Below are 143,034 nucleotides of genomic sequence, written 5' to 3'. Positions count from 1 at the left end.
CCGATAGTTTTTCTTTCCTTTCCTTTGACATTCCATATTTTGCTTTGCCACTGGAGCACCACGTTCATGCACTCCACTGATCGCAACTAGCGCAGCGCCGTTTCTCTGGAAGCAGCGTGCGTGAAGCGAGCGCTCATAGCTCCCTTATATATAGTTTTCATCTTGCATTCATCTCCGCCGTGTTATCAGCGCCTAGCTGCGATGCAAACAGAGGGCGGATAGAAGAGCGTAGCTCCAGTGCACGTGCGTTCAAGTCACCCGAGAGGTGTTACTGTTTCGAACTCAATCGGTCTGAGGACGCGAAAACGAGCTCTGACTGCGCCGTCTCTTACAACGAGCATCTCGGGTGCGCGCGCGCCTGCTTGGTAGCCCCGCGCTCGTGGCCGCTGCAGTGACCAAATAATTACAAAATTAACGTCTTGAGTGCCGCCGACACCTTTTAAATGCGAATGCATTTCTTAGTCGGGGGTTGTCGTGCGTCCCTGGTCGGCGTGCGCACAGATCTCTCCGCGCGCGCTCCTCTTCGCCCCTAGCAACATCTGCTCCGCGCCTAGCAACCGGAGCAGGTGGTGAGCGGCGGAGGGTAAGGGGGAGGAGGAGCGCGCGGGCGTGTGATGGCGCTCGCATCGCGGAGCAGCGGAGGGTAAGGGAGAGGAGGAGTGTACCCGGTGAGGGCGCTCGCATCGCGATTCGCGGAGCTCGCTCCGCGATGCGAGTACGGGAACTGATATCGCACGCCGTTGCCACGTCTCCCGTTCGAGACGCGTCTCCGTACAAGGACTTGTACAACCTTGCCTACACCGAGACGGAGTCTTTGTGGTGACCGTGTATCTCGCGCCCAACCTCGCCCGGGACGCCGTTGCCGCGAAGCTGGACGTGGCTATGGAAAGTGTGCGTGTGCGCTCCAGACCCTCTGATCCCATTGTCTTGGTCGGCGACTTCAACGTTGACGTGCGCAAGAGGAGTGGCGAGTGGCTGGTGGAGTACATGCAGACCAAGCACTCTATGCACTGTCTCTCTGCCGCCTCCGACAACACGTGCCCCACTACCATTCACGGGAGTTGCATTGATCTGGTCTTTACGCGAAACTGTGCCGCGCGTATGCTTCTCAAAGACCCTTTGACCATGCACTTCAGCGACCACAAGGCGTTGATTGTGGCCGTCAGGTACAACGATAACACGAACAGGTGCTGACGTAGGAATAAATAATGCTTACGTGCACACTCTCGTCTCTCTTCATTAATTAATCGCACACTCATCGGGTGCACCCAAATGCATTCGCATGTCCTCACGATCCCCTCCGGGGAGGTGCGGCTTTTTTTCGGTACTGCTGGCCTTTTAATAAAAAGAAATTCAATCCGGCCTGCATTTTATACACTTGCTGGGCAAGAAGTCGGAATTGCCAATCCTTGCCTAAGGGTCTAATTGGAGGGGCCGTAACTATTAGTGCAACGTAATTATGCAAAATGTTTTCAGTGATTGTGAAAGCTGATGTGGAGAAGAATAAGTGGACAAAGTGTAAGAAATATAAAAAATGGTTTTTTTTTAATTGTCGTCAGAAGTTTCCACTGTTCGGTGTTTTCTTGAACTTAGCCCGATCATATCTCTTTACTGAAAAGTTATATAATTACAAAATTCGGCACTTTGTTAGATAAGTATGCGGAAAACGTAACGCCGAAATTTTGTCGCTATGCTACAAGGCATTTTTGAGATAAAGACCTTCAAAGTAAAGAAAATAACGTTTCCTGGGACAATTTTGAGGTTTTTTATAAAAACAGCTACACCACACATAAAAACTAAAAATACCTTAGCAGAAGCAAAAACATGCACATATTTAGTTAGAAAAATTTCAGCTACCTCAGTTTAATATATTTTGTGCAATTTATAACGAAAGTTGGCCAAAACAGCAGAGCGGATGAGCGCTCCACTCCACCTCTTCGTCATTACTGATTTCCTGTGCTTCGAAAAATTTTTTTTCGGCAAAACAAATTGCGGATCTGTTCTTTCCACTCATCAGGCAATAATATATAAAATTTTGAAATAAATTTGAGAGGTCGACCAGCCATTGTTTGTTCGATCTTACGTGGAATCACCCAGCTATCAGTGTAACTAACTTCTTCGAAGAACGCTCTGTAGTGTCCGAATTTTAACGTGGGTTTCAGAAAACGTTATCAACCATAACTAAGCTCGTCGCATTGCTTCATTCTCTTGCATCAACTCCGACAGACACGTATAGGATATAAATACTTTTTTTCAGATTTGTGGAAAGCTTTTGATAAAGTTCCTCGTGGGGAGCTCATTTTCAAACTTAGAACAACACGTATTCCAGAAATATTTGTTTTAGATTTCAGCATACCTAAATAATCGTAAACAATACACTGACGTAGAGGGTCAACTCTCAGGCTGCCTTCAGGTCACATTTCGTGTACCACAGGGCAGTGTGTTAGGCCCTTCGCTCTTTCTACTGCTCATTATTGATATTGTTGGCGTTGTGCACCCTGGTGTAGAAATAAGGTTGTTCGCTGATGATTACGTTTTGTTTAAAGGAACTAGCAATTCCACTAAGGATTACGACGACTTTAACGTTAGTTTGGGAAATCTACATGGATGATGTAAAAAAAAATTGGGCAGATCCCGCGTGTTGCAGGAATCGGTTTCATGCGAAGCTGTCAGCGAGTACTTCTATGCTGTATTTTATGGTTTTGAGCCACGCGTTACGAGGTGGATCGACGTGTTCTTGTAAGTGTATTATAGCTGTGTGCACATCGTCGGCTTACCGGGAACGTCGACAACACTGACGTTTAAAGGGTGACTTATGGTGCGACGTAACATCAGCCCTCACGTCAGAGTGCATAAGCCAGTATTATCGAAACTAAGTGCATTTTGTGGTGCAATCAGGTGAATGTCATACGTAACTTTCGTTAATCTATTCATCCGGGGTCGAACAATGCTTCAATATAGGTTCCTCAATCATAGGAATACAAATGCAACCCTTATTAGACTGCTATAAGAGCCGAGCCAACACTGAAACCACAGACGCTAATCTTATATGACGCCTCTATCGTAGGAATACATATGTAGCGTTTATTGCTATATTCTAAAATTAGATAGCCAGCATCACAACCGGAATTGACGTTGCACCGCCATTACGCCTGCATGGGCTGTTTTTTCCAAACCAGTTCATAGACCTGGCGTAGCTCTGTGGTAGAATATCTGATGGCCCCGCAGAATGCTTGGGTTCGATTCCTGCTCGGATCGTAATTTTAATTCTTTCCATTCGTCGGGTCAACGCTGCCGATGTCGGTTTTTCTTAACGTTTTGCATTTAAATTACCAATGTCTGTTCGCTATGTTCCTGGGTAGATATAAACTGTCAATCACCTGTGGCGCATACCCGTACTTTGCGGCCCGTGGTATACGGGCATGTGCCACACGTGTTTGGAGGAAAGGGTTTGAAGACGTACGCGACAGCATTTTCGCGTTATTCATGTTATGGCCCGACAGTCATATTCGTCAGATCCTCTCACCCTCCCATGCCAATTTTGGTCTACACCAAGTTAAGGAGGCAATCATGAGAGCACCAAGACGTAGGCGGCTAGATAGATAGATAGATAGATAGATAGATAGATAGATAGATAGATAGATAGATAGATAGATAGATAGATAGATAGATAGATAGATAGATAGATAGATAGATAGATAGATAGATAGATAGATAGAAGAAACGCTCAAAGTGGGCTTCGCTAAGAAATGCTTCGCATTTAAAATGTAGAACGTCACTTAACAGGAGCAAATTTATCTGACTTCCGTATAACTCGCAAGAAAAACCGATGTCATGTACATACATATTAAAGTCTATCACATTTACAAGTTGCTACAAATATCTCGGTGTGACACTCAGCTCTAACTTGTCTTAGCATCTCCACGTCGATGATGTTTCTTCATCTGCATTCCGTAAGCTTTGTCTCTAAACATAAACTTCAAACTGCTCCCACTCGTGACGAGCTTCTATGCTACTCTGCCATTGTGCAACTAAGACTGAAGCACGAGTGCATAACATAGAACCCGTATAGGTTTAACAGTTATAGAATTCTGAACACATTCAAAGTAAGGCTAAGAGTTATATTTAACAAATCTTCCGTGTTACACTCACCCTCTTATTTAATGCGAGCCAATGACATTCCCCAGTTATAGGTACAACCTAAGCTCTGAACCGGTTTAGTTTGATAAATTTTACTCTGAGAACTCTAAAGTCGTTAGTTTCACCATCATAGGTTTATTATTAGAGAGGGAAATCAAGGTCAAAATTTCATCTTTAAACTTACACGCAGAAATCTGCCCACGTGGCATCACGGATCTCGGTGTGTTTTTCGTACTTTGGCGACATTGGCTCAACGCAATTTCCTGAAATTTGGTATGGTAAGTCTATGGCCCACTCACAGGACACCGCTTCGCTTTGACTGAGTAGGAACTACGCAGGACCTAGTAGATACCGTGAAAGTTTATGACGTCACGACGTTTGGTGCGGGAATGTCAAGGTGGCGTCGCCACCCTGATTTTCTTTTTGTGCGTTTTTGCGCTTACCAAGTGTCTTCTCACAGCAAGCGCAGTGATTTTAGAATTGGGAAATTGTAATTTACTAATATAAGAAAAATCGTCTTTTCTGTTTAGTGTCCGTTTAAGTTTATCTCACATACAGGTGCCAGCACTGCATCCCTGTAAGGCGCATATTCCTACGCTTTCGTTACAATATCACCTTCATAATCAAGCATATAGGCACACGTGTCATCACGTTATGCCATAAATCTGCATTCACGGGCATAAGTGCAAAAATCTCTAATACTTGTGCCACACGGGCACGAGAAATGACATTCATTAGTTAAGGCATAAAGTTCCCGAACGATTTTTTTATCCGCAGAGCTGCCCCACGTCAAAATTTAACGGCATATGACCAGATGTTGATAACAGGGAGTTTTGAAATGAAGAATTTTAGGGCAATAATAAAAAATAAGCATACTATTTAACAGCTCTATCTGAGTTCCGGAATAGTGAAATGCAGAAGTAAGCATAACGCATAGTGCCATCAGCTTGAGTTTGTTCCAGTTTTTTACAGCACTGCAACTGGCTACAGCAACATTGGTCATTGCAAGTTGCATCCGAAGCCCGGAATTCCATATGGCGCCATTCCCCCATGTCAAAGTCATTGAAATTCCGAAGGGAATTTCGCTGTACTGCAAATGGCGAATAAGATGCGATTTGTTATGTAATTTATAAAACATTTTTGACACTGTAGATGCTATATCAAATGTTTTATGTGTGCTACAGTGAGCAAAGTTTGGTGCCGTGAGTGCGCATTTATCAGTCGAATGGGTTCTAGCAAAGGCATTATCAAGTGACAAATGACATTAAGGCGCATGCCATTTTGGTTGCCCGTGTCGCACCACGCCAACGACGTTAAATCTTGAGGTATTGCGGAAGGTACTGCCATTTTCTGTGTTCGTGCGGCACACGTATAAGGCTATCCTGGAGGGAAACTTCCTCTATGTGCATTTTACTGCCATTCCGGTAAAGCTGCACAGCACCACATCGGCTTTTCGAAATTAACTGCAGTAATGTCCCGCCTCACGCATAGCTACCAGTACGCAATGTGACCGGGGAATATGTCATTGTTTAAAGGGACAAAAAAGGGAAACAATGAATCGGGTTAGATCGATAAATTGTGCTCTGAGAATTCTAATGTCGTTAATTTCGCCATCATAGGTTTATTAACGGAGGAGAAAATCAAGTTCAAAGTTTCATTTTTATATTTCGCGCCTGAATCTCCCCGCGTGACGTCACGAATGTCAAAGTGTATTTATCGCATTTTGGCGCCATTGGCTCAACAAAATTACCCTAAATTTGTTATGTTAAGTCTATGGTCCCCTCAGAGGACAATGTACTTCATTTTTACCGATTAGGAACTACGTAGTACCTAGTCATCATCATCATCATCATCATCATCATCATCATCATCAGCCTGTCTACGCCCACTGCAGGCCAAAGGCCTCTCCCATGTTCCGCCAATCACCCCGGTCCTGTGCTTTCTGATCCCACGTTATAACTACAAACTTCGTAATCTTATCTACCCACCTAATTTTCTGTCTCCCCCTCACGCGTTTGCCATCTCTTGGAATCCAGTTAGTTACCCTTAATGACCACCGGTCATTACCGGTCGAGAGACACGAAGTGTCTCTCGACGGGAAGGATACCAGAATCTTGGAAGAATGCCAACATCATCTTGATCCATAAGAAGGGTACGTCGAGGACCTGAAAAATTACAGGCCCATCAGCTTACTGTTCGTTGTCTACAAGCTATTTACAAAAGTAATTGCTAACAGAATTAATACGACATTAGAGTTCAATCAACCAAAGGACCAGGCAGGATTTCGTACAGGCTTCTCAACAATAGACCATATTCATACTATCAATCAGGTGATAAAGAAATGCGCGGAATGCAACCAGCCCCTATGCATAGCCTTCATAGATTACGAGAAGGCATTTGATTCGGTGGAGACATCAGCAGTCATGCAGGCACTGCGGAATCAGGGCATCGACAAACGGGCGTTAAGGATATCATAGTTGAAATCAAGAAGAAGAAATGGATATGGGCCGGGCACGTAGCACGTCGGCAGGATAACCGGTAGTCCCTAGTAGGCACCGTTAAAACATGTGACGTCACAGTGAATGGTGCGAAAGCTTCAAGGTGGCGTCGCCACCCGCATTTTGTTTTTGCGCATTTTCTCGCTTACTAAGCGTCTTCTCGCAGCAAGGGTGGTGTTTTGGTATCGTGAAAGAGTACTTCAGTAATATGAGAAAAATCGTTTTGCTCTTTAGTGTCCCTTTAACTCGTGTGCGCCGAAGTAAGACAGACAAGCGTTGAATATGTCATAAGTTCATTGTACTACTCTGTGGTGGAGATACTGTATGTTCTAAATTGTTCCCCTCGCATGCGCGCAAGAATATTCTGTAACCAGAGAGGAAAATGCTTTTCCTCCTGTGGCGCATCTCACATGCAGCTTGATGTGCTTTTTCTGATCACAAGCTCTTATCCAGCATTGTAGTTTCGAGAACGGGGGAAGGGGGAGTGATGGAGTGATGTTGCGAAATTGTGGGGACGATGTTGATGGATATAAGTACGGGGAAGGGGACTTCGGCTTCTATGTGGGTAGAGTTATGGCAGGAGGGAGGGTGCATGAATCCCTGCTTCACGGTCAGACCATAAATCGCGGCTACCTCATCCTCACCGTGAGACATTTCGTTACCGCAAAAGAATTTTCTGTGTATGTTACATCCGCAAAATCCATGTTGTGTAGCCGAACACGTGATCTAGTCCCCTATTGGCCTATGTAGGGGTATCGACCGTGCATTTTGCGCCTGCTTTGTTTGGTACTAAGATGGCTTCACTAAGATTTCTTTGTGTTGCTGCGGTGTTACGAGTACAGCGAGTCTGACTGTCGTCTTTTTTTTTTTTATCCAGGCCCATTGGTGCTAGCCAGACATCATCCATCAACGTGTCACGCGCAGCAGCGCCTGCAGCTCCCGTTCGCGATTGTGGTGCTGACCAATCGGCAAACAAAGACCTGCACCCCACAAGTTACACAGCGAGCTGTACGCTAACCCGTAGCTTCCCCAAGGCACGTGCGACATGCCAAAGCATGCCTAGGAGCGACGACGCTAGGCCTGAAGCCAGAACAATTGCTGCCGAGAAGCGCTATCTTTATGCGCTCAATCTGCACAACAACTGTCGCTTCCTGCTGCCAGTGGAGGACATCGTGAGGCGCGTCGAAGAAGTACAGGCAGAATTGAAGAATGCCCACCTTGACATGCAAACGCCGTGTACGATGAAGAACACGGAGCGCTGCTGGGTGTTGGATAATTTACATACGGTCAACCCCATCCTGATGCGAGCCAACATTGAGATCAAGGAAACAGAACCACGCAGACTCGGCATCCACACGATCGATCCTGACCAGCGGCCAGCACTATCCAACGCAAGCGCCCTTCTCAAAGCCTGCATACTGCTGGACGTACTCTTCAAGGAGACACAGATGCGTACAGGAGCTCTGCCTGGGCCCCGAATTCGTGGACACGTGGTGCGCGCTGATACTGCGCGTCTCGGTGGCATCTAACGAAAGCATCAAGTGCGTGACAGTGGAGGGTCTGCACAGCCGGATCTACGCTCCAGGGCACCCGTTGCTCGACTCCATTTGCGAGATGCCTGCTCTCGAGAGTCTGAGCATCGCCGGCCTTTTTCTCGGGGCACGTACGGTTGCACGAATCGGCGCCATGATAGCCAATGCAAAGAGTTTACGCAGTGTCAAGTTCACGACAAACGACGTGCCACAAGGGGCCGGTGAGAAGCTTATGAATGGATTGTGCCAGAACACCAACCTTGAGGCTGTTTGGCTCTCTTGTACCGCCATCGGAAACGGCGGAGCACGTTTCCTGGGCGACTACCTTGCAAATCTTCGAAGCTGCGAGACCTGTCGCTAATCTCTTCGGGGGAGTTTCACGAAGAGCTGATGTCGTCCATTACAGAAGGGCTGAAGACTAACCGTGGCCTCGAGAAAACTGCAGATTGGAGGAGTACGCCTTGCCCCGGATTCCATGGTGAGCCTCGCCAAAGTTCTGAACAGTCACGAAACTCTGAAGTACTTGACGATGACATGCTGCCACCTTGCGGAAGCGGAGACCAACTCCTTCGCTGACCTTCTGGAGTGCAACGCCAGGCTCCTGGGGCTAGACCTAAGTTGCAACGCCATCAACAACATCGGGGCGATGGTGATAGCGCGATCGTTGAAGTTCAATGGTAGCCTACAGAAGCTCGACCTTTCGGAGAACCCCATCACCTATCAGGGAGCTGTTCTGCTTCTCGACGCGCTCGCGAACAACCGTGTTCTCAAAGACCTGATGCTGCCGCATGTCAGAGACGACCGGAACGAAAGGCCCCCTCGCATCAGCTTTAAGTCGTACAGCCGTTCACGACCGCGTGCTGCTCTGCTACGACAACGTCGCTAGTGTCCTTCATCTCGCGACGGGCCTTCCTCATAATGCCGACCTGGTCACAGTCGCTACACTTGGACGTCCGCGTCAACGCCCACTACATCGAGACGCTGTTTGTCTCACTGGTCGCCACTCCGTACCTCAAGCTAGAATGCAAGACCAACATCAACCACTCCGCTTCCGAGAAAAAAATCACAGCATATCCACGGAGTGAATGATGATGAGTGGGCGAAGCTGCGGAGGTTCATCGGTAAACCGTGAATCTTCCGTGAATTCTGCCCAGTACATCATCACCGACGTGAGATCGGGCGCGTTTATACTAAAGGTTCGATAAGTTATGACGACTTGCAGCGCACTTTAATTTTACATGTACGCTGTGAATTTTCATTGTTTAGAAAACCATTGCTTAGAAAACATCTGGTGTCTTTCGTTAAGCAGCTGGCGTCTTTTCGTTTTGCTTTAGAAACATCTGGCGTTCTTTCGTCTTGCTTTTACAAAACATCTGGCGTCTTTTGTTGGTTTATTTCATCAATCAACGGCGTTTTGAACAAAATTTTTATTGTTTAATCACGCACAGGAGAAATCTCACCAGGCACTACCTTGGAGGTAAAGAATGGCTGCTAATGGGAATGAGAGACAGAAGAAGTCGGCTTTTAGCTAACGCTGCGAATTTTTTATTGTTCAACAACGCACAGGAAAAATCTCCCACCGGCACCACCTTGCAGGTCAAAGCGTAAGACTGGTTACATACTACGCTACGAGGGACGAACGGGTGCCGCTATAAGGAGCTTCGCCCCTAAAATTCCGAGTTACTGCTTAAAACGAGGGCATTAGAGCCCGTTCAGATGAACCGTTGTAACCTGGACCACGTGGCGCTACGAACAGTATTGAATGGACTGGCTAAGAACGAGTCTGTGCTGTACATGGAGGTGGAGCTTGGAGCCCGGAGCAGTGCGTGCACACACGTCATCGTGGACATGCTGAAGAGAAACGCAACGGTGATTTATTTTGGCAACATTACGGCACAGCCGTTCGAACTGCAACTCATAGCTCGCGAGCTGCGGTCGAACCACGTTCTGAGATATCTCAATGGTTCTACATTTTGCAAGATCTCCGGGAGTCCGGATGTCGATGAGCCGATGTTCGAAACAAGGGAAGTGCTTCGACGCAACATATCCTACTGCAATCGAGCTGTCGAGTACGCCATGGACCCTAAGAAGTTTGGAACCCAGCGGAAGCCGGCTGCACTGTTTGAGGAGCTCTGCCACACGAAGTCGTTCAAGAACCATCTCGGCAAGGTCGCCGGACCAGACGGTGCGATCGAAGCAGTGCGAAAGGCCCGTTTATGCATCACAGAGAACCTGCTAGCCATGACCGGCGTGGTGAGCCAATTATACCGTCGCCTGCTGTACACACCCGGAAGATGCTCGGCAAATTGACATTCTCGCCCCCTGCTATTAGCACAACATTCTTGCCTACGTGAAGGTCACAGACATTGTAGTGTGAAATCATGTTGCCAGATTACTTCGACATTACCACTGTGATATTCATAATGCCCAACGATCACTGTGAGATCAGTCATATTCCCGTCATACTGGGATGTTACCACTGCCATCGCCATCAATGATTACCACTGCCAACACCATCATTACTACCATCAAAGATGCTTAATGATTGCTCTCATATCACACGTTACCATATCCCTGGAAGCGGCTTCTGTGTTACCATTACATAAAGACCAAGTCACTGTCGCGTTTATTTATCTTATCTAATTGTCCATATTTACCATGTTTCTTTCTCTGTCCATATTTACCATATTTATTTGTCATAAATTTGTTATGAGCCTAGTGAAATTGTGATAATAAATGAGTATTTTTTTCATGCATTACTTCTCCCACGCATATTCTATCTTTCGCAAAGCTGAGTTCTACGATTAGCATGTCGAATTCAGTTTCACGCTCTTGGCACTGATGCAGCAGGGGGGTAGGGGGGGGGGGGGTAAAATTTTCCCCCTCCCGAAAATTTTTAAATTTCTTTGTATACACACACGAGCATACATGAAGGGTGGCCGAACCCCCTCCCCACGCCTTCCAACGAAAAAAAATTTCCGACTACGCCTCTGGTTGTGCGGGTACTTTTTTCTTGCTACGTTTTGTTCCCCGGTTTCCATTGGTATATTTTAATATTGCGGTTTTAAGCAAGTTGACGCATGTAGTTTCTTTATTTTTAGGTTACATGCATCATAGATTTGCAGGACCTATATTTCCAAAAGTTCTTGCAGTTCATGGTTTTGCATCTTCATTTTGAACGAACCGACAAGAAACCTTCCGAAGTGGTAAGATAGTCACGATGTGTGTGAGTCTTCGCGGTAAATGCATCGCCGGCTCCGGCAAATATTAGAGGCGTGGTGTTGACGCACCAGTGAAAGGTGTCTCTAAACAATGGAGTTATTTCCGTAAAAATCCTATGAGAGTAACGCTTTTGTCGTTTTCACCCACGAACTCTGCTTCGAGGCGCAAATACATTACCGTGGCTAAAATGAGACCGAAGTAACTAAATAACGGCGTCTAATTATTTATCTTTGTAAATATTGACTTGAGGACAGTTGTTCGCATGGCGAAGTTGTAGAAGTTGACAGTTGATGACATTCATGTCCCTTCTTCATATATATATGCCGGGTGTCCCAGCTATCTTTAGCCAAGATTTAAAACAAAATAATATTAGAGGCAGGCGAGTGAAATCAGTTGCAAATTGCTGACAGCCACCTTGCGCACTAAAGAGAATTTTTTGTTTTGTAATTAATTAATTTGTTATTTAGGATTGCTTAACTAAATTGCTAAATGTTAACTTCAAACTAGAAATGCGACTTTCAAAGTTCGAGAGCTTCGGAACCCCCCCTCCTGAATTATTTGCGATAAAAAAAGTCGCACGTATACCATTTTTTCCAAGCTGCAAAGAAAGCCCGCGAAATACAAAAAGAGCCACGTGACAGCGCATTCGCGCGCAGTGAACGTGGTGCTTTCAGCCGTGGTTTGAGCGAATGAAATCAGCTGCGGCAGCGACTCGCCGGCTCCGTGGCGGCGGTAGGCCGATAAGTTAACGGTGGTTTCTTGGCCCGCGCTCGCTACAACTTGCACCGTCACGCACGCCAACTGGCTGACGCGGGCCAAGAAACCACCGCCACTGAGAAATGTTAGGGGTGCGGAGGGTCCCCTTCCCCCATTTTCGACAGTAGTCTGTTTTCCTTGAACGCAGCAATAACGAAATTATGTAATAAAGTTTGCCCTAAGATTCTGCTGTGGCGACTGTCCTCCGTGTGCAATAACTACACACTGTAGGCTCTCTGCGGTGCGGGCTGCCTCTTCTACGCTTGCGCTCGAGCATTGCAGAGGAGGCTATCGCTCAGAAGGGGCTCTATAACATTACAGCAGTCTGTCATGATTTTATTTTGTTCGGCCTGGCCTGAAATGTAAGTAATCGGCGACGCAGATATGGGTGGAAACCAGTATACGCTTTATAGCCCGATTAGACGCTCTCCTTTTTGAGGGAAATTTAGTTTCTTTATTTCAAAACGAATAGCATCGCCACTGCTCCATTTCCAAGCTGCTGTGAGTTGATGAGTGTGCATAAGTGTCGGGTATTTTAGTTTTGCTGAGCCAGGAGAGCTAAAAACGATTCCCACTTTAGTCTCCGATTAGCCTGCTTCACCTTGCTTATCGTATGGTATGGTACCCCGCAGCGAATCGCGGCGGCTTGTAACAAGGCAGTGGACTCGAGCACATTGAGAAGCCCAGCTTTCATGTTTGCCCCGCAACTTGAACTACCTCACCAGGGAGATGGTCAGCGTCCACAGTTTTCGTGGACTAAGAAGGCTGCCCACCTGCGAAGGATTGTGTCTGTTCCTAGTAATGTTCAATTCTCTCTCTACCTCTCTGTCAGCAACGATGACATCACAGAGAGTAGTATACGCGCAAAAACAGCTCAACATAATTATACTAGAATTAAAGGTATATATTGTGCACATATGAATCCATCTCGCCCGCTACTATAAGTAGCCGCTGACAATGTGGTTGGCGGGCAGCCTTCTTCAATTACTTTCAGAATGAGACATTGTCTATTCCAAAAAAAGTTTGTTATTGTTCAGCACAGCAATGCGCTGCTTATTCTGCTCACTTTTCATTATAACGCAGCGAGTTTTCGCAGACTTGTCACGTTGCGTAACAAGGAGGCGATTTTTTGGTACACCGAAAATTTTTGACGAATAGCGAAGAACCAATGACCAACAATACGCCACACTGAAAATAGTTATTACATTTTTTTTTACATAGTCATGCGTAAGTGGTAATTGCGCGGTGGATCACTTACGCGTCATTTGTTGTGTCGTGGTACGAGCAGGTGCTGTGAGCATGACCCAGAAAATTTCGACCAATTATTAACAGCTAACAACCTATACGGAAGGAAAAAGTGCGGCGTTTAACTTATAATCGTCCAAATTTTTTCAAAGAAAGTTTGAGCTTGCACAGTTTACGAAGACTATTTACTTGGAGGAGCCGGAGGGGAGGAGTAAAGGGTCACTTCACCGCTTTTCCGTCCAGCCCCCACCCAAGCTGGGAAATGTAGGAAGGCAAGGAACGACACCTGGTATATAAATTCGTAGTCATATACAATCTTGTACACAACCAGCTCAATGTGGTTTCCACAAATATTAATCTAAGAACTTGGTCTTCTTCTTTAGAAAGACTCTATTAGAGGGCTCTAACAGCAAAGAAATTGACACTCGGCTTATTCTGAAGACTTCTGCGAAGCAACTTGCTTTGTCAGCCACATGTTTTGTTTAATAAGTGAGAACTTAAGGTACTAGAGTCTTAGCAGGTTCTTCATACTCATCGTATTTACAACGCCACACTGTGACTGTGAAGTTTGCAGACGGAATGCTCAGATGAACAGGTTAAATGTGGCTGTACTTTTTATACATGACGTTAATATTTGCAATGTGTGATAAAACACTGCTGCACAATCAGTTTGTGAAGATTCTTCCTTGATTTCAGACAACAGCTGTTGAAAAGCAAATCATCTCTGTGAATCTAAAAAATCACGTCAGATTGAGAGCAAATGTCTCTCTCTCTCTCTCTCTCTCTCTCTCTCTCTATATATATATATATATATATATATATATATATGTATATATATATATATATATATATATATATATATATATATATATATATATATATATATTATATATATATATATATATATATATATATACACACACACCCACACCCGGCGCCGACGTGTTGTGAGGTAAAGGCGAAGCAAAAAGAAGCTTAGCGCAGGCATGTGGTTGTTAATTTGAACATTTTTTTTCTCGCTTAAAACAAAAACTCTTTTGAAACATTTGGCATATGGTATTTACAAATTGTACAATCAAATTATTTATAGGTCAGCTTTTACTTGGACCGCTACACTGCAAAAATGACGGCGTAGTCTGAGTAAAATTGTAATTTTTTCAAACTTTCCTGAAATTTAGGCACGAGGTTTAAGCCCTGTTTGCCGAAGCAATATTTTTTTTCGTTAGCATAGGTGCCTGTTATGTTGATATTGTGATTATATTTCTCATGAAAGAAACTGCTTTTTTAAAAATTCCTAATATTGCTGCTTTTCGCAATGTTTCCTCACGCAGCAAAATAATGTCAATTCATGCAAGGAGGAACAAACTATCACAGTCATGAAAGACCAATGCATTAGTAATAAGAAAATAAATGTGTGCTAGTAATGGCGCGCAGCATAATTTTATTCAAATTATTTTGCACGACACAGATTGACATCCGAGCGCAATGTTTAAAGCGCCCCCTAGGCCCCAGAGTTTTTTTCCCCGATAAATGATGATGCAATAATTGCTTTCCACTTGAAGGTGTAACAACATGATTTTTTTTCAGCGAGATCGGAGATGGTCAAAAAACCAGGCACACTTGATATGGAATGACCCATATATATAGATTCGCGTGCCAGCCCCCCCCCCCCCCCCCCCCGAAAAAAATTTCTGGCTACGCCACTGGCGACAAGAGAAGACTTTCTTCTAATCACAGCCAAAGTTAACCACTTCAGTCTTTGTCGACACTGAAACATTGAGGCCACGTTTTTGTTTATTCTTTGGGACGGGAAGGCATTCATATTTCTATTTCATGTTCCCCACATAATATCTCTATAGCCAAGCACATGTCATTATCACTATTATATAGCGCACACGTCAGTCAAGGCCGGGTGCCGGAGTTTCCGGGTAATCTCGAGAGCTTCCAACGACCGTGCCGCTACCGGTCGGTGCCGGAACGAGGTGCCTGCGCCAGCGGCGATCTCGCAACAAACGAGACACCGCGAGTCCCACTAGGACTCCGGTCACGTGACCGAAAGTGGCGCCCCCTCGCGCGTGCAACAGGAAGTGCGTCAGCTCGAGCAGCAGACCCGGCCAGAAGCTCACCTGTATGCAGACAGTGCCTGTAGGGAAGAGACAGAGTTAACTACATTGGAAGTTATACACGACTTTATGTTCCAATAATGGGTGTCGCCATTTTGGAGATGCAAGAAAATATCGCAATAAAAGAGCAGCGACATTTTGAATACGTGAACATGAAATATCGACATCGTAATCCAAATAGAACATTTTACAATCAATAACGAGTAACGGAAAATATAGTAATAATATTAAAAATAAAAACAATACGCAAAGATCGTGACTCAAAAAATGGGATGCGCAGTTCGCCTCCGCGCTTTACCTCCCTCTTATATTTCAATATGATAAAACGGGGATGCACCGGCCCAAGCTTTTTAATGTCTATGAGCTTACTTTAGCACTCTTGGTTTAGTGGATACGGATACGAAACGGCAAAGTTAAAGGGGTACTGACACGAAATTTTTCAGTTGTCGTTTTATTGCGTCAAATGAAAATCCCTCAAAATCCTAGATAATGTACCGCTAAGCGTGAGTGCACCCTGAAAAAGTAATTACAGTATGTTTTTAAAATGTAGTTTCGGTTTCTAATGTACCCTGACGTCAGAACACGGTGCGAGCCTCTCGTCACGTGCTCACACAAGATATCGTGACGTTTCCACGGCCGGTCCGCAACGTGGCCGCCTTGGCGACGCACAAGCGTTCATTTTCATTGTTTTGGTTGCGCACAGGCGGCCATTTTGGAACTTTTGGTACCTGAAGTCATCACAGCTAGCCAGACTGCTGCGTGAAGTCATCAGAATTAGTACTGTAGCCTGACGTCAAGCTAGTGTCGATGTCAGTAGGTGGTCCATGGGAAAATTGACTTTAATATCAAAATAAGATATCTTATCAGCATTTGCTGAGCTTCCCACATGCTCAGAGTTGTCTCTGCATGCAGGAGATTAATATGGCAGAGTATACTCATTTTCGAAAATGGTGTCAGTACCCCTATAAGGTAGGTCACACCCAAGAGGGCGACATGTGTTTGAACGCGTCCGTAAAAATAGTCCCTACGGGGCCCGGGTGTGTGTGCGATCGTATTAATCTTTATACCTCTTATGAGGCTCATTATTACGCTAAGTATAGTTAAGTGTCCGATAGTTGAACAGAAGAAGAGTTCCGTAGCCTAGGAGCCCCCTAAGACGACAGGCGCGCACTATCCTAAGGCACTATTGGGGTCCGCATGACTCGAACGCTGCTGAATACCGCCATGTTTACGTGTCTAACCAATTAGAAGACGTCTGCAACCCTTTGAACCAATAGCAACGTACAAAATGGCATATTCGACGATACGGCACTGTTTGGCAGTGTCCGGGTAGTAGTCTGAGTAGTGAGAAGTGGAAATCGATTGAAGCGTTTGAGAGAATGACAAATGAGATGTGGCAGGATGGTTAACCAGAAGCGAGGCTTTTTCTGACCGGACATTTAGTATGCTATACGCAAGGATCCTTAAGACCAAGACCAAGGCGAAGTTAAAGGTGCATCGTAACGTTTCGTTTAGCTATATCTTTCTACTTTCCGGTCGATCACCGCTTACTCGCCACCTCCACTCTGGGAACCGCTTCCTACGGGTGACAACTAAGAACATTCTAAGAAATCACTTCTCATATAAGCTTGGCCGTAAGACCTATTCAGCGGCAGATAAGCATCTCGGCAAAATAAAAAGAAGGATGAAGTCACGTGGGAAAGTTGGCAAACCAGGTAAGTGTTTCAAACCCTCCATTGTACAATAAATGGCATCCGGTAGTCTTTAAACTTCGATGTACGCACTGCAATAGCATTTCAGATGTCGTTCATATGGTCTAGCTCTGCCCTTCTTACAACGGCCCGAACAGAAATGTAGAATACTGAAAGACCTTATTACTCAACGACGAGGCAAAATAAAAACGCTAGGTAGAACCTTCCCTGCACTACGCCACTGATGGGGGCTGAGGGTAAGGCCTTCCGCCCCTTCATTTCTGAAGGCTACAAGTAATGTTATGGCGAAAGCGAACATGCCTCATCAAACGCGAAAATTCACCGTCGGCGCCATCCACGTCAACGAGTGATGCCAAAAAATCATCGTCACGTCATGCCGTCACCATATGACGTCATCATCACATCACAGATCGCCAAAATTTGCGATATCACATGACGACGTTACACAGGACATTGTTGCTTGGCCGGTGGTCCGATCACGGAGGCAGTGCAAAACCAGTTGAGGTGCAGAAAGCTTGCAATGCCTCCGATCCTGGAGGCAGTGCACAACCACGTTAGGTGCAGAAAGCTTTCGGAGGTGGGCGGGAGAGGATCAGTAAATCGACTGAGAACTTATATACACCATCTCCCACAAAAGGGAACCATGAGGAGATGCGAAGCAGCATTAGGGGCGCACACCAAGTTTCCGTTACGTTCACTCGGCGTTTCCGTTAGTGTGTGAGGTGTGTATTTAGTGTTTGTGTTATCATTACGTTGTGTTTATGCGTTGGTTTCCGTTAGTGCCGAGTGAACGAGGGGCGCCGACGTTGACGTTACAACTCATCTGAACGGGAGCGAAGCGGAGTGACGGAGGCTGAGTCGACCAAGCGCACGCGCTTATATACACATGAAATGGGGGAGGGAGAGGAGAGTGGGTTACATGCTGTATTTGGCTGCGGCGAGGCTGCATCACGTGGGAGGAAAGGCTGCGCCGCAGCTGCAGCGCGGGGGAGGAGAGAAGAGAAGGCGACCGAACACCTGCGTAAAGGAAGAGAGTGGGAGAAAGAGTAGGCGCATGCGCAATGGAGCGTGGAATCCACCACCGCCGCCGACACAGCCCCGAGCAAAAGCTGCTTCGCATCTAAAAGTGGGAATGTGCTTGCCAGACAAGTCATGAAAGCTTATCATATTAAAAAGAAAGAGAGCAATTGTATCAGTGGCAAGTCCGTTGTGCTGCGCATCAAAGAAAAATAGTTCACAAAATATGGTTGTGATTTGTATGTGCCTTCATCTTCCGATACTGATGGCTGTTGTGCGACTGTATCGTGCAGTGCGCCTGCGCGCGCCACTCAGCTGAGTATATACGTAGGGAAACTTTTCTGAATAACGCTTAGTTGCGAGTAGCGCCTGTCCTGCGCTTCTGTCTTCCTTCTTTGTCCTGTTCGAATTCGCGCTATCCAGTATTGAAGTTTATGAACCCACTAGCCCAGCAAAGAGTTTTGTTAAGAAGCAGAAGGGGCCCAGATAGTTTTTTCTCTCTCTCCTTTTGGGAGTATGAATAAAGGCTGCTTTACCTAGCCGGTAAGCAGCGTCCGGGCGAATGCCGTGGTAGACGGCCTTCAGCGCTAGCAGCGTGCCGACGAGGCCGCAGAAACAGTCGCCCGAATGCGGTGCCGGGGGCGGCACGGTGCTCCAGAAGGCTAGCTGGTACTTCCAGAGGACGAACCTGAGGCCGTCGCGGAGCAAGCTCACCGCAAACAACAGTGCGGCCACTAGGAGGAGGAACCTGCGAGGACGTAAGTCACGTTAAATCTATCTATCTATCTATCTATCTATCTATCTATCTATCTATCTATCTATCTATCTATCTATCTATCTATCTATCTATCTATCTATCTATCTATCTATCTATCTATCTATCTATCTATCTATCTATCTATCTATCTAAGGTCCTTATGTATGTAAGGTCATTTATGTATTACCTCAAGAATTTCAGGAATCAGGTACCTCAAAATAAATAATCCTTTGTTTTTCCCATATCGTAATTATTTTAACTACCCACTTGAGTCACACTGAAATTACTGTCTCTGTGATTAGAATAACGCCTGGAAAATGCCATATATGGGAATAATGCCTGGAACATACCATATATGGGAATTCGAAAGCATGTCTTGGAACGCCTTGCATACTAAGGACGTGGAATAGGATCGTAAGGAAGCATGCGGCCATCCTCGCTATGACGATTAGAGTTTAATAGTCTCGCCGTTCAATTGACAGCCAGCCACATTACCGACCCCCTTTCCACGAAGATGCTTACGATCAGAATGCACTGCAAAAACTAGGTATGAAGAGGGGGGAGGGCACCCTCTCTTGCCCACGCTCATGGATCCAGTGTAACGGGAGCTTCTCATGTGTGGGCACCACTACGGTCCGTAAACATGTCACATTTTTTTCTATTCACCATATTCATTCAATATCAACCTGTCGCAGTCTTCTGTATGACGAAGACCAACGAGCTTCACCTTCTTCGGTCCGGCATTAGCTGACTGTATCAGCAAATTTCCCAAGCCGTTATCTATAACATCTGTCGCAGCCGAACGGCGTTATCTTAATTCATCACATTGTGCATATATGTACGCGCGTAAATTATCAGCGCTGCCACGGTAACTACTGTCAGTTCACCAATAGGTCAATTAGTCATCCCAATGACACTGACCATGGTCTTATGTATCATGACAAGCTGCAAAGCAATTATTACTGCTAACGAAAGTGGTACTACTGCAAGCGCCAACAGCGAGAATTCTAATAATTGCTTTCCCTTACATATAGTCTTACTGCGGCAAATCCAGCTTTCAAAGCGCCCTGCGCGCACACATACTAAATCTACATACAAACAGACAGACAAACGCAAGAAACAGACATAAGCTTGCTTAGGTGGTACTGGCGGGCTAGTTGGTTGTACATACATGGCCTTGACGAACACAGCGTCAAATTTGAGGAGACCTGGACAGACAAACAAAGATACACACAGCACAGCGCCTTTGTTGTGCATGTCTTTCCTGTCCACGTCTATTTTTTTTCTTTTTTTTTACATTTTGCGCTGCTGCTCTCCACAGTCATAAGACTGCTCTTACCTAAAGGCGCCCAGGTGCCGTTCCAGCCTCCGGCCGACCGTAAACAGCGTCAGCAGTACGTAAGCCAGGTGGTAGACGCTGCCAACGTACAAAGGCGGAAGCATGAAGGGCTGCCAGACCGGCACCTTGAACGTAAGGGTCGCATCCCCGAAGGCGGACGGCTCGGCGTACGGCCCGTACAGGTGGGCTGCCACGACCGCGCAAAGGATCGCGTACGTCGCGGGTGCCATCGGTAAGGCAACGAGGTACAGGTGACGCCGGGGGTACGGCACGCTGCACGCAAACGCAGCGACAGCACGTGCTCGAATTGAAAACGAAGCCGAGGCATTACGACTACTTCATCCCTTCATTGGCGTATACTGGGGAAGGATGGGGTTCAACCTCCTCCCCCCGCCACTGAATGTTTTCAATTTTGCATGTGAATAAATACATACACATATAAACACACGCACGAGCATACGAGTACATCAAGGTCGGTAGCCCGAGCATACATAAATAAAAAAAAAACACGTGACGATCCAGAGGACCTCACCGTACGACGGCCACCATGATCAAGCCGACAAACAGCCCGACCACGACGGGCAGCAAGGCTCTCTGCAGAGACGGCCACGCGAACTCCAGATCGGCCGCCAACAGCAGGCCCCAGTGCGCGCCCGCCGAGTGCTCGTACTTCCCGTAATGAAGAGTGGCGCCCGAGTAGCGACTGAAGCTGAACACTTGCAGCGCCACCACGACGCCCGAGAAGGTGTGCGCGCACATGGTGCGCAGGTAGGACGCACGAGTGTATGCGTACGCAATTTCGATGACGGCCATGTTGGCCAGACCGACCGCGAGGACGGCGAAGGTGAACAAGGCGGCAAAGTAGGTCGTGCCGAGCGCGGCTTCCAGCACGATGCCCTTGAAAAAGAAGGGCACCAGGTTCGACGTCAGATGCCAAAAGTCTTCGTGATGGAACGCGGCGAACACGACTCGCGACCAGTGGCCTTCGTCCACGATGGCGACGCTGCTGGCGCAACGCTCGGGGTAGTGCTTGTGAAGGAACTTCCAGTGCGCCAGCGCCGCGAGCCACATCACCGTCAGCGTGGCCCACGGTAGTCGAGGAGCGGCCAACGCGTCCTCAAACTCGGCGGCTTCCGCAGACAGTGCGGCGGCGAGTTGCTTGTCAGAAGATGACGGCGACTGCGGTCGCGAGAGCCTCCAGGGTAAGCCCGTCCAAACGGTGACGGTCCTGGGACTCGGCGAAGCTTGATCGTGGAGCCCACTGCTCACTTGCATCGTCATGGACCGCGCCCTTTCGGCAGTGACGGCGCCCGACGCTGCTTTTTTGAAGAGTTCCTCGGAGTGAACGAGCTTCGTCTGGGCGTCGTCGGCGGCTCCTGGCGGCAGGGCGAACGAAGCCCACGTTCTGGAGGCCCCCGCCGCCGAGACAGACGGCGTCCGGCTGCCGGGCGAGCTCGGCGACATGGGACTCCAGGGTGCCTCGCTGCCGCCGGGCGACGTCACCCCAGACCACGAGTCCTGCTGGTTCCGTCTCCTCGGCGAGTACTGGAGGGTGAGCGACCTGTAGGCGCCGGTAGAGTCTTCCAGCGTCTGGGACGAGCCGCACACGTAGTCTGCGCGCGACTTTGACGTTGCCTTAGGAAGCGAGAGGGGTCCGGACTGTTGGTGAGGCAGTGACGAGCTCAGACCGGCCGTCAGCTCGAGAGAACGCTGGGACGCCGCGCTTATCGAACACTGCGGCTCCGGCTTTTGTGCATCTGCGTTGTGGCCTTCACTTGTCCGTACAGGATCGCCTGCTACAGCGGAACCGACCGGTTTTTCTTCCGCTGGATGGTAGCCTTCGATTGCTTCTCGAGGCTCGGCTGCTACAGCGGACCAGGCGGGCTTTTGTTCCGGAGGCTTGTGGCCTTCACTAGTTTCTGTAGGCTCGGATGCTACTATGGAACCAACCGGTTTTTCTTCCGCTGGATGGTGCCCTTCGCTTGTTCCTGTAGGCTTGGCTGCTGCCGCGAAACCTACCAGTTTTTCTTCCGCTGGAGGGTGGCCTTCGCTAGTTCCGGCAGGCTCGGCTGCTGCAGCGGCACCAACCGGTTTTTCTTCCGCCGGATAGCGGCGTTCGCTTGTCCCTACACTCTCGCCTGCTACAGCGGAACCGACCGGTTTTTCTTCCGCTGGACGGTAGCCTTCGATTGTTTCTCGAGGCTCGGCTGCTACAGCGGAACCGATGGGCTTTAGTTCCTGAGGCTTGTGGTCTTCAGTTGTTTCTGTAGGTTCGGATGCTGCCGTGGACCCAACCGGTTTTTCTTCCGCTGGATGGTGGTCTTCGCTTGTTCCTGTAGGCTTGGTTACTGCCGCGGAGCCTACCGGTTTTTCTTCCGCTAGAGGGTGGCCTTCGCTAGTCCCTACAGGCTCCGCCGCTACAGCGGAACCTACCGGTTTTTCTTCCGCTGCATGGTGCCTTTCGCTTGTCCCTACAGTCTCGCCTGCTGCAGAGGAACCGACCGGTTTTTCTTCCGCTGCATGGTGGCCTTTGCTTGTTTCTACAGGCTTGGCTGCTGCCACGGAACCTACCGGTTTTTCTTCCACTGGATGGTGGCCTTCACTTGTTCCAGTAGGCTCGGCTGCTGCCACGGAATCGACCGGATTTTCTTCCGCTGGACGGTGCCCTTCGCTTGTTCCTACAGGTTCGGCTGCTACAGCGGAACCGACCAGCTTTTGTTCCCCTGGCTTACTGGCATCGCTTGTTGCCGCGGGGTTAGGGGCTACATCGGAGCCGCTGACAGGCGGCTGGCTATCGGGGCGAGGGGCCGGAGTTGCATCGGCTGCGGAATAGGAGGCGCCGTGTCGGCTCGGACTCTTTTCGGGGGCACCTTCGGCACTTCCGCGACGTGACGATGACATGTCGTATGCTCGCGCTGGCGGCCGGAACGGACCTGTCGTTGTCGCAACGCACGGTTAGTATCTGCAATGCAGCACCGGGATGCACCTTCACTCCGCAAGGTCCTTGATTGCTTCTGTCAGGTGTAACTTTTTCTATCGGCCACCTGCTGCTCGAACGGATGCCCGCGGTGTTTCTGTAGAAGGCGCCAAGCCCCGCCCCCTTCGCTGCCTGCGACCGACCTGGCTTCGCCTTCTTATCTTCTTCTTCTTCGACCCTGTTTTGTATGATCATTTTCTATCGCGGCAATGGGACATTCTTGCGCTTGTTGCCAACCAATGGGACCTATCCACTACGGGGTACTGGCCAAGAAGCCGGCGGTTGTAACACAAACGTAGGCTACCTTCAGAAAATATGTAATGTCTTGATGTTTCTCTCTAAACCGTTCTGTCACATCCTATAATTTCGTTTCGAAAGGAATAGGGGAGAGGGTAAAGCGTGGCATACAGTCTTGTACAGTATAGTTTCACAATGGTATGGGAAAGGGAAGCGAGGCTAAGGAGGACTCACGTTAGGATGAGAAGAAGGAAAAGGAGAAGGAAAAGGAAGAGGTGAGAAAGCAAATCATAGCATAAGCATCTATACAGTATAGCATATCAAGGGCTGGGAAAGATATGTGAGAGTGAGGAGGAGTGATGCGAGGGTTAGGGAAAAGGGAGAGGAGGAGAGACGGCGATATAGAAAGACATAAAGAAACATGAAACAAAGGAGATGTAGAAAAAGATAAAGACAGAAAGAAAGATGCAAAAAAGAAGAAGATTAAAAAACTCAATCTGCGTTCGCCAGGTGGTGGCGTTTGCTTGCCAGCGCCACTGTTATACTAAGACTTCACAGCCATGGAACTGGCTCTAGTTTTTGCTTAGGCGAAGCTGCAGATGTCGAGGTGACCTGGCAACCACAAAAATCGACGCTGTGCGCAGTCGACGACGACACTCGGCATTGTGACGGGATAGATCGACGGACACACGGAACTTCCCGGCAAACGGAACTCCGGACCTCTGGAGGCTGTCGTGTGCAGTGAACGAAAAAGCTAGTGCGACTGGTTAAAAAGTGTCGTCGTCGCAAAGAAAAATTTCTTGCAAACAGTTCATCACAATAGCGACGCTTTGTAGTGAATAAAACACTGGCATTCGATACTGATCATTTCAACTGTGGTTTCTATCGTGGTTGTCGAGATGAAAAGGGCACAGTATGTGAAAGCCATCGATTGCCTCATTGTTAATAATAAGCGTTGGGGTTTTACCTCCCAAAACCACGATATAATTATGAGAGACGCGGTAATGGAGGCCTCCGGAAATTTCGCCCACCCGAGGTTCTTTAGCGTGCACCTGAATCTAAGTGCCTGTAGAATTTGGCCTGCATCGAAATGTAGCCGCCAAAGCCTGGATTTGATCCCGCGACTTTCAGGCAAGCAGTCGAGCACCATAACTACTAGCCCACCGGCAGTAGCGTAGCCAGAAAGTTTTTGTGGGGGCGGGGGGCGGGGGTGGTCGACCATGCATTATTTATGTTCATGCGTGCGTTTGTATGTATGCGTGTATATATACAGTTTCAGTTTTGCATGTTTATATATACACATGCAAAACAAGATTTTCGGGAGGAGGAGGGGGGGGTTGAAACCGCCAACCTAACCCCCGCCCCCCCTCCGGCCACGCCACTGTGCATCGCGGCGGGTCGGCTGGCCCATTGCGTTACGATCCACAGAATCAATTTATTACACGGTTACGACAGTCGGTGCCGTAAGTCGTGACGGTCGCGCATCGTGGCCGTGCCAGGTGTGTCATAGCCTAGCCGACACGGCCTCCGAGACACGAGGAGGGGCTTCTCTTTTGATCCGGGCAGCTCAGCCTCTTCCACCCGAATCGCGCCACAGCGAGTCCGAGGAGGACGCCGACGACGTGCCCGAAGCTGCAGCCCCGATCCGACTGCAGATGGAGTAGCGCCAACTCGAGCGCGAGGCCCGGCCAGAAGGGAACGTGCACGGGGAACGAGGCCATCTCGTAGAGGGAACGCGGACGTCCCCTGTACAGGACGGCCTTCATGGCCAGCACCGTGCAGAACAGGGCGCTCCCGCAGTCGCTGCCGCGTTGTCCCAATGCGGCGGGAAGGGGGTCCTCACGAAGCAGGACGTACTTCCAGACGACGGCCGGCACGTTGTCTCGAAGTACGGTGACGGTGATGAGAAGTCCGAGAAACAGGACTAGAAACCTGCGGAGCATGATTAAAGGCCATCTCTGTTAGAGGGAGCCAAATATCGCCGCAGCGCCACCCCCTTCCATTTACCCGCCGATGTGGTCTAGTGGTTAAGTGCGCGACTGCTGACCCGAAGGTCCCGGAATCGAATCCCAGGGCGGCGACCGCATTTTGATGGAGGCGAAATGCTTGAGGCCCGTATACTTAGATTTAGGTGCGCGTTAAAGAACACCAGATGGTCAAAAATTTCCAGAGCCCTCCACTACGGCGTCCCTCATGATCATACCGTGGTTTAGGGACCTAAAACGCCAACAATTCTTATTAGTATTACCCGTCTCCCCCGCTCCCTTTTTAGTTGGTCGAGCACGACAGGAAACAAGCTTCGTAATGGAGGAAGAAATGAAAATGATGCATTGACGTGCTGCTCAGAACGGCCTGCCTGAGGCCCACGGCTTTGCAGCAGTAAGGGTGGGAAACAAACAGTTCTTACAATGTATCACGAGGGCTTCTCGGCAGCCATTACTGTAAATAAAAATGGATGGCCATAACTCTATTAAACTATATGACGGGACAAGTCCGACTGAGCAAAGGTGTGAGGTAGACTTGGCGCACCTCTTAGATGAGACCGGGGTGGAGGGAGGCGACCAGCCCGTGCACCCTCTCCCCCCTGTGCCCATGCCACGTGGCCAACGCATATAATTAAATTAAGGCACGCACGACTCTGCAATTGCGCTGCTACTTTGAAGACGCACTTTTTTTTGCGATTCAGAAAGGCAGCACGGCACCACAAACATAAGAGATGCGAGACGTGCAAGCAAGGAAGTTTGTTGCGCCGGGCAGTTCCTATTTATTGCATGGTCTAGGGCGACCGTCAGCAGCCAAAGTCTCGCAGCGTCAACGAAGCGCGTGCACGCACATTCGTCCGGCAACTCATCGTGCTGCCCTCATGAAATGCACCACGGTAACACCATGCGCCACTTCGTATAACTAGCACCCCATATCGGAGGGGGTGCAGGGTCGTCACAGTACAAAGTAGCATCGACGCCCAAGGCGCAGCGCACCATGAATAGCCGCAGAAGGCGCCAAAAAGCTTGGTTGAATTCAAGAATGGAACCTTAGCTTCAAGCAGGATAATTTGTATCCAAGCTTTCATTGCTTAATCGTTCCCTGAAGATGCGAGTCACTGGGATATGCCTGCTGTCTTGCCGAGTATTCACATTCTTGGCGCTTGCCAAGCAAAGGTGTAGTAGGTCGGGTACTAAACAAGATAGGCAGCATCTAACTCGACCATCAGCATGAGTTCTTTCGGGCTAAACGATTAAACACGCAGGCAAGAACAAAACTGCTGATAAAACATTGGTAGCCGTTTATCAGTTCTTTCTGTACGTCTACGTGTACGATGCGCGCTTGTTTTGGTCTAACGCACTTAATTGTCACTTCTCTGCCGCACTTCTTGCTCTAAAAAAATCCAACAAGCCTTGTTTGCTGCTTTAGTGAACACTAGGCAAATCCACTTTGTATATCTCACCTGTAGTGACCAATGTCCCGTTCGAGCTTCTGGCCGACCTCCAGCAACGACAGCAGGATGTACGCCAGGTGACAAGCGTTTCCCACGTACACCGACGGAAGCACGAACGGTTGCCACACCGAGTGCTTGAACGTCCACGCATTCTGGTCCACGGCCTGAAGAGCGGGGTACGGGCCGGACGCGTGGACAACGCAGGCGCAGGCAATGAACACGCAAGTCACGGCCGTTCCAGGAACGCCCCAGAGATACAGGCGCCCGGACTTACGCGGAAGCCTGGACAAAGTGTGCAGTTGTCGCCATGTTGTTGACACACTCTGCGAGTTTCGCTGTTTGCCTGCCTTATCAATGTTGGGACAAAGGAATTAAAGGTCTCGACGTCTACCGGCTATATGCCCTATGTGAAACTATATACACGGCTGGGAGTGCATCACACTGTAGGAATGGACAACTGCCATCTACATTCCAGGACTGAGTGGTTCGTTTAATTATGTTTTGAGAGTTCGAACTCCCCGACAGAGTGTATACATAACATAGGCGTGCGCAGGGTTCACCATTAGGGAGGGAGGGACGGCGGCAAAATTTTCTCGTAGGCCCCCACCCCTTTCCCCGTTGGTCGAGCCTAAAGGACGACATACTTCACAATGGACTAAAAAATAACAATGAAGCGATGACGCGCTCCCACAATAGCCTGCCTTTATTCCCTGGCTTTCTCAGAGTGAAGATGGGAAGTGAGCGGTTCTTGGAATGCAACATCAGGGGTCTTGGGCTACGATATCGTCAGAAACCTGCGTGGCCATAACCCAGTTGTTTAATCAATAACGGGACACGTCCGACTGAGTGAAAGTATGGGGCAGACTTTGGGCACCCCCCCCCAACCCCTTCTGCTTGTACATGTCTTAGAAGCAGCATAGAAAAAAATTCCTAGGTCGACCACGATGTATTTGACAGAACCATTGCAGCTGAAGTTGCAAAATTATTAAATAAGCGCACCTGATGATCCGGTTTACCGCCAACGTTTCCGCCAGTAGCAATCCCACGAGGAGACCACTGACCATCGGCACGAAGCTCCTCGCAGACGACGCGTACAGGATGAGCAGCTCGAGGAGCACGCACGTACGCGGTCTCACCCTGAACACCAATTTGCCGAGGTGGATGATCGATCCTCTGAAGTACTCGCGGTGCAGCAACTCCAGCGCCAGCGCAACGCCGGCGAAGGTATGCATGCAGCTGGTTTCCAGCTGGGTCGGGCCGGCGACGGCGCAGACGACTCGGAGCAGGAAGACGTTCACGACGCCCACCAGCGCGATAACGACCAGGAGAACGCCGCCGAAGTACTTCGTCCCGAGGGCGGCTTCGATGACGAGGCCCTTGAAGAAGAAGGACGCGATGTTGGCCGTAATGTGCACGACGTCGCCGTGGTGGAACGCCGCGGTCGCCACCCGCTCCCAGTGACCATCGCGAAACACGGTTGCGACGCTGGCGCATCGCTCGGGGTAGTCCTTGCGCAAGAAGTTCAAGTGAGCCTGCACTTGAAGCATGATCACGATCAGCGTGGCCAACGGGAAGCGGGGCGTGGTGGTCAGATCTTCGGGTAAGGTCGACTCCGGCGTGGGCTCATGCGGGGCAGTACCGAGGTCGGCGTTCGGAAGCTCCTGGTTCAGAGGAAGCGCGGCGCCCATCGGTGCTTTAGCCAGATGTAAATCGGCGGGGAAGTCAGGTAGGGAAGGCGCGACACATTTGTCTTCAGTCTCGTCACTGATCATCGAGTCGACACTTCCGACTAAGTCCGTTTGATGAGGTTCGGCGGGCTTAGATTTTAAAGAAGGTTCAGATGCCACTGGAAGACGGCGCTCTTGGCTCGCGACATTAGTAATTTCAATCATGGTACTGCGCGTTCTGTTCTGGAACGGCAGCTTCGGGTTGCTCGACAGGTTCTTCCAGGTGCGCCTGATTTGCTGAAGCCGGTACATGTTGGCTGCAGACGTCTAGACTTGATCTTGTAGAAGACGGCGTTGAGGGAAAAGGCGCGACTGTCGCGGGTGTGATCAGGAAGCCCGGACACTTCCTGCGACTTCGGACTAACTGAAATGTGGCTCGCTTTAGACACACTCGTCGGGTTGTCTGGAACTACCGACCCGGTCGCCGGCGTCTCTTCGTCCCGCCTCACCTTCGACGTCGACAACTCAGCATGAGCGGGAATACCGATGCTACTGACGGAAGTCTCTGGTACTTGGGATGTCTTCGTCACGAGGTTTAGGTACGCTGCCGTCGGAGGTGGAGATCCCGACTCTTGCTGCCTTTGTGAACAGGCATTTGGTGCGGTTATTGCCCGAGAACTCGGCGAGCGGCTAGGCGTACCAGCGCTCAAGATGTGCGAGCCTTTTCGTTCCTGGGACTTGCCGAAGCCAGGGGCTGTTGTCGTCGAGGCAATGTCAGAGGCCCCACCAGAGCGGGCGACAACTAATTTCTGCGAATTTTCGTGGAATGCATACTCGGTCGACAAGCCGGTGCCGCCTTCCGTGCCGTTTTCAGCCTTGTTGCTCTTGAGACTGCCCTGTAGTGACATGGCTGACGATCGCTTTGACAACGTGCAAACTCTGGCTTCCGCAGCAGACGAGGCTTAGATGCTTCGCCCTTGATGAGGACGCAGCTGTCGTCCGAATTGATGATGATGATGATGATGCTCCTGGGATGATGGCACCTACCCACTCAGGGGGATCGGCCAAGAGTCGGGCGGATCATAAAGTCCGAATTGTGTGCCGGCGTTCGTCGCCGAACGCGCATCACCTTCACGAGCGTCGATGATGATGATAATCATACTAAGCTACGGCACGTAGCGAGAAGGAAGACCCTTGTCATATTACCTTTTCTGCTAGTTGAATTGGTAGGGAGTAACTATAGGAAGATACAAAAATGTGCAAGGATAGTACGTCTTTGAACAGAAAGAACACCAACAGAATAAAAAATACAGTGATATAATAAACAAAGACAAAAGAAAGACAAGAATTTGAGACTCAGGTCACGTCTTTTCCGACTCTTAATTCGCATATATTATTATTATCATCATCACCAATATTTTATCAGAATTGCATGACAATTCAGCTGGATGTTCACGTTAGTAAATGACCCGCGATTCACTTTGACTTATTCTGCAGAAGAGGTCTTGAAGAATCGTACAATAATATAATAATTGATGTTGTTTAACGTCCCCAAACCACGATATGATTACGAGAGACGCCGTATGGAGGGCTCCGGAAATTTGGACCACCTGGGCTTTCTTAACGAGGGCCTAAATCTAAGCACACGGGCCTCTAGCATTTTGCCTCCACCGAAATGGCAGAAATCGTGCAAGATAGCTTCTTTTGTCTTAACAATTCTCGTATTCATCCTGCATATTCTTACGGCTTCTCTCATAGCCTGTGTCGCTTTGGGTCGTTAAACGCAATGAACAGACCCAGCCGAACCATTTAGTTCAATGACTTACGAGATTGATTCGTCTGTTCTTACCTTACCAAAAAAATTATGAACAGCGAAGCTGTTGAGCAAATCGTTCCTTGTGTCTAGTATCACGAAACTATCATCATCATAAAGAGATATGTGCCACAGAAATTGGATAAATCCCACTACTCACCATTGGTTAACTAAAAATGAAGAAAACTATCGTCATCAAACGGGTATGTGCCACTGTGCGGCCTGTATGAAAACTATCATCAGAATAAACGGGTATGTGCCACAGAAATTGGTTAAGTAAGTCGCACTACTCACCTCTGGCCCACTAAAAATGAAGATGGCAACAGTTAGCCCAACTAATGGCTGCAGAGGCGACGGCGGCAAGCCACAGACCCCCGAGTACGTACGAGAGAATACTAGGAAACGGGAAAAGCAACGGCGGCTGCGAGAAGACCCCGAAGCGATGTAAAGGCCCGAACACACGTACGCGTTGCAGCGCGTCAACGCGTGACCTTTTGACGCGGCGCCGTGTCCTCTCCCTATGGGGAGAGAGGGCGCGCGGCTACGCGAAGCTGCGCGCCCTCCCTCTCCACAGGGAGAGGGCGCGACGCCGCGTCAAAAAGTCACGCGTTGACTCGCTGCAACGCGTACGTGTGTTCGGGCCTTAAGGCCTACGCCCACGACGATGTACCCGTGGATCTATGAGAGGTGTGAACGCTTGGTTTCAGCGTGAGGTTCTGTCTCTGGAGATCGGACATCCACGTCGCGTCTGTGACTCGCTTAAGCAACACGAACCTCTCTGCGCTGTGAATCAACGGACAAATAACCTAGCATCACCTAGCTAAAGCCTATAGGCTTTAGGTCGTTGCAGCAAGCTATATATAACCTGCATCATTTAAGGCCTAAAAACAACCAAATCAGCCTTCAGAATGGTCCAGTTTCGCTTTTCCAAGCCTTTGCGCGGCTTAGTGCAAGTCATGCACGCGGTGCGATAGCGCCAGCCGAAAAAAAAAAAGATTCCATAGCGCTACGTTTGGGCCGACTGAAAGCAAAGATTCGCCCACCGACAGCTGAATCATATCGGAGTTGGTCACCTGGCGGCAATCTCGAACTAGCGGACTGACGCTACGCTGCGCTGACTGTGCGGAAAGCCACGCGATCCGTTGTTCGCATTTCTTTCCAGCGACAGTACATTTACAGCCGATATAAGCGCGATCAGTAATAAAGCTAGCCTGAGTGCTACGGCTTGCAAAGCTACATTCGCTCACAAGGCCCACAGCTATACACACACCGGGGAACCCAAACTATGGCGGATAGCCGATATATACCCATACGATATACCCATGTTATGACTCATAACAGGCAATTTCTGGAGGCTCGCTGCCCATGCGATTGCAACATCGCAATCTTATCGCGCCGAGATATATATGGTTATAACGCCGCAAGAATTCAACAAGAAGCGAGTGTGTGCTTGAATGAATTCGAAATATCACATCAGCAAAAAAATTATAAAAATGGCACAATGCAAGCTCCTATATAAGGGCTACAGCCACTCAAGAGCATTACAACATACACGAGACATCGCGCGTGCGCATGCGCACGCGCCGATGTGTTCTTATGGAGTTTCACACCATGGAGACAACTTGGCAGAGCCAATCACATCGACCACACGCGATCGATAGCTGTATCGACCGAGCTTCGGGCCATGGGCGTTTTCTTACGGTCGGTCCTCCGAGGAAGTGTCGTCTTCCGCTGGGACCTCGGGATGTCGGTGCGCAGACGCCTCTGGTACCCGGTACGCAGTCGGCGACGCGGTCCGGGCAGCGCAGACCTGGCACCAAATGTCAGCCGGCTGCGAAGTAGCAAGCGGCGTCTCGACTCGTTCCTCGACAAAAAGGACGCTGCAGCTCGAACAGCTCCGTCTAGGCCCTTTCCGAATTCGTCCGAAGAAGCAAGAGGCACGTTCGCGGCAGTGAACTGCAATCAGGCCCACGAGGACCCCCGCCACGTGGACGGCGGTGGAGGCATCCGCAATCAGGAAATGAAGGTACGCGAGCTCTAGCAGGACGCCCGCCCAGAAGGGTACTGGGACGGTAAACAGCGCCACCTGGTAGCCGCCGCTCTCGCGACGCTTCTCGTGGCAGATGGTCTTCAGGGCCAGCAAGGTGCCGACCAGTACACTGCTGGAGCTGAACGAGACTGAGAAGCGTGGCGCCGAGGGCTGGACTCCGCTTCCGAGGGCGACCGCGTACTTCCAGAGGATCCAGGACAAGCCCTCGGGGAGCACGTGACCCGCGAACAGAAGCCCGGAAGTAAGGCACAGAAATCTGCGCTCGATGCACGTTGGCGCGAAGCGCAGTGTAAGTGGTCGTTGAAAGCGACGCCAGAAAGAAAGACATATCGCTTTATAATCTAGGCTACTGGGGCCGTATTGACAAAACATCGCTCCTAAGTGCTTTTTCCGTTGGATAATAGGCTTCGCTAATATGTCCATTGTCAGGATTGGGCGAAATATTCTCTTGAGAACATTTTTAGTGTAAGATGGTTTTGAGAATACGGGCCTTGTTCTTGCGCTGCCTCAAGATGGTCTGGTCCAGTGGCGTAGCCAAGGGGGGGATTCACAGCCCCCTGAAAATTTTCTATTCTGCTTGCGTATATATACACGCACACATACATACGCACGCACGAACATACATTAAGTATGGTTGAACCCCCCCCCCCTCCGAAAAAACATTTTTGGTCTGGTCTACCACGGTCTCCCTGGTCTACCCCTGGTCTGGTCTACCACGGAACCTATATGTACAATGATCACGGTTATAAGGAATCGCGGGGAAAGAAGAAAGTATTTTTATTGCGCCAACGCGTGGGTATAACCAATGTATGCTTGATATAACGAACTTGTCGCATATGAAGGAGCTAAATCCATTTATTTCACCAGCATTACGGTTCATGTCGACTGTTAGTATGACCTCATCGAAATGATATCGCTTTACAGATTTTACTTTTGATTCAACAAATATGTATGCGTCATATAAAGAACTGTCAGATAATATGTAAAAGCCGTTTTATATCACCAATAGCAGGGAGCAACTACTAATGAGCGCTTGAAAAAATTTATAAAATAACGAATGAGCTCTTTACATGCCACTTCCTTATGACTATATTATAATGAACTCCATATATATCCTTGGCGGAATCTCGCCCACCATTGAGAACATGAAAGGCGGCTCTAGTCACTTTTCACCGCAGTGGCATAGTGGCTACGGTGCTCGGCTGCTGTCCCGAAAGTCGCGGGTTCGATCCCGGCCGCGGCGGTCGCATTTCGATAGAGAAGAGATGAGAGGCCCGTGTACCTGTGCGATGTGCACGTTAAGAAGGGGCCCTGCTACACTATTTGAGCATAGTCAGAAAACGCTGCCGATCCGATGTCGAGGCTCCTGAGAGCATGAGCCAAACATTCTACCGCAGCACGCGGCCTGGAATTTACGAATAATTCTCTAAGTCAGCTAGAAATCGCTCCCTGCTTATCTCGACAAATGATGCCACAAACCCGAATCACCGCGCCATAAACATTAAAGTCCACGGCCATTCACTGATTTGAGCATCGTGAACTGTATAGTTACCGCGACCGCCGTGGGATGGCGCGACGTGCCCGCGCGCTCCCTCGCGATCACACTGTCAGTAAGGCGCGCGTTCGAAGAATTTAAAAAAAGAAAACGTCCCAAAACCACGATATGGTTATGAGGGACGCCGTAGTGGAGGGCTCCGGAAATTTCGACCACCTGGGGTTCGTTAACGTGCACGTATATCTAAGTACACGGGTCTCAAACACTTTCGCCTCCATCGAGAATGCAGCCGCCGCGGTCGGAATTCGATCCCGGCCGCGACCTTCATGTCAGTAGTCGAGCGCCATAGCCCACCACCGTGGCGGGGCAGAAAGTGCTCAAGGTCATGACACGCGCGTGATGCAACTTCTTTCCCCCCGTGCCATCCCTTCCTGCTTAGCTTCCATGGAGCGCTCGTCGGGACGAGAGAAAAGAGAGAGCGATTACAGCGTGCTACAAATCCCTGTAACTCTGCTCGTACTTGACGGATTATCAAAATTTTTGCAGCAGTCGATTCGCGGGCAATAAACTTCTTCAATGAAGCCATTACATGGTTAATTGAAAAAGTGTTGCAGGGCCCCTTTAAGAAAACCAGATGGTCTAAATTTCTAGAGCCCTCCATCAGCGTGCCTCGTAATCACATATTGTGGTTTTGGCACGTAAAACCCCACAAATTATTATTATTCTTTAGGCACAAGACATTACCGCACTAATTATCGACCAGGTGTCTACGCAGTACTTCGTGAACGGCGCGTTCACAGACTCGCCGAAACTGCCTAATGCGGGGCTCCTTAGAATGCCGATTTACAGTGTGACGCAGACTATACGTTTGTCACTAGGCACCTACGGTGTTCTGTAAACGGTACGATACGGTACAGTCTACAACTCCCTAGCTTTAAAAGTTACGCTGACCTGTAGTGGCCAAGTTCACGTTCGAGATCCGCGCCCACAGCCAAAAGCGACAGGCCGACGTAGGCCACCTGGTAGGCGTCTTCCAGGTACAGTGCCCACAGAACGGGCGGTTTCCAGACCGGGTAGCGAAAGGTCAACGTCGCCCCAGCCGCGGTCGAAGCGTCGGGGTACGGCCCGCACAAGAAGGCGAAGACGAGGGCCGCGAAGAAGGCGTACGTTACTGGCGCGTTGGGAACGACGCGAAGGTAGATGTACCTCGGAGGGCTCGGAATCCTGAAAAAAAAAGCGACAAAAGATACGTCTCTTAGTTTTAGTCGCCAATGGCCGCTCACGTATTTGGAAATATAAATATGTGCGTTATATTACGGCGACCTTTTGCTTAGCCTGTGTGAACCTATAGAAGCATACGTATACCGCACTGATGACCAATCACGTGAGCCACAAACGTGCATCCTTTATATAGTTGATCCTTTATATAGTTACGCTACTGCCCCTTGACCCTCCTACAAGCGTTCTGTTCCCCCGAGCGGGTCAACGTATAGGCGAACAAGTTGCCGTAGCATTTCAGCAATTGGAAGAGGCAATTAAGTTTCCTTCCATCAGCCCTTGCGCATGTCTAGCTTTAATCTGCCGGTCTGGCAGATACGTAGTATTTACCATAGCATAACGATTCCTTATCCGTCGCAGTGATACACAAATGCGTCCGTCCCTCCCTTCTTTTTGTCGTCATTCTACACTTCAATTCTAATATATAAACATTTCACCTTCAACCGCGCACACTTTTCGCATACTCAATTCTTAGTACCCAGGAGTTTTACCCCCGTTCTGCACGTGATCGCATTTTCTTCAAGCATTGGAAGTAATGTTGCGAATGCAACATTTGCGAGCTACAATTATCGCAGCTTGCCTTAATTATAAATGACCGCGAAAAACAATGATCTATCAGTGTCCATCTTTCGGGGAACAGTCTCACCTCACTATGAGGCTCCCCAGCATCGCTCGACACAGCAACCAGCCCACCACGCATCCGCAGGTTATCGGCACCGAGTTCTTCTCGGAACACGAAGCGAGCACGAGGAGCTCCATCAAGAAGCACACGTACGGCCTCGTCCGGAACTCGCGGTCCCCGTAGCAGATCCTCGTGTCGCCGAGGTGCTTGCGAATGATCATGTCCAGGGCCACGACGACGCCGGCCAACGTGTACATGCACATCTCGCAGATAGAAGACTCGCCGTAGAGTTCGCAGATGACCAGGACTTGGAAAATGTTGACTAGGCCCACGAGAAGGACGACCACGGCAAAGAGTGCGAGGAAGTGCGCCGGCCCCAGCGCGGCCTCGAGCACGAGACCCTTGAAGAAGAAGAAGAACATGCCGCACGAGAGGTGATTGACGTCGACGTGGTGGAACGCGGCGAAGACCACGCGCTCCCACTGGCGTTCCAGCAGTATGCTGTCGACGCTGGCGCACCGTTCGGGATAGTGCTTGTGCAGGAAGTTCCAGTGAGCCTGCGCCTGCAGATAGACGATGGCCAGAGTGACCCAGGGAAGGCGAGCGGCAGCGTGCGGGTCTTCGGCGTAGGCCTCGTCCAGCAACGACGTGGGCCGAGGGCCGCCATGTCCGGGAGGTCGGTCGGCAGCGACCGATCCTCTACCGGAGTCTACCTCGGACCTGTCCGCCGACGTGACGTCTGCGGAAGCTTCGGACGTCTCGTCGCGCACTTGTCGAGGAGTTTCGCGCCGTGGGCCCAACGACCTCGGAATGAGCGTGCCACGTGACTCTAACATCGGGACGGCGCCATCGTCGAACTGCGTGGAGTTTGCCCGATGACCCGGCAGTACAGTCATTGGACGGAACGTTGTCGCGATTCTTAACCGCGATGGAATCGGATGAGCGGACTGCGGTTGCTCCTTGTCTCTGGGCTGCAGCCACGCGGTTACGTCATCCAGGGGACTATCGGGCGAGGCGCTTTCGTAGAAAGGATCCGAAGACCGCGTTCCAAGTGGCGGCGGCGTCTCCCGGCGCTCCGAACTCGAGCTAGAAGCTCGCCCTGCGCTTGGACTTCGCGGGCGGCTAGAACTCGAGTGGCGAGTCGTTGACGTAGTTTTCGACTGGTCTCGCCTCGATGGTGAAATCTGGCGAGCCAAGAGCCTGTAACCGACGGTTTCGGACACCGTGCGTCGAGCTATCGGGACGACCAGCGAATGGCGGCTCGGTATTGGGGACGCTGGCGCAGTAACAGTTTCGCACCGTCGTCCTCTAAGCGGTGGCACGTCTGTTTTCGATGCTTGAACGCCCAGCGGGTTTACAGACAATCCGCAGTCCTTGAGTCGTACGTCTTTCTTGGCAGTCTCCAAACACACGACGAAGGAAACCTGCGTACGCGGTGATAAGGCGTCGATGCCAGTACCTTCAGCTTCGCCTCTAGGGGACGAACGGAAATCGTGGCCTTTGTCTTCGGAATCCATCGCCTTGTCCTAGATGTGGGCTTCGTCAAACCTGCAGGTGCTGCCAAGGTTTCCTCGAGCAAGATCACTAAACGAAAGCGTTGATTTGTTCACGCAGGTCTCGAGAAATTCACGTGCGCGTGTTCCTTCCGATGATGATGATGCGGATTCCTTTCGTCCAATGCCACGAGTCCACTATGATGATGATTATGATGCTCCTGGTATAAATGGAATCTACTCACTTAGCGGGATCGACCAAGAGTCCGGCGGGCCATATTGTACTGGTGGCGAAGCTGGTTGACTGAGTACTTCGCTTCGTGCTTCTTTGTACCGATGTTTGCTTATCTTCGATTCTTTTCACAACGTTCTTTATTGTGCATGCAGTGGCGTACATCCAGCAAAATCACGGGGGGGGGAGGGGGGGGGGGGGACACACATCAGACAATGGCGGCCATTTTGTTTTTATACATAAGGGTCGTATCTTTATTTGCAGAAGAATTAAACCATGCTTTGGAATAAAATTTTAAAAAAAACGAGCATGGGGTCCCAGCTAGACCAACTGCATTGTTCTATTCAGTCTTCTTTCAACCGGTCGAGCGGCTTTTGCGATTTTTATAGTCTGACACAGCTGAGGGATATCGAACACAGGTACACACTAAAAAATAATCAGCCTTTAAAAAAGTTGAGTGTGTTATACTTAACTGTCAAGTAATTCGAATAAATGATGTTCTAAAGCTAAATCTCAAGGGGGGACATTTGCAAGAGGTGTCCCTCCCAGCATGAACACAAGGGGTGTCAGGACCACCCTGACCCCCGCCTCCATGATTTACGCCAATGTATGCATGTGCCATCACTCCGACAGCCGGTGTTCGTCGCATCTGTCGCTCGTAACGAGAAAAAGAAAAGTAATTCCCTGCCGCGGCCAAGCCGAGGACACTACCTGGCAGGAAATTATTTTACCATACGGGCTTACCGTATCCCAGCCCGGCTTTATTCACAAGATTGATCCCGACACTTATCCAAGTAGGTCTTGCAGGCACTGGAACGACTTCGCTAGGCTAGACCATTATCCTCTGGCATTGCCCCTCGTTACGAGGCACGGACCAGTCAACCAGGACAAGTGGCTATGTGCTATCAAGAGCCCCGATGCGGCGGTCGTATTGGCCTAACTGTCCCAACGTGGGCGCGGCCCACTGTGCGCTGAGTGGCGCACCTCAGGATTGTTATATAAGGTGTCGCTACCGACTACGGCGCTGTGAGGTGGCACGCGCTCGGCGGCCGCCTCAGGGAGAAAGAAGAAGATGGAATAAACAGCGATGTCTTCGCTAATGCTGTCATAATTATTTGCACGATATAACATATTTTGGCGACGAGGATGGGATGGGTCATGAACTGGTCGCCGACATCTAATCAGTCATCTAGTGCATCACAACCCGACACAGCAGGAGTGGATAGCCGTGAAAATGCAGACCCTGGAGCATCTGCGGCAGAGAGCACGCAAGTTTCTCCCAACCTGTCAGGACGTGATGCGCGCGTAAGAAGAAGCGCACGTAAGAAGAAGACTCCGAAGAAGTTGAAGGACTACGTTAGACAGTAAAGGATAACTGTGTTCTTTTTTTTCTTTTTTTTGCGAAAGGGGATATCTTATATAAGGCGTCGCTACCGACTACGGCGCTGTGAGATGGCACGCGCTCGGCGGCCGCCTCAGGGAGAAAGAAGAAGATGAAATAAACAGTGATGTCTTCGCTGATGCTGTCATAATTATTATGCACGATATAACAAGGATTTTCACAGCAGAGCTGTTTGAGCCGGCCGTAATCTGCCTGTCGTGAACAGAACACTATCATCATGAACCGGCACGCGCTCTTTTCGTCCTCTTCTTCACCAGCTGCTTAACTCCAAGAACACGTGCGCCGATTTCTCAGGCGTGGGATGCAATAAACTTTGATGGGCTAGACAACGAATACAGAGAGGGAAAAGAAAGAGAGGAAGAGAAATTCTAGGGGAAAATATTTCTTCGCAAGGCGAGATTCGAACCGTATTAACCAGTCGGCTATCCAGGCACGCTAGCAGAGCTGGGCATGGCCTTTTATAGTACAGTGTATCAAGGGGTGGGAAAGGGACGTGAGGGTGATGAGCAGGTAAACTTGTCGTGAATTGAAGCAGCAAAAAGAAGGCGTATAATAACAAATGACAGCGGTTCTAAAAATTTCTGGACCTGGTCTATCGAGTGCGGAACACTTCAGTCACTTTCACCGCAGTGCATTAATGTCTTGCAAAAAAAAGTGCACTGAGATTGGCAAGCGGCTACTTTAGCTGTGTCTGTAAAGTTTTCAGACGTTGACGATCATACAAGTGCTCGTAATTATACGGCGCGTGCAAGTATATCTAATTAAGTTACAAAGTGTGCTGTGTCCAGTGACAACTAGTAGGTTCTCGCCAATCTTATTGCGCTTTTTTTTTTTTGCTTGACACAGGTGTACTGCGGCGAAAGTGGCTTAAGCGTTGCGTACTCGATGGATCAAGGCCAGAAAATATTATACACGCTGTCATTTGTTATTATTGTTTTCTTTTCGCGGTGGCGTTAGCGTTCTTTTACGAATGATTTATGGCCGCGCCTATTCAGAAGGATTGCTCAAAATTCGAGTCTCCCGTGCAAATGTTAGTGCACTTTTTCACATGACAAAAACATACTGTGGTGAAAGTGACTTTAGTGTTCCGCACGCGATTGATCAGGTTCACGAAATTTTAGAACCGCTGTGATTTGTTATCATTAGACGCCTTCGTTTTGCTGCTTCCGTTCTCAATAACAAGTTTATCTGCGGCTAATATCAATACTGGCATATGTCAAAACATTGGAATCTTTCACGCATACGCGTCTGCAATTGCGATTCACAAAACGGCGAGCACATATTGAGATTCGCGAGAGAAGCTGTCGTCAAGGGAGCTCGAGCGTTGGCAAATCGAAGTCTTCATGGGGTGGGTTCAGTTCCTTCTGAGGGCATTAACAGTGCCTGTTCTGTCGACCAGACCACAGAATGAACCCTCGCAATCTGCGACAGAAAACCGTCGTCAAGAGAGGTGGGCTGCTTGAGCTACAGAACATTTCTGCACAGCCCACAGCGCGCAAGTTTATTGTGTGGTCCACAGAATAAAGCTGCACTCTATTCTGTGGTCTGGTCCACAGAATAGTCACTGCGTAAATTTTATCCCTTATCCTGTCATGGTCGCCATGTTCCAGAACACTGTTGAGGCCGACATCGTGCTCTTATTCAGCAATGATGGCGACGAATTTCAGGAAAGAAAAAAAAAATGATAAAAGGCGAAAACCAAGAAAATGCGGTTAAAGATGAACATGCAGAAGAGAAAGTGTTGGGAGGCTCGGCGAAAGAATGAGATCTCGCAGTTGGCCACCGGACCTTAGAATTTGGACAAGAATGTGTGTATCTGATGAGCAAGGGGAGTTAACTCATGCAAAGGAAGTTCATCGAAGAATAAGGATGGTCTGGAGCGCTTGGGCAGGCATATTCCCGATTCATGATGGGCAATTTACCGTGCTGACCCTGAAGCGGAAAATTAAGTGTACAATCATTGCATATTGCCAGTGATTGCCAGTACTGGCATGTGCGGGTAACAAGTTCACTCGAAAAGAACGAACAGGGGCAGCCACAGAGCGACGGAATGTATAGCAACATATTGGAAACGTCGCCGAAGACGACAGGGAGTTAGGTGGCGTGATGAAAATAAGATATTTGCAAGCATAACATGCAATCAGTTCGCGCAAGACAGGGTAGTTTTTTTTTCTTGAGGCGCGACTTTCAGGCCGTTATGATGATGATGATATCCCATTCTAGCCGTAGCGCATCCAACGGCAAATCCATTCCCTAGCCAGCGTCGTGCCGCGGTCATGGCAGCGAGCGGCCGATCCCCATTTCGATCTCGGAAGCCGGTTTTTATGTCTTTCTGGGTGATTTGACGACGATCGCGAGGCATCTGGACCGACTTTCTCGCCATGTCGGTTATGCGGAACACGGCCTAAATATTGGGTGACCACGTAGCGAGTGAAATGGGACATGAAGTATTCGGATTACACGGCTTTTTCCACTGACACACCGCGCGACGGACGCTTCGCATGCAATCACTGCAGTGACTGTTATGTGTGGCCATTTGTTCTTGCCTTATTTCTTTTGCGTTTGTTCTGTGAGAGCTCCGTGCGTCACAGGTAAGTCCGGTGTGTCGCCTGTAAATCAGCAGAATGTCGAAGCTGTCGGCCGGAGTTGTGTATGCCATTGACAGCGATGTGCCAATGCGAGATGCAAAAGGTTCCTGGGACCACGAAGATGTGCGAAGTTGTTACTTCACAAGGGTATGACCTATGTGGTGGAAGTTTTGCACGTCCTGAACATGGCTGTGTTTGAATCTTGTTTTCTTGCACCGGTTGTCGGTTTTGAACCTTTCACCAGCTGTCATTGTGAACTGTGAACGTCTCGCACACACGGCCGCGGGCGTTTCGCCTTTACACGTTTCTTTTCTTTGCATACGCTATGCTCGAGTAAAATAAAAGTCACAGAAAATCGATTGGGGGCATCTTGAAGTTGTCGCCTGCGACTTGGTCGTGCCGTTTACCACGCCACTGCACACCGGCGTTTTACTGCTGCAGACATAAGCAATTGAAAATTTTGAAAATACAACACTAAAACGTTAGTCAATAATGCGCAGGGAAATTTGAATCGTCTGTGTGTGTGTGTGTGCGCGTGCATGTGTGTCCTGCAACTACAAAAATCGTGGGCGGCACCCTGGATTTGAATACTCTGTATTTGAAGAACAGTGCCTTTCACGGTAACACGCTTTTGCCTTTTCAGGATGTTGGGGGGGCAACAACAGCAGAGGTGTGGTTGTCTTGGCGATTTATGCGTGCATACAAGAACTGCAACTTGAACAAGTGTACGAATTCATACTTGCGCCTAAAACGCGAGAAAAGACGACGTAAGATGAAGAAATCGAACAGGATGAGCAAAGTCGTGCCTGCAGGCATGGCTTCGATCACACGTGTGTTCTTAAGTTTCAATGAAAGTGGCTGAACTGTGACATTGCGTTAACAGCATAAGCAGGCCAACGATTGCACTAGTGTCGTGTAACATTCGGTTAGTACAACCTCGTATGTCATATGCAACGACCCTTATAGAATATGTTTTTATCTACAAGTGTTCTACTGCTGCTATTACTTTGTGTGCTTCTGGTGTACACTGTAGCACTTCTTGTGCGATCGGCGATGTATGTAGTACAACTATGCTCGTCATGTCACAGACGAGTAGAATTGGAGCATATTTTCAGCGCAGCACTGCTCAATTTCAATGAGCCCAATTTACATTGCATGATAGGTACACCGTAACCACGATAAAACTGTCTAAATAGTTGTCAGATGAGGGACCATTTATGGTGTGCAGGTTAGGTTAGGTTAGGTTGCAACAACGCGGTTGGCGTACCAGTGCCACATGGTATTTTTCCAAAAATAGGTTGAAAATATTCATTCTAAAAAGACAGGGCGTGCAAACTCGGACACAAGCCGTTGTTCTTTTCAGCCGTTGTGTGTCTCTTCAGTTGTTAGTCGGCGTTTGTGGTGTCCTGACTTCTTTCTTGTGTCCGTGTTTGCACGCCCTGTCTTTTTAGAATGAATACTTACCAACTAGCTCAGCTCTCTGTTGAAAATATGTTTCATGCTTGAAAAATTTCAGCTCAAGTTATTGCATTTCGTTGGCTGCCAACTGTATAACGTAATTTTGCCCGGGCCATTTCATGGCAGCGTTGCATGGGACCTTAGACAGCTGCATATTTTCTCACAACGTACTCTTTTCTTTGACATGTTTGCTTTTTCTCTTTCGTCTATAACAGGTGCATATACAGCAACTGCTGTTATACCTTCAGCCAGGTGCAAGCTACGCCAGACCACTGCTGCAAACGGCACCGGCTACCTGAAAACCGAGTGCTTTGGTCACTTGATAGCCCCCACAGGCTGTTGCTTGCTGTCGTCTATGCCAGGGGTCTCAAACTCAGCCAGCGAAGAAGGGTGTGGGGGTTGGCAGGCTTGGACAAGATTTCAGCTAAAGTTGCCACTTGAAATGAAAGCAAGCCTTTCCCATCTCTCATATGTGGTTCATTTCTGAAGGGAATTTGGAGTCAGGATTTGAGAAAGCTCGATACTAATTTGCAGAATGACTGAAATCTCGACACCGATTCTGACATATAAAGTTTTGTCCCACGCTTATGTTTCAGCACATGGTAACCACATGGGTTGCCTCACGAAAAGAATGCGTGACACCAGTCATGTCATGTTTAATGGGACGGAGACAGTATTATGGAGGCTGCTAGCAAAAGGTGCACGCAGCTCGTGGGCCACATGTTTGAGACCCCTGTTCTGTGCTGTAATCGTGTTGTATTAAGTTCAACTGCACAACTTGTGTCATCAGAATTATCACAATGCATGAGTCGCTATCTGTTGCTTTGTGACAAGTGCCCCTTACAGCTTCAGCATCTGCACAACACATGCACACATGTGCAGTGTGCAGAGGTGCCTTGCCTAATTGCAGTTGTGCAATACCCAAAGTTTGATTACCCTGTTTTTGAACATGCTCAGCTTGCCTTTGCAATTACATACTTGACTGTTCAATGAGTACACATTATCCACAACAGTTATTCTCCACCTCCTTCTTTTTTTTCTTTTAATTAGGTTGGCCTGAGTTAGCTGGATCCTGCTATATGTACACGGTATATATGTTCGAGAGGCTGTACCTAGTCCTGTTGAGGCCAGCTGCTCTCAAATTTCAGCTTGGCTAGATTGTTTACATATGAAAAGTGTGTACTGTTGATGAAAGCTTGGCTATGTTATAGGGCTGGTAATCATCAGTTTCTTCTTTTTTTTTCTTCAAGGCATCCATGCATCTGATACCCGCATCTGGTAGCTAGCAAATAGGACATATGCCCCAGAACATGGCTTTAGAGAGGTCGAGCACGCTGAAAGTGCTGCTGCTCAAATCTCAGGCTGTGCACGGGCATCGTGCCAGTTTTGGCATTCCAGACTCGGTGCTGTTTCTGGCGAGCAATAATCCAGTGTTTTCCCCCGAGTTGTTGGTTCCAACAACATCCTTCTGCAAGCTATTTACAATGCATCCTCTTGTATTCCCAAATGTAAAACTACGTGTTACGGTTATCTGGAACTAGGCATTCTCAGTGATACATAACTTGTTTCATTTCTAGCAGCCAGCCTTTAACTTCTCATGCAGTATTCCCAGTGCCAAGAATGTATCTTTTTTTCTTGCAATTTGCATCGATTGGTTGATTGTCAGCAGTATTCGAATACCATATATTTTCAGTCATTATGAGTGATGTTTACACTGTCTTCATGTCTATCCTCGGTATCTTGAATGCCTTTTCGTGATGCTACCTGTTTGTCAAAACATTCTTTAGCGTGTTTAGATGGGTGTGTGATAGATTGCTTTGTCTGTGGCATGTATGTGCACGCACGTGTATAGTCTTACCGTAGCTTTTGCTCAGTGCTCATTACACTAGTCTACTGCCATTTTCTCGCACGTGTTTTTGATAGTGCAAACCCAGTATTGTGCAATTTTGTCTACCGATGAGCCACATCGGCTGGTACGTCCTCGTTCGAACGCCGTTAAAGATTGCACACGAGCTTCCAAATCAACTTAAACCTTTCTGAAGATTGAAATATACTGCACAGCCTTGGGAAACTTCATACAAAGGCTGTGGGAAAGTGCACTGCAGTTAGAAGAGTGGCTTTTTCTCCTAAGGTCACGTTGCAAAATTTCAAGGCCATGCAATCACAGACATGTGACCTTGAGACTTTGGTTGCGTGATTTCCATAATGCCAGAGAAGAGAACGAAATTCTTTTTCCTGGCGCAGATGCACAATTTCCATTTAAGGTTGCACAATGGCACGCATACTGCAATATTTGTGTGCCGTTTCATGCGTAACTAGCAATGCAGTGGAGGTTAGCCTGACTTGCTGCGTTTGTGTCAAGGAACGGTTTGCTGTTTTCAACAGGTATTACTTAAAGGTGTCTTTTATTTAGGCCGTGTATATAATGGAAAGGTTCTGTAACTTGAAGGTGAATCAGCAGTGGTAAATGGCTGGTAATATGTTGGTTTTAAACCAATTTGTGAAAAATGATAGGCGTAAGTCTAAGAAATAGGAAAAACAGCAGAGTGGGTCAGAAAACAAACAGGGGCGGCCGGTATCCTAGATGATATTGACAGAAAAAAAAATGGACCCAGGCAGGTCACGCCGTGAGGAGGGCAGATAACTGATGGTCAGTCAGAGCATTGGAATAGATTCCAAGAGATCAGAAGTGTGGCCGAATATGGCAAAAGGTTAGGTGGACTGGAGAAATTAAGAAATTTGCAGGTTTACTATGGAATCGGCTTGCGCACGACAGTGTGGGTTGGAGAATCATTGGCAAAGGCCCTCGTCCTGGCAGTGGACATAAGATAGGCTGATGATGATGTCTTTCACTACACCTTTTCGTGGTTTTAACCGTTAAAGAGGTCGCTTCACAGAGATTCTGGTGTTGGGCATCGTTAGTGAAAAAAACGTCCATGAGCGAAATTTCGAGATACGTGCAAATAAAGAAATAAAATCTTCGGTTCGAGTGAAAATCGAACCCAGGACTTCTGCTTGGCTAGCAGGTGTTCTACCACAGAGCCACGCTTGTTCTTGAAACTGTTTCGGGAAAAAAACCAAACACGAATGTCGTGTAGCGAAAGGAGTGTCCTTAATACATGTAACACGTGGCAGAAGCATAGAATCACACCACGCGTCAAAACTTGTGAATTGTGCAACGAGTGGTTGATTCAAACGTCCACCGATTGCAAAGCGCATAGGTATAATTAATCATCATTATAAACAACCACAGGCGTGCGCAGGGTTCCCCTTCGGGGGGGGGGGGGGGCAGGGGGCAGGGTCATTGTGGCGCCCCCCCTCCCTATTAAGTCAATGTATGGGGCAGACTCTGTGCACCCCTCTTCTTAGGTGACTGGGGGGGGGGGGGGCGCCCCCTGCCCCTCCTCTGCGCACGCCTATGTCAGCAACAGCATCAAAAAGCGTGCTGGTGCATGTGTTTCCATATGGACGCATAGTGGGTACTCCGCAAAAGGAAGAATTATGGCGCAGTGGGCACTTTACAACAGTCTTTGCAGTAGGCATTCTAGGATAGTTTGAAATGGGCAATTTTACGAACACAGACGTTTCTTTTCTTGCGGCACGGTTTGGTGTCCACCGAGAAGCAAAGCGAGGCTAGCGATTGAGAAGGCTATCGAGAAGGCTATTGAGAAGGCTATCGCGTTCTACTCTTCAAGGCGAAGGGCGAATATTCGGGTGTTTCGAATATTCGAACAAATATTACAGTATTCGAATTCGCTTCGATACAAATTTATATTATTCGAAATTTCGAAGTATTCGAAATGAACGAATATATTTATGTTTGACCGCACATAACCCCCTGTAAAGGTGGTTTCACTGCAGCGTCAGGTTGCTGTACCGTGAAACCACCTTTGCAGGAGAAATCTGCACTGCCGCGAAGCCACACTTCAAAGCTAAGCGTACATTTATTTTTTTTTTAAGTTTAAATCGTGTTATATGGGCTTATATGCGCTAAGTATAGTAATTTTTAAATTGTAACATATTGTACCACTTCTAACCTGCACCCTACTGCTATTCAAATCTTGATACTATTCAAGGTTGCTTCCACTTCATTTCAAACCAAAAAAGTGACATTCGCTCATACCTAGTTCCAATTCTTAAAAATATTGTGTAAGGGTCATGACAAAAACGCTTTTTTCATAATAATATGCGCTATATACTATTCGAACAATTCGATTCGAAATTATTCGACCAAATCACTATTCGCTTCGGATTCGCTTCGAACCTCAAATTTGCTATTCGCCCATCCCTAAAGCGTCCTCCAAATTTTTCATTCGCCGCTTATTGCACTCATGTACGAATTGGAATAGGAGTTGTTGCCAGTTAATCTGAGTTTTTTTTTTTTTTTGCCTTTTCTTCTCAGTGATGATGCAGCTTGAGAATGGCCTCGCAAGGAAGCGTGCCCGAGGAGTGAGCCACTGGATGTGCCGGCAGTGCAACTACACGACGCGACACCGGGGCCACCTCAACCAGCACATGGTGGTGCACTCCGGCAAGCGGCCCTTCGTCTGCCACCTCTGCCCCATGGCGTTTAGCCGTCGAGCCACCCTGGCCAACCACGTGCAACTGCACGACCGCGACAAGAAGTTCCTGTGCCGCTTCTGCCCCATGGCGTTCAACATCAAGTCGGCGCTCGACCAGCACATCAACACGCACCTGGCGCCGTAGGATCGCGCTGGCATGTTTCACAGCCCACCGCAGGTTTCTAAAGGCTCGTTCACGCCAACCACTCACTGGGGTTGCGTGACTGAGTAGGTCGCGAGTGGTCGCTCGCCACTTGCTGCTGCTCTGTTTTCTCAGTCGTTGCAAGCATTAAGTTTCGTAATAACACACTAGAGAGAAATCTGGCTCTAGTGTCTTAGAGAGCTGCAACTGACTGCGCTTCGGCCAGCATAGGAATGATGGGTAGTACACTGCTTTGCGTAAGCTTCGTTCTTTTGGCTTTTTGGCTCCGTGTTGCCTGCAGTGGCTTTTTCGCAAGATGTGGCTCAACAAAAGTTCAGCAGTCCCACTTCACCACCTCGACCCTTTCAGGCTCACCAATTCAAATCAGTTCACAAGGTTCACAATAAGCCATTCTTTAATCCGAAACAGAAGCCAAAACACAACAATATACAAAGCCACAATTGCGTTCGAAGCCGCAAGCACAAAGACTAGATGAATCCATGTACTACCCATCATTTCCACGGTGACTGAACGATCGCAGTGCCACAGTTCCCTCTAGTAAATATTGCAGGAAACTCTGTGGCTGCAAGGGTCCTGAACCAATCGGATGCGCCAGAGTGGGACGTCTGCTCGTTTCACGAGCCAGTGGCGGTGCGAGCGGATGTGAACGGCACAAGACGCAAGGAATTTCGGTGTGGCGATGGGCACTGCAGTAAACATCTTACCAACTAGATTATAAGAAGCATGTTGTCGCACATGCACAGGCAAATACTGACACATCACACTTAAAGGGATACTGACACAATATTTTGCTGCCGAGATAGCCTGCGGGATCGATACCGGTGAACATGCGTATGTCATCTGCAAAATACCAACAGCGAATATAGCTTGGAAGTTATTTTAAATGAATTTTGAAGTTTATGTTAGCGATCAACATCCTCGCGCTACTGACACCCTCAAAGGGGACCCTTGGCGACCCCCTACTTCCCTCACATGACCACTCTGCAACAAGTTATGATGACGTCATAGCCGCCATATTTTTTTTTGCCGCGTTCGCTCGAGCAGCCTACTTTTCGGCGGCTGCTCGCGAACCGCGTGGAAGTGCGTCACAGTTCTGTGTGCTGACGTGATCGAGTGCTGCACCCACTAGGTGGTGATAGTTGCACTAGGAGGCTTGTCGTTTTTGAAACTGAAACTGACACTGGTCGGTAATGAGGAGCCTGTAATTAATTATCTGTCGCGTGCTGCAGCAAACGATGTGCCGTGTTATGACTAACAGGGCCCCAGCAACACATTGCAGCAAAAAAACGCGAGGCCGAAATTTTTGTGTCAGTACCCCTTTAATGACTGTGAATGTGGGCTTTTGCAACTCTGGCTTGACGAACAGTGCAAAACGAAAGTGAGCAAGCGCATTACGTAGGTCACTGACTCCAAATGCTTCCAAGTATTTTGGACATGATCAGTTTTGATGGGCTGAGATTTTGGGGAGTGTGACAAATGATGCCAGAAGAAAAGAATCGTGCCTGTTTTCCTTGTGCCAACTGTGTTTCCTGTCTTTTAGAATAGTCGCTAGGTTTATTTTTCTTCCTCTGATGTCTATCAATTACTCTGGTTTTGTGATAGTTTATAATCGGGACCATAAGTTAACCAAAGTACAGGTTTCCAAAGGACCTTTTTCTTCAGTGCATCTTCATGATGTCGTGGCAGCATTGCAGTAACTGTGAAATATGTAGAAGAACTGTGAAATGCTATGCAGCAGCTTCAGGAGTTTCTTCTCAAGTTATGACTGATACGACAGCTTCTACTCGTTTTTACTGATCGTGCAAGATCTAAGCATACACTTTATGCGCATCAGCATGCGCAATTCAGTCCTCGCGAAGTGTGCTGTGGAAGCCTATAGTTCTAGGCCTTGTCAGCAAGGATACTGCACTCTTCATGATGCACCATTATTTCATGAAGGTTCACTTCACTTAATGTGCTTCAAGCTTTCTACTTGTGCTGAGAACTGATATGCGTCTATCTGTGATAAGAAAGGTGGCAGGCAGTTTCTTGCTGAACACGATTACTGCCAATACTCATAGTTTTTCTGGCTTTTCGTCCCCACGAGTTCTTGTCGGGTTGTGCCGCATTTCACACAACTGCTAGCTATTGGAACAGTTATTCATTGACTACATGGCATGTTGGCACCTTATAACGGCAAGGAGCGGTGATGTTTGTGACAGTTCACGGAAGCACGCAAAGCACTCTCCGTTGCTAGCATTGTCCGCAACAATGTTCCCTTCGGGAGTACACATGCTCTGCCAGGGTTATTAGGGCACTTTGGCCACAAACAAAAGGTTCTTTGGTAGACAGCTCGTTCATTGAACTGAAGTTGAATGAATACAATGTTGCCGTTATACAGCAACAGTGCATAGCCAACAGTATCCAGCAACAGCAAACACTTAGTGTTAGTACCATGTGAAAAAGTGCAGTAATTGGATCAGGTTAGAAATTATCGTTATCGGACACCATCGTACCCCATCAAAAAAAGTGGATGGAAGAGGAACAGAAAGACATTGTATTCAAAATTCTGTGGAAACACGTGTACAACCAAAACGTGTTGTCTGTGATATGCTTTTCATTAGCATTTCGTATTACTGGAGGCACCACATTTTCCGGCAGTCTTTCATATTACTGGAGGTGATGTGCTTTCGATTAGTCTATCGTGTTATTAATAACGGTGATACGCTTTCCATTAGTCTTTCATTTCAGTGGAGCCTGCGCTTGCTCCGGGTAATTAAGAGAACACGAGAAAAAAAAAATTATTTGATGCATGCAAGCTGTTGTGATAAAGATAATAAAAGTGATGACTGCCTGGTACTTGTAGTTGCATGGCCCTGGCTGTTAATTTGTCGGTGAACAGAACTGGGCATCGCTAACAACAAAAAAGCAGGGCATGTGCAATCAAAGCTGAACACACTCAGAATGGAGGGTACTCTTGCTATTATGAGACACCGACGTGCCATCTAGTCAATGCTCATGCAATATTGTAAAAGATAATAGCTAGGAAGTGGTACTTTCTTGTGCTTACTTTACAGAATTATTAAGACAGAAAAACTCAGCTGCTTAGTGCACACATATAACATCACAAATTCTCTTTAGAGACTGGGCGCCTTTTTTTGTGCTTCTCACTGGTACGTCTCTGTAAATGGTGACTACATATTGTGCCAAATTGAAGCAGCGCTTCGAGACACCATAGCTTTACCGCAAGAACGACAGTACATGTGAGATCGTGAAGAATGTAATGCTTGAGGCCAGTTCAAAAGAAGGCGTTTACTTCGAAAAATATGAAATAAATACAAAATGAAGAAACCTGAATGATGTAAGAGTTAAGCTAGGGTTCATCAGAAACAAAGCATAACAAAAAAAATGTGATCAGAGAAGTGCGAAAGTGTCGGGCGTTTGAATTTCCAGCCTTGCTGGCTTTGTTCTTTCGTGAAGTTTTTGATAATTGCCAGCATTTCATCTCTAATTTTGAGCTATGCAGTCTAGTTTGAGTTGCCAATCTCAAAACAAAGCAACTGCGGTCAAAGGTTGTCTTTGTCTTCTTTTCTCTTTTTGCAATGCTAGCGGTGACACTGTAGTGCTCTTCACCTGCCTGGCCTTTTAGGAGACGAAAAGAAATCATGATTTCATTACTGCTATCTTGTGATCGTGGTCACTATACGAACCAAACTTAATTGCATTAAGTGAAGCCACATGCTGCCCCTTCTTTGAACTATGGTTTGCATGACATCTGGTGATGTTCAGAAACTGCACTACAAAAACCTAAAGGCCCATTAAAATTTGCAGTACATTACAAATCCCGAATCATACTGTCACATAATTGTGACGGTGAAGTGTCGCATAATTGCAACGTGTGAGCCGTTCACAATGAAAACAAGAATGTGTGTCAATATTTGTGAGCCATGTCGTAACATTGTAGTGAGCAATAAAACATCCGTTGAAGAGTAATCTTTGTAACGTTACACATAGAGCATGTGTGCAGCATTTCTGCTCATGCACGCTACGTGAGACACCATTGTTATGTACACAGTGCCGTTATAGACACAGTGTTCATAGTGCTAAAACTCTCTAATTGCTGGCTCTGCAGCTTTGTAAAGATTTCTTCCATACTATGTGCTACTTCTTTGTAACCAATTAACCAAAATGAAATTTTATTGCATTTGCCTGTGAGGTTTGTCGAGCAATTTCGCTTTATGAAGACATCTGGTTCTGTGGTGTCCTGCTTTATTGCGTGCCTCTGCAGACTCAGTGGCAGGTAGGATGCACGACTAATTACGGTGTTTTAACGGTGTTTAGTAATTCCCAGTCATTACGGTGTTTGGTAATTCCCGGTCATTACAGTGTGCCCTGAACTGCATCGTGGCTGCTCACTTGTCTGTAGCAACGTACATCAAGTGTTTTGACACGCATTGTTAGTTTGGTTCTGTTTTGTTTTGCCGCATTTGATGACTGTCTACAGGATCAGCTGATCCTGTTCTTAAGCTGATTGTGAAACTACTAGGGGTGTGTGAATAGCGATCTTTGAGACCCGAAACAAATAGCTTTTGTGTAATGACATTCACATGTATATTCTTATGTGCATATTCTTGCATGTAATATGCATATTCTTTGCATTCACAACTCTTCAAAGAGTGTCTGTGCATGATTGTTGTGTAAACATGACTTGCCAAGCGACGTAGCCTGCTGCACTGCGTGAGCTGTTGGCACTTACGTCTATACTATGCCTGCAGTATGGAAGTCTATTCTACTTCTGCAAAGACTTCTTGTTCATTTGGCTGCAGTTGACATTTTTTATATATTCGTAAACTATTTACAAGACATTCGTATTTACTTTGTAGCAGCTATTTGACTCGAATATGGAATATGGCACTACTTGATTTGTTATTGAAAACTTTCGAATATTTGCACACCCCTAGAAACTAGACTTGATCTCAACTGGCGCATGACTGTTAGGCAGATGCATGTAGTCGTGTAGTCACTGCCAACATGATGGTGCGGAAGTGTTCTGTAAATAGAAAGTGCTTAGTGACTATCTGTAGCGAGGTGTTGCATTTTATCATTTCCCTGTGACTGCTTTATTTACAAAGGCAGACAACACTGATCAAGCCATCTCTCTTATTGCATGTTTCAAGTGTTCCTTTTATTTACTTGGCAAGGGAAACATTTTTTTGTTTATGTTACAGTTTGTCAGTGTAGCAAAAGAAATGCAATTTTAATTCTAACCCTTTGAAGCGTATGCATTTGTGCCATTCTCTTGTGATTACAAACCCTGCAGCTAATCATCTTACCTAGCTGCAGCTCCGTGCTCTGTGATGAATAACGACAGTTTGCTAGAAGCAATGCTGTGAGGATTGTATATAGTCGGCAAGTTTTCTCAGCCAACTTCGTGTGCCAATCGACTGGGCAATAAAGTGCGATATGCATCGTTTGTGCATTCAAAGCTTGAAAACACGGCCTCGTGTCTTTCATTTCTTTGTTCCTTTCCCCAGTGACGATTAAAAAAATTTTGTCATACCACAGTCCACTAATGAAAGAAGCTTTGTTTCATTGACAGGCTACCAAGTAACAGAAATAACTTTTTTTTTTGGCGAGACTGATGGAGTGCGGTTAGCCGTGAAAGTGGAACAAAGCTTGAAAACGCTGCAGCCTTCTTGCTAACGACGTCCTGTAATTTGACACAAGTTGAAGCTCACGTATATTTATACGTTACTGCTTTGTGTACGAGGTAACCTCAGTATTTTTTTTAACTGGCACAAGGAAACTCAGAGCCTTGGAACTGGTTTGAATAATTTCTGATAACGCGACTGCAGTGTTGGTTCCATAAATGACCGTATTAAACATGCTCAGTTATGGCCATAGTTCGGCAAAAAAATTGGAGCTCAAGAAATATATTTTGCTCTGAGGGCTCACTCTGACTCAGACTCACCAAAATTTTCCTCCACCGGACTCACTCGGACTCAGGCTCGCTAAACTTTTTCTCAACCGGACTCACTCGGAATCACGCTCACCCACATATTACTCAGCCGGACTCACTCAGACTCACGGCTTGACCTGAATCTGAACAAGCCTGAGTGAGTCAACTCATGAGTCTGTTAGCGTAAAATTAGATTTTTCGATCCTGGTGTCAATGCTCTTTAACGCCAATATCGCACATAATCGGTGCTCTACAATACACCTTTTGATCTTCAACTTTCAAATACGAGTTATGAGTGGCTTCAATCCAGTAAGAACATTTTTATGAAATACGCGGCTCACTCGAGATATTTTTCCAAGAACACGTCAAAGAGTTTGCGAGTGGAGGTCATGGCAACCTCCCCCCCCATCTCACTCCCCCGATCAATAAGTATTGAGGTGGCGCATGAACGCTAATGTGCTGAGATATGTGTGAATAGACTTGAGTATAAACTTTAGCCGATATTAATGTTGAAGATCAGTAGATAGGACCATCGGTCGGCAATAAAAGGTGGAACTCACTCAGACTCGCTCAAGAAATATATTTTGCGCTTCGGGCTCACTCAGACTCAGAATGACCAATATTTTCCTCAACCGGACTCACTTTGACTCAGATTCACTAAAATTTTCCTCAGCTGGGCTCACTCGGACTCGAACTCACCAAAATATTACTCACCCAGACCCACTCAGACTCGTGGCCCGATCTGAGTCTGAACGAGTCTGAGTGAGTCAAATCGTGAGTGAGTTTGCCGACCTATGGTTATGGCACATAGGCAACAAAATTTAGTCAATGAATATTGCAAGTCTGTTCTAAGAAAACCCGCAAGGTGGTGGAATGGTTCACATGGAACCCATCTGCCATCTTGCGGATTTTCGCAGATATGATTTGCAATAATCGGTGTTCATTGCTTTTAATTGTCAATTAATTCACTCTCGTGCTGCCAGTTGCTGCCATCCTGGTTAACTCAATTGGTAGAGCGACCACCACGGAAAGGCGTTGGTCCCGGGTTCGATCCTCGGACCAGGTCAAATCTTTGCGTCAAAGAAGCCTTCTTTTTGAGAAATCCGTATGGATTTCCTTGCAGCTTTGCGCTACAAACAGGTGGCCGTCAATTTTCTCTTTCAAAATTTAGTCACATGTCAAATTTAGTCAGAACAATAAATGATCAGAGTAAAGGAATAACATTATGAGATCGAGGAACGGCAGAATGGGTCAGCAAACAAAAAGGGTAGCTGATATCCTAGTTGACATCAAGCAAAAGAAATGGACTTGAAATGGACTTGGACCGGCCACGTAATGCATAGCATGGACAACCGGTAGACAGTAATAGCAACAGAATGGCTACCAAGGGATGGAAAACGTAGTCATGGAAGCATAACATGGAATGTTAGTCATAACGTTCCAAGTCCTGCAAAGGACTAAAACAGGCTTAGAACGATCATGAGAGTCTGCGTCAAAAGTTAGAGACCACGAGACCTAAGAACAAGCTGAACATTTCCGCAGCTTGGGCCGGCAGCCTTGAATTTTAATTTCCGGCCTGTTCTGAAGCGCGCTATCAACACGTGCTGTGCAGTCCTCATACCTAGTGGGCCTCTAAACTTTTGAAGCCGAGTGTACGTTATACAAACTCCGCCTTGAGCCCGTACACGCTCGCTCACATTACACTGCCATGCAGTTGTAATGACCCAACCGTTTACACTAAAGTCCCTAGATTAAAAAAAAAAATCTAGGAACTGTACACGAGTTGACGCTGCAACCCTTCGAAACCGAAACCACAGGCAGGCTCAAAACTGGCGCCATCGCCATCGCTAGCATGCACATGGCAGCGTTTCCTGCGTTTTTTTTTTGTTGTTGCTTGAAAGCGCTTTTCACCTGCGCTTTCTCAAAAGAACCATCCCGCGTCGAGGAGATATTGAGGCGTCCTGCTGGTTGGTGTGTTTGTATTTCTTTTAAACGCTTTACCACGCGTGCGACTTCTTTCTCGTAGCGCGCCCGATTGCGGATCAAGCGACTCCGTGTTCGCTTAATCGCCGACGATTAGTAGTGTTTGTAAACACTGCGAGCGGGCGAGTCAGCTGCCGTGCGAACAAGGTGAGTCTTGCAGCCGACGCCGCGCAGGTAAGTGACATCTGCTCGGCTGGTTCCTTTATGCCGGCGGCCCTAAACAAAGCCAGGTGTTCGATCGAGGTCAACCTTCGGCTTGAGGCCCGGACCACCTTCGCTACATTACCACATTACTACCGATTCGCGTTAGTTCGAACGTCGTCTTGCGCGTAATGTTTCTCACTTCATCGCCGCCGTTTCTTTGTCGTGCTGGAGAATCGCGGCCAGGTCTCGCTTGTCTTTTGTCGCCCTTTAAACGCGGCCTGCCAGAACAGTTTCCCTTTAAAGCTACGCAATATGATCTCTTTGTCGACGTAGGGAGGGATATGCTCCCCACAAAATCCAGTGCCCGACGTTTTAGATTACTCGCGGTAGCAGCTTTTTGAAGAAACGTGAAATCGTTGGAGGGAATCGGTGAGTGTAGGGCATTGCAAAACCGTTTTCTCTTTCGCGAGATCTGTCAAAAAAAGCCCTGCTGCCGTGTTTTAAGTTGATTAAGCTTGTGCTTGTCGTTTAAAGCTCGCGGCGCACTGCGTTAATTATTAATGATCGAATGAAACCGCGCAACAGTTCAAAAGAGGATGTTGGAATTCGTATCACACACTGTCGCGCGTTCATCGAAGCTCGAAGAATTGCTTAGCATTGCCAAGAACTGAAAGTTGCGTCGTAATCGGTAAGCTTTACGGATCATGGCATGGACGTTTCGGCTGGCGTGTTAACAAAAGCGATCCCGATTGTGCGTTAGCCTGTAGACAAATATTTCCGTGTCTTGAAACAACCTATGCGTGCCCTGCATAAGCGAAGCGGTTTCTATTACACTCGTGAAGCTGCTGAAAAAAAAAAAATGTTGCGTACGCTGTTTCCTCTAGACCTATTCGGGCTTCAACTTATAGACCAATACATGGCTCTTCTGTACAATTGACCATACTTAAGAGAGAGTGCCTGCCTTTATACATTCATGCTCTGCGACATTAAACACACCTCAAAGGCCTTGAGCAAAGCGAGAGTCATGTTCTGCAGGCCAGAAAACTTTCCTTTAACTATTTTAAATGAGCCAATGTTTTTAAGTGGTAACTAACACAAGATGAGCACTTGTATTGGTCGGTGGTTCACAGTAAGACAGAAACGTCAAGTAGAATAAGCTGTAAATGAACACGAGATGCCAGGCTGGAGCCAATGTTTCGACAAGGGTATTTGTTCGTTACCGCTTTGGATAAAGACAAAGCCTCCTAGTTGAAATCTTGGCTCCAGGGATGCGCGGTATTGGCCAACTACATATTCCCATTGTTCCTTAGTGCTATTTCTTCTTACAATTATTATGATGTCACACCAAGGAAGAAACGTATAGCTCTCGATATAGCTGAACATTATTTCTACTGCTTTAGGTCACACGTTACGTGTAGATCTCAATATAGATAGTTGCACGTTATTTTCTAAGATTTACACTGGCGTCATACGGTGCACTGTTGATTGTGATTAAGCCTGATCGGGTTCAGTTATGTCGACAGTGATTGGCTGCCTTCAGCAGCTTGCACAGTTGAGCCAATCACGATCAAAGGTGACCGTGCGACACCGGTACTAGGCTTTCTCATGCATGCTCAAAACTTATGTTTGTCCTCTTCTAGCATCATGAAGTGCTGTGTATTTATGCCTCATTTCCACTCATTTTCATTGTATTTGTGCATGCTTTCGCACATACGTGTTACTCTATTTCGTATTTTATTTGCAGGTGAACCAAGCATCAATGTGCAGAAAAGAGCATTTCACTGTAAAAGAAGTAATAGGGACAAACTAAAAACTTGAACGTTTGTTTCTTTCATAGTGCCAATACAAAGTACACTCAAACCTTGGATATTCTGTAAAAATAAGCTTGCAATTGTACTGTAATCAACTGTCCTACTGATATTAATACAGAGAGGGAAAGCAATTTCCATTTTTACTGTTTATGCATTTATCAAAATGTTATTGAATGTTCTGTGGTACAACTGATGAAATTTATATCTACACATTTCCATTGATAGCAATGGCTATTGTGTTTCGAAGTTCTCTTTATCCTATTTTTTTTATATTTATTGCCTAGAATTAAATGCTGCTTTATTTTAGTATTGAATGGCTTATCAAATCATGTTACATAAAATACTTCAGCTTAGAAGCATGTTTTCGTTTCTTTTAAACTACCTCCTCCCCCAATCTGATGTTAAAACTTCAGTTCGAACCATTAAAAGTGAAATAAATCATGAGTGATGACAATTAATTTTTAATGGAAGTGCTGTGCTCATGCGAGTTTGTAACATGGTATAATAATTATGGCATTCCTGTTGTTATTATTACTATTTCCTCACACTTTGTCAATGCTCTGAATGGTTTTCCCAACCACATTTGTTAGGCCCCCAATTCTGCTGTGACACATTTCACTTAATCTTATGCTGCTCTCATTATCAATGGTTCAGCAGATGCTACCACAGATGAAGCACGAAAGAGAGATGGCATCTAAATACGCATTGTTACTTAGTTATGGCCCAGGTTAGACCAGTCACGAGTGGTGGGTGGTGAGAATAAAAGTTTTTTTTTTAACTATGCTCATATTATTCAGTTCTCGTTTTGATTAAACGAGAACTTCCACTGTTTTTTATACTGAAAAGGCAAAATAGTTCAGAGGACACTTTTGAAATTCCAATAACAGAATCCAGTGTGAGAGGCGAAATGTGTTCTATAATTTTAAAGGGTCCCTAAAACTTTTTTATTACATTATGCAAGTCATTGATCTTACTTCGTGCACCTGGGAATGTCTGACATTACTAAATTACTTCGTTTCAGGACTTCCAAAAGGCCCATTTCATGCCTTTGATGAAGAAACTGGAAGCAGTCACGGATAATCCACTACCATTTGATCACTCTTAGAAATTGTCCCAGAACTGTTCGTGTCCCTACCAACCATGCATGAATTTTTATCTGTACTGTTGATTGTTCACATTCTAACACTAGTGATTATGTGCTACTAGTATATTTGGATCTCATGTAGATGTACAGACGGGTCCACCATTAAAGGGAACACTTGTGTGCAGGGCATGTTTGAATTTCGCTCTCTTGCAAAATCATAGTGGCTTAGATTTGCATAAAACTACGGGTGGTTGACAGTTCTGCCTCTTTTTGACATACTCGTGCAGTGCACGAACAATGTTTCCGTGTCCACTTGCTGTTAGAGGGCCAGCAATATGAAAGGTGCTCATTGGAGTGTTCCCCTTAACAGTGGACCGTACTGTACTTCTGAAAAATTCTCAAATGGTGATACTGACTTAAACCTGCTAAAAATCGACTAGTCACATTAATGTGCTGCATTTTCGATTGCGATATGTTCTGCAGTATTGATAAAGATCACTGTCACCATTGACTACTTCCCTTGTGTGTAAGAATAAAGCATGCTCACTGGCATGTTGATGGAAAAGAAGTGAAAATTTCAGTGCAGTCTTATTGAGTGAGAAGAGAGAACTGTGTGTGCATGTGATACGAAGCTTTTGTTCAGGATGTTGTGTTTATTTAATCGTATAAGCAACCATTCCTATTCACGAAATGCTAGTTGATGGCACTACCATTAGTGACACCTAGTGGAACTCGGTGTCACAGTGCAGTTCTGTCAGTGTTCCACGTTATTCGTAATAGTTCGTGGAGAGGCTAAAATTACATGTTATCTTTTCCCTTTGCGTAAGGATCTTGTGCGTGGCTTCAGATTACATTTACACTGCACAAAGTTAACAAAAATGAGTAAAACTTCAGTCAGAACCAACTTAAGTTGTTTCCTATGAAATATGCGAGAGCATCATTTGATTGAGATTGAAGACAATGTTATGTGTTATAAAGTCCAGGTTTCGATGGAAACCCGTCTGGTCGGGAATGTTCATGGCAGAAATATCAAGCACCGACCAATCGTTCAGAACACACACACAAAGACGTTGCGAGACCGAAACGCCTTTGTCTTTGTGTGTACGTTCTTAACGATTGGTCGGCGCTTGATTTTTTTTGCCAATCTTAAGTGTTATAACAGCAGATAACCAGCACAAGCCAACAGTAGCCATCATTTAGCTAAAATATCGCAACACAAGCTGACATTTACCAACGGTTAGTATGCGAATAAAGACTGTAGGCCAGGACACCATTAGCAAATTGTGGGAGAACAAGTGGGGGTATGCTCTCACATATAAAAAAAACATCTTCAAGAGTAACAACTTGATGAGGGCTATTCAGAACAGCAGATGAAACAGTGCTGACTAGAACAAGGACACAAAAGGAACAAATACCACAGGACAAGCGAATGTCCTATGGTATTTGTTCCTTTTGTGTCCTTGCTCTAGTCACGTTGTTTCATCCTCTGTTCTAACAAAAACATCTGGCTCCTGGTCAAATCTGGTCGATCAGTGCCTTGCTCTTGTTCCCTTCAGCAATGGGACGACCCGGCCAGGACTGGCATTTCCAGCTGAACTCCCACTTTCTGCGGCCGAACCAGTTCCGGTGCCACCATTGCTCGCGGATGTTCACGCGGCGCAGCAGCCTGGAGCGGCATGCGCTCATCCACACCGGGGACCGTCCCTTCAGGTGCCTCTACTGCGGTGCCTCGTTCGCGCTCAAGCAGACCCTCTCGCGGCACATCCTCACGCACACGGGCGAGAAGCCACACAAGTGCGACTTCTGCCTGCGCACCTTCATCCAGAGGTCGATCCTGGTGCGACACCGCAAGAAGCACCTCCAGGAGCATGGCATTGCCGTCAGCTGAGGAGCAGACGATTCAGAGTGTTCGAGTGGACACTTGGTGCGACTGTTTCTGCCCTGGCGTTGCCCTCAGAGACAGGACAGACACTTCGGCATGCACTTCCTCACACTTTTTTAACTACAGCCAGAACACTTGCGTGACATCTTCAAGAGCATGGCACCACATCGTCAGCCGATGAAAAGACACTTCAGTCATTGCCAAGACATTCGACTGGTCTGCTCTGGTGGTGCTCTCAAAGGTAGCACATTGTCACCGACGAAAACGCAGGGTGTTACAGCATCTCTTCTCCAACGCGTGACCGTGGCAGCTGGCGTGTTCAAATGACAGTGTCCACGATCGGCCCTTGCCATCAACTGAGACGTGAATGCTCCGCCGATAATCGGCTATCACTTGATATGCTGTGGTACATGGCTGCACGTCCAGTACAGGCATGGTACTCGCAGGAAGAATCAACAGTCCAACATGTTCGGCTATACCTGACAGCAGCTGCTGGTGGCATTATCTCCTGGCTTGTTTTTATTGCTTCAATCTATTACGCATCTGTCATCTCGCACATACACCGAAGTTGCTGCTCACACTATGTTTAAGGATTCTTTTGGCACGTGAAAACATAGGCCACCTCTAGCCAGCTGTGTAACATAGCTCAAAGCATATCCATCCTGGCATCTTATCTAGGCATGCCATCTCAGGGCACATCTTCATGCACGCAGATAGCAGGTCACAAATTTATGGCTTTCGCTGGTAAATCATCGCTTGACAGGCCGGTGAAATCCTGTGTCGTACTTCAAGGACTATGGGACAGTTCTTCAACCTACTTAGCTTCTGCACTCTTCGGTGACATTACTAGCCGGACACTTTGACGTGTATACCAACTCTGACAAGTAGTTGCAGGAAACAAACAGTGATGTGACGCAAGCACCGGCATGACTCTGGTGCATCATCGTGCAGCTTGGTGTGCTGCAGCTGAATGGAAATCCCGGCGTCATTCACACGCCCAGCACTCAAACTTGTGAACTCTCCAATGTCTGATGTCACACGTAAACAACTCTGTGTTTTCGACGTAAGTGTGTATGTATTGTTTATGCGTGGCATTGTAGCACAGTGCAGTTGTTTCGCTAATGTGTGATAGGGCATTCCTGCATGTTTCCTTAATGCCCGCGAGTTTACGCGATAGCAGTGCATCCATTTTGCCGACGTAATTTTGCTTATATTGTGAAAAGACACTTAGGTCAACTGTAGCATGCCACACGTTTGCTACACACACCTCAGCACAGCCCAGCAGTTGGAATGCGGCTTGTGGTAGAAAAGCGAATGCCACTCTATGCCATCCAAGGTCAAGAACAAGATTTGCAATTTTTTTGTCTTAGAACAGAGAAACTTTCAAATAGAGCAGTTGATTTAAACTCTCCTCACGCCTAAAATGACGAACATTCATAGTTTACTCTTCAGGATGCGATGGCAAAGGCACTGTTATGATTAAGGACTTTAAAGCAAGTCGAGCTAGATTGAAAAAACAGAGCATTTGTAAGCAAGAAAATAATGAAAATTTGAAATCGTGATGGCGCCCATGTGACATCAGCACTGGCTTATTCAGAGAGCGGCGTAGAGGGTAGTGGAGATCAGATCAACTCGTTTGCTTTGGCACAGACGCTTCAAAGTGAGGAACAGGACATTCAGCGGCTACATTCTAAGTGACAAAGTCATGTACTGGCACATGGAAAGTGACGGAAGAGTTCTAGAGTAACAATCTAACTTTACTTAAACCTTTTCCTTTAGTGTTACTTTAATGATGTGCCCTCGTCTGATTAATGTAATCCTCGGTTCGTAGAACCAGTGAGCCCTTTAACATTATCAACTTGGTCAGCGTTTCTTGAACAAGTCAAATGCAGACACATTACCAGACATGTACACAGTGGCCTCGTTGGGGGGTTAGTGGTAAACTTGTATGTGAAGACTCTGAGGTGCATTTTGCAGTCTCATAGCTTTCCTAATTGCGAGTGCTTTCGCTTACAATATAAAGGCAGCTAGCATCAATTTTTTTTTAATGCTAGCACATAGTGTGTCACATATGGAAGCGCAATGGAAAAGTTAAAATGTGGTCTTGTCCAACTTATTGGACATTCTTATGGGCACATTATTGTGTGCTCAGGCACAAACACAGAGCCTGGTCACGTTGTATAAAAAAAAAACGATCTATCGGGTCTTCAGGCGAATGCAGAGAGGCCAAATGTGTAAAAACTTTCTCACCAAATGTTGCTGGCAGCAATGAGAACGCATTTTGTTAGTACAAACTAATTGCTGCGAACATTTCCAGTACAGAATACATCGAATTTGCAGAAAAACATGAATGAATTCAGTATAACTTGCATTTATACATGGAAATGGCAAAGGGCAATCATTTTCACAAAGGTTGCAATGTCTTTTGTTTCATAAGCAAATGACAAAACGCACTGTAATGCAGTGCTAGAAAAAATATCTTCTTGCACTTATTGTACTCCAAGAGCTACCTACTTATTCTGGTTCCATTGCAGGAAACCAGAAGCTCCCTTTTAATGTTTTGTATTCTTTTTATGTGTGCTTGCAACAAGGAGACTTTTTTTCTTCTCTGTTATTTGAGAATCTCAACCAGTGTGATGTGAAGCAAGTTTATGTTACAGTTTAAATACGCTTGTTTTGTACCTCTGTGCCAATGAACCACAGTCGTGGAATGTTTTAGCGCGGCAGATGAACTTAAACTTCAGAATTTCGGTTGCGCTTTGTTAATCAAAAGCGCGACACACTTCAGCCGAGTGAGATGCGAGAAGCAACAATGTTGAACTCGGCCGATGCAGCACCCAAAGGAAATCTGAAAGATTACGCTGAGGTTGCCAGTTTGAAATGGCAAAGAAATGTTTATTTCTTTGCAGCTATGCCTTGAAAGCCTAACGGCATCTACTCATTTGTTCTTGTAAACTTCGATGACTATGTATTTGTTGTTTTTGTTTTCTCATACATTTCAATAGCCAGTACAGAACAACATGCAGTTATGAGCAATATGAAGGAGAACACCAAATTCCTTTTTGAGCAACAATTACATACTCGTGATGTATAGATATGAATGTGATGTATTCATCCGCAAGAGGTAGCTTATGACTTGAAAATTTAGTGTTACAAACACATTTGCATTTGCCGACTGCATTTAGCTACTATGGCCTCCTGAATGTAATTTCTGTGTTCCCTTTCATATTGATCATGGCTGTACTTCTGAACCCTGCTTAAAGCCTTGACTAGTGAGACTAGTGACACTAGTTCCATGTGATCAAAGGCAGCTGGGAAGATTTCGGATCAAATACCTCTCAGAATTTAAGCGTTCTTTTTACTCGTTATTTAATGCACATTTGTATACTCAACCATCTTGCACTCCACTTAAAACAAGTGCAGGCCAAAGGCTATTTTATGTATAATATCCTTGCATTTGCTTTGTTCTGTTGACATTTTCATTTGTATATTTGTTTTAAAGAACACCGTTATGTTCTACGTTTGTATAGATATTTTTGGTCAAAAGTGACCCGAGAACCTCATTTCTTTTAAACGGTAGCTACCGGCAACATTCCTCAACGGAATCTTGCAACTCAGGCTTTAATGTTTTGACAAAGTGCCACATCTTTTTTAGATACACTGATGTTCATGTGCAATGTCGTTTCCTTTGTGCGTTGTGTTTTTCTACAACGAAGAAAATTGCACGAACACTTTTTAAGAGTTAATCGTGCTTTTGCTTTTTTTTCCCAGCATTGCAGTTATTTTTCTGTTCTCAAAGGAACAGGAGACCAAACACTGTATCATTATAATTAGGAGATGTTTTTAATACCGACGTATTGAACGATAAGAGTTATTTCTGTTGCAGCTACACCGTGAAGTAATAAATTTGCACCGCAACGCCGTGCTACTGTGTTCATCTTCTGCAACATTGCAGAGAGCATTCGCTGCAGCATTTCCAGGAATTAAAGGGGCCCTGCAGCACTTTTAGGGGCGAAGCTCCTTAAGGCGGCACCCGTTCGTCCCTCGTAGTCGTAGTCGTAGTCCGTAACCAGTCTTACTCTTTGACCTCCAAGGTGGTGCCGGTGGGAGATTTTTCCTGTGCGTTGTTGAACAATAAAAAATTCGCAGCGGTAGCTAAAAGCCGACTTCTTCTGTCTCTCATTCCCAATAGCAGCCATTCTTTACCTCCAAGGTAGTGCCTGGTGAGATTTCTCCTGTGCGTGATTAATCAATAACAATTTTGTTCAAAACGCTGTTGATTGATGAAATAAACCAACGAAAGACGCCAGATGTTTTGTAAAAGCAAAACGGAAGAACGCCAGATGTTTCTAAAGCAAGAGGAAAAGACGCCAGCTGCTTAACGAAAGACGCCAGATGTTTTCTAAAGCAATGGTTTTCTAAACAATGAAAATTCACAGCGTACATGTAAAATTAAAGTGAGCTGCAAGTCGTCATAACTCATCGAACCTTTAGTATAAACGCGCCCTATCTCACGTCGGTGATGATGTACTGGGCAGAATTCACGGAAGATTCACGGTTTACCGATGAACATCCGCAGCTTCGCCCACTCATCATCATTCACTCCGTGGATATGCTGCGATTTTTTTCAGCATGGTCAGAAAACGCTGTCGATCGGTAGTCGAGGCTCCTGAGAACACGCGAGCCAAACATTATAGCGCAGCTCCCAGCCTGGAATTTACAATTAAGTTTCCAAGTCAGCTAGAAATTGTGCCCTCTTCTCTCGACAAATGATGTCGTATACCCAAATGACCACACCATATACCCGAATTCACGGCCATTGGCTGATTTGAAAATCGTGAGCTGCATAGTTATCGATTCCGCCACGCGTCCACGCGTGATCGTGATCACACTGAAAGTAAGCCACACATTCGAAGAAAAAAAAAAGAAAGAGTGCTAAAGGTTACGATGCATGTGTGATGTAATTTCTTTCCCCCCTTGCCGTCCCTCCCTGCTTAGCTTCCAGCGCGCTCATCGGGACGAGAGGAGAGAGAAAGCAATTACATCGTGCGACAAATTTCTGTAACTCCGCTTGCACTTGACGGGTTCTAAAAATTTTTGCGGCTGTCGATTCGTGAAGCAACAAACTCCTTTAATGAAACCATTCAATGATTACTTGGAAGAGTGTTGCAGGGCCCCTTTAGATTTGTGTAAAAACGTGCCGCAATGCACCATTAGTTTGAAAAGGGTACACGAAGATGCTAAGACTTTGGAAGTTCACCTCACCAGGCCTGGGCATTCGAGAGAATTACGTTGCATCGATAGCGCAGTGTTAATTGCATTTGCGTAGTGTTGCACACATTTTCTCTACATAGACATCCTAAAATCCAAATTGAATGTCCGGAGGCTGGTTGCCTTGAAGTAACCAATGCGGCAGCAAGGAAGCGACGTCGCATGCAACAGTGCTTCCAGATAAGGCGCGCTACAGCACACAAATAGCCTGTTGTTGCGCAAACAAATTCAGGTGTCCTTGTGAAAACCCTCTTCGCATGGCGTTTCATTACTTCTATCACAGCTGTTGCTAAACCCTTGTTTTGGATTCATGCAGCAAGGCCCTTTCAGGTGATGCTTTACAACTTCTAGAAACAAGAATATGTGAACACTGGGACAAAACGTTTTGCAAGGCTTCGGAAGAAGACCAAAGTGTACATTTCGGTGAAGCAAAGGCTGTCAGAATCGCCCCATCACTAAACCGATCACTCCGGGAAAACACTCAAAACATGTTTCGTGCCCCACAGCGAAATATGACCTTTTACGTTTCTAACCAGGCGTGACGCTTCACCGAGGCGCTACGTGGTTCATGCAGAATTCCGAATCGTTGCGGCAACTGCACAGCTGCACAAAAAAAATATAACGATCCGCAGCCAATTCCACATTCCAGGCTGTGTCAGTAAGAACACTGTGTTCGTGCTTGTTAGTGAAAACACAACACAGGCCGGCGACGTAAAAAAATATAAAAATTTATTTGTTCCACTCTTGGAACATGGCCGTCGGGTAGACAGGTTGCCACGAAACATCCGTCCCAAACTTTTCACAAAGAACAAAGAGAACTTTGATTTGTCACGTACAAGAAATATATAGTGTAGCAAACTTTCTGAACCTTGAATGACGTGAACCTGTCGCGGTGATAACTAATAAAGAGATCGACGAATGTAATAGTAGAAGAATCCAACTCAGAAAATTTATTCATCATTGACACACTCAACTGGCATCATGCTGTTATAAATTATCTTAATTTGCACATTAATAATACTACTTTGTGTTTAATCTCCATGCACGCGTTGCAACATCTCAAACACGCTGCACACTTCATAGGCAGGCTCTTTCGTTAGTGTGACCTTAATTTCTATCCCAAAGGCTGCATCAAGTAATTCACAACAGTTCAGAAACAATCGCTACAGACAAGCATTACTCGACACAAAACTTGCTGCACTATTAAAGCGAGTCGTAATACAAGTTTCCAAGTTGTTCGACAGTTAATTAAACGCGGATCTCAGTGCAAAGATCCTCGAATACAAAAAAGTCTTGCTTTGTTTACAAGCTGCTGATGAGTCAGTTAATTAGTAGACAGTGGACCAGCCCCCCAAAGCAGGTTAATCTATAAACTAACTCGCCCAATGCCTACAGAAATAATGCAGTGCCACTTGGTCCCAATAAAAAAGGTTCTGCTATCACACTCTTTTTTTCCTAGTTAAAGAACAAGAACTGAGATTCAAGACAACTGTCTGCACGTAAATTTTCTTTAAGGCATTTGTCAACAACTGTCATCAACTTCTGCTATCGCTGTGCAAGTGGTGATGGCATTAGACTTTGGGGTAATGTTTTACGCTTTCTCTCTTCTAAAGTAAAATCGAGAGCAAGAATGACAGAATATACTCAACAGATGTAAAGTAAAGCGATTTTCATGATCTTCGAGCAAAAATATAGATAGGTAAATACCTACCTAGTTCATTTAGAATGCACTAGACTAAAGCATAAGGTATTCTAGAGACCGGGAATGTTAACGTCGGAACATTCACAATTCAGTGATTCTTTGGCAATTGCAAATATGGCATAAACACTCATTAAGTCTATGCAAGCTCAGTGATTCCATATATTCCTTACATAAAGTAGCGCCTTTGTCAGCGCAAACATACACAATCTTTACAGTTTCGACGACACAAACATCTCATCGCAGCGTTAAAGGGACCGACAACCAATTCTTATGGTGCCTATTTTCTTTAGCGCAACGGAAAGCTTACCGGACAGAGTGTCTAATCACGGAATAGTAACGTGGAAGACGCAGTGAAACATTTGTAATCAGAATTTTTATATTCGCGGCGAATATGAAGTCGTATATACATGTGACAACACGTGCTAGAAACAGTGAGCACGAGAGCGGCTCGTGTTCGGGCGCGGCAGTTTACTGCACGTGCGTGCAATCCACGTGCATGCGCCGCGGCTCGACATAGATCACTGGCTGCTGCGAAGGCAGCGCCACTTCTCACCGTGCAACTCCTCTTACTACGTAAGCAGCACGGAATAGAGTGAGGATAGATAATATGATACATACTCTAATTTTGAGGACTAATTATGGCGCGCATGACAGCATCAGACTACGCGACTACGTACAGCAAAGTGATTCACTCCATAATCGAGCTTCAAGGCTCTTCCACTGGGCTGCGCGACATACCGGTTTTCGTTACTTTTAAACGTGATTTAAAAATATAAATCCTACTCACAACGCGAAAAGCATGATGGAATCTGTCACTATATTTCACGATATGTCTTTTCATTTCTACCAGGATCTAATCACATGTTCTGGCCAGTTGTTGGTCCCTTTAAGACATTCTTCCAAATCACTTACACATCAAGATTTAGCAAAGGTTGCTCTAGTTAAATAGTTCTCATGCAATGCATACATGCATGGTGCTATCAAAGGGGGTTAAGCAAATGTATAAATGTATAAAAGAGTACAAAAATGACATGTTAAAACCAGAGTCAAACAAGAGCACACAACTGAATAATTTACTCTGTGGAATGATGGTCAGTGCCATTAAGAAATCCCCCAACAGATCACCATCCTCATAAAGTTAGTAAACACATCCCAGTGCCGTTATTGATTTCATGGGTTAGTCTTTAAAGTGGTACCGATCTGTTTTTTTTTCGACAGTTCATTTGCAGTGTTAAATCAAAGGCCCGGGACCTCAAGACCATACAAAAAATAGTGCCCAGTCCTAAGAGCACCCTGAATTTTTCAGTATAATAGCTTTTCTACAGGCAGTCCCTGTTTCTCTTCCAAAGGTTTTACTGTATTGTGACGTGGTGACACAGAAGGCGACCACATCGGAACAACGTGATGCGACATGTTGATGGTCACTCGATAGACGACCCGGACATAATCCGGAGTGGGTGTCAAAAACGTCATAATGTCTAGCTACCAAGTGACCACCTCTTGGGTCATGACACCACAATCCAGTGGCATATACCCGAGGAAACTGAGATCGAAACTAGCTGTAGAAAATTTGTGATATCAAGTTATTCACGGCGCTCTTAGGCTTTAAGGTATTACTAGAGGTCTAGAGGTCCCGGACATTTCTTTAACACTAAAAAAATAAAATGTGAACCCTGTTGTGTCAGTACTCACTTTAACGTGGCAATCACAAACAGAACGACAATTATTTGCGCAGCACAACAAGAAATAAGTATAGCTCCATAGGAAGGCCCGCTGGTTATGTGTAACATAAACAAGACAAGCTGCATTAGCTCAGTCCATGCAGCACGCACCGAGGGTTAGTAGTTGTTAAATTCTCTCCACGCCTATTTGAATGCCATAGCATTCAAATGTCGGTAATCCTCCCACGATTGCCTCGGCGAAGTGTGCAAGCTGAGGCATTCTTTACATGACAGCGATCGATCTGGGACGGCGATAAATTCAGTGTCTTCTCCCGGACAACAAGCCAGTGGCCTCTGGCGTTAGAAGACCTAAGAATTCTTTGAAAGAAAAAAGAATAAGTTTAGAAAATGGGATGAGTGTCATGAAGCCATTTTCTGGCCTGTCAGGTGATTATTGCAAAGTCAAAAGTGTACCACTATTAAGCTATAACGAAGCAAACTAAATACAGCCTGTTCAGATTGCCCCTGCTCTTTGCATACTGTGTGACTCAAACTGACTAGCCCTAGCACCGTACACTTGTGCAGTGTGCGGTAGACTTGCATTATTTGACAACAGTTAACAACAATCGCATTTTAATCCAACAGTGGCTGAAATTTCTGGACAGCACACATGCCTTTTAAAAACACACACCGACCTAGGCCACTATTCTATAGCAATGTGTTACGCTTTTTTCTATGCTAGTCTAATCAAACACCGCAGTGGACATTTGATCTCACTGACAGCATGGGTGGACCATCGCTCTAACTGGCCAAGCACTAAAAAGCATTAGCATCAAAAAGGGCATCGCAACAAAATACTGGCCCTAAACCCACACTGCCCACCATCATTATTTTTATAGATACACCCATCATAGCACTTTGGGAGGTTTGAGAGGTTTCTTGATGCCCCAGAGTGAGTGTTCAGTTGTGAATAGATGGAGAGAACCAATTACTGATGAAAAAAAAGTGACTATAACAGTATTAATAATGATATCACTTACCTTGGTTAACAAGTCCATAATTGAAGTTCTTGAAGACGTGTAGCAATTCAATATGGAGATAGACTCTCATGAGAATGCAGAAGCCACCTAAAAGAAGCAAAACTGCGCCGTTAAATGAACACGCAACAACTAAAGTAATGCCTTTATTAGCGTTCCCGTTTCTTTCATTTTCCTGGCTCTTATATTGTTATTATTGTACATCCAGTGCAGGCAACAGAGGGAAATCAGAAACTTTGCATGAGTTACTACTATGGCCGTATTAAATAATGCCTTGACATTCGATGGCTTTTTTATTAGCACACACGCGTTTGCGGTTACTTAAAGGACCCCTGACACCGAATTTGAAACTCGAGATGCTTGTGTTGTTTGATAGTCCCTGCATGCGGGGGCACTTCTGACCGATTATGAGTGACGGAGGCGTTGCCTTTAAGATATTTTTATCTTGGTTGTTAAAGTAAGCCTGAGTGCTCATCTGAATTTTGAACTCCTATCAACCATAACCACTAGTATGACGTAGACGTAGGCCCCTTGTGACGTTGCAGAGGTAAAGCAACTTGTTTGCGACGTCACAGACAGAAATATTGCCGCGGGTGCATGCACTGTGGTATATTGCGAAGCATGTTTGCTCTCCCCCCTTCTCCTTCTTCGGTACGCTGTCGGCAGGCAGCGTGAGCTCTCCGTGTGTGTGTTCTCCAACTGGGCAGTTCAACAAGCGCGTGGCTGACGTCACCCAATACTGAGCGCATGTCATCACGCGTGCCCCCGAGGCGCGACCGCCGCGGCGCGGCGCTAGTTTCTTATCCTCTTTCGGCGCGCGTTTTGAACCTACACTAAAAATGACCATAATTAACGCTGCCAGGATTAATTAGACATCACATTGGAGCATTTACGGTGTCATTCCGTGGTTACAAGACATAGACCTACTTATTACAACATAAATGTCACAAACAAGAAATCGGCTGTCAGGGGCCCTTTAATCTGTGAAAACCATGTTGTTCATCTGTATCTGCCCTCATCTTTGCCAGAAACTTAAATTACTGTCACCAAACCAATGCAACCAAATGGTTGTTATAGTGCGTGCTATGTCGTGCTAACATCTTTCCTCAAAGTTTTGTGCACTAAATAAAAGTTTCCTCTATGAAAAAAACTTTTATTGGATGTTATGTTTTCCGGTGTAAGGTGTTACTTTTCCGTGGTCCAGTAAGAAATCTAATGATTGGGTTCTACTCCATTACGAGAAGAGCTTCTGGCTTGGTCCAACTAGCAGCTGAATCGAACGTTTTACATACAGGTCATGTAAAGGAGTACTGACACAAAATTTTGGATGCGAGGTAACTTGTGGGATAACTTGTGTGGGTACATGCATCATCTACAAATATCAATGGTTAATATAGCCTAGGACATATTTAAAATCAATTTTAAACTGAGTGTCGCGCAGCTGCACGTGAAACGCACCACCTCACGACATCGACACCAACTTGGTTTTAATGTAAACAACTGACAGCCACCTGCATCATGAGTTGGTGTTGCTGCCATGATCGTTGTGAGCGCTCTGTCCTAGCGGACCTTTTCAACGAAAAGAGGGCGACCTCCTTTATGGACTTGCACGGGAGTATAAAGGCTGACGTCCTTGCCTCGGCAGTGCGTTTTTAGGGGGTCATGCATATTTACAACCGCCCAGAGGGGATTAAAGCAGCACCCAGGAAGCCTTCGTTGAAAAGAGTTGTCAACGTGGCACTCATGTAAACATTGTTTTGTGTGCTCACGCAGCCAGCTATGTTTACGTGCAAACCACTCTGGGTCCCGCCTCACTCGGTGCTCTTTGAAACCGATATTGTGACTGGGCACTAAAAAACAGTCTCCAAATAATTAACCGTCGTGCGCTCGAGAAAACGAGGTTTCCAGCCATGTAAGTGGGTTGTTAGCTACTCATTGCAACAGAAAAAAAAAAGATGTTAAATTTTTGTGTCAGTATTCCTGTAAAGCAACCCATACTAAGAGGAGAAATCAAGAACGTTCCATAAGCTAGAAATTGAAAACCAACTGCCTCCTGGCCATATTTGCATATCATCTGTTGCCGGCAGCTAGTCCGAGCGTACACATGGTCCAACAGCGTTACTCTCTAAGCAGCATATGAATTGAAAAACACATCTACAACTTCCCTGAATATACATGCAAAAGAAATCGCATGCGAAGTGAATACACACACGTGCTGAAACACACCTGCAACAACATGCACAATAGGTGCGTCGGAGATCTCAATGGTTTTGTTCGGAAACCTGGCACTGATCTGAAACAGAGGGATGATGAGAAAGCCTGCACACGATGCAGCATACCATTGGCAACAACTTGCACCTCAGCGAAGAATACTGGCGTAAAAAAACATTATGCGAAGAACAAAGCAGACAAATGAATGCACAAAAATACACAGATAGTAACTGTTTTACCACTTAATGCAGAGCCGTATGTATTTGCAACATCAAAAGAGCACACGTATAATATTTTCTAATCTTTATACTTTTTTTATGTTAAATGAAAGTCTGGGACTTCAAAATCATAAAAAAGTCATGCACTGACAATTCTTTCTGCTGAAAACATCTGTCTCAATTCAGTGCGTTTCCAAAACACGTACGTGATTACTAATATCAGATGCACACTGAGAGCACGGTATGCATATCAAGCATGAATGAAGTACTGAATGTTAGAAAGACATGGTGAGAAACTTAACATTTAATATTTGCATTACTGTACACTTGAAACGGACTATCACATGATCACTCACAGCAGGTAAGAAGCCAACCAAAATCCGTTAGACACCAGTAGAGTAAAAAATTTCGACTATGTTCTCAAGCCTTTTAAGTGTTATCTCTTTCACAAACATCGCCATGACACTCGGTCACCGCTAGCACAATTTCAACGTCCCTCTCACTTATCGTGCAGATTACATAATGACTTGAGCTACACCCGCGTCTACGGCACCACTAATGCTTTTAACTTCTCGTCACTCCCGCTCGCCATACGCCTGTGGAACGATCTCCTGAACAGCATCGGCCTACAGTGTAGTCACGATAAATTTCGCGAGCATCTTCTCAAGCCATTTCAGTGATGATGCTTAGCTGGTCCATTTTATCCCATGATTCATACATCCCTCTTTTCCCTTTTCTCTCTTTTATTTCATCAGCAAAGTGATGCTGCTGCTTTAACTTTTGTTTATTATCTGCACCATCATCCCAGCTAGTACCGGTAAACTGCACAATTTGTGCACTGCGCTTGCATTTCGATCTGTCTAACACACTGTTGCATTTCTTTTTCTTTTGTGTGCGTGTGTTTCAAACTTACTGATTCATAATGTTTTATAATCTAACGTGCATATCACTAGGTTTGTACTTGCACATATTTTGCTGTACTAGCTGTTGTTCTTGATGTTAACATAGTTGTTACTTTTGTATATGACCTGAATCCCCTTACACAATGCCTCTGTGAGGCCTGTAGGGTATTTATAAATAAGTATATAAATAAGTAAATAAATAAAGAAATTAGTAAATAAGCAGACCGCAGAATTAAAACACGGTTTCAGCGAAAGTACAGCATGTGAACACCTTGTCGCATCATCAGGGAAGCGTTTAGTGACGTCATGACCAGGAAAACATGCCAGCATAGAATATGATGCCGCAGTTCTGTCTATGTAACAGGGGAATGAACTTGACCAAACATTACTTGAACAAACTCGTTAGTGGAATCAGCAATTAACAATTCCTGTGCCAATAGCAAGCTTATGCATGTGCATTTCGCATGATTGGCCTCTCACTTATTCTAGCTACCTCACAATGCCCCAAAAATTCATTCAAGATGAGCTTTACTTCCTGTTAAGCCTGAAATGCTATCACTTACCTCTAATACAAGAAAGAGTGGGGCTATCATGCTGAGTGCTACGTATGTGTAGACCAGCATTGGACGTTCTTTCCTCACCTGTTGTACAGAAGACAAAAAGGCGCTGAATTGAATTACGAGGCTCGATGTCCCAAAGCGACAGATGAGCTAACGTAGACTCCCAGCAAACGGAAAACTCTTAAACGGAATTGCTGATAAAATGGAACAACTGCCTCTGACATGATCGTATTCATACTGGAATTCTGCACCTGTGTTCATCTCTCAGTAAACAAAACTCCTGTAGAACGGAACATGTTATTCCTAGTCCCTTCAGGTTACGTTTAACGGGCGTCTAGTGTATGAGAAGTGCAATAGCGAGGTGCATTGGAATAGATTTAACACCTGGTGTTTTTTTAATTAGCACTGAATATCAAGCGTACTGCAACCCCCTACAACCACTGAGATATGGCAGCAGGTTGTGATGAAGGAAAAGAATTTTGAGGGCTTGTATCTTTGTTTAACACAACCTTAATGAAAACCAGCAGATAACAAAGCCAAGGAAGGCATAGGGGACATTAATTGTACTGTTTTAAGTGACTTTAATTATACTGTTTTAAGTGCACTGTAGTAATTGTGATACAGATGTGAAGAAGTGGACAAAAAGACAACTTGCCGCCGGCAGGGACTGAACCTGAAACCTTCGAATTATGCGCATGATGCTGTTACCAACAGAGCTACAGCGGCGGTTGTCCCCTCATCCACTTATCGGGTATTTATGTGCATGCAAACCTGCGAGCGTTAGTCCGCACTGCTCGTAGCCATGATGATGAGTGTGGAACACTCTTTCTCTTTGTAAGATGGCGTCACGTAGCGCGCGAACCTTTAATGAGCGGACAGCTGACCAATAACCTCTCGTAGTGATCTTTTCGTCCACTTTACTTTCTTCACGTCTATATGACAACTACTACAATACACTTAAAACAGTGTAATTAACATCCCCTATATCTTCCATGCTTTCATTATCTGCTGGTTTTCATTAAGGTTGCGGCAGGTTGTGAAAAGGACGTGCACCATGTCAAGCGATGTTTTCAAGTCTGAAAGAAAATGCTAGATAAACACTCTGTGGAAGAAACTCATGTGATCTAGGCTTGCTTTTCTTTTTCTTTCGTCCACCCTTCATGCAAAAACCTTCTGTACAGTGTCCCTGAGGTACTGACAATAAACAAACGAAAAGGCACATGCAGCTATTGTAACAAGGCAGACCAAGGTCTCTCATTTTCTATGGTCATTGTATGAACAAACTATTTATTGACAATGAAGTTCCTGAACAAAGACCTAATCAAGAATCCACAAAATAGGGGGGATTATTAATCAAGGGCTCGTTTCTTAGTTAGACACAACCTAACGAAACGAGCAGACAGTGACGCTATGAAAGGTATAGGGAACATTATTTGTAGTCTTTTAACTTTAGTATATAATCATGACATAAATGGAAAAAAAAAAAATTAAAGTCGATCAAAAATCGGCATGCTGCGGGTAGGGAACCAACCTCCAACCTTGCCCTATCTGTGGCAAGTTGATTTTTCATCCACTTTAAATTTTTTTTCCCATTTATGTCATAATTATATTACTACAGTTAAACGACTACAAATAATGTTCTCTATACCTTCCTCAGCTTCACTGTCTGCTCGTTTCATTAGGCTGTGTCTAATCAATAATCAAGCAGCACCAGATTGACAAATTCGTGAAAAGGCGGCGATAAATACCGGTACCTCCAAAACAAACCCCTAAAACAGCATCTGTTCTTAGATTTTTTTTTTTTTACTGTAACCTCGATTGCATCACGTTAGGATGGTACATCCGCACATCTGAATACCGGATTAATCAGGCTCAATTACTTCATTCAGCAATAACGACCACGGCAGCAATGACAAAGACAACAAATGTAATAACAAATGTAATAACAGTAAGAAATCAGCATGGATATTAGAGTCTGCAAAGCTTCAAAAAAAGCACTTACGCCCAGAGACCCAATAAACCACAAGGCAAGACCGTATGCAAGAATGATCGCCAGAGTTGTGAACTGCCACAGGGTACTATGAATGCCAGCATTCAGCACCAGGATCCCAAATATGGCCTGCATCAAACGAAAATCAAGCGTGTGGCCTTGTTATCCGTAGCACAACAACATTAAACAATTATAAGACTTTACGTGCCAAAACTGTAACGTGATTATCAAGTACACCAGCTGGGGTTCGTTAATGTGCACTTAAATTCAAGTACACAGATGTTTTTGGAATATGTTATCATCAAAACGGGCCACTAGAAATTGCCTTATCACTCAAGATATCAACCGTTAATTTTAAAAATGAACGATTTCTTCTGTAGGAATGCTGTGTGTAGGCACTCTATTCTACACTGCTACTTAAAATTATTTATATCTCAGACGGAAATATTTATGAAACTTTGACTGCCATTATAGCATGTTGCAGAGGCAACACTGGAATAATCGAGCGTGTTTGGAAAAAAAAATCACACACTGCAAATTCGACGGGAAGCATGTGTATCCTTGACTGTGTGTAGCATGTGTATCTTTTGGCTGCCAGTTTTGTTGTTAACTGGGCAGAAAGTGAAAATAGTTTAATTAGTACTGGCATCATTACAGCAGTCATAAACAAGCTAAAAAGATCACACATTTTATAAGAAAATCGTAAGAGTTGGAAGGTATGTGTGCAGCAACTTACATACGACACAAACTCCAGCTTCAGCATGGCGAGAAACTTGCAGAATGTTTTGTACATCGCTGGAGAGAGAAAAAGTAAAAAAAAAAAACATTTTATGTAAAGGATATGCTTTAGCAATGCCTCGGGTTGCAATAATAGTGATCAACCTCTGATGCAAATCGGTACATAGTGTTAGGCTTTGCTTCAGCTACAGAAGTAGTACATGCAGAGGTTGGAGGAATAGCAAACAAAAAATTTATGCCGATCCAACGCACACTTTGGAGTTAACTCAACATCATACAACTAAATTTGATACTTACAGACGTGTTAATTTTCATCGGATGCAAGGTCACTTGAAACAAATGTGCAGTCTTGTGCAGTGTTTATTGTATGCATCACACAGGCTGGAAAGATAATCTTGTAGTGGTCATGGTATGCGCACCATTGTTCACTAATGATCACAAACTGAGAAGTCGACTCAATGCCACAAGAATGAATGCAATGTGCGATTGTGTATGAAAGCGCACATTAAATGGCACGTCAAAAAGGTGAGGACAAAAAAAAAGGTGTATGCAGAAGGAAGCATGACACACATGAAATGCCTTACACATAATGCTTCTAATATCTATTACATCACTATCGTACATGAACTCAATCAAGTAAACAAGTATGCGCTCGATAGTACGAACCACTTGGCCCAGTATAGGGTAACCGAAGTTAGAGAAACTGTTAAATGCAGTCGTCAGATATGATTTTGCAGACGCCCCATTTTTCGAACATGCTCGATTCAAGTGGCTAAGCGATTCAAGTGAGTCAAGTGGCTAAACTCATTTGCCTCGATTACGTATTGGTCAACTTCTATCGGGGCTCGCATTATTTGACCAACTCCTATTATTCCTGTTTGTGAGGCTGGATTCTTGAATGACTCTGTCATCGACAGAAGTTCATTTCAAAGAGCACGTATTTTTATTCGGGAAAGAAACTTTGCCAACCTCTTTGTCAAAGAAGCCCAAATTCAAACCACACGAGTGCATGCAAGCATAATTAGTCCTGCTGAAAAGTGGAATAGCTCTACACTTGGTTAGAAATATGCGCAAGATGCAAGAAATTCTCTCGACCGTGTGCAAAGTGGCAACCGCAATTTTTCAGGCATTAACAACAGCGAACGCAAGAGTGCCACGCCAGCCACAATGTATATGTTTCGCTTTATCTTACTCCCTGATGTGCCTGCTTGCTTTGTTGAGATTCGTGCTAAAATGACCACCTTCGTCAATGTGCCAGCCCACTTTGCCACTTCTTGTGTCATTGCTACAATAAAATGTGGCACTACATTAAAGGGGCCCTGCAACACTTTTCCAAGTAGCCATGAATGGCTTCACAAAAGGAACTTATTGCCTCCCGAATCGAACGCCGCAAAACATTTTAGAGTCCGTTCAGTACGAGCGGAGTTACAGAGATTTGTCGCACGCTGTAATTACTTTCTGTCTTCTCTCGTCCCGACGAAAGCATTGGAAACTAAGCAGGGGGGATGGCACGGTGGAAGAAGGTACATCACGTGGGCCTCCTGACCTTGAGCACATTTTCTGTTTTTTTTTTCTTTCTTCGAACGCGTGGCGTACTTTCAATGCGAGTGAGCGCGGGCGGGCGAGTGGCGGCCTTTCGCGGCAGCCGCTGTAACTACCGAGCGCGCTATGTTCAAATCAGCCAATGGCGTGGAACCTGCCTGTGACGCTGTAAGCATCATTTTTTTGTCGAGAGAAAGAGCAAGCGCTTTTTAGCTAACTTTGCAAACTTATTGTAAATCCCAGGCCGTATGCTGCGCTATAATGTTTGGCTCGCGTGTTCTCGGGAGCCTCGACTACTGATCGGCGACGTTTTCTGACCATACTGAAAAAGTGTTGCAGGGCCCCTTTAATTCTACCTCGTTAAGCCGAGTGAAACTATACAGAGGCCCGAGAAAAGGAGAAAAGTCTAATGAATACAAGCAAACAAATGCAATTATCTACATTACTCAACACAATGCTAATTACACACATACAAAGGGTTTATCGATTTCCCAACATTGCTTTCACGTTGCCCAAAGGAGGCAATGACTACGGGTGCAGAAAATGGTGAAGTATTGGTTACTGTAAATGACGAAATGCAGATTAGCAATATGCATGGGAACGCAAGATATATGTTACTGCAACAGATTTCTCATGATGCATCGGTCCGAGTCCACCACTTTCGGGCTCAACTGTACTGTTCTGTTTTAACTACACTTGGCAATACTGTACTGTTCAGGCTCAGCTGTACCGCTCTGTTCTGACTTCACTCGAATGTACTGTACTGCTCGGGCTGTGACAGTTGTTAGTTTGCACTCGCCTTGTGTGTTTTCTTTTCCTGTGTCATTTGTGCTTCAGCAGCACGCAGCAAGTTTCTAGCTGCTTGCCGTGCTTCCTGTGACATTCAAATTTCTTGCTATCGCATTCACTGCTTCACCATTTTCTGACTGCACTTAAGGCTACTGTACTGTTTGGACTTGGCTGTACTGTTCTGTTCCAACTGCTAGTTTGGGCTCAATTGTTTTTGCACCGTCTATGCACCTTTATGACTTGTGCAACATGTTTTTTACCTGCACTCTTTTTGAAAGACTTTGTCCTCCTGCAAGCCGAGTAAACAGTATGCTGCGCTATTACCTCTTGTGAAAAAAGAAAATGAGAAACAGAAGACCTCACCTATCATTCCTTCGGAGACTCCAACGAGCACGAATTCTGTCCACGTCGGATGAAATACGGCCTTGATAGCAAGGATCGCCGATGTGCTCGTCAGTGTCATGGACGCTAACGCTCGATACTGCAAATTATATTAATAATAATGTAAGCGTCTCTGCAATACAGACGATCTGTAACACTCTGAAAATGCATTCAAAGTCATGTTGGTTTGAAAAGAGGCCTGTGCGAAGAGGCTAGTGCATTCCTTTTGAGGTCTCGGTGGTCACGTTGGGTTGAAACGAATGCGCCGGCAAAACTGCCACGGTGTGTTAGCCTTAGTAACGTTCATTTCTTGGCAACCAGTAAGTGCTGTACATGCGAGACATTATGAACAGATGTGAGCGATCTTTATCTAAAAAGTGTGTAAGGTAAATTGTAATGCAATATGATGAATTAGCCGCATTCCTTCCTCCAGTTACACAGTACAGTAAATAACTATAAAAAATTTCAAATAAAAATTTCAGGATCTTAAATTTATGCTGAAGCTGCACACTTTTCATGGATATTAAAGATACAAGAGAAATGTGTGAAACTAGATTAAGAATGGACAAATTTAACCCTTTTCGTCCCATACATGACCGTAACAAGGCCACACATTTTGCATGGCCGCTATTGTAAACTATCTAAGTTCGTCCACGGCAAGATCTCCCAATTTCTTTTACCAATGATCAGAGCAAGTCTGTGCGTCTAGTTCTCTTTTTCATGTGCAGAGGGCACAACAATACCATGATATCGTTTTCCACTACAGTAACTCAAGCTAAACTGATGGCACGCCGTGCAGTGGAGCCAAATTTTGGCTATATTTAATTTTTCTTTACTTTCTAGAAAAAGTATTCTTTTGAATGCATTAATTTTTAGTTTGTTTATTTAACATGCTGAATCTAAAGAGGTACAGGGGAAAAAAGGCAATTTGGGAATGTTTCCTTTAAAAAAATTGGTTGATTAACTAGCCCCTGGACAACATTTATCATGTTGGGCGAATCCATGGCTATCAACAGAAGGCAATCTACTTGGTCATTAATATGGTCTTATCCATAGGCGTGCGCACGGGGGGGCCTAGGAGGGAGGGGGGTGCAAAGTCAGCCCCAGACACTGACATAATAGGGATGGGGGTGCAACGTCAGCGCCATACATTGACATAATTGGGAGGGGAGGGGGAGGGCTGCAAGGAACCCTCACCTCCCCCTGAAGGGGAACCCTGCGCATGCCTATGGTCTTATCCAAATAACTGATGCAAAGGAAAGATCTCTTACCATAACGAGCAGAGTGTTGTGATAGTCCCCGCAGACAAAGTACTCCGTGACGCCATACAGAGAAGCCAACGCCATGCAGGCAATGTGTAATGCTATCTCATACTCGTGCTCCAACAGGACTCCAGAGAGGCCAAACCACGCTCCAAATACTGTCAAACAAGAAGCAAAAGAAACACAATGCAACAAACCCAAGCGACAGCTGCAGCTTTTAACTAATTTACAGCATAACGAGCTACTATTTCCAGATGCGTCCCCTCCCCTTCTCTCTCCTCTCCTACACTGCCCCCTTTCGCCCGCCTGTCGACCGCGTTCCCGCTCGCCCTGTGAGAATTAACGGCCAGGCTAGATGGAAGATACGACGCGCGTAGCGTCGCTCTTCGCGTTCGACGACGCGAGCTCGGTAGCATGCCCAACGAACGCCAACGGAACGCGATCGTGCAAGTGCTCCAGCTTCGCATCTACTCATGGTCCCCTTTAGCGGGAGATGGTGTAATTTTTGTCTCTCCTTCCTTTTAATTTCGTGTCCTCACGCTTTCACTCTTTCTGATTTTCTTTTTTTTTTTTTTTTAGTCAGACTTTAGTTAGCCCGCTCGCTCTTCACACACGTTTATCCTCTTCATCCTCCTTCTCTCAATTGAAGGTATTGGAGGTGCATGTCAAAATGCTGCTAAGAAACGAAGCTGCTGCCCGGACAAAGACAACACCCCAATCAGAACGTTGACACTAGTGACATCCCTCGCTTATCAACTTTTCATCGCACCCAGTGCATCTTCCTTTCTTTCTGAATGCTGAACTGGCACCAGCCACAGTTTTTGGTTTTGTTTGGTGCTTTTCCCGGAGGTTAACTTCACTGGTCGCGGAAGAATTCCTTCACCCAGCCCTACAGACCTATGTAAAACATGTTTACATTTAAAATGGCCTTTCATCCCCGTCATTGTGCACCGATGTACCATTCTCAAAGCAATGCTGCGCATATTTCCACAAATGTCCAAGACGAAGACGATGCAGGTGCATGATTACTACCCCACTAACCCCGCTAAGGGTTGCATCAAGAAAAGAAATCAGGTCAAATTATGGGCACAGTGCAATGCACATTGTGTGTTATCAGAGGTAGCAATTTTTTACCAGCTATAGTCGGTTACAATTTAAGAATGAATACAAGCTTGCCCCCAGAATTGCAGCCTGCCTGCCATTCATCAGTGCAAGAGAGTCATGCTGTGTGGTTTTCATTGTGACCATAAGTACTTGTTCGTTGCTTATGTAATTACTACGCACATTATTAATTAAAAGTTCGTCGTCCTACTCCAGGTGTTACGTTTCCCCGAAAGTGATTTTGGAATCTTTGCTGAAATTTGCCAGGAAGTTCGAGTTTTTCTACAGACCGCCAGGGACATGAACATGTGCCTGGATGAAAAAATTACCTAGCTAAACCTCATGAAAATGAGAAAATGCAATTGGATAAGACATCTATGCAAATTTTCTCTGGGTGGGCCTGTGACGGCTGTGGATGGAACACACATTTCTGCTTAGGCTGTAACAGACTATATAAATTTTCTAAATGGATCATGGTTCTACCTAGAGGAGTGGCATAAAGTTACACCCTCATCGAAATAAGGCCACTGGAGCTGGGAATCAAACCTACAACCTTGTGCTTGGCTGCAGAAAGCTATAGTCAGACCCACTTGGCCATCGCAATACTCACAAGTCATGAGAATACTTGGGGCAGGCACGTAGCCAGGATCTTTTTGCGGGGGGGGGGGCAAGGCCTAATTGTTCGAAAGAAAGCCTTTCCGTGGCACAAAGAAAAAAAAAAGTTGCCCGGGAATATAGAAGGCTGGACGAATTTCGGGGGGGGAAGGGGGGAATCCCTGGCCCCCCCCCTTGCCTACATGCCCGACTTGGGGACAGCACGAAAAGATGGGACAAGGGTAGACAACACAATTGCAAAATACATGTGTAATTGTGAAGACTAACTATAATTATCTACTAAGTGCAAGTTCACAGCATTTACGCACCATTAGCTGGTGTGTTCAACCTTTTATTTTGGCAAAAAAAGAAATAAGTACACAAGGAAACTTTGTTCTACAATTAATTAAGCCCAACTGCCTGGCGAAGTGACGAATTTTCTCTCTGCAGCCAAAAGTGCCCCGTCTAAACCGCGTGATCCACCTCACCTACGCAATGCGGGCCCACAATTTTGTAGCGATGTTTTCCATTTGATTCTATGCCGTTCTCATTGGCCACAGTTTTCAACCAAAGCCATGGTGGTATGCTTCACCGGATTCCCTTAGGCATCGCCTTCGCTCAACGCAAAGTGCATCTTATCAGCCATGCAGCCAGCCCAGACTGTGAATGCTGCCAAGTGTCTGAGCCATTTCCCAGCATCTATTTTGTGACTGCCCTGTCTACCAGTCACAAGTGAAGATTCTGACTTCTACACTGGCAGGCACCAGAGAAAAAGCATTTAGTGAAAGTCTTATTTTGTCTGCAATGTGAAACGAGACATTAGCAACAACAGCTACATGGGTTATTATGTGTAGTACTACGCATGGAGAGTACTGGACTATAGTCCGTTTCAACCTAAGAATGAAAAGTCAAAGTTTTGCAACAAGGGCAAAGCAACAAATTCAATAGCAACAAACTGGAATTGATGGATTGAAATAACTTTAATGTGATTGAAATAACTTTAATGTGATTGAAAGAACTTTAATGAACAAACTGGAATGTAATATAATAATAACTGTTGGGGTTTTACGTCCCAAAATCATGACATGATTATGAGGGATGCCATAGTGGAGGGTTCCGGAAATTCTGACCATCTGATTTTCTTTAACGTGCACCTAAATCTAAGAATAGGGGCCTCAAGCATTTTGCCTCCATCGAAATGCGGCCGCCGCTGCCAGGATTTGATCTCGCGACCTTCAGGAGAGCAGTCGAGCGCCATAACCACTAGCCCACCGTGGTGGGCAACAAACTGGAATGTTATACGAAGTAAGGCTAAAAATAAAAGCAGAGCGCAAAAAAGACGGGACACAAGAGACAAGAAGACAGGACGGGCGCTCTTCTTGTCTCTTGCGTCCCGTCTTTTTTGTGCTCTGCTTTTATTTTCAGACAATGCGTCAACTCGCGCAGCAACGCATTCTATGTAGTAAGGCTAGCAGCTAACTCGTTTAGCATGTGACCTGGCGTAATTCAAACAAAAACTCTGGCTTAAGGAAATGTGACTGCTGCAGCAAGCAAAGTGACCCTCGTGCTGTCTAACGCTTCAACGCAAATTTTGCAGTGACAACACAACATGTACAAAGGTATGGGCCGTCTGCTGATCCCTGCAAAGATGCGGTGCGCACGAATGTGGGCGACCCCGCCCGTTCAGTCAAATCACGCATTTTTTGCAAGAGTCACGCAGCCCTAACCTTCGGCACCCCTTCATGCACCTTTCACGCAACGAAGATGGCCGGCACATTTCATCTGTGCTAGAGCTGCAATCTTTGGTGACACTTGCACACCTTCGCTCTCACACAGAACGTATGACGCATGGGGCGATGCTATCGATTTGAACCTTGTGTGGGACATGACGGTAACGGCAAAACTGCACCTGAAGTGTCTACGTAGTTACTATCATAATATTATAAGCCCTGCCCACAGCCATTACCATCCCACACAAGAAGAATTTGCAGAGATGTTCCATACAATTAGGTTCACTCATTTTCATGACGTCAAACACTTCTGCGTGTTTAAGATAGTTCAATTTTACCACACAGATACATGTTTGTGTCACTGGTTTTCTTTTGCTACAGAACTTGAACATCCTGAAAAATTTTGTGAGAGATTATGACATCAGTAACTCAGCCAAAAATAATATTTCAGTCAGAAACAAAAAATTTTTACACTCCGATATGCCTAGGATTTTCCAAGAAAAAGTACTTGCACTTCAAACAGAAACCAGCTCGTGCAGTACTGCGTGTTTTTAGCAATTATTTGCAATTACAAGATAATTAATTATCTACTTACTGTACAGTTAGCCATGCCACATTTCTTCATAAAACAAATTCAATTACCCCGTGAAATTGCATTCAATAGTTATGTGCTGATGGCAAGCATTCCCAAAAAAATATTTAAAAATATTGAAAGGGCTTTGCAGCTCAAGCACGGTAGTGCTGAAGGAAAGGTGTAAAAGTGAGGAACGGAAAAGAAAGAGGGACAACACAAGTGCTGTTTTCCGTTTCTCGCTTTTACGCCTTTCCTTCAGCACTACCGTGCTTGTGCTGCAAAGCCCTTTCAACATGCACTTTAACCAAATAGCCCAAATAGCCATTCTTATTTAAAAATACTTAGAAATTCATGACAAAACGCCCCACGTCGACTTGTTAAACATGGTACTGCCTTCACCAAAGTGATGGTTTGAAGCAAACTATTTCACCCAGACTTAACATATAAAATCTTTAGGCAACAAGAATGCCTCATTTGCCATTAGCTTAGTGTTCACAGTCTCTTCCTTACCAACAGCGTACAGAAACGAGAAATGTAAGTCGCGTCTTGAAATGAGGACGCAGTGTCGCAGTGTCGTAATGGAATAGATCTGACAACCTTACGGAAACCACTATATAACGTGGTCAATCTACATGCCCATCACTTTTTCCTGTGCTCGAGTGGAGTGTCGCTCTTACCAATGACAAAGCGCGGGTAAAGAACGGTGTAGGAAAAGGAATGACAGTCCGGTACATGCATGCAAGGCAAAGGTATCAACTGACCCACACAGAAGAGGACGATGACATCAAACGCAAACGGGTCGTAAGGCTGCACCGTGATCTCACTGGTGTGAGTCGTGGTGGCGTTGATGGGCACGACCAGCACATCTTTTGCCGAGTTGACGAGCAGCGGGATGCCCATACCAAGTTGAACGAATACGTTGACGACATTGCAGAAAAGCAGCAGCAGCTCGTGCCAGGTGTACTTAAGGAAGAGGATGCTCTGCAGTCGAGAGGCGAAGTGCCAAAAGAGCAAAACACAAGTGTCACACACAATTTGGAATAGCCTTAACCCACATCCTCAAGCTTATAAGTGCGACACCTTAGCAGGTACTATACACGAAGTATAAAGAAGGGTGTAGTAAAGTGCATTCCTGTTTCAGTTTCAAATGAGTGTATAATAAAAAAACATGGCCATCATTATAACAAAAAGAATATGTTGACATAACTTTAAAGTAAAAAGTCTGCTAAGAAAACAGGTAGCTTGCTGCAGCATGATATGCCAATGCGCACCAGTTCTGAGGCAAGCAAGCTTCTGAGCAAAACGTACGATAAATGGGAGAGCTGAACTGTTGCTTTATCGATCAGGCATTGGATAAGTGCATAAGTGTAACTTCCCTGGCCCTCTTGTGATAAGGAGATTATCTTTCTGCGAGAAAGCGCATTAGCCAGTGGAGAAAGCTATGATATGATATGCACACGTACGAGGCCGCAATCAATGCTGCGAAAAAAACACAGTTGGAAGTAGAGTGTCATCCTCCATATTCGCTTTGTTTTTGTGTCTCATAGGTTTCAAGGGTTCAGCACTAAATGACACAAGTCCAAGTAAGCACTCACAGGTCTGAGTCATGGGCCATGCCCCCTACAGACATACTAAATGTTATGTTCAGGCCTCGTATATAATGTTGTTGTTGTTGTTAAATTACAATTCTCGCAACAAAGCAAGGACCTATGTGGCTATCTACAGGTTAGCAATGTGAATAAATCGTAGTTGAGCCGTACTTTGACACGACTAACTGTACAAATAAGCGCCTCTGTTATTATGGATGCATCTCAGCAGGCAAATTCGTGCAGCGTTAATAAGTAACAGTGAATTATGCATGAAAATTTGCATAGGCTGTTTCCACCAATCACGGCTTCGCACAACAAGTTGTACAATTAAGCAAGTAGACTGCAGGTTCGCTTAAACTTGTTTCGTCTGAGTTTACGAAACATTCGGCACGATTTACTACGATGATTCATCGTCGTAACAGTTACCATTACGAAAGGGCGTGCCCTTCCTCGTTATTTTTGTTATCACGTACTGTAAACAAAATATGCACAACTGCATGCTTAATCATCATGTATGCGGTGCACACTTCGAAGAAAAAATGTCGTGTGAGTGTGACGTTCGTTAAAGCAAAGTTGTCTTAGTATTACACCGCTGTCCATTGCTGCAACTGTACAGCTGTTTTTATTTTTCTCAGCCGTAAGCGAATGCGCGTTGTAAAACAGTGCACCTAAAACATCGTGTAAGCGATTTGTATACTGTGTGTTTATTACATCGTAAGTGAATTTCTTATGCTTGCAGTATATTCTGATACGCGCTCCGTTTACCTTGCGGTGCGAAGCAGACAGTATGGAACATACGCGCGACATAGCTTTCTCAAACACGCATATAACAAGCTTCCATGTAATATATATCTGAAAGCCCGTTCAAAGTTCCGTGCAAGAAATTCTGGCTAGGCACAAGCTCCACTAATGCCACAGTTCCTACGACCTCGAAAAGGTAGGAAGGCCTAAGACGCAACAGCGCCGGCTCTATCCCACACGCGTACCACATCGAATGTCCGATCACCTCAGCGTATCTGTCAATCGGTGATACTCGAAAAAGTTTTATCTCGAGAGGATAGACGTTCACTTACGCCTCGGTAGATCCTTGTGTAGGAGCCAGAATTGTCGTACGCTGGCAAGAAGTCCACCCGAGGCATTGCCGCCTCTTATCGCCATACACATAACTGTCATCAGAGAACTCGCATGCTGCTGCAATCTGCCAGCGGTAACGGCAGCCAGACAAGCGCCGAGGAAAGCACGTGGTTTCGTGTTTTGTTTGTGTTGTTTCGCAAACACATTTCCCTCTCCACTTTCGCTGACGCCTTGTTGCTCGACGCTCTTCGCAAATCTGCTAACATTAGCGAAAACAACGAGCTGTCGTCGTGAGACGCGCATCTTTGCTGAAGAAACGACGAAATATAATGAAATAATTGAAGGGTTATGTGTGCCTGGGTCCTAGTACGGTGCATGCTCGTGAGCTTCTCACGCCTGAAATGCGGGTGGCGATGCCACATCAGCGTTTCTGCACTTACCCTTCCTGACGTCACAGATTTCGCCAGGCGCAGACGTCACCACAGACGTAATTAAAATCATCTTGTCCTCAGCGGTGAACACCATAACCACTGTCAATGCTGCGAGCATCAAAAGATTACTTGTGGTTTGTACTGAGATTTAAAGGGTCAGAAGCAGCTACAATCGGATTTTTATACCCGTGATGTGCACATTCACGTGTGAGCATTCTGTGCAATCCAACAGGTGATGAACTATGTATCTTCCACTCACGAACACTGCTGTGATGCATTTATGATGCATAGCACAGTAAGGCAAGTCGAGCAAACTATTTCCCCGTGAAGTCAGAAAATCACTTTGGACCCAACGCCCACAAGAGGAAATGGAGTCAAGACGCTCCATTACTATGCACAACCGCCGTTACAACACATCACACTTCTGCACACGTTGATGATTTTATATTTTTATGCATGTGTGGGATGGTTCCCATTCAATGTGATTTTGGTTCACTTTCCTTGTAATTTGCTGGAACAATAATAAAGTAGAATTTTGTTAGTTTCCTAGCATGCAAAATGCAATGCAGGTGACAGGAAACAAAATATAGGTGTAGTATTCTTTATGTACAATGTTTATACACATGGTCATCAGGATCATCGCAGATACAATATTTCTTCAGACAAGCTTCGGAAACTTGTAGTTTCCAGCAGTGCCACAACAGTGGAGTTTTCGAGTAGTACCACAGGCAGTCCTGCTTTAAAATGCTCTTTTGTGCTTTCACAACTGCTTGTTATCTACATGTAGTTTGAAAGTTCTGTCTCACTTATTTCTCATTTAAGTATGACTGTAATGCAGCAATGGTATGCTTAGGCATGTGCTGAACAAACTTGAATAAAATCCCATGTTTCACGCGTATCTGGAAGAGCACAGTATTTTTCCTCCCAACAAATGCTTTATCATACAGCAGGTATATTGTGGCAGCAAAGACCATTTTTACATAAACAATGCCACATTCGAAGAGACGAGCCAGAAAATTAACTGGGCTGCATCTACCAGTGAATAAAGTCATTCCACGTCAATGACCAGTGTTCCAATCACGTGCCCACATCAGAAATAGTGCACGTACAGCATCGCAATGCATTTCACAAGCACGAACAAGAAAAAAACGATAAAAATGTGATTCCGAGTTTCATCACCAGCAACTAAAGTCACCAAACTTTCCAGTCACTGCTTTCACTTTCTTTGCTGGTGCTTCAGCCTCCGCAGCCTCACTAGCCACCTTGGCTGTTTCGGCCGGATCGATGTACTTCCCAACTCCCTTGTGGAACTCCTTGAGGACCCTCTTGGCTTTCAGCTTCTTTTCCATTTCCTCGCTGTCGCCTCGCTTTTTCTTTGTTTCCTCCTCTTCTCTCTTCTTCTTCAACTCCTCGTTGACCTCCTCGAACGGATCCACAAAGACGACGGCCTTCAAGATCACGATGTCTTCGATGGGACGGTCCTTATTATCCGTCTCAACAGCCTCGATCGTGTTCAGGGCATCTAGCCCGCCGACCAGCTTGCCGAACACAGGTGTGCTTCGAGTCCAGGTGTCGGCACGACCGGTACGTTATGAAGAACTGAGACTTGTTCATGTTCGGTCCTTCGTTCGCCATGCTCAGCATGCCTCTGCCCTGATGTACAAGGTTAGGCTTAAACTCGTCCTTGAACGGCTTTCCCCACAGGGAATCCCCTCCTTTGCCCGTTCCCGTCGGGTCACCACCCTGTATCATGAAGTGGCGTATGGACCGATGGAACTTGGTGTTGTCGTAGTAGCCCTTCTTGCAGAGTCCCACGAAGTTCTCGCACGTCTTGGGCACCGCGTCGCAGTACAGCTCGAAGTTGAGGTTTCCGTGCGTCGTCTGGAGCTGGACGTAGCCCTTCTTCTTGACCATCGAGTAACGCACGACGTCGTCGGCCAGCACGGCCTGGCTCGTGGGCGGTCGCGACTTCCATGACGGTGGACGTGAACGGAAGCCGCTACGGCTCCCGTCGAGTAGTGCGCGGCGTTGAACTTGTCGGCCTTCTTGACGACCTTTTCGGTCTTCTCGGCGGGAGGCTTGTACTCCTTGTCCAGGGTGTCCAGGATGGTGCGTGTCTCGGCGTTCATCTTTCGCAGGGTGTACTTGGGGTCCGACTTCATCCTCTCTTCTTCGGGGTCGATCACCTTGAGGTTGTGCTTGAGGTGGATGGAAACGGGAGAGGTTGAACTTCTCCAGGTCGCTCGGGTCCTGAAGCGTGATGATGTCCTGTCTCGTAAACGGTTCGTCCGTCAGCAGGTCCTTGAAGTTCTTGGCCTTGAGGTTCAGGTGGTCGACAGGCGTCATAAGAAAAGACGTTTCCGGTCGTCTTGATGGCGACAATGTGGGTGTTCTCGTTGAAGACCTTGTACAGTACGGGGCAGTGGTACTTGCCGTCGGCGTTCTTGACGAAGTTAAGTCGTATCAGCTTCTTGGCGTCGATCGGCTTGCCGCTGGCAGGGTCGATGCCGTACTTTCTTGATGAACGGGACGATGTTCATGATGTCGTAGATTATTCCTTCCGGGAGTGCATAGCGGGTGCTCGAAGGGCTGTAGCGAAAGCGCGCAGTGGTCGAACGGGAGTCGCTTGAATTCGGAGCCTTCGGCCTGTCGCGTCGCATTGGGACGTCGTCCGCCGTAGATGGTCGACCATTCCGTGGTCGTGAGGTAGAGCTTGTCCTTCTGATGCTGTCGCTTGCCCATCTCGTAGCTGTGGCTGTCTCACGCTTTAGGAAAACGCGGGTGGGAAAGTCGTGCACTCACAAGAGAACAGAAATCGTCGCAGTTATGCAGAAAGTCGTCGCATCGAAAAACATTCATGCGAGCGGCCATGACATTTGATGTCGCTGCGCTAGGTGCTGCCGCTTTTGGTTTGTGAACGGTAGTACGGTAGCTATCACATAAGCAACGTTTACTGACTTGACATTTCAACGTGCAATGAAGCAGTTAATTTGGCGAACGGTCGGGTTATGCCTATGCAAGCAATCACTGAGCAGTTTTCTAGTTGCAGGCACTGCTGTGCGCCGTACTCGTAACTAGATGCGTAATAAGAAATGTTTGTCATTTACCAATGATTGTGATTTGTGATGAAAACAGCGAACCAGCATGAAACAACTGACCGGGTAAGTCTTGCTTCCTTTTTTTTTTCACCGCATGCATAATAAATGCAAAAACCTACAACGTGAGGTGATCAAATGGACACGTCTTGACTGTGCTTTATTGTCCACGCCCAAGTTTCTGCAGAAAAACACCAAACTGCGTTAATAACAAAATAATAGATTGCCAATTATAGACCTCTTGCGCAGGGTGAAGTGAGCTGAGGTACTCTTTAGAACTTGTGTTGCTTGATCAGCAATTTTGAGCTGATCCTGCATTCACTTCCTCCTCTCATAAACGATGAACACAATTTGAAGTATCAAACCAATGGCTTCACAATCGTAAAATTGAAGTACGACGCATCAAGTCACAGCAGCATGGAATGAACTTCCTTATTTCCTTCAGGCCACATCTAATGCAAAGTTGGAGATGAGCTGCACCATAGTGACGTCATATCTGCTCAGCGAAAATCTCAATACCATTTTCAAATTCCAGTCCCCTAATATCCTACTATATAGATTGGGATTCCAGTTAACAGCTTCCCAAAAGCATTCCTTTAGCAGCCTGGGACAATATTAGCAATAGTGAGGAATGGATAGACCGATGGATGCAAAAATTTATTGAAAAATCCTCAGGTGTGCGACTCGGGAAACACATTTATTAAAATAAAAGACTACTTGGTTACGGTGGGTGGGGAACCTCCGCTGCAGGGCCCCACTGGCTTTGCAGCTTGCTGGGCAAGTTGCACCTACTTCGACCAATTTACGAGTGTGTCGTTAATTATCGATGAGACAGCATCTTCCAGACAATGCATGCACTGGTGTAATAGTATTCAAGTGTTGGTGTGGATTCGCACCACAAAGACAGGAATGGCAAAGTGAGCGAGTTGGTATATTGATTACAAGGATGATTTAGCGCTAAAAACAATCCAAGGACGTGAACAAAAAACACAAGTGCTTTATTTTCAAGATCTTAAAGTGCACTGGTCACCCTGCTCCAAAATATAAAGAGATCTTCTCGTGCAGCATTAGAGAGGGCTTGCTGACACATCTCGAGCCATTTTTATCTTCATATCATGTGCCTCGCTGATTTCCCTCGTCATGCGGTCCACTTGTTGGAAGAAAACCAATGTTTGCACAAAATCAGCTGTGCATCTCCAGTTTCGGCGCAGATGCACCGAGTGTCATAACTTTGCTCAACTGCTGCTCACACCTCGTCTGAGCAGCAACACGCACGCTCACACCGCATACATTTATAAAACAGAAATAAAAACATTGCAAAACAAAATGTTCATGTAAAAGTTCTTTATATGTAAGCTCCTTCATCAACACACAAACATCAGTGAGGGAAAAGCCCTTTGCAGAACACATTTTAAATTAATTTATTGACGTACCATGACAACATGTTCAGGTAGAAAAAGTTTACGCAGAAACTATGTCATTATACAAATACCACGAAAGAAACCCCTCCCCCCTCCCCTGATTCTAGAACATAAATTAATTTACGGACACGTCAGTTTTGCCGACTTGCATGATAGTCCCGTGAAAAGTTGCCATCTCACAGTACCAAACGAGCGAGCAAGAAAAAGGAAGTATCCTTGGCGAGGCAAGGAACTTAGGCTGCAGGATCACTGCAGCCATTAATTATTGTCCTTCTGTACATGCGTGGAAAATGCGCGTACTTGGAGTGCTGAAGCCCAGTTTGCAGAGCACAGACGTTACTAGCGATGTGTTCATTTTGGCGATTGCCCCAGTCGTCATGTAGAGTGAATGAGGCTTTGGCAAGCTTGCAGGAGGCAATGGGAAACGCACTATCGAGTGACTGTCGAGCGTACGAAAAAATATTTGAAAAAATAGAGTCCTTGTGCGTTGTTACGCGTCATTCGGGACACTTTGAAAAACGGAGGCACCTAAGGACGACGGTGTCCACGCTGTCAGTTCTTCCCGGAATCCTCTTTTAGCGTGACCGTCCTGTTAAACACAATCTGAAAGAGAAAACAAAAGCATAGGTAAGCAAACAATACTTATTTACCTAAACAAGCAGCGAAACTTTTGTGTAGTGATTGTGTACTGGTACTCTTTGCGTACTGATATTTAGGACACTCCAATATTTATTTGCCAGTATTTGTCCTAGGGTTTTTAGAGGGCTTGCAATATTTGTTAAACAAAGAAAATCGGAGGCAATTAAGCAACAAATTTGAATTGAATTGACAAAAATGTGTTAGCACTACCTTTAATTACCTCTGATTACCTTCGATTACTTTGATAGCCAATGCTAGCCAGTTCTGGTAATGTGCAAGTAAATATGGTAAAGTGTGCAGTAAGCTACACACTTTTTGCTAGTGTGCCTGCTAATGCTAACGCATTAAAAAGCGAGAAAAAAAAAATGCTATGTCAGTAGATCTTTAATAACATACACGTGGTAGTAACTAGACTGCTGGCCACCAAGCTCACCAGAAATGTTAGGGTTCAAAAGAAAATTCCCTGCTACTTCTTCGTTTTTTTTGTCTAAATTTAATTTTCCAGAGCCACTTCAACATTTACCAATGACTCCAGGCTTTACACTACAGTAGACAACCATGGATATGTACAGAGTACAGTCATGAGCAATATGAAAGGGAACATCAAAATCACCTTCAAGACGCCATAATGCTCATAACACTAATATGTTCCTAACACTAAATGTTCAAGGGAAAAGCTATAACTCTAGCAAATAAGTGCATCAGATTCGTATCTGCACATTATAAGTAATCAATGCTTAAACACAAATTTGGTGTTTCTCTTCATGTTGCTCACGACTCCACACGACACCCCAATGGAATCTCACCTTTTCCGGTGTGCTGTCCTGGTCGACGCAGAAGTATCCCAGGCGCTCAAACTGGAACTTGTCCAAGACGGAACAGCTAGCCAGCGACTGGTCGATTAGCGAGTCGGTGCAAATTGTCATGGCATCCTGGAAGTAGAAAACGCAAAGTTAATCATTCAAGGCTCCTTCCCAAATTAAGTTCTGCCAATTTGCGTGCAAAATTGTGATCTGTTTACGAAACAAGTTACTGTCTCGTAATCGCTGTCAGTAATGGATGCCCATCACTGACACTGATTATCACTATCGCTGATAATCACCAGAGATCATCACCGACAATGCTGACAGTGATTATCAATATCAGTGACCAGTGATCATCACTAACAACACTAAAAGTGATGATCACTGTTAGTAATAGAAGCCCATCACTGACAATGCTGGTAGTGATGGTCATCAGTAATGGATCGGCATTACATTGATGCCGTAGGGATTGCAATGATAAGTTACTAAGGCCATCCATGGAGAACCATATTATTATTTGCAAATATACAAGCACAAGGTTAGAGACTCACTCGATTGACGTCATTGAGAAAGCCACCGACCGCTTCGCTCGGGTCCTCGGGGTTCTTGTGGAAGAACCTGAAAATGTTACAAGGAAAAATCTTAACATGCAATTTGGCATATTCAACAAACTAACCACGAGAAGCGCCTAGGAACCTATGTTATAGCAACAACTCAAACTTTCAACAAAATATCAGAAAAAAGAATGTTTATACACTTTTGCACGTCTATATGGAATGCTTGTGGCATTGTCTGGCAACAGTAGTAAGATAACACTGCGGAAGCTACGTTGTAACAAAGTCATAAGAGTCCCGCTCCATTTGATTTACAGTGGAGTTCTTTATCCGCAATGATATCCGTACGGAATCTGCACGGAACAACAACTACAACTGGCAGACACAACATTACGTCATTGTGCGAAACGTAAATTCGTGCATATCTGCGTTTCTGATATGCAAAGCACTTGCATTAAAATCGTTCACCACGTTTTGTGACAGGGGTATGAAACACGATATGCTATGCTGAATTACGTGACACATGCCAACATCACTCTTTTGCGCAAGGTACAAACATTTTTATTTGGTCACAAATACGAGATGTAAGAGAAGTCGCTCTAGCCATCATACTGAAGCCTGGTATACGCGAAGTTGAGCACAGAAACTTTCTTCACCAGCAGTTTTAAAGGGGACTGACACAAATTTTTTTTTTTTTTTGCATCAAATGAAAGGCCAAGCCAAGCGTGAGTGCACCCTGAAAAAGTGTATGTTTTTAAAGGCTAGTTTCGGTTCCTACAATACCCAGACGTCACAACACGGTATGAGCTTCTCGTCACATGCTCGCGCAAGATATCTTGACGTTTTCACAGCTGCTCCGTTCCTGGCTCTGTTGATGACGCAATAAGCAGCCATTTTGAATGTTTTTGGTCCTCGACGTCATCACAACTAGCCATACTGGTGTGTGAAGTCACAAGAATTGACAACGTAGGCTGACATCACGCTGATGTCGATGTCGGCAGGTGTGCCATGCGAAAGTCGACTATAGTGTAAAAATCAAATATCGTATTCACATTTACCGAGCTTCACACTTGCGCAGAGCCATCTTCATTTACAGCAGATTGGTATGGCAGAATAAACTCTCCTTTGAAAATTCATGTCAGTACCCCTTTAAAGCTAAGGTTTGACATGATTCAAAAGGTTTCAGGTCGAACGGAAGAAAACACTCACAGCCGGTCGTACAGCCGCACTTCGCAGTTGACTGGCTTGGAGACCCAGTGGATGAATGCGCGGGGCTTCTCGGCGTCTTCGGCTTTTTGGCACGTCACCTCCAACTCCTGAACGTCGCCGGCAGCGTCCTGTGCACGGGACAACACGATGCGGCGAAAAGGAAAATGACATCACTAGACAATTCTGAAGCCTATCCATTCAAAAAGCGCAAAGAAAAGGCTAACAAGAACATAGGTCCTCGTCACCTTCTACATGCAATCTTTTGTAAACAACTTTTCAATTGTAAACTGCTTTGCAGAGTAAGGGCAGAAAGACAGGCTATTTGATTTGAGTGATCGGACACAATTACAGAACCCAAAGAGAAGCACGAAACCAGATTACTGCAGGTCGGCACCCAACATGTATTTTTTCACATTGCGTGTTTTCATTTTTTGTTCCCGGCATGATAAGCAGCGTCAGAACTTCTTGCAAGGAGAGCAATTGCACTGTCGAGCTAGCCTGCAAGCAACTTTTTAAGTCTCCCCTGCCAGCAATTTTTCGTATGCATAAAAAAAACTAAACTGAAACTAACAGTCATCTCACTCCACTGACCTTGATGACTTTGCTAATTGATATGACCAGCCCGGTGTGCCGGAGGCCGACGGACTGCTTGAGCGTGAGGCGGCGGAAAGACTTGTCGGCGGCTCTCCCGGAAGTCGGCCACCTCGATGTAGACCACGTTGGCAAGGGTGACCGTGTGCGAGCCTCGCTCGGGCGAGGCCGGGAAGTCGGGTACCGTGACCGGCACCTCGGCGTTCTGACCGTGCGGGAAGTTTGTGATGGTCACCTTGATCGGTTCCACCACGCACATTACCCTGCATTCGGCACAGCGAGATGGCAGAACACGAATGTTTCGTAAGCTATACGTCATGATTAATGATTCAATGCGCAACACTAGAAAAGGACGAAGAGAAGACCAAAACAACATAAGCACAAACTCTCAACTGCTTTATTAGAAACAGGAACAACACTTAGATACATCATTAGTGCAAGCACATCTGGTGGTAACAAAACACATGGTTGTATGGATGGTCAAGGTCGTGTAGTTCTTGTTTCTAATAAACCAATTGAGAGTTTGCGCTCATGTTGTTTCGGTCTGCTCTTCGTCCTTGTCTAGTGTTGTGCATTGAATGAGGAATCAGTACCAGCTCACCCAACTGTTAGTTCTTTTACTTCATGATTAAACAGTCCGCCGAGTGACATTGTTAGCACTTTTGAAACTGACAGACTAGCTTTCATCGCAAGGGCCAGTATGTTCGTACTAGGTGTACAACGAAGTATGAACTGATGCTTGTCACCGATTCAAGTTCCTGAAGCTTTCTTTAATCTCCACCTGTGCTCGACTTTCCGAGTTAAAACTGCAACTTTGAAATTTCGGTTCCACTGGCCAGTGCTAGCATTTCTCCTTTCTCAGGGATATTACATGCCAGTACTGTGCTGGAGTGCTCTTAAGAGACAAAGACGAAAACGTACATAGAAGCAATCTAGCAAATGACAATCAGTGGACGGTCATGTGTTCATGTATATTCATAGAAAATCACAAAGAAACTATTCACTGTACATTAACTGACGAATTAAAAAAAAAAATACAGTTTCTTCATCTGACAACAATGTGGATGCTTTGCTAACACTGTTTTGAGCTTTTGCTGACAATAATGTTAACTTCTATGATTTTTCATGCACACTAATCCTTGTTGCAGGCGTTTGTTACACTACATTTTGAAAAAATGTAGCATGTTATTCTAAAGTTACCTTTTATTTCTATTATACTAAGCTCATTCTTTCATTAAAGTACTTCGACACCCATCAAGAGTGCTTCATAGGTACCACTACAAGTTATTATTATTTTTTGTAATTTTGCACTGACCATAAAACATGATGAACTGTTCGTGAGATCGCACAATGAGCACAAATTTATAGACTTCACAGGAAATTTAGGAGTCTGTTTGCCCAGTCCAAAGCCACGACTCACCTAGGTGCGGTCAGGTTTAGAGAATCCCTGACGCAGGCCTCCAGCAGCTGAGGGTCTACAGCCGACAGTGACCCCGTCAGACCGAGCTGCAAAGGGAAAAAAAAAACTGACACTAAAGGTACACAGCCAAGCGGACACGATGGGTAACATAAACAAGCCTTTCCAGATGTATGTTTACGTGTGGTTCTAATTTTTATAACTGCTGGGTGTTGTTGAGATGCACAACACCGTGTCACGTTATAATATACCGCATTTTCGTGCTTATAACCAGCATAAAGAATACAGAAAATTTGGAGCTAAAGTCGACGTGCAGGTTACTTGCGAAGTTTCACGGCATCGCTTCACAGTAATGCAAGGAAGGCGGCTTCACGGCAACAGACAGGAATTTCATTTTTTTTCCCCTGTGGTTTTTAATTCGGAGTGCGGGTACTATGCGAGAAAATACATTCATGTTTGAAAATTTGGTTGAGGCGCACAGAAAAACACAGACTAGAAGAAGCAGACAGGACACTGTTTTTCGTGCACTTCAACCAAATTTTCAAACATGAACGTAAACCAACTGGACCAACTTGCCAACTTGCCGAGAAAATACGGTACTTTTTTTTATTGCTTCAGCCCTCTAAATCACTGCGCTCACGTTGCAGTCCTGGTTGCATTATATTGGTACAAAAGAGTGACACACTGTTTATTGTGACACAGTAGTTATCTAATGTGGTTAAGTAGTTATCTATGTGGTTATCTAATGTGGCTAATGTGGTTTGGCGAGGCCAAAAAATTTCGAAAAAACAATTTTCGGAAATACTTTTTTTTCACAATTTAGAAGGGCTAAAAAAGCTATTTCTAAAATATTACAGACAAGTAATGCATACTTGTCGAGTTATTTGCTCCTGAAGTCACTTTCATGGCCTGCATTTGCCCTTACCTTTGCACAGAAGTTATTGATAGCATCCGGGGGAAATCCACGCCTCCTCAGCGCTGTCAATGTGTACAGCCGTGGGTCATCCCAATCCCTGGGGAAAAACAAAATTAAGCCAAAATAAATTTGATCTGACAGCTATAAAACAGTATCAAGCATAGGTGAACATTCGCTTGGAGTGCCTGCACGGCAACTTGTAGATTCCTCAATTTCTCGGCATCTCTGTATCGAGCAACCTATTCCTTGCATATGTTCGAGAATTGAATTCAGGCGTTTCTGCATGACAGAACAGCGATATGACTATGAGGTATGCAGTAGTGGGCTACCTTTCATGTTGTGTATCGTAACCATCGGTGTTTTTTTTTTTTCTTTTTGTACATTAAGGCGCAAGCCTTAGATGCTTCACCTAACGCGAAAATTGACCGGCGCCATCAGCATCAACATGTGTGATGTAAAAAATCATCATCACGTGATGACGTCACCATGTGACGTCACCACGTCATGTCGAGCATGAAGGAAAGAAGATGACTTTTAAGGCTCGTTTTTCTTTGTTAGACACAATATTAATGAGAACTAACAGACTTTAACAGACAGAACTAACAGGCATTACTGTCTGTTAGTTCTCATTAATATCATGTCGAGCATGGGATGTCATGATGTGATGTCATGATGACGTCAACATGTGATGCCATCACGACATCACATAACGTGATGTCACATGACGACGGCATCGCGTGGCATCATCGGTTGGGCAAAGGTGAGTCGATAACGGAGGCAGTGCAAAACCAGGTGAGGTGCGGAAAGATTTCGGAGGGGGGCAGGAAAGGATCAATACATCGACCGAGAGAAAAAAGAAAAGAAGAAGAAGAAGATGGCTTTTGCCTTTGAGTCACCATAAGTGAATGCATAAGAGACCCTGTGAGTTTTTCGGCAGGGTCAACGCACCTGACGATGCCCTGCTCGATGAGCTTGGCGATCTTCCGCTTGGAGACGACGGTGTAGTTGAGGTTGAGCCGTCCGTACTCCCACTGCACGGGGCAGTAGACGTCGACGGCGTTGCAGAGCCAGTAGTAGGAGGAGCGGCGCGACTGGAACTCCTTGGTGCACAGCGAGTGGGTGATGTGCTCGAGCGAGTCGCACAGGCAGTGGGTGAAGTCGTACGTCGGGTAGATGCACCACTTGTCGCCCGTGCGCGGGTGCGGCACGAAGCGCACCCGGTACGCCACGGGGTCCTGCTTGCCTTCCTCCAGGGTCACCTTCATGCGCAGCGTGGCCTCGCCCTCGTTGAACTTGCCCTTGCGCATGTCCTGTGAGACGACAGCAGAGGATTGCAGTGCAACCGAAACTCAAAACGCCGACCGCAACAGAACTTCAATTTGGCTTAGTAGGTTACAAATGTTGCATTTAAAGGGGTACTAACACAAAAATTTTGGCCTCGCGTTTTTTTTGCTGCAATGTGTTGCTGGGGGCCTGTTAGTAATAACACGGCACATCGTTTGCTGCAGCGTGCGACAGATAATTAATTACAGGCTCCTCATTAATGACCAGTGTCAGTTTCGGTTTCAAAAACGACAAACCTCCGGGTGCAACTATCACCACCTAGCGGGTGCAGCACTCGATCACGTCAGCACACAGAACTGTGACGCACTCTCGCACGGTTCACGAGCAGCCGCTGAGAAGTAGGCTGCTGGAGCAAATGCGGCAAAAAAACATGGCGGCTATGGCGTCATCATAACTTGTTGCAGCGCGGTCACGTGAGGGAAGTAGGAGGTCCCCAAGGGTCCCCTTTGAGGGTGTCAGTAGTGAAAGGATGTCGATCGCTGACGCAAACTTCAAAATTCATTTAAAATAACTTCCAAGCTATATTCACTGTTGGTATTTGCAGATGATATTCGCATGTTCACCGGAATCGATCCCGCAGGCTATCTTGGCCACGAAATATTGTATAGCTTGTCGTCGTGTCGGCGTGTGCCTCACGTGTAAGGAAACGACACACTCATTCCGCTTTTTCCACGCTTTCAACAACACAATTCCCCGACATGCTGACTGACGAACACACGTCGAATAATGCTCTTTCCTTTCGCCTGTCTTTTCTTGGTGGTTTGCGCCTTGTAATTTCATGAAATCATTCAAAGCGGCGCGACGAAGATCAGGCATGACGAGTGAGAGCGTTTCCAGGCATCGGCGCCACGATAAAAACACTCGAATCGTTGACGTCATCGCTACTAGTGCATTGTCACTCGGGATGGTATGCACCACACCGAACACGTCACAGTAGTGTCGATGTCGCAGGATGATGAAGCCCCTTTGAGCTTTCGTACGCTCTTTGCCCTCGACATAAAATAACTTCCAGGTGACGGACGCTGTTCAAACTTGGTCAAATATACTTATGCATACCAAACAATCGAATGAAGCACACATCTCGAGCTTGAAATTTTATGTCAGTGCCCCTTTAAGGGAAGCCTCTCATTCAAGATGAGTAGAATTCAGTCAGAAATCATGATCACCAAAATTCTTGTCATCATCATCGTACCCCATTACAGAAAATGGGTGATGGGGTCCAGGAAGATACTGTATTCGAAAACAATGTCTTCATTCAGGTCAGTGTGAATTCCAGAAAAGGAGCATCCTGTCATGTGATGCATGTAAGGACACTGGTAAAGTCAAGACGATAAAGACGACAATGCTCTTGAACCACCGTAATACAGACAACGGAAAGAAAAGAAGAAGAAGAGCGAGGCGAAAAACCTTCGTGGTGCGAGCATCTTGGAGAAAAAAGAAAAGAAGCGTTGGAGCAGCACGAGGGCGGAGAGAAAAAGGAGCGGCGGAAGAAGAAGTCATGCCGTCGAGCACTCCTGGCTCCTGCCAGCGGCTGGCGCAAGTCCTTGGGCAGGCCAACATTGCACCGACGGTTCCTGTTCGTGACACGCTGCCTCCCCATTGGAGTCTCAATGGTCGATCTAGCACAGCGTCAAACAACTTCGTAGCATCGCTTCCGGGAGGCCCCCGAGTTGTGCAGCCGGTGCTAACGGTGATGTGCACTCCTTGACTATTTACCCTTCTTATGTACGAACTGTGGACTGTATAGAGCAATCTTTTGGTTATGCTGACTGTGTATAACATGAGTTGTTTGTGCATTTATAAAATGTCTGTATCTGTGTATGATACAGATAACGCTTGCTTCGTGCTTCTTATTTTTTAAGTACAACCAGCTACGGTGACTACAGTACACCGTGACACATTCCCACATCGCTGCTCACCTTTACCATTAACGTCCCTCATCATCTTTCAGCCCAAGAATAAGCGCTACCAGTCTGTCATAGAGGTAACATTTACCTCTTCAAGCTAATATTGGTGAGCAACGGTGGAGCTGAGAACAACATCCAAGATTGGTGATTTGTTGAGAGGCAACAAAAGAACACTTACCTCAAACAATCGGAGATTCTGTTCAATGGTGCGATCTCGGTAAGGTGATGGCGGCGGATTGAACCCCTTGAGCTCCTCCGCCGTCTGGTGACAGACGTAGGCCAGACCGCGCTGTATCAGTCGCACGGCCAGAACGTAGAGGTCGTCGAAGTAGTCGGATGCATGCGTCACCTTGTAAGGTTCATAGCCTGCAAGCATTTTTCACATGAAAGTGTTTTATGCCAGCATCCATCAAGACTTCATGACGTCATTTCCATCACGGAAGTGACATCAGTAAAATGCACACGAGCAGATCACAAAGAGAAACCAGAATAAAGAGTTTCGTTGGTTTCAATGTCCTGGGAGTCGAACCCACGACCCCTCGGTCTGCGACAACAGGTGCCGGGTGCTTCCGATCTCTACGACGGTGGAATCAACCATGATTTTTTGCCTCATGATCGTCCTCACACTTAAGCACGTTAGAGAAAGACCCCCCCCCCCCCAACCAGTTACAGTGACTGACCGTGCTCTTCCACGCGAGCTGGCTCCAGGTTATGTTTTTCAGTTCTTTAACCTCAATGCTCCTTTGAAAGCAAGGTAACCGAGGGAAAGTGATCACTGCACTACACAGACTCTCTCAACACTTTTTGGTCACTATTTTTTTTCTTTTTACAGGATGATTGCAATCCAACCTTAACACAATGAACATGTATGCAACAGGATACAGTTAAAGCTCAATCTAACAACCCGATTTTATGAACTTCCAGATTTCACGAATAATTTGAGCGTAGGTCATCACTTAGTTAAATCGAATTTCGACTGTATACGTAAAAATTGTCACAATGCCACTAAACTTAAAAGGATATAAATTTATAACAAACATAGTTGAACCCCTTTATAAGAGACACTGATACAGACACCAGTGCGCATACATCCAGATAGGGGTTGATCACAAAATGAGAATGTGGTACCCTGCTTATAAGAGACACTTCATATAAGGGACAATAACTGCTCCCCGGCAACGCGTCTCTTATAAAGGGGTCCAACTATATGGGATATAAAGAGGACATTCTCCAGTGAGACATGGCTCTGCTAGTGTAAAGAGGATTATCTGTAATTGCTATCACTATAGGACGTTGCCTAACGGAACAGTTCGCAAATATGAGAGGCAGACTGGCTACTGCCAAAACACAACTACACTCAAACCTCGATATAACGAACACGGATATAACGAATTATCGGTTATAACGAAGCAAATGAGGAATAGTCTTGTCATAGATACAGTGTTACATATAACCGTTTATAACGAATTTTCGGATATAACGAAGTTATTTTGTGGCAGACGCGACTTTGCTATAATGAGGTTTGAGTGTAGACGTATCACTGCAGACACTCTATCTCTCTCACCTAGCCACTGCACCATGTCCTGGATGCCCGCAAAGAAACGCTCCTCTTCCTTCTCGGGGTTGGTGTCGTCGTAGCGCAGGAAGCAGACGCCGCCTTGCGCCTTGGCGTAACCAAAGTTCACGTTGATGGCCTTGGCGTGACCGATGTGCAGGATGCCGTTGGGCTCGGGAGGGAACCGCGTCCTAACCTGCACGAATTGTAGGGGACACGATAAGCAGTTTTAGGGAACGGCACACCCATGTGGCACTTCGTGTGTACAAGTGCCTGAACTCTGCTGTAAGCCTTGTGCATTATTTTTGTAGAAAAATTGGCCATTTTGGCCCTGCAAAAGTGAATGTGCAGCGAAGATGTGGAAAACCAATGCTACAACTGCTGAGGGGGGGGGGGGTATTTAAAAATTCAGGAGCGTTATGCGGCCTATGAAGTGAAAAAATCTGATGTTAGCATCCAATGGTACCAAAAACCGTGTGACTGAGTGGTGACATCACGCTTGACATCCTGACGTGATGTGATTGCATCAAACTTCACACGATGTCATCCGTCACGTAACAATGGCCCCTGATGGCATCACTGTCACATTACAATGTCACCTGATGACACTTCTCAGTTTTTTGCACTGTCTTCAGGATTGGCCAAAGTCTTTCGTGTGAGCAGAAACGCCCGTGAATAATCCGACCACCCAGATGCCAATGGCTTTGCTGCGAAAAGTAGTCGGGAGCAGTGGTGCAACATAACGCACCTTGCCGCCGGTAACCTTGAGGTGGTGCTTCAGATGCGTCATGGTGGTCGGGGTGACGATGTAGCCCTCAGTCTTCTGGTTTTCGCCGGGTTTGTGGAAGTGCACTTTGGTCCGGAAGAGTTCCTCCATCGTGTTGGCACCGGTGTCAGCAGATATGACATCTAGCCAAGTCGAAAATGACAGAACTGTTACCACCACCTAGCCGGAAGCACTTTGAACATGCTGTATTTGGTTATGCAGACAATGAGAAACACACACTAATGAAGCGGAGGTGATGATACGAAGGTATGTATCTTGCTGCCATGCTCGAATAAGTGGGTAGTCAGTGTGCTGACCAAAATGTTTTCATCTCATGCATGTATGTTAATGGGCTGTCAACATTTCTAAGCCAAATGTGCCTGCTGTACCACACTTCAGCGAGAGGAAAGGGAACAGCCCAATACTCTCGCTGTTGGGACGTTCTCGGCTGCAGCACCATCTCATGAAAAAGGACACATTGGGAGTCTGAAAAATTCTCAAAATGCGCAGTACTATTCCCAGTCAAAGAAGCACCCATCAAGTAGTACGACCAATGACGCAGCTGGAGCATTTCTTTGTTTTTATCAGGAAAGAAGTGGCTGGTTGCACTGAACTGAAGGTACAATTTATGCACAAAAAAAATGTGTCTCTCAACATGTGTCTATGCCCTATCTCGAGGATTATCAATCACATGATCTGAGCACTGTGTTCCCTCAAATATTAATGATTCCCCTGCAACATTTACAATGCATTTTCATGCCACCTATGTCACCATAAGCAAGTACTTTGAGAACAAGAGTAAATAATGCAAGCAAACAAGTCCCATGCACATGCAAATTGGCTCTGAATGCTGCTCACTCATGCAAATGTTTCTCTTTATACTCTACTTCAATTCCATGCAGTGCACTAAGGGTTAGGGCTCGTGTTAGCCAATTCGCAAACATAGCAGACTTCTCCATCCCAGTCGGCCAATTGGTAGCTGGCTGCATGTTACGAAAAACGTGGATTTGCCTGCTGTACGCAACTAATTCTTGGGTCTTCCGTGAAGCTTCCATTCAGTTCGTAATGATGTTGAAGGCATTCGGAGGTGGATGACAGTGTATGCCTTCAATTTCTATTTTACGGTTATAGCTGACGCGACCCACAGCTTTCTTTGCACTGCATGGAAGTTGCTGAAACTGGATATAGTGCTCTGCGTAAAAAGAAGCATGAAAGAATGATTGCGAGAAGACCCCCCCCCCCCCTCACCCAAGATTGTCGAATGCCCCGGCTTTCTGGAATGACTGATACTTGACCTTGCTGCCCGTCCGCGCACAGTATGCAGCAAACGCGATCACGGATGCACACGACATGATTGTAGTGGGTTGAGAAGGAGAGAGAGAGAGAAAGAAAGAGAGAAAAACAGTGATGCAGAAAGCAGTACACACAGTGCAAGGCAGCAGCACGTGCAAAAGCAATCCGTTAGAGCAATGTGAGCACTAATTAGTTCAAGTGACTTCCGTCCACGCAAGTGTAGACGGAAGCGCTAAATGCTAGGCATGTGCGAATATTTGAGCACTTTGAATATTCGAACGAATATTACAGTATTCAAATTCACTACGATTCGAATTTAAATAATATTGGAAATTTCAAAGTATTCGAAATGAACGAATAGGTGTATATTAGTCCGCGTGTAACACCCCTGTAAAGGTGGTTTGACTGCAGTGGTGGGTGCTATACCGTGAATACACCTATCCAAGGGAAATCCGCACTGCCGCAAAGCCCTTCAAGGTGAAATGAACATATTACCTTCATATAGATTAATCATTTTTTAAGTTTAAAAGCTTGTTACACCGGCTTATATGCTCTCAGTATAGTAAAATCTAAAACGTAGCATATTTTACAGGTTATCACTTGCACTCTACCGAAAGTCAAATCCTGCTACTATTCAAAGTTTCTTCCACTTCTCTTTGAATCAAAAATAAATGACATTTGCTCATGCCTTGTTTCTATTTTAAAAAATATTGTGCAGGTTAGCTGGATCATGAATAATATGCCCATTTTTTTTAATATGTGATATATACTATTCAAATTCGATTCGAAATTATTCGGCCAAATCACTATTCGCTTCAAACTTGCTTCGAACCTAAAGTTTACTATTCGCACGAGCCTACCCCTGTGTAATATTTTCTAGGAAACATGGATGAGGTGGTTGTTAACATACCCTACTCCAGGGCATAGCCAGAAATTTTTTTCGGAGGGGAGGGGCAAAAAATAAAAAAATGCTGGATACCAAAATGCCACACAAGCATGCAGCACAAATGTTTTGATAAACATTGAAAGCAAAAAATGATTGATTAGGCTGCTGGTCTCTCACCACTATTTAAGTGAATGTCGACCGACTGCGTATCCCGAGGAGTGCAGGCTTTCGGGCGCTCCTTGCCTCCCTGGAAAGTTGAGGTGCGTTAGTTTTAATCCAAAGTGCTCTACCCAAGTGTTACAGGGACCTTCTCCGTTACAGGGACCTTCTCCTGTATGTCCAATTTGATGGACATACAGGAGAAGGTCCCTGTAACGGATTTTTATAGGATACAACAGCACAGAAAGACGACGGAGTAGAAGAAGAAGGTGACAAGGGTCCAGAGCTGGTCTCTAGCTTTTTTTTTTTTGTGTTGATGCATGCTGTAAGCATGTTACATCAACTACCTAGGGCGTTTAGTTCAGCCATGCAAAGGAGACTCGCTAAAATCTGACATTAAGATATTAAAGCAAGAATGCAGCAGGAATGTCTAAATGTTGAAGGCATACACATGGTTTTAGTTGGGAAGTTGTTGAATATAATCGAACATAAATAAAAAAAAACATGCAACCTGTTGACACATTTTTCAAATAAATTATTATAAGTTCCCTCAGAAAGGTACGAAGAACCTACAACATCGATCTCAGCAGGACAACACCTGTGACCGCTAAGCCTGTTGCCCAAGTAAAGTCAATCTACATTAATTAGAGCTGTGCGAATAGCAAAATTTTGGGTGCGAAGCGAATTCGAATAATAAAGATTGAGTGCGAATCGAATGGAATAATTTCGAATAATTTTCTAATATTTCCCAAACATTTTTCGAATAATTCGAAGTGAAATTACAGAAAAAGTTGCAGAGAATCCCTAAGTATGTTCTTGTGAGATAGCAACATGAAAGTGTTTCTTTTCGCTAGGTTGATGAAGCACTGGTGGGGTCATATTTCATAGTTGTCTTTCTTATCAAGAGTGAGGCAATGTAGAGGCCGAATTGTATTTATGTACATGATTTGGTGCAACCAAAGTGTTGCCGACAACACTTTACACGTGATAGGCAAAGATGCCATTTTCTCAGCCTCTCCTCCTGTTTCAACTGCTGTGGAAGGCCAACTGATGTGGTGGACAAGGGTGTGCTCCCTTCAAGTCCGGAGTTCCAAATCTGCCTCGTAGACGTCGATATATAAGAACATCTGAAATTTTGGATGCTAAAAAGTAGGGGTATGCGAATATTCGAAAGTTTCGAATATTCGTCGAATATTACACTCGGAATATTCGTATTCGATTCGAAGTTTGTGTATTCGAGAAGTTTCGAATGTTCGATAACTTCGAATATTCGAAAAATTCGAATATGCGATTCGATTATCATGCATAAAATAACTCGCCTTCCACATTTCTTCTGCGTTCGTATAGCTAAAACCGTTGCCAAGAGGAGCGATACACATCGTAAGTACACGGAGGCACGATATCTGCCTGCGACGAACGCCCATTACGTATGATTTATTGCTGGTGCATCTCCGACGTGCAGCGCTGTTGGCGATCATCTAACCGTACATTTTCAATATTATGCGGCCGTAACGTGCCACACTGCCACTCGTTCATTATGCAGGACCACTTCTGAAGAAAGACAGTGACCCACGTGACTGGTGGCGGACTGTTCAGATACCCCAGTCTGGCAAAGCTTTGACCCATGTAACTCCCTATACCAGCCTTTTCTGTTCCAAGCGAGTGTGCCTTTTCAGTGGCGGGTGGGGGGGGGGGGTGTCTCTGTTACAAGGGAGCGCCTGCTGCCTGATGATGTGGAGGAACTCATATTTCTTCATGATAACATCTAGTCATTACTTTCATTGTGCCGTGATATTTGCTTGTGTTGTGATGTGCATTGTGCTAGCCTGGACCTTATGTTCTGGAGATAGCAGTGTATGTTTTGTTGCCAGTCAGGATGTTAATCTTTTTTTTTTTCAAATAGCTACATGTTAAATAAAATATTGTTACTGTGGAGGCATTTTTCCTTTGATATTCGATATTCGGTTCAATATTCGAAGGTGGATATTCGTATTCGATTCGTATTCGAAAAATTTGATATTCGCACACCCCTACTAAAAAGCTTCGGCGTCCGATTTTTCGAACTTCCTGCCCAAATTTCAGGTCCAAAACAGCACTAATTGAGCCCCCAACTCTGCCACATCTTTCATCTCCATATTGGAACTAGCGTTTTCTTGAGTTAATACATTTGCGATCGTAACGGACCTTGAAAGGCAGCTTTGCCGCAACACGGGGCTGTGAGGAGGTGAAGCATATTAAAAATTACACCATCTCCCGCTAAAGGGGACCATGAGGCGATGCGAAGCCGGAGCACTTGCACGATCGCGTTCCGTTGGCTTCGTTGTGCATGCTACCGACCTCGCGTCGTGGAACGCGAAGAGGGACGCTACGCGCGTCGTATCTATCTTCCATCTAGCCTGGCCGTTAATTCTCACAGGGCGAGCGGGGAACGCGGTCGACAGGCGGGCGAGAGGGGGGCAGCGTGGGAGAGGAGAGAGAAGCGGAGGGGACGCGCATGCGCTCGAGCTCATCGCGGCGTTGCGCAGGAGAGAATTTCGGCATGTCTAGCCCGCGTTTCAGAGGAAGAGTGGAAAGGGGGAGGGGAGAGGGAAAGTGGAGAGGGGGAGGGTATGTGCATGCGCAGTAAGGGTGGTCACGCTGCACACCACCACCGGATTGAGCTCCGCCTTAAGATACTTCGCATCTAAAAATCTAGGGACCGGGATTAAGGAAAAGAAATGCCTGTTAATGGGTGTTCCTATGTTGGCTCGTTGAAGTATGTTGGCACATTGAAATTTTCTGTTAGTCATACATCTTTTGTCACGTGTTCATTTTACTTTAGTTGTTTACACCACGTTTCACAAATCACTATTCAATTTTTTTTTTTGTTAAACATACGTCATCACGTACAACGTTTATCGATTTTATGGTTACCATGTGATCAGAGCTGACAAGAGTTGAGCATATATATGTCCCCATGTGCCTCGAATAAAACCAGTTGTTAGTAGGCGTACGTCCTTGTCTCTTCTTGTGGTTGTTTCGTTGACGCCGTTTATTCACCGCTCTAAATGCACCAACTAGCCCAACAAAAAGTTTTAGTTCACTTCCAATCAGACGTTGACTGTCTCTTGCCTAAGTTCGACCGTAACGGAGCTTGAAAGGCAGCTTTGCCGCAATACGGGGGTGTGATGAAGTGAAGCATATTGAACATCTAGGGACCACTTTCAACCAGACTTTGTCTCTTGGCTAAGTTCGACCGTAACGGAGCTTGAAAGGCAGCTTTGCCGCAATACGAGAGCGTAATGAGGTGAAGCATATTGAAAATCGCACCATCTCCCGCTAAAGGGGACCATGAGGCGATGCGAAGCAGTGTTTCGGCATGTAGAGCCCGCGTTTCAGAGGTGGAGTGGTGAGGGGAAAGGGGAGAGGGCGAATTGAGAGGGAAAGGGAATGGGATAGGGGAAAGGGAATGGAGAGGGAGAGGTGATGTGGAGGGGAGGGGAGGAGTGGAGAGGGGGTGGGAAAGGAAAATTAGAGGGGGAAAGGGAAGGTGGAAAGGGAAGGGGAGAGGTGATGTGGAGAGGGAAAGAGGAGAGAGAGAGAGAGAGAGAGAGAGAGGGAGTGGAGAGGGGAAGTGGAGAAGGCTTGCGCATGCACAGCAAGGGTGGTCACGCCGCACACCACCACCACCACCACCACCACCGGATTGAACTCCGCCATAAGATGCTTCACATCTAAAACCTGAAGGGGTCACTTTCAACCGGACGTTGACTGCATTTGTCTTTGGGAAGTTCGAATAGTAAAATTTCAGTGCGAATCGAATCGAATAGCAAACACTATTCGAAAAATATTCGAAATTTCGAATATTCGCACACCCCTAACATTAATAAAACTGCAGAGGACATGTGCATCAGAGAGAAAGGCAATAAATCTATGGTGGTCCCCTCTTTGCTTTCAGTGCTGAGTTCAACAAGTTCATGCTTTTAAATCTCGCTTCTCGCTCCTTTCTTCCTCTGTGAATGCAGCAGCTATATAGTTTGGTCAATCCCTCAGGACAGACCATTCATGAGGCGATCCCAAACACACGAAACTTTTCAATCACTGTCATCATCGGCCTGACTGTGCCAAATACGGGGCAAAGGCCTCTCCCATGTTCCACCAGTCAACCTGGTCCTGTGCTTGCTGCGGCCACCATATCCCCACAAACTTCTTAATCTCATCTGCCCACCTAACTTTCCGTCTCCCCCTCATGCGCCTGCCTTCTTTTGGAATCCAGTCAGTTACTCTTATTGACCAGCGGTTATCTTGCCTATGCGCTACGTGCCCTCCGCACGTCCATTTCTTCGTTTTGATTTGAACCAAGATGTCCGCGGACACTAAAGGCAAACAACAATTCATGCTAGAGTGAAAACTAAAACCTTAATTAAGTATGTCTAAAATGTCAATATTATGCATGGCAACGCTTTATTAATTGAGAAATTAAGGTAAATGTACGACACGATTTGCGTAACCAGCGGGACATTCTGAAACAACAGCCCGATGACGTAGAACGCCCTTTGAACAGTTAATCACTATAGTACTCAAAACACCCATGATAAAAAATAACACTGCAGTGCATTACAAGAAGGAATAAAATTTAGCTCGTGCATTTCTGTACGATTCACGAAAAAAAGAACTTCTTTGTATTACCATGGAGGATTATGCAGGAGGTCCAAAAGTTTCGTTTTGGGCAGTAAAGCGCAGGCAACGCAAATGCTAAGTCACAAGGCCTTTTCGAGGCGGGCGGTTTGAAATGCACTAACAGAGAGTGGACCACTAATGCGATTTTCTTTTAAATTAAGGATTTTCTTGGCCCGAAACAAGCACTACAAGGTTTTCGGAATGCTATTTCATAGCATTCCAAAACTTAATATTTACCTTTAGTGCCCCTTTGACACGCATTTGTTCCCTGGCCCACTCGGCTCTCTTTTTTGACCCCTTGACATTACACCAATTATTTTCCTTTCCACGGCTCACTGCTTCATCCTCAATTTAAGTCGAACCCTTTCTATGGTCTGTGGTTTAAACACCAAGGTGTCAGCAATGAAATGTTTTCCGAGCACTGGGAGTGCGCTCACTGACCTTGGTCTTAGGACGAGACGCCTTCTGGAGGTCGGCGTCCGACTTAGGGCCAAGCAGGTGCAGCACCTGCAAGTCCACCTCGTTCTTGATGAACTTGCCCTCCGCAAAGGGCAGCTTCGCGCGAGCTTCCGCTGCAACAGAAACACAGTTGAGAAAAGTTGGTAAGAAACGCAGCTTAAGACAAGGCTAAATAAAAAATAAAGAATAGACAGGAAGGCAACAACACAAGAGCTTTCAAGAAAGCGGAGAACATAAACAAGAACCAACAGAACTACTAATACAGCTTGGAAGGATGGATCAGTGACCAAGCTGGCAGCTCAGTGCTAAGTGAAGACGCATACATAGGATCAAAGTTCAAATAAATGAGCCGATTGAACTTCCATGAACGATTTCAGGTTTGGAATGCCAGAGAGTACAAAAAACTAGCATATACAATTTTTTTTAATACGAAAATTAAAGAGAACCAGTGCCAGTAGTGGTCGCAGCAAGTGACACATGACGTAATACTGCTTAGGAGCAGCGCTGTCCCTAGGTGTAACCTCCTATATCAGGCAGTTCCCAAAGCAAACACTCAGTATATTTGGAAAGCCACATTTTGGGATTTCTGTCTTGATTGCCGAGTGCAAGGTGCCCACCGCACCCGTTTCAATAATTTTTAAAAGCTGTGAGTAAAAACGACATTTTCACACCATTGATCCTGTAGTTTTGTGAATATTATAATTTTGTCATATGTATATACCACTCATTTATGCTAAGCACACCAAAAGTAAAGCTTTTTTTTTTTTTGCAGTTGCCTTTTGAATCAACAACCTCAAAGGTGATGTTAATGGGGTATGGGAAGCCCACCGCTTCTTTGTCTCGAGGTTCGGATATCAAAAGTATTATAAGATGACAAAAGATGCCACACTAACTTCTCGTGCCCCAAGTGCCTATAGGCCCTGACAAAGGACATCTCTGTATGTTATGTACAGATTTATTTGAATAGATCAGAAACCTAACCAAACATTTGAAAGGCAGTCAGTTTCTAATACCAAAGTGCAGAGGCGTTTCACGTTCAAAAGATCCGTAAAGTACACAAGCATCTTTGTATTCTGCAAGCATTGGAAAGTGGCTGCCGAGGCCAAAAATTGAAACCACAACGTTGCGCCCAGCAACACAGTGCCACATCGACTGAACTCAACAGGTTTCTGCTCACCTAGTAGAATGCCAACGTTGAATTGGTATCGGTCTTCCACGAGCTTCTCCCGATGAGTGTTGACGACGTCCTCGACGGCCTTCTCAATCTGGTCGGGTGAGACAACAACGCCGACGCCACTGTGCGTCTCGAACGCCTTTGTGTCCAGCGGCGGTTCCGGGTGCGTGAGCAGGTAGTCCATGGCAGCTGCGCGCAAAAACAGCGTGGATCAGCTAGAGAATAAGCTGTGATGATGATCTCCTAATACATCGGTATACAACATCCGTTGTTATTGCTTAAAATAAAAAGATTATGCTTAATATACCAGTGTTGCCCTTCAGGTAACAAATTTATATATTTATATATTTACTTACCATTTCAGTACAATAGGGGGGGAGAGCATCTGGAAGTTTTTCATGTACAACAGCTATGGAAAATGGGAACATCGTTTCAATAATTGTTTCTCCGATCTTGTGCACATCTGTAATGTTTAGGATGTGTCCTACATTAACCCTTTCAGACGCCACCTGTGAAGAACTGTCTGTAAGTGCGTCAAGTCGATACAATGCTTATTTTAAGGTACTCGATATTATATTGCAACAAAAATAATGTCGTAATATGTTCATTTATGTGTGTTATAGTAATCATTCCAAATTACTCTGTAATTAAATATCTACTTATTGAGAAGCCATTTATGCTCAGTTTTTGCATAAATAGAATGAAATCTCAGGCTAGAAATATAGTGCACATTTGTTTTCGGTTATGTCCATGTTGAACAAAGAAAAATTATACTTTTGACATGGGTCGCGGGAAGCGCCTCGTCAATTATGGCGGTGCCTTCAGCAAAGCGATCGTATGCAACAGTACACTGCAAAACAAGTTAAATGAAGACAAATTTATTATGCCGGAGGTTCAATTCATCCAAAGCTCAATTTACTGTACTCTTTCTTAGCTCCTATTCGTTACAAATAGCAAAAAGAAGTGGTGTACACAATTATGTACATAGTGTGTCAAAGGGTTAACATCGATCGCACAAGTAGCATGCTGTCATTACCTTAATCCTCGAAAATGGCACAAATGCTCTCTGAAAGATTTGGTGGTCAATCGTAATATTAACATACTACAATACTGTATGAATCAATTTTACACAGGTGAGACAGGAAACTTAACAGGACGACCAAGGAACCACAGATGCAACGTTAAAAATAATAGTCATACGATGAATGGATGTGGCTCTACCCTTTTGATCAGGCAGCAGCTTATGCCACCCAGCTGTAACCCATTTATTTAGTGAAGGGCTAAATTCTGCTCCTGCCTCGCTTTTAGCCACCAATAAGATAACCTCCTCTTGGGTATTTCTGCCTTCGAGGAACGCTATTGCCGCACACCCTCGAAAACACAACCACAGGATTGACTGGGAATACGCCACAACAAGGTCAAAGAAAGATATCACGCAAAAAAAAAAAAAACATAATGAAATGATCCCAACAGCTGCCCGAATCTGCGATTATTCAGTCGGGCTCCGGGTACAATAACCCGACTGGCAGGAAGTGTGCCACCTGTTTACCCACACTCCGTTACGTCACGTATTGTGCACGTACGTACATTGACGACTACAGCTTGTTCTAAGTGAAAAAGGAACCCGCACACGTTTACAAAACGTCTAACTTTTTTCAGAAACGAACAGTAACTTTGATTTGCTGATCAAATGTCACTAAACTAAGTTAGGAGTTACTAAACACGACTATAGCAACTTTTGAACCTGCTTGCACACTTCAGCAGCTTCTATAAACACAAATAAAGACACGTTGATACGCTTAACGTAAAAAACACTAAAAAAAAAAAGTAACACCCAAGTTGTGACAAAAGAATGCAGACAAGATGATGGAACGATTGCTTCGTGTGCGATTATTGAAACGCGTTCTCAGCATCTATTCATTGATTTAGAAAATAACCGATTGGATCCATAAGCGGGAGGCGTGAAGAATCATCACTCTTTTCTCATGTCTTTCAGTTTCGCTTAGTTATAAGCAGTTCGTGTAGTGCAGACTCGTCTTTGGCAGTCGGCAAGCCTGCTACGTTGGTAAGCAGAACCCAAGAAAGACACACAAAAAGTTAGACTGCTTGGCGAGATGCGACAAGCGAACGTAAGCGAGGTGATTGATATCTGCCGGCCACGCGCACGACATACATAAAACGAGCGGCAAACGCATCGCTCGACCTCGTGCAGGACTCGAGCATGCGAATACCTGACAGCTTGGCCTCGGAGTCGAGCTTTCCCTTGGCGACGTATTCGATGAGCAGCGGCTCGTACTGTTTTATTTGTCCCTTCATCTTTGTCACGACGTGGTACAGCAGGTTTCCCATGGCCTTCGTGATCGGCTGGCTCGTTGTTCTCTCGGCCTGTCGAGTAAATAATAAGATAAACACGTCACATCACCGCAAAGAGATGCGGACTAAAGAGAAACGCTCGACACCATCGTAGGTTGACAAGTTTCGGGTTTCACGGATGACGCAAAGGCGCACGCGGGCGTGCGAACGGTGCCTGCGGCGAGCCGGCATCGACAGGAAGAGATCGTAAAGCGACAACGCATCATAAATTGTTTGGACTTACCGCCAAGATGGCGTCGTAGAGACCTTGCGAGAGTGCCGCATTCTTCGCCGTCTCCTTGGCTTTTTGCTCGCTGAGCCCGATTTGAACGAACTTTAGCTCGCGTTCGCTCATCGCCGCGCTCGCCGGAGCTGCCATGTTGGCCAGAACAAGAACCGGAAACCGGAAGTTATGGTCACCTCCTAGACATACTACAGCAGAGAGAAAGAGAGAGAAGAGAGCAAGCGTGGATGTACCGTAGGGAATGACGTAATTTAACAGGACTTTGGAAGTCCGCAATTTCGTGCCAGTTCTTTGTGCACGCTTGAAATGATGTACGATTATTACAGATCGCGCAATGTGGAGGTGCCAGAGCTTGCGGACGTTCAGAGAGAACTCCAAAAACCCGACATGAGGCATTAGACTTGGTAGACTAGTGTCCCCATCTGCTGGAAAGAAAGCGAAACTATGTGTACACGTGAAGATACACACGTGTTTTCTCATTTGTCCTTTGTTGTGCTTTTACCCCACGAGGTGACGACAGTTGACGACGCTCAATCTCACCCATTTATAACCATTTCCAAATTACATGTTACAGCTTAGCCGCATTGACGTGGTTGAACTTATGTCGTTTACCAGCTTGAGTAGGATTATCGATCTGGGTCAGTTGCACAGATGGCCCAGATTGGTGTAGCAGCAACCTCTTCGGAAGCCATGCTTCGAGTCATATCGATATTTGACAGCCCGGAACCGAAACCAATGCGAAGTGAGATTAAAGGGGGAGAGAGTAGCTAGCTGTTTGCGAAGGCTTCCGTAACTTTAGCGACTTTAGCAACTTTAGCGCCTCAGATGTTCTCTGGCGCCTCTCTCTGTAACCTTTTGTGCGAAGTTGTTGCATACCCAATGCGCTACATACTCGTCCCTCTCAGCTAGCGCGACAGTGGTGGTCGATAAGTGTTATTACGCAAACTCCAGGTCTCACAGCTGTTTCGCTGGCAAGAAAAAGAAATATGGCGTCGTCGCGCTGAGAGTCCCTTCGTTGAGGGTCTCTTCGAGGAAACCCGCGAGGACGATCATTCCAACTACACTTTTCTATTCGTCGACTCAGCCTCGATCGCTTCCGAGAAGGAGTCATGGGAGCCCTGTACCCGGGAGACTGCCTGGAAGACGACTTCGAGCCGTGGTTGGACGAAACGGACCCCTGGATCGACCGGGTGTACCGTCTCAACGGCGACGTCTCCACGGCTTCCTCGGACGCCGTCATCACGCACTACCTGACGGACGACGAGCTTTACCGGACGCTGGCGTTCCCCGCCGATTACGACTGGTCGACCACGGTGATCTTCAAGTTCGACGTCGACTGCCCCGAGATATGGCCCAAGCTGTGCAAGTTTATCGATCTCTGCCCCGAAGTCAAGTTTGGCGGCTGGGCCCGCACCAAGGTGTCCTACGTGCACCTCATCAAGACCTGGACTGTTGACGAGGCCGACTTCTTGATCGGTAAACGAGAGGCCGACATCGAAGGAATTCACTGCCGCATTCTTCCCGTCAGAGTTGTGCCGGTCTGAGACGCGATTCCGCGCTTGGTGTGCGTGTCAGCGCGCGATCGGACGCTGCAATGTCATAACTCCTCTTGTTCAGTTTCAACATTTTCGTCTCGTTTTCTTTTTTGTGGCCTGTGCGAGTGTTCATGGGCGTCAGAGTGGTTCTATTAAACACGTGTGCTACCAAGTAGTTTAGTGGCGAGTGTGTCGACTTCTACCACCTGCTCGCGTTTGCGAGTTTTGGGTCTGGAGTTTTACGAAAACGGGCGACAGATTGCTCACTGAAGCGCACGCGAGAAATCAATCGGTCAGTCAATCCTCCTAAGTTTACACAGGCAGGACGTTTACTATGCTTACTACAACACATGCTCAAAAGAAGACGTACTTACCCGAGGATTTGCATATTGAAAGTTGTCGCTCTTTCATGTCATTTTGGCAGTAGCTGTTGTAAGCCTGTTTCAAACCAGCTCAATGAGTGTCAGCTGTAAGGCGCTTGGTTCTCTCATAAGCTTTTTTAAGGTAACGAGTTGGTTTGCATGTTATTAATTTGAGAAAATGATGTATTTTAGCGAGAAGTGAAATCTGAAATGTTCAGTAGGTGAATCGTTGGGCAGCTGGCCGAAATGCAGTTCGCCGATGCAACAGCTGTTCAGCATCAGTTTTGAGACATCAGTTCGAAAAATCTGCTGAAATGCGCACACGCATTTTAAGGGGGATGCTGTCGCAAAAGCATAAACTGGAACACCACTGCACCTTGTAGCACATTTTATAGGAGCACATACCTCGAAATGTGACTCGCCTTTTACTTCTGCTGAGCAGACTGCCGAGTTTAAGTTCAGAATTGTGTCGTATGTGCCATTTTTAATTAGCCACCTGACAGTGCTAAATTGTATCGTAGATGAGTAGCTACATAGACTGATTCTAATGGTGTTATTAAACATGGTACATATTTGCATATGCGTACAACATAAACAGCAAGCAGACAAATTATTTCAAAAAGGCTTCAAGAAAACGACGGGCATCACTTATAAATTCATGTGCACACAAATTTCGACGGCAGTATGCCCACCTATTCAGGTAACCTGGCCAAATTCCACAGTATGCATTATGCAAATTTTTTCATAAATCTCTTCAAACTAAAGAGAAATGGGCATACTATTTTTCTTGGTCCGGTGTCCATTAAGTACCTCCTTTATGCTACAAAAGGTCTTGATGTGTCCAGCGATATGTAATAGTATAGCAATAATTGTCGAGGTTTTACGTCTCGAAACCACAATATGATTGCGAGGAGGGATGCCGTAGTGGAGGGCTCCGGAAATTTCGACCATCTGGCGTTCTTTAACATGCACCTAAATTTGAGTACACAGGCCTCTAGCATTTCGCCCTTATCGAAATGCGGCTGCCATGACTGGGATTCGTTCCTGCGACCTTCGGTTCAGCAGTCTAGCACCGTAACCACTAGACCACTGCCGCAAGCTCACCAGCCAATGGACAACTCCAGTAAGCTTTACCATATGCTTTACCAGGATGGTGCCCTTATCTTCTATGCATTTGTTTAGTTTGTGACTGCAAATAAACTACTAAAGGGTAATGCATAGCCAAACTTAGTATCAAGTCAAGGTAGTGTTTGCCAGGTGCTAGTGGTTACCATGTTCAATGCCACCCCCCCCCTGAAAACGCAAGAATATTATAACTCGATCAGAGACAGCAGTTCTGAATACCATTGGTCCTGGCTTTACTGTGATTGGATCCCTTCCACGGCTTCCACAGAAGAGCCAATTGCGATCAGCATAGTGGGAGCGCTTCCAATAAATTTTGACCACTGAGATTGGTTATACATGTTGCCAGAGACTGACCGAAAACATTCTATTTTGACCATTGAAGCCATAGCGCTGATAAGACAGGGACCACAGAAAGAGGACAGGCACTGTCTGTGGTGTTATCAGTGCTATGGCATCAATGAACGTAACAAACCAGCTAGCCCAAAAGTCTGTTCTCTAAGATTGGTATACATGTTGCCAGAGACTGACTGAAAACATTCTTTTTATTCGGCGTGAAAATTCTACTTATCCAGAGAGAAACTGCTCTTCACAAAGGAGCATGTCTTTGAATGTCAGTTTCATAAAACATTTGCACAGGGAGTGTTTTAATGAGCACGAACAATATATTAGGCGTGGTGCATGATCTCGTGCACATACAACATAAATAAAAAGAAACACACAAATCTCAAAGAAGCTTCAAAATAAGAAAACGGGCGTTAATTATAGATCCGTGTACACAGACCTAGGATCACTCTAGACCCTGCAAAAAAAAAACGTCCTTGCAATGTTTGTCGCAGCTTGATACGATCCATGCTGCTTTGTCTCTGACAAAATCAACCACAGGAGAGCTTTTATAATGCATGAATCTTTTTCTCACTTCACTTGTGGTCTGAATGCATTAGTACCTGAAAATTCCCTACAACAGGTCGTTTGTCAAGCGTACAGCGTTGCTCTGAGGTTTGGCATGCGGCAAATGTGCATGGTGGATTGTCGTACATGCGTGACTCGACAGAATGCAGCTCCATCAACCGATGTGACCAATTCCCAAACATTAAACATTATAGTTAAAACTCGATCTGACGAAACCCGATTTTACGAAGTTCTCGATCTAAAGAATATTCCGGTCTCCGGCAAATGCCCCTAGGTTTCAGTGTTGCCATCAACCCAAATCAATAAACTAATTCGGCCACCAAACCCAATTTAACGAAGTTTTTCCTGAAAAGGTTGAGTAAAAACGCTGCGATTTTCTTCTAATTCTGACCAAGACGGGTTTTTCGTCGAGTGTGTGCTCTAACACTACCACGTTAAATGTCTAGGTGCCATAGGTACTGTCCTAGCTTTGCTTTGACAAGGCTGCACGGCGCACAAATGCACGGAACAATAGACTCGAGAGCTGGTAGCGTTCATACAGATGGCGCTAGAGGCAACGGCAGTTGCTTTGGCTATTTCATAGTTTATGTGACAAATAGCACTGGTCATCGCCTCCAATCTTTCTCTCTCAGCCTGCTCACACAGTGACTGCATTTGTTCTTCGCGTCATTGCATATCAATAGCTGATCATAACTTCACGTGGCCATCTACCCGGCCTGCACCACCCAGGCATGGTGCCTCTTATGGCTGGGCCGCTCTCGTGGACTTCTCATTTCCGATGAGTAGGCATGGATTGCCAACAAATATAATGCTGTGGTAGCGCTTGGGTGTGGCTACGTTAGTTTTAGATTTTGAAGGACCAAGAAATCCCTTTCTTGATTTTACTAAATTCCCAATTTAACGAAATAATTCCAGCGTCCTCATCGCTTCGTTAAATCAAGTTTCAACGGTAGTTTCAAATGGGCCTTTACATCAAAATTTGCTTCTCTTCAGACCATCCTTAAAATTTGTCCGTAATGGCTCACTTGTATGAACACCGAACACCATAGCACACAACACAAATATTTTCGTTGTATCTCATATCCGTTAGGAGTGTACGTTTCTCACTCTCTGAAAATGACAAAAGACTTTCTATATTTACTTGGTTATGCTCGACAAAAGCAACACGGTAAACTAGACGATAGCAAACTGAACATTCGACCCAGTTTAACAAAGTGCTGTGAAAAAATATGGATGCAATGGCATGTGCGCTACCAGCCACTAACACATTTCATTGAACTGTTTGAATTAGCTATTTATTGTCAACGTCTCTTTAGCGCAGAGAATTAGTAGTGTGCTGTTGAAAGTTATTGCTCCACACTCAACGCTCCACACTTTGACTCAATGGATCTTCGCTCTGTAGTACCCAACAGTGGAATCGAACTGCACTTAAGATGAGACAAAGAAAACACTAAAGTGAAATGCTAAATTAGCTTAGAGTGAAATTATCTGAGAACCCTACTGTTAAAGGGGTCATGAACCACTTTTCCAAGTAAAGATCTAATGACCTCAGTATCGGAGTTTACTGCCTCCCGAATCGATTGCCGCAAAAATTTCTCGAATCCGTCAAGAACGAGTAGAGTTACAGGGTTTGGCGCACGCTCTCAGCGCTTTCTCTCTTTTCTCGTGCCGACGAGCGCACTGGAAGCTACACAGAGAGGAATGGCATGGGGGTAAGAAGTTACGTCAGCGCGCATCATGAAACGCGATCGCTCTCCCGCTGTGATTCGTGTGCGCGAGTGCGGCTACCGTGTACAGAGGAGTGCGGCGCCAGCAAATGGCGGCACCCCGTGGCAAGAAGCGCATCTCATCCGAACACCGCTCTCAATATATGTCGGCTATCGGCCAATGATGATGCTGTGTCTTTTGCGACGTGGAGATGCAGATCGCGACGTCAACGGGCAGACGCCCCGCCCACCGACGAGAGTGAGAAGCGGCCTCCGTTTGAAAAGAGGGCGCCTGAGCGAACGGCAACTTCGCGTTCCGCTTGTAGCCTTTACGTGGCACGCACGACTGCAATATTTGGCTGAGCAGTTCATAGCCGTGTCAGCTTTCTGCAGGATGTGTTTTTTCAACAAGCCCAAGGGGTGCTTCATGACCCGTTTAACTTCGCTATCATAAGTTTGTTATTAGAAGAGAAAACAAGTAAAAGTTCCATTTTCTTAATTTAACATCTGAATCTATCTACTGGATCTATTGAAAAAATTCACCCACTACTCAACCAATCCCCTGCATTGGGTATGAGCCATGCACAGAGGAAAGCAACAACACAATACAAATCATTTTTACCAATAAAAAAACTATACGGGCCATAGCACATGGCTGTCAAAATCTGTGACGTCGTGGTGAATTCTCGCAGGGACTTGAAGATGGTGTCATTACCTGTGCTTGCTTTTTATGCGTTTTCTGGTTTACCAAGAATCTTCTTGGGGCAAAGTGACATTTTTTGGTATTGTGGAAGGGTAATTTACTCATCATCATCGTGAGCCTGTCTTATGCCCTCTGCAGGACGAAGGCCTCTCCAAATGATCACTGTGCTTGCCTAATTCATTTTAAGCCTGTAAATTTTCTAATTTTGTTGCTCCACCTAACCCTTTGTCGTCTTCTGCAGTGTTTTCTTTTTCTCCATTTAGCGACCCTTGAACATGACAGACACTGCACCATATCAGTTGCAAGGGAGGAGACCGCACAAGAGTACAGTTCTTGCAGGGAGAGGAGGAAAAGGAAACATAATAAACAGTAATTTTAAAAATATTTGTTAAAATCTAACGCATCCATTCGAAATTGTTCCAGTCAGATTAATACAGCTGTCTGGTCTGCTTGTGCAATTGCACAATAATTGCGTAGTTTCGTTGATATACTGGCTGCGATTCTCTTGTTGTTCTTATTATTTATTCATTCTTTATTTTTTGATCATTAAGCATTCTTTAATTTATTGTAGAAATGTTACGACACACAGTCTTGGCCAATCCCCCCAGAGTGGGTATAGCCCATACTGCTGAGGATTCAATCAATCAATGGTGACCACATTGGCTTCGCGATTTACGATTCTTGGTGTCGTTACATCAGTCATCTTCGCATCGTCGTGTCTTAAGTGCGGTTGAATTCCGTTGTTAGGAAGTAATGAACAGCCCCAGTCCAACACGCTTCTTCACTTGTACACACGCACACACACACGGATGCACCGGAATTAGTTTGCTCGAATACATCTCGTAGAAGAAAGTTACGTCAACACAATCTCGGAAAAGACGCTCTTGGGCGCACCGATGCCGTGAGGCTGGTCGTCCGAGCGCATCTCGGCCACCAGGGTTCGCGCCTCGTTGCGCGACATGTCGCCGCGGAGTAAAAGCAGCGACTGCAGGTGCTCGCCCGAGATGTCGGGGTAGCGCTTGATGAGCCCCGACACCTCCAGGCTGAGCAGGCTGGTGTCCTTCATCTTGATCACCTCCGCGAGCAGCGGAAGCGCGTCCAGCGGCGAGGAACCGTGTGACGAGCTCATGCTGCCGCCCCTGCGCGAACTCGCTGAGGAGACAAAACAAAGTCACTCGAACAACTCTTTCGGTCACAGTGTACTCAACTATAGTCTGTTACAACGAAACAATAACTACAAGCTCCACATAGAGAAATGCAGCATGCCGTTCACCCGTGCAAGAGAGTTGTGCCATGTGGTTTCCATTTGAACTGCACGTACATCTTTTACGCTAAAGTAAATATTACGCATTTTAAGAATAACAAGTCGTTCCTACTTAAAATATTACATTTGGCTTAGCAGCGATATTGGAGTCTCGGATGTCTAAACCTGAGACTCCTGTGAAATATTTACTGACACATGCTACTTAGTTTATCTCAATAGTTACAGCCATCTGGAGATGTAACAGTGAATTCCTCCAAGGGGAACAGTCACAGTGAGTGAAGCACCTCAATGGAGTGAGTCAGAGGCGCAATACACTCAAACCTCGATATAACGAACCCGGATATAACGAATTATCGATTATAACGAAGTAAATGAGGATTAGCCTTGGTAATAGACACAGTGGTTTAAATATACGTTTATAACGAATTTTCGGATATAACGAAGTTATTTTCGTGTCGAATGCGACTGTTATAAATGAGGTTTAAGTGTAGTACCCATGTGTTATTTAGTTACATTGTCACAACAGCGCATAGCCAACGTCAACAAACATTATACACAGCATTGGTAAATATAGCAGGCTTCACACAAATCTTCCAAAATCCCTTCCAAATTCAATTTATCTTCTGAGTATATTACACCCCAATTACAGTTTTATAAGATAGTTTGTTTGTCTTACTCTATCTCACTAGAGTTTTCTTGTTCCCAAATCTTGTCTCGGGAAGTGTGTATTTGCACACCAAAAAACTGCTTCTGAAGCCGCAGTTTACTTCGCATTTAATGCTCCACATTAAAATGAAAGAAAAAGGTACAAAGCCCTTTTGCAATGCAAATGCACACATCTACAGTCGCAGGAAAAGCAGGTGCTCTGAACACACTGCTTTTACATCTGTTCTACAATGTCGACATAGAGTCACAAATTAAACGCCAATGAGAAATTACAAAATACGTTTTCATGAGTGAAATTTCAAGAGCAATATCTCTGACTACTAAGTGTGTGGTCGCCAAACATGGTTCAGGCATCACGACAAGCGTACAAGCCGAAATCATACTGACATTTGTGGGGTCCGAAGAATATCCACACTCGTGGAACAAACGGACACAGTCACGCCGTTGCGCAACAAACGAACACGTGGACATTTATTAACTGCTTTTACATCACGGCGAGCTCGCCAGCAGAATTTAATAACTAGTAACATGAGAAATAATGTAACACAAAGCCAATAAAAACACACAGAACAACACAAACCATACAACGTACCACGAACACCACGTCGCTGACGTCCGATTCACCATGAGGAGTCCGCGGGCGCGAGCAGCGGTATTGCACCCACGAACCTCCCCGAGAGCCGTCCGTTGCCAACCACATCAAAACCCGAAAAGAGAAAGCTATTCCTTAACCGTCCGCATCACCTCGCTCCTGCCAGGTGGCGCTGCTGGCGCCACCGTGCTAACCTTACACCGCGCGAGCACAGCACCATCTCTCGCTCGGCGGCGTTCAAGCCAACTGAACGCGGGTGCACCATGAAGTGAAAACGACATTACAGGGGATGATAGCATCCCACACATTAAGTGTACTGGCAAAAACAAGGACAAAAGAATGTGTTTTAATTAACTACAATTTGTTCGTATTTCAATTGTACACGAACGTACAATGAGCTACTTATGCTTCCTCACCTGCTGATGGTGGTGTGGCTTTCCTGAACAACTCGGTAAGTTTGTCGCTCTCCCGGTTGATCTTCTCAGCCGCATCCTTACGCTCCTCGTAACCCTGCAATGTTAGTTGTGTCATTGTTATTGTACGTCTCCCAGGTGATCAGGTGAGCAGGTACTACATTTGTACAACTGCGAACCCCTCGTAGAAGAAAAAAAAAAGCACAAGGCAGAAATTCTATTTCACCCAAGATATTCTATTCCACACACAGCTATGACCAAAGCCACGCAAATTTACCAGAGAGGAATCCTCCCCAGCTAATGAGGAATTCGTCCACATCTGGAATACGGACCTGTGATTTGTAAGCCAGTGGTTTGCCGTTCAGTGTCCACGTGTTTCGAGTTGTCTAATCGTTTCCGAACTCTGCTACAAAATCAAGCTGAGACCTGCTAATTTCGTGCCCCAAAACAGCAGTTAAAGGGCCCCTAAACCTCCTCCGATATTTTTTTAACATTTCAAGTAAACGCATAAATCGAGTTCACAATGCCGTCACGGTCATGGCAGCCATGTGCACAGCGCTGAGCTTTGTTCCTAATGCAAGCCATGCTGCCCTCTCACCGGTGTCGAGCATGCCGTTGCACATCGCACCAGCATGCGTCACTGTGCCATGCCCGTCCTCATTGGCTGCCAGTGACAGCTCCCGCGCTGCCTTCTCCACCCGAACTCGCTTCTGGCTGGCGCTTGGTCTCTGCGCAGAGATGCTCTCAGGCCTACAACTAGAGGTCCACGCATTGCCTTAGCAGGCGACTTCTCGTCCATGCGCTCAGTTGCTCCCTTTGTGTGATAGCCATAGCGCCGCAGGCAAGCGTACCCAATCGGTCTTGCGGGGTTAGCCCTGTATGGCCCGCAATCTCGTGACTGTCGCACTGTGCTGCATCTTGGGTTAATAAAACTGTGTTTGTTGACAACCTGCCTCGAGTGCCTTTTCTTCGCCATGCCAGAGTCAACGAACCCGGCCGTAGCGCCTTTGTGCGCTGTGGCGGTGGAGGAACGTCGCGTCCCTTCCCGGTCGTGCTCGCCAACATGCACAACGCTAAAGCCAACAGCGGAAACCAGAATACTGCCCCAACTATGGCAGAGCCAACTGAAGGGGGGCATGACAATGCATTCATTTCATTCTCTTTGCAGCCAAGCACAATCAACTGGTCCATGTGCATTTATCAACACAATCTCTCCAAATACATCTTCTCGTTCCTACAGAGTCACCTTGACGCGGAACCCACCTTGAAGGTGATCTTGCGCTGCAGGATGGCATGCACGTAGCACCGGGCCAGCGCCCACTGCACCTTGACGGCCAGCGTCTCGAGGTTCTTGGGCAGCAGGCGGGCGTAGTCGCGGAAGTAGTCCTCGACCGTGGCCGAGACCGTGTCGATGATGTTGGGTCCCGTGAGCAGCCACTTGCGTGTCATCACGTCCATCAGCTCCTTGTTGAGGTCCAGGAAGAGCTCGTCGCGCAGCGTGTCCAGGGTGCGCTCCTGGAGTCGCTCCAGGCTCTGCTGCAGCCGGTGGTAGACCTGCAACAAGGACCTCAATACACTGAAACCTCGATATAACAAACACGGATATAACGAAATATCGGTTATAACGAAGTAAATGAAGAATAGTCTTGCAATAGAGACAGTGTTAGCAATAGGCGCTTATAACGAATTTTCGGATATAACGAAGGTATTTTCGTGTAAGGTGTAACTTCGTTATAATGAGGTTTGAGTGTAATTACAAATTCCTTAATTCAATGATTAATAAATGCTAGGGTTTTACCTGCCCAAACCATGATAGGATTACCAGGCATGCCATTGTGGAGGGCTCAGGAAATTTTGACCCGACACTGTGATCTAGTGGTTATGGTGCTTGACTGCGGGATCGAATCCCAGCCACAGCGGCCGCATTTCGGTGGAGACGAAATGCTAGAGGCCCATGTACTCAGATTTAGGTGCACGTTAAAAAACACTAGACCAGATGGTCAAAATCTCCGAAGCCTTCCCCTACGGCATCCCTCATAATCATATTGCGGTTTTGGGAAGTAAAACCCGAACAATTATTGTTATTATTATCAGGAAATTTTGGCCGCCTGGGGTTCTTTATTGTGCACCTGAGTCAAAGTACAAGGGCCTCTAGCGTTTTCGTTTCCATCGAAAATGCAACCGCCACAGCTGGGATCGAACTGGCTACCTTCGGGTCAGAAGCCGAGCACCGTAACTACTGGACCACTTCGGAGGCTAATTAGTAATCTCTTAAAGGGACACTAAAGAGAAACCATGAATCGGTTTAGATCGATAAATTGTGCTCTGAGAACTCTAATGTCGTTAATTTCGCCATCATAGGTTTATTAATAGAGGAGAAAATCAAGTTCAAAGTTTCATTTTTAAATTTCGCACTGAAATCTCCCCGCGTGACGTCACGGATTGCAATGTGTATTTATCGTATTTTGGCGCCACTGGCTCAACAAAATTACCCCAAACTTGGTATGTTAAGTTTATGGCCCCCTAAGAGGACAATGTACTTCATTTTTACCAATTAGGAGCTACAAAGTCCCTAGTAGGCACCGTCAAAACATGTGACGTCACGGCGAATGGTGCGGAAACTTCAAGGTGGCGTCACCACTCACATTTTGTTTTTTCGCGTTTTCTCGCTTACTAAGCGTCTTCTCGCAGCAAGCGTGGTGTTTTTGGTATCGTGAAAGAGTACTTTACTAATGTGACAAAAATCGTTGTGCTCTTTAGTGTCCCTTTAAGGCTGCAGAAGTGAAAAGTGTGCGCGTTACATAGCCCTAAATTGACGCGTTTAATTCCACGAGTGCCGTACGTAGAACAGCGACGTGGACGACGCATCGCTGCAAATAAATGTTTTCTTCTTCTTCGACTTCCAAGTATTTGGGATGACACAACTGCCAGAACAAGGTGCATCAGAAGACGGCGCACAAAGCGACCAGCCATTACGGCTGGACAATCTTTGTACCCACTGCAGATAGCCTGCAGGATGGAAAGCACAGGCTCCCTATGCGTTCAAGGGACGCTAAAGGCAAATATTAAGTGAACATGGACTGTTGCAATAGCATTCCAGAAATCTCTTATTGCTTTTTTCGCGCCAAGGAAATGCTTAGTTCGAAATAAAATCACATTTAGTAGTCACATATAGCAATTCAAACTGCCCACCTCCGCGTCTTCCAACGTATCATTCGCCATGTCTGCGCTTTACTGCATGCTCAATAGCCAAAGAAGCAAAGCAAGGGGCCTTAGCGAAGTAAAATAAAGCCTAGCAAAAATGTAATTCGCGTCATTCTCAAGGGTAACACCAAGAAGCTCTTTGCATAAATAAGACTGAAACCCACAAGTTACATTTTATTCAGTCTTTTAATACACTGAAATGTCCTTTTTTGTCATGGGTAGTTTAAGTACTTGTGATTAATTGTACTGAGGCCCTGCTACGTCGTCGGGCTTGCTTTCCAGAACATCCCATTGGTGGCGCAGTCCATGTGTACAGCTGTGTGTAACGTCGACATTTTAGACATCCTTAAGCATTGACCTTTCGCTCTGACATAAAATATTGTTTGTCTTTAGTGTCCCTTGCAGCCATTACAAGTGTTGCCGGGGGCAACCGTCGCCAAGGGACAATCGTCCCCGGCGGTGTCCCATAATTCTCGTAGGAAGCTCTTCACCTGGGTGTGCAACTGGGTGAAAGAAGGTGGGAATGTACGACACCCACCTGTGACACCTCGTTGTCCCCCTTGGCCAGGGCGCCCTGTCCGCTGCAGCAGTCGCTGTAGGACTTCTCAAAGAGTTGCCGGAACTGGAGACAGTTGTTGGCCACGGCGATGACGTAGTGGGTGAAATACTCGCGCACGCTGCGGTCCTCGAAGTGACGGTCCCGGAACTCGGTCACCGCCTCCATGTACGACGCCACGAACTTTGTCGTCTGCTCCAGGCTGATGGTCAGCACCTTGCGCACCAGGTCGGGACCCACTGTCTTGGCGACCTGGAGTTCATTCACAAGACCACTGTGACCCTTTGCGTCCCAAATTATTTGCGAGAAAACCCTCTCAAATTGCAAATTTTCTTCTCTTTTTGTTATTCTTTGGTGCTCTCTGGAATCGGCACAATGAATACTAAACATGATGCGTTCCCAGCAATATTTTTATAATTGCTTAACGTGTAGGAGAAAGTTGATGATGTAATTGCTGATGCAGTGTTACATTGCTGAAGTGGGCATAGTCAGGGCAATGGGCTACGCCTAACTCTCTCTGCGGCAGAGAAGGGTGGGAAGGCCGAGCGAGAAACCAAAACCTGCAGAAGATGTTTCGGTTTGTTCTGTACCTTGTAACTTCCTTATAACAGCAGTTATTCGCAAAATTCTTGCGGAAGCATGCTCACATTGTACGAGTGTGCACTTATCGTTTCATCACAATTTCGGACTGTGAGGTTGTTTACTCGCCCTTTAAACAAAAAGGATATTTTTTTTTTATTGTTGGGGTTTAACGTCCCAAAACCACGACATGATTATGAGGGACGCCGTAGTGGAGGGCTCCAAAAATTTTGACCACCTGAGGTTCTTTAACAACCAAAAGGATACCTTACTAGCGTTCATACATTCCCATCACCAGTAGTTGTCGGTGACCTGATGGTGCTTCAACAACTATTACAATACTAACAACATGATAAAAAATAACTACAACACCAGCACCATCCAATAAGAACGCCAATGATGACGACAACAACAGGGGCCTGTCCACATCACCTGCAGGTGCTGGTCGACCATCTGGAAGACGATCATGGGCGCCGAGGTGTGGTAGCAGCCTCGGCTGTCCATGTCTGGCTCGCACTCACGGTGCCAATCCTTAACGTCTGACTGGAGCGCGTTGCGCAGCCAGTCCTGGTAGTTGGCCACCAGTGTGCCCAGGTACTTGTCGATCAGCTGCTGCACATCCTGACGGCCCAGCAGGGGCTCCAGCGAGTGGGTCTCCAGGGCCAGGTCCGGGTGGCCCATCAGCTCCTCGCTTGTGTACACCGTCAGCCAACCCAGCACCGTGATGTACTCGTTGCCCTCCAGCTCGTTGGCAATGATGCTCTGCAGGTGGCGTGACAGGCAGCTGTGGTACATTCGCACGTACCTGCCACAGGACAAAAACAGCAAAGACAGGTAAGGTGTCACATCTATGTTTACTCTTGACTTGCTTGTTCCAAGGGCACTGCAGACTGGAACCACCTCCGCACCAGCATCATAATCATCAGCCTGACTATGCCCACTGCAGGGCAAAGGCCAATTCCGTGTTTCGCCAATCAACCTGGTGCTGTGACTGCTGTGACCACGTTATCCCCGCAAACTTCTTAACCCTTTGCGGTCCAAAACCTTTACCCACTTTCCGGCTCTAGCGGTCCGAAACTATTTCGCCAGTTTCTGGCGCCGCGAATAAAAACACAAGCTGTGGAAGAGAAACGCACAGGATATTTATTTTTGCTCCTGCATTCTGCAGGCAACTCTTTTAGTGATATTTGGGCAACGTATGATACCGCTCAAAGCATTCCCCTGTGTGCAGGCCAGGGTTATTACTGCAGGTTTCCACCGCCGCCGTCGTCGTCTTCGTCACTCACTTCTGTCGAATCACTGTCATCACTGTCTGGTGGAGGCACGTAATTCTCTTCCTCACTAAAGTCATCCTCGCTTTCGCTAAAAGCACCGCCGTAAAACGCACGCGGTGAAAACGTGGCCATGCTTCTCAGCGAACCGCGCGCGCGAGTGGGTACGCTCTAGGCCCCGTGCTGATCATAGTGCTGCACCCTAGTGTCAAAAAAGTAAAACCTCAACAAACAAAGCTCACTTATTCCTCAAGAGATGGCCCTTCATGTATACAAAAAATGCGCGCGACTCGCGGTGAGAAAACAGCAAAATTTAAACCACGAACACCCTTGTCGGGCGGGGCCCGACAGCGGACCGCTACGGCCGTGTTGCGTTGTCGGGCGCTGCCCGACAACGGACCGCAAAGGGTTAATCTCATCTGCCGACCTAATTTTCTGCCTCCACCTTGTGCGCTTGCCTTCTCTTGGAATTCATTCTGTTACTCTTCATGACCATCGGTTATCTTGTCTTCCCGCTACATGCCCTGCCCATTTCTTCTTGATTTTGACTAAGATGTCCGTAACACATGTTTGTTCCCTGACCCACTCTGTTCTTTTCTGCCATCATCATTTCCATCTCAAACCCCAAGAACTTCAAGACAGTTGCCAACACTTCTTGTCCCTCCTCCCTATAAAGCCTTTGAGTGATAAAGAGTAACAAAAATCAATCAATCAATCAATCAATCAATCAATCAATCAATCAATCAATCAATCAATCAATCAATCAATCAATCAATCAATCAATCAATCAATCGATAGAGCAAGGAAGGCCATTTTGGAAGACGCTGGAGAGTATGAGAGTATTAGCAGACCATTCCTGTGGACATTCACAAATGGAGGAAGTTCTCTCCCTGGCTTTATGTCTGCTAGCTTCCCGCTGGTTTAAATGGCAGAACAACTGTCCTAGAAAGGCAATGGTTAACGTTCAAACCCGTAGACTAGGACGAAATTTCCTTCAACTGCACAGTTTTCAGAAAGAAAACTTTACAGTTGGAAGTGTGCAAATCCTTAGTAAAATATCATAGGTTCATGGTGCTTTTAAGTGTCCCAAAGCACCACTAAAGCTACCAGAAGTATCACAGTGAAGAGTACTAGTGAAGAGATGCCACAGTGAGAATTAATTCCAACTTTCTGGATTTCTGTTCTTACACGGACAGTTGTCAAATGGATAATGATAGGACGTGAAACTTAAGAGGCATTCATGACAGTACTGGTAGCTCACATGAGCCATGAGCTCCAACAGTGTTACCCGCCATGCATTCTGCTCCGGAGTCTAAAGTGAGCGCCCATACCTGTTGAAAATGTCATATTCTGGCGGGAAACAGGGAGCACAGACAGTCTTGACGGTCCTCAGGTCGTCCAGGACGATCTGCCGTGTCACCTCCAGGTGTCGCACCAGCCACATCTTGTTCTCGTGACGGTCCTCGAACTGGTTGCCTTCGATGCGGTCCTCAACCGCACTCTCCAGTACCTGTCGAACGAGTTGTTCGGGATTAAGTCCACCTCTACAACAGGATCCACTGCGGGTGTTAAATGGTGGGCTGCTGACTATATTCTTTTGGGGAAGGCACGTTAGTGATTATTATAACTATATGAACTAGTAATAAGCAAACTTATTAACTGTGCTTGTTAATAAAAAAAAAAGGCATTCACTGCTCTTCACATGTGATGCAGCGAGCAACCCACATCAACATCTAGAAGCGAGTCCAATTGGCTACCACCATTTTGATGTAAAGGGTTCAGTCATTCTGTGCTCTTTCGCATAATGCAAAGATTATGGGTTTGCTCCCCACTTGTGGAAAGTCGTTTTCCTCATTTACTTTCATTTCCTCCTTATTTCTTAATCACTACACTTAAATTGACAACTACAAAACATCCCATATGGTTTCCTTGGCTTGATATGGATAAATTGAAATCTTTGCAATTAGTTGACAATTCCTGTGTCTCGATGTGCACTGTCTACAGTAACGAAATGAAGCCTGTGAATACTTAAACTTTTTTGGGGCAGCAACTCAAAGGTGCCAAAGGGCTTTCACAGGCAAGTTAACTGAGAAAAACAGAATTTCCACACTTACCTACACACCTGTCAATCTGTAAACATTAAATTTTGTAAAAATAAAAAAGTACTTTTACGCATGACATAAAAGGCAAAACTCAGTTTTGTTCATGTCAACATTGAGCACACAACATCTGTGAGACAGTAGATGAACGCTTAATTTATATTTGATCCACACTTGCACAGCACATACGGAGCAATAAGGAAGGCGAAGCACAGACAAAGAAACTACGCAGTATTTTCAGATGCCCACGATAACTTTTTTAACGACGTCTCGGCGTGCTTCAGGATCTTGTCTGAATATAATGTCCAAAGTGTTTAAGAACTCTGCTGAGGATTTTGTATCAGCGCATGTGGAATGCAGTGACAGGTCTTCCTCAAAGACTACCCTCAAACCTCGATATAACGAACACGGATATAACAAACTATTGGTTATAACGAAGTGAATGAAGAATAGTCTTTAATAGATACAGTGTTACAAATACACGTTTATAACAAATTTTCGGATATAACGAAGTTATTTCCATGGCAGATGTGACTGTCGTAGTGAGGTTTGAGTTGGTGTACTTGACATCTCTTATACCCACACAAGTCTCGCTCACGCTCTAAGAAAAAAACGTAGTATTTGGGGAGCATTCCTGCCACGCAACTAAAATCGTCATGTATGCCGTGTGCTTTCCTTGCACTTATCATCACGATCCCGGCACTTTCAGGTCATGAATGGCGTGCGTGCTAGCAGCACAACAAGGCATTCTCGATCGGAAAGTAGCGAGAGTTGAGTTTTCAGGAAAGGAAACATGAGCAAGCGAGACAACGATTATTGTTTCGTGGCAAAAGTACTCCCCGAATACTCTATTTTTTCTTAGGTTAAGCCAATGGGGATGCCGATTCAAGAGCCCCACCTCGAAGCAACGCTTCCTCCACTGCTTGGGTCTGCTCGGTGGCAGGAAACCGCCCGAGGACTTCTGACGCTCCAGCGCCGCCTGGTCGCGCCGCTCCTCGCGTTCGATGATGCGCAGCGCGGTCACCACCACCTGTGGATGCGTTGATGAGTGACACAGGTCAAGACAAACCTTTTATTGTATGCATCACAGGTTCATGTAAATAAGGTGACTGCACGTCCTCCCACAGAGTGCCAGTTTGCATTTTTTTTTTCTGTTTCTCACTTCGAGACAATGTCCTCTTACGAGGTGTAACCCTTTGTGGTCCGAAACCTTTACCCGCCTTCCGTTCATTCCGGTCTGAAACTAAAGAAATCAAAGCTCAACTAAAACAAGTTTACTTAATTATTTAGAGACGACGCATAATGCACTGAGAAAACGCGCTCGTGAATCAACCACGAAAGAACTTGTCGAGCAGTGCCCGACCACGAGCCACTGTGGTCGTGCTGAGTTGTCAGGAGGGACCTGACAACGGACCGCAAAAGGGTTAACGTCCCAGAGCAACTCAGGCAGTGAGAGACGCCATAGTAGATGGCTCTGGATAATTGCGACCATCTGAGGTTCCTTAGCGTGGACAGAAATCACACAGCACATGGGCCTCTAGCATTTCACCTCCATCAAAAATATGACCACCGTGGCCGGGAACGAACCCGCAACGTTTAAGCCAACAGCCAAGTATTGCAACCACTGGGCCACGGCGGTGGCACTTCGAGACAATGAATTCTCAAGAACTGTACCACAAAATGAATCAACCGTACGGTGCCAGTACAGACTCCTGCGCATTCGCACCCACCTGCGGTTCCTTGCGCACCGAGTTGAGTGTCCTCTTGAGCACCAGCCAGATCTGCTTGCCCAGGTCGTCCGACAGCTTCTCTACGTCCGCGAAGTACTGCTTGAGCATGTTGCGGTCCGTTACGCTCTGGCTGGGCAGCTTGTGCAGCTCGTAGAGCAGGTCGTCGCGCGAGTTCTCCAGCTCCGACAGGGCCTGGTGGGCGTGCAGCAGCTTGTCGTTGGCAATCAGCTCCTGCGTCTTCTGCACGCTGCCCGGCACGTTGAAGATGTGCTTCAGGTTCTCGATGGCTGCGCCATACTGAGAGTGCCGGATGCTCTCTTCTTTCACCTCCTGCAGTGACGCAGAGTAAATGAATGAATGTTCCGAAAGAGAGAGAGAGTGAAGTGTATTCAAATTGAGGGTGATAACACTATAGTTGGTTAAACGCAATATTAACGAGAACTAACAGACAGTAATGCCAAGGAAAGTATAGGGATGTTGTTTGTAGTAATTAGGATATCAATGTGAAGAAAGTAAAGTGGACGAAAAGATAGCATGCCGCTGGCAGGGACCGCCGGTCCCCGCTGGCGGCATGTTATCCTGTACACAGCTTGCATTGCCACTGCCCCATAAAATAAGCTCACGTCCCGTTTCTGCGCATGTGATTGGCTCAGAGCGTTGTGACTGCAGTTGCGAGACTGAAAAATCAAGCAGCGATTGGCTCAGCCAAAACAGTCGCGTTGCAACCAAAACAGCCATTTGTGACTAACTTAGTTGCACGACCGTTGCTAGTCGTCAGTGTGAACGAGCCTTTACATTTTGATGACTAGACTTGTCTTCATCAACGTGGCAACTGCCTTCTTTAGCAGCGCATGCTTTCTCTTCTCCTCCTCTGCCTTTGAGGTTGGGGAAGAGTGAGCAAAGGTTACACATAAACACTTCTAAGGAAAACAGTTGCTTGATGAAGACAAGTCCACTTGTCAAAATGTTGCGTCTAGCAACATTTCCTGTTCATCAATTCTTCATTGCATCAATTTCGGCAATTTAATAGTTTTTTAATGTGCAGATGACACGAAGCTTGGTGTTAAACAGGCCTCGAAACTTGCATGTTTCTGAGACCTGTCAGTTTAGCGAGGGTTAACGCTCAGGTGCATTGGTAATCCATGTTGAGAAATGAGACCAGGAAACAACGAGGGTCCTGTGTGTGTCGTTTTTCTTATCCTCGTTTTTTTCCTTTTTTGTGCTGATGTTTTGTGCTCTTCATTTACAGACAAAAAGAAAAAGGTGCAGCATGCAGATCTTTGCAAGTGTCTTTAACCCCTTAAGTGCTTTATTTTTTTGAAAAATTCCCAACCAAAAGTGCCTATTTTTTTTATTGCTGATTTCGAATCTGATTGTACTAAAAAATAGCTAGTCGATGTTAAAAAAATATTTGTACCACATACTTAGTCAAATCAAAACACGGAATAACGCAAGGGGGCCTGTTGCAGCTCCTGCACCAAAAGCGAGTTTCCTTTCTCAATTTTCTCCCGTTTTCTCCTCGCTTCCCGAGAGCAAACGAAGCACATTTGAAGAAACTGCTGAATATATTCCATAAGGTCATCTGGCAATGACAAGTTGAAAGTCTTGCCTGGAATGACCAAGAATGGAAAGCGAGGAGGCTTCACAGGAGGATTGTCCGCATCAAGCAGGATCCACTGGCGAGCACTCGCGATGTTCGCTTCCGAGCTGTTTTCATCATCACCGGAGGAGATGCTCAATTCACCGCCTTCGCTGTCTTCACTTCCAGACACAAGATAAACATCTGTATCCGAATGATCACTCGAAGAAGATGACGAAAACGAAAAGCCTCTTTTCGTGTTGACGAGCCAGTTATGCATAGGTGCCCGCCACCGCAACCCATCTTTTCATACAAAAAACGCGCTCTTTCCGCAGGAGAAAAATAAATTGCCATGTAAATGCTGCCATCTGGTGGATTACACGCAATCTAAGCTGTAGAAGAGCGCCTCTAGGGGAGTACCTATTCCGCTAGAGGGGAGTACCTATTCCGCTAGGACGAGCTCTGCTCGTCCAAAGCAGTTTGGGGACAGTTTGGGCAGGACGAGCTCTGCTCGTCCAAAGCAGTTAAGGGGTTAAAACATCGTAGTGCTTACACAAAAATTTTCTTACTCAATTGCAGTGCTTAATTTGTAAAGCAGTGGATGTGCAACTGTAGATGTGCATTACAGGTTCCCACCTGCAACAAGTTCTCGCTTCATGTACTTTAATTTCCCTTTTTATTTGCACATTACAATTAAACAGGAAAAATTTAACTTCCTCTCTCTTTTTCTGGTGTCACTGTCACTTTCCTTCACAGCTGCCAGTAACAAATAATCTAGCCACTTGAAACTCCCTTTCACATGACTCGCATGGCAGAATGTCACTTCACGCGTCGACCATGCCGAATATGCTGAGCTTAAAGGCTTTTTTAAGCTACACCGACAATGCTAAGGTTTCCATGTCTAAGCACTTTCTGTTAATTACATCGCAATGTCAAGGTGTTATCTAATTAAGACACACAGTACTCGGATCTCAACTATGCATGTGTGCCTGTGTTTCAAGAGGATGTCAAAGATCGAAGACATGACAGCAAGTAACCGCTGGCCACTTGAGTGAATTAACGTCATGGCTTTTTGTTCGTAATTGGCAGTGTGGACTGGCAAACGAATGTGATCTCAGTCATAGGGCTGTGAGATCAATTAATCCCGAATGTTCTTTTAAAGCAAAAATCCTGAAACTAACAATCTCTTATTCCGGGTTGTGTCATATGGGATCCCGGTTCATTGGAGTCTAATGTTCGCCACGGTGGAAGGTCGCCTGCCGTGCACGAGATGATTTTAGATGGATGGCATTCTTCAGGACATGGGAACACATCTGTAGGTGCATGAGCTTAAAGAACTTCTAATAAACTGATCCCACTGGTCACTCATACTACTTGTGGCTTATGGCTATCAAGAAGTCTCTTGCCCGCCAAGTGCAAGAAGTCTTCTAGATGTCAGGAAGAAGACGTCCTCGAGCCGTCTCTGATAGTTGTATAGATAGTTGTATGGTGCCGCCAAGAGTTGCCAGACACTCCGATGACTAACAAAATGTTGTCCTTGTGTAGCTCTTGATGTAGTTCTAAATCCTGCGCTTAATGCAGCTCCACTACCATGAAAGTTGAAGCGCGCAGCACGGGCAACCCAGCGATTCCCTTGGCGCTTGTCACCGCTTCGTCAATCGCGCACTTGCCGAGGCGGTGGCGCCCTCTCATGCGCGGCGCGGGTATCAACCGGATGTTTCAGAAGCGTTTTTTGCGAATTTCAGGTAAATCATTGCGATTAATTCTTGGTTATTTCTGTGGTTTATATTGTTTGACCTCGTTAGTTTATTTTGCACTGGTTATGAGCATTGTTAGCCTTGTTTTAGGCCTGTATTGACCAGCGCGTGACAGTGGACGTGGACAAGCCGGTCCCCTAAAGTGCTACTCTTTTAGAACGGTTGCTTAACTGTACCTGCAGTCGCTCGGTGAGCCCTGGCAGTGACTTGAAGATTTCCTGGACGTCTTCGTTGAGGTTGCGCTGTACTTCGAGCAGGTCGTCCGGGATGGACTTCTGCAGGTTCAGCGCCGTGCGGAAGCCGTCGAGCTGGGACTGTAGCGCCGTTTTTAGCATAGCCTCGACGGACGCCTTTTTGCGGCTCACGCGCTTCTTGTACTGCTGCACTTTTTCCAGCTGTTCGGGCACCTGAAGCATCGTGACGATGTGCTTGATCGCCGTCGCCTTGGCTTCGGCCTCCAGCGCGTTCACGTCCATAGCTCTTGGCAAACGAGCGTCTGCTCGCTAAAAAGTAGCGTTCTATGACGTTCCCTTTAAAAAGTGTCAGCACGCGCTCCTCGCAGAATGCTCAGCATTCGCCATCTATGTCGGTTGCTCTCAGTCACTTGATAGACATAACGTAACTTGAATGTAACGACGTTGTTAATAAATAAGGGCAGCAGGAAGCGACCGCAAGCGCAAGTCCAACGCCCCCAGCCAGCGTTGCCCCAGCAAAATGTATGTGCCGGTGCGTCCTATAAACCGACTTTAGTAAGTGCACCATTTACGCACCGAAAGTATCCGAAAGTGCGTAGCCTCCGTGATTGGCGCTAGCAGCACCGATTGCAGAGGCTGTTGAAAATGAATAGCAAAAACTACCAGACACAAGAGGCAGCGCTCGCGTCGACACTTGCGTTGACATGATGATAATGAATTAGAGCAGTAGCGTGGCGTGTATGTGCTCATTCCTCATTGACGCGAATAAAACTAAGGTGATAAATGGTGATAAATATGCAGCGAGACGTTTGTTGCAAGTAAACGGTAGCCGTATTCTTGTTGACTCTTGTGGAAGTGCTAGAACGAGGTAAAAAAAAACTATTTGGTTTTCTACCAAAGCACACTGCTTTCAGCGGCACTTTTTCAAGCTTCTTCATCAGGATTTTGCCGGTCGTTGGCGACACGACGTCGAGGAGATAAAAGGAGGCTGACGCGACAGCACATCACGCGTACGAAGCCGCGTCTGAGGCGCAACGACGCTGCTTTCTTCTCTCTCCTCGCCGTCCATCTTTGGCTTACACATCGCCATCTCAGGCCTTGCACGCCGCCTTCCACGCCGCATCAAAAAAAGACCTCATCATGGCCCCACCGTGCTACGCAGACTTGGGCAAGCAGGCTCGCGACCTGTTCAACAAGAACTACCACTTCGGCGTCGTCAAGCTCGACTGCAAGTCGACCACCCATACGGGCGTCGAATTCAACGTGAGCGGCACCAGCCTCAATGACACCGGCAAGGTGAACGCCTCGCTGGAGACCAAGTACAAGGTTCCCGAGTACGGCCTGACGCTCAAGGAGAAGTGGAACACCGATAACACGCTCTCGACCGAGATCTGCACGGAGGAGAAGCTCGCACGCGGCTGTAAAGTCGCCTTCCACGCCAACTTCGCGCCCCAGACGGGCAAGAAGTCGGGAGCCCTGAAGGCGGCCTACAAGCTCGAGAACGTCCACTTGAACGGAGACGTGGATCTGGGACCTCCAGGTCCGGTCGTGCACGGGGCTGCCGTGCTGCACTACCAGGGCTGGCTCGCCGGCGGTCAGGTCTCCTTCGACACGACCAAGAACCGACTGAGCAAGACAAACTTCGCCGTGGGTTACCAGGCGGGCGACTTCGTCCTGCACACGAACGTCAACGACGGCCAAGAGTTCGCGGGGTCCGTGTTTCAGCGGGTGAACCCGCAGTTGCAGACGGGAGTCCAGCTGGCCTGGACCGCTGGCACGAACGCGACCCGCTTCGGCCTGGGTTGCGTCTACGACCTCGACATGGAGACCTCGGTTCGCGCCAAGGTGAACAACTCTGGTCAGATCGGGCTCGGGTTCACGCACCGTCTGAGACCGGGCATCAGCTTGACCCTTTCCACCATGCTGGACGGCAAGAACTTCAACCAGGGAGGACACAAGCTCGGACTCGGGCTCGACCTTTCGGCGTGATCGCCGAAGTTGATCGACCTCTGAACGCCGGTGCAACACTTTCAGCTGCTTAGGCCCAACAAACGCACCCCACTCCACATGTTTTTTTTTTAGTCAGGGGAGAGTGAAAAGCAAGTCTTCGACCATACATCGGGACTACCAAATAGCGAAACCTGTTAAGTTTGCATTTTGAGGACCGTTTCTTTCTCGTTTTTCACAGTATTTCTTTATACAGCTCGTCACGTGGCGAGCGCCCATGAATGTGTGTAGTCTCTCTCATTGGGGACTTTTGAAACATGTAACGCCCTGTACTGTTTTTTTTTTTTTTTCGGTGTCCCGCGAGTGAGAATAGTGAAGTCTAGTTGAGTGACTGAAGAAGCTTTAGGTGTTATCCCTGTGGTTTTTGTTTTTATTATTACATTAATTTTGTTGCGTCTCCTAGGAGAAGCACTGAAAGGACAAAAAAAAGCAAATAAAAAACTTGTTGGCTGAGCTCAACAACAGAACTGTGTGCTGTTTTTGTGAAAAACCTTGCTTTGCTTCCGGCTGAATGATGCGCTTGTCGGACTTAGCGTTGTAATTATACCACACCCAGCAAGTTGAGAGGCATTTGAGGGGTTCAACAAGGTCAGAACCTGGCCAAAATGCCAATCGCTTATGTGTAGTAGAAGCACAGAGTGGATTTGTTGTTCAGTCTTCAATACACCTAGGAACAAGATGAACAGTGCAACGTGTGAGAACAGTCCTGCCTTTTTCTGTCTTGTTCCAAGTGCTGTAACTGCACTGAAGATGAAACAATAATTTAAAACACGCACTGCACTTTTGGGTTCTCTCCTGTGTCACATGCACTGCATACCTAATTACATGTATAACTCCAGAGGTTCAGGATACGCTCTTGAAAATGAAGCACAAGACTATAAAGTAGCCAAAAAAACTTGACAAGTGCCGATACTTCCAAGATAAAAAGTGCACACGGTCCTTTGATAGAGTAAGTTTTGGAAAAATTTTCAAAAACTGGGCTCAGCAGTCTGCTGCCAAGCAAAAAAATTAATGGGTTAGCTTCCTGGCCACAGTGACTGCATCTTGATGGGGGCTGAGATGCAAAAATGTGGGTACTACGCTTTCGGTGTGTAATCTAAATTGATTTGAAGGCCTTGACTACGAAATCCTTCACAGACCGTTCCGCACCTTCAGGATGTTTATCCTTGTGATGCTAGTGTTACGATGTCCATTAGACTGCACAAATCCGATCGTGTCTGAAACATTACATCATCATGGTAATCGGACAACTTGTCATACTTTACCTTACAAAAATAACTGGAAAGCTTGAGTATTGTAATTAAGTACTTTTAGGATGGGCAAGCAGCATTCTTAAGTTCAAGAAAACAAAACAGCAAAAGTCCGAAAGAGCCTCATCAGTCATGGCTGTCAGGCAAGCATGCTTTGTTCTTGCATCATTGAAGCCCTTCAGCTGTCTTTCAGACCCCACACAGCAAATTACATGCTGGACAGCAGCTGAAGACACTTCGTATGTAGCTGACACTGTTCTCTGCGTGCTTTACTCTTGTACGTACAATTGGAGACATCCCGCCGTGAAGTTTTTTTTTTGCGGCCTCCACAGGCTCGCTGAAATAACACAGCACAGCCTATGTACATGTTTAGCTGGTACAATGTATTGAAACAATTCATAGTCGCTTCATAGTGCAATCCGTGCATGCTGTGCACTTTGGCACTCATCTGTCTCTTACTCTGTCCTTCATGTTTCAAGCATTACGCCAGAAATAACATGTCTAGCAAACTTTGCTCTTGCATAGTTGCTGGCAAGAGTTTGGAGTTGTAACACGAAAAAATGTTTCTTCACTGCCTCTATGCAGTGGCCATAATCAAGCAGTACTATACAAGAGTATTTGACACAACGGGCTGAAGTGATTCTGTGTCGTGGAGTAGAGTAAATTTTTAGTTAGTGCTGGTGCCATTCTCTCTCGAACTTTTGCTTGCATCTGTGCATTCCTCAAGAAACAAAATGGCACTCTCAAATAACTAAACATAATAAAAGGCTGCCATGCCATCCCAATGTTTAGCCACATTTGATTCACAGATGATAATGGCACTTATCTGTAGCTGTTCAGCGTTACTAGCTTTGAAGATTAGACGGGTAGGTAATTAATTACAAACTTGTTTAGCGCGCAGAGGAACTGGAAGAGACAGACAAGGGGGTCACCAAATGAAGGAAGCAGGACAGTTTTCTTCTTTTTTGGGCCCCCTTGGCTGGTTTTTCCAATTTCTTGCAGCACTACATCAAGTTCATAACAGTGTTGAGCATGGGTGAGCCTGTAAACATTGTTAGCCGTTCTGTCAGTTCTTTGGAAAGAAGTAAGATCTATCCCTATGGACAGCTGTCTGCAGAAACGAAGCAAAGGCAACAGGGGCAGAGCTTTTTCGCATGTGTTGCTGTGCCAAGTAGCTTTGCAGTTTGACGCTTGTTCGAAGTGACAAACTATACAAGTAGAGCTTGTGGAAGCAGGGTTGCATCAAGTAGCAAAATATTTGTATGCCTTGGTGCTTCCAGGAAGTGACATACTACTACTCAAACCTCATTATAACAAAGTCACATCTGCCACGAAAATAACTTCGTTATAACCGATAATTCGTTATATCCGTGTTCGTTATATCGAGGTTTGAGTACTACATTTTGGCTGCAAGCTGCGAGCTGCAGCCGCTACTTGCACAAACGTATCACTGCTTGTTCGAGCTAAAGATCGTATTGCACCTTCTGCTTAATAAGTGCCTCATATTTTGTGACAAGACTGCTAGGGTTAACGCAGCATGGAATTACTTGATGATCTTCTATACATACCTTCATTTCTTATGTGACACAAACTTATTTTGGGTCCCAAACGCAAGCAATAAGAAAATTTTCTCATTTTTGTGTGGTTGCCAGCTGCTATGCATAAAATTGAGTTCAGAATGCCTAGGCATTCACATTGTGTTACTATAAATAGACCACTCCTGTGTCACATGACCAGCCCCGTTTCCTTCTCTCACAGCATATTTGAGAGGCCATTCCAAAGCGCTGTGGCAGTGTTACCAAGGCCACACTGTACAGCCCTGAAACTGCATTATGAGAATAAGCTTATTTATCAAAGGCAGTTAGGTCGCCAGCAGAGCCCGCTTAGCGACTTAATTCTTGTGCCCAAACCATATACGCCACTTTCGATTGCGATCAAGCCTGAGTGGGATCGATTTTCTTGAATGCGACTGGCTTCCTCCTGTAGCTTGCTCAAAGAAGCCCAATCAAGACAGGGAAATTCAATCTTGATTCGGTCTGAGCACAACTGAAGATGGCCCTATGGTTTGTGGCTGTCC

The 143,034-nt window shown here is 45.9% G+C and overlaps 10 protein-coding genes and 1 pseudogene across 10 annotated transcripts; 5 read left to right on the top strand and 6 right to left on the bottom strand.

Moving 5' to 3' along the window:
* Positions 1-8,645: 8,645 nt before the first annotated feature.
* LOC119406345 (leucine-rich repeat-containing protein 74A-like) lies at positions 8,646-9,056 on the top strand. Its single transcript, XM_037673086.1, has one exon. The coding sequence runs from the start codon at positions 8,646-8,648 to the stop codon at positions 9,054-9,056; it is 411 nt and encodes a 136-aa protein (XP_037529014.1).
* Positions 9,057-15,186: 6,130 nt separating this feature from the next.
* Positions 15,187-20,694, bottom strand: LOC119372626 (rhomboid-related protein 4-like). Its single transcript, XM_037643098.2, has 3 exons — positions 20,342-20,694; positions 18,782-18,993; positions 15,187-15,536 (listed from the first exon to the last, which is right to left on the bottom strand). The coding sequence occupies exons 1-3, from the start codon at positions 20,569-20,571 to the stop codon at positions 15,292-15,294; spliced, it is 687 nt and encodes a 228-aa protein (XP_037499026.1). The 5' UTR covers positions 20,572-20,694; the 3' UTR covers positions 15,187-15,291.
* A 175-nt stretch (positions 20,695-20,869) lies between these two features.
* LOC119406344 (fibrous sheath CABYR-binding protein-like) lies at positions 20,870-23,242 on the bottom strand. The gene has a single exon (XM_037673085.1). It carries the CDS (start codon positions 23,240-23,242, stop codon positions 20,870-20,872), a length of 2,373 nt encoding a protein of 790 aa, XP_037529013.1.
* A 15,545-nt stretch (positions 23,243-38,787) lies between these two features.
* On the top strand, positions 38,788-47,796 carry LOC125760236 (adult enhancer factor 1-like). The gene is made up of 3 exons (XM_049420055.1): positions 38,788-38,935; positions 43,305-43,487; positions 47,492-47,796. The coding sequence occupies exons 1-3, from the start codon at positions 38,788-38,790 to the stop codon at positions 47,794-47,796; spliced, it is 636 nt and encodes a 211-aa protein (XP_049276012.1).
* Positions 47,797-60,332: 12,536 nt separating this feature from the next.
* On the top strand, positions 60,333-60,662 carry LOC119406342 (early growth response protein 1-like). Its single transcript, XM_037673083.1, has one exon. The coding sequence runs from the start codon at positions 60,333-60,335 to the stop codon at positions 60,660-60,662; it is 330 nt and encodes a 109-aa protein (XP_037529011.1).
* An 8,907-nt stretch (positions 60,663-69,569) lies between these two features.
* LOC119371719 (uncharacterized) lies at positions 69,570-87,767 on the bottom strand. The gene is made up of 10 exons (XM_037642172.2): positions 87,582-87,767; positions 85,681-85,900; positions 80,930-81,078; positions 79,641-79,758; positions 76,945-77,003; positions 76,221-76,337; positions 74,222-74,299; positions 72,554-72,620; positions 70,331-70,417; positions 69,570-69,668 (listed from the first exon to the last, which is right to left on the bottom strand). The coding sequence occupies exons 1-10, from the start codon at positions 87,645-87,647 to the stop codon at positions 69,610-69,612; spliced, it is 1,020 nt and encodes a 339-aa protein (XP_037498100.1). The 5' UTR covers positions 87,648-87,767; the 3' UTR covers positions 69,570-69,609.
* Positions 87,768-89,168: 1,401 nt separating this feature from the next.
* Positions 89,169-90,893, bottom strand: LOC119371716 (RING-type E3 ubiquitin-protein ligase PPIL2-like; annotated as a pseudogene).
* Positions 90,894-92,865: 1,972 nt separating this feature from the next.
* LOC119371714 (glutamine--tRNA ligase-like) lies at positions 92,866-115,608 on the bottom strand. Its single transcript, XM_037642170.2, is given in 17 exon segments — positions 92,866-93,132; positions 93,975-94,100; positions 94,523-94,589; positions 95,735-95,862; positions 96,326-96,418; positions 96,420-96,588; positions 97,746-97,831; positions 98,668-98,755; positions 99,607-99,968; positions 102,088-102,275; positions 103,474-103,660; positions 104,213-104,373; positions 106,587-106,656; positions 111,669-111,799; positions 112,864-113,049; positions 115,092-115,245; positions 115,457-115,608. Coding segments are annotated over 17 exon segments (2,382 nt in total). The 5' UTR covers positions 115,592-115,608; the 3' UTR covers positions 92,866-93,081.
* A 696-nt stretch (positions 115,609-116,304) lies between these two features.
* Positions 116,305-117,163, top strand: LOC119371715 (uncharacterized). Its single transcript, XM_037642171.2, has one exon. The coding sequence runs from the start codon at positions 116,566-116,568 to the stop codon at positions 116,998-117,000; it is 435 nt and encodes a 144-aa protein (XP_037498099.1). The 5' UTR covers positions 116,305-116,565; the 3' UTR covers positions 117,001-117,163.
* Positions 117,164-119,002: 1,839 nt separating this feature from the next.
* Positions 119,003-138,230, bottom strand: LOC119371710 (exocyst complex component 3). The gene is made up of 9 exons (XM_037642166.2): positions 137,683-138,230; positions 134,171-134,500; positions 133,339-133,470; positions 131,673-131,851; positions 129,503-129,875; positions 128,474-128,743; positions 125,995-126,285; positions 124,735-124,828; positions 119,003-122,948 (listed from the first exon to the last, which is right to left on the bottom strand). Exons 1-9 carry the CDS (start codon positions 137,980-137,982, stop codon positions 122,650-122,652), a joined length of 2,268 nt encoding a protein of 755 aa, XP_037498094.1. The 5' UTR covers positions 137,983-138,230; the 3' UTR covers positions 119,003-122,649.
* A 484-nt stretch (positions 138,231-138,714) lies between these two features.
* LOC119371713 (voltage-dependent anion-selective channel protein 2) lies at positions 138,715-140,174 on the top strand. The gene has a single exon (XM_037642169.2). The coding sequence runs from the start codon at positions 138,841-138,843 to the stop codon at positions 139,687-139,689; it is 849 nt and encodes a 282-aa protein (XP_037498097.1). The 5' UTR covers positions 138,715-138,840; the 3' UTR covers positions 139,690-140,174.
* The last annotated feature ends 2,860 nt before the right edge of the window (positions 140,175-143,034 follow it).

Source organism: Rhipicephalus sanguineus, chromosome 10 (assembly GCF_013339695.2).
Source record: "Rhipicephalus sanguineus isolate Rsan-2018 chromosome 10, BIME_Rsan_1.4, whole genome shotgun sequence".
NCBI lineage: Eukaryota > Metazoa > Arthropoda > Arachnida > Ixodida > Ixodidae > Rhipicephalus > Rhipicephalus sanguineus.
This window is presented reverse-complemented; position numbering and strand designations above follow the sequence as displayed.

What these genes read in the sequence shown, in the direction of transcription:
- LOC119406345 (XM_037673086.1), top strand. Translation starts at nt 8,646, where the DNA reads ATGGTGAGCCTCGCCAAAGTTCTGAACAGTCACGAAACTCTGAAGTAC.
- LOC119372626 (XM_037643098.2), bottom strand. Translation starts at nt 20,571, where the DNA reads ATGGCACCCGCGACGTACGCGATCCTTTGCGCGGTCGTGGCAGCCCAC. An exon ending in CGGCACCTGGGCGCCTTTAG is followed by an intron (nt 18,994 to 20,341) that starts GTAAGAGCAGTC and finishes ACGTCCTCGCAG; the next exon opens with GTTCCTCCTCCTAGTGGCCG. An exon ending in GGACGCTGCTTACCGGCTAG is followed by an intron (nt 15,537 to 18,781) that starts GTAAAGCAGCCT and finishes TCTTCCCTACAG; the next exon opens with GCACTGTCTGCATACAGGTG.
- LOC119406344 (XM_037673085.1), bottom strand. Translation starts at nt 23,242, where the DNA reads ATGTCATCGTCACGTCGCGGAAGTGCCGAAGGTGCCCCCGAAAAGAGT.
- LOC125760236 (XM_049420055.1), top strand. Translation starts at nt 38,788, where the DNA reads ATGGGATGGGTCATGAACTGGTCGCCGACATCTAATCAGTCATCTAGT. An exon ending in TTCTCCCAACCTGTCAGGAC is followed by an intron (nt 38,936 to 43,304) that starts GTGATGCGCGCG and finishes CGTCTATAACAG; the next exon opens with GTGCATATACAGCAACTGCT. An exon ending in CAGCGAAGAAGGGTGTGGGG is followed by an intron (nt 43,488 to 47,491) that starts GTTGGCAGGCTT and finishes TTTTCTTCTCAG; the next exon opens with TGATGATGCAGCTTGAGAAT.
- LOC119406342 (XM_037673083.1), top strand. Translation starts at nt 60,333, where the DNA reads ATGGGACGACCCGGCCAGGACTGGCATTTCCAGCTGAACTCCCACTTT.
- LOC119371719 (XM_037642172.2), bottom strand. Translation starts at nt 87,647, where the DNA reads ATGCCTCGGGTGGACTTCTTGCCAGCGTACGACAATTCTGGCTCCTAC. An exon ending in ACAACACTCTGCTCGTTATG is followed by an intron (nt 79,759 to 80,929) that starts GTAAGAGATCTT and finishes TATAATTTGCAG; the next exon opens with TATCGAGCGTTAGCGTCCAT. An exon ending in AGTCTCCGAAGGAATGATAG is followed by an intron (nt 77,004 to 79,640) that starts GTGAGGTCTTCT and finishes TTCTCTCTCCAG; the next exon opens with CGATGTACAAAACATTCTGC.
- LOC119371715 (XM_037642171.2), top strand. Translation starts at nt 116,566, where the DNA reads ATGGGAGCCCTGTACCCGGGAGACTGCCTGGAAGACGACTTCGAGCCG.
- LOC119371710 (XM_037642166.2), bottom strand. Translation starts at nt 137,982, where the DNA reads ATGGACGTGAACGCGCTGGAGGCCGAAGCCAAGGCGACGGCGATCAAG. An exon ending in GAATATGACATTTTCAACAG is followed by an intron (nt 129,876 to 131,672) that starts GTATGGGCGCTC and finishes GTCCTGTGGCAG; the next exon opens with GTACGTGCGAATGTACCACA. An exon ending in TGGTCGACCAGCACCTGCAG is followed by an intron (nt 128,744 to 129,502) that starts GTGATGTGGACA and finishes AATGAACTCCAG; the next exon opens with GTCGCCAAGACAGTGGGTCC.
- LOC119371713 (XM_037642169.2), top strand. Translation starts at nt 138,841, where the DNA reads ATGGCCCCACCGTGCTACGCAGACTTGGGCAAGCAGGCTCGCGACCTG.